Source organism: Ipomoea nil, unplaced genomic scaffold (assembly GCF_001879475.1).
Source record: "Ipomoea nil cultivar Tokyo-kokei standard unplaced genomic scaffold, Asagao_1.1 scaffold2480, whole genome shotgun sequence".
Taxonomy (NCBI): domain Eukaryota; kingdom Viridiplantae; phylum Streptophyta; class Magnoliopsida; order Solanales; family Convolvulaceae; genus Ipomoea; species Ipomoea nil.
In genome coordinates, this window is record NW_017618908.1 from 1,796,187 (window position 1) to 1,938,095 (window position 141,909).

The window sequence follows — 141,909 nt, forward strand, 5'->3', positions numbered from 1 at the left end:
TATCAGCGGCAAGATTTCTGGAGACTTCACCGTCGGCAGCGGCGAGCCCTAACAAATCCGCCTGCGAGTCTCACAGGCACTTCGAGTTCAACTTCACTTCGTTTAATGCTACTCCACTGACGCTACTGATATGGTCGAAACATAAGAGGGGAGGGAAGAATCCAGTGCCTATGCAAACTTCGCGATGGTAGGTGTCTCTCGAGAACCTCAAGACAGTCGCCGATCTGAGGACTTTGCGTCATCTGGACTGGATACTGTCAAGCTCCAGCTTGATCAACCGCACTCGGAGACTCTCAAGGAGCCTGAGGCCAATCATTTCCATCTTCAGAAACGATTCAAGGTCTATGCCTCTCCTTCACTAATTCATCTTGTGAATTGAAGATTTTATTTGCTTGCATTGGTGTTTTTGTCATTTCTGCTTTGATCTCCTGGCAGTTACAGCTGCACAATTGCACATACATACAGGTTTTTGTTACTGTTTTTGTTAGACATCAATACTTGTGGAACAGGTTTGATTAGTTATGTATTCCTATAGTAACTGCAACTTGTTATTATTACTTTCTAGAACCCAAGTTCTGATAGGCCAGGATCACCAGGTTACGTAATTGATAGTTATTGGCATTTTTCTGTTTGGCATTTGACTGTTAACCCAAATGTTTAGTTGTGTGAACTTTCAACTTCTGAACAAAAGAATGTGCACTGAGATTTATCAATCCTGATCTGATTCCTCATACTGTCAGGCATTCCAATCAGCGACTAGAGAGTTTGCAGATCTCAGTCTGACAGACATGGGGCACAGGTTTATTTATGTAGTGTCTATATGCATAAATTATGAATATATTTGACCTCTCTGTACGCTGATGTTATCTGGAAATAATTTTTTTCGTAGTTGATAATCTTATATAATAGAGTATCACTTTTTTAATGGAATACATTTCTTGTGAGACTTATTATACTCTGCTTGTTGGGGAGTTTATACAGATCTAAGTACAAGCGGGTAAACGAGTGAATGGTGAAGCAGACAAGTATCAGAAAATATATGAGAGAATCTGTGATGGTTTAGAGGCAATGAAGGTGAGTCTTTTATTATCTGTTAAGTCCATGTTTCTTCTCATATCTAACTCTATTATTCATTATGCACAACATTTAATATTTAATTCATTAAACTTGAACACAAATTTAAAATATCAAATCAAGTTTATTGAAAGTGAATTTTCTTTGTGCACTCACTATAATGCATCCATCTGAATAGTTTGAATTTATAGTGTCACTATAACAAAATATTTTTATAAAATAGTACAGTAAAATTGCAACACTATCTTCCCTCCATAGTTGAAATGGAGAGCTCATTCACTGTGAACTTCTTTGACTTGCCTTCCTCAAATCCGTCGGCCACACTGAACCGAGAAACGAATGCAGGCTTTTTTGGCTTTGGCAATGCTAGATTTTCATTAGTTAACATGGAAATCACATCGGACATAGATGGTCGATGGACTGCAAAATCTTCTACACATAGTAGTCCTACATTTATGCATCTATGCAACTGTTCTTCATTGCCACACAAATTGCTTATTGCTGGATCCACTAGCTGCAGCACTGCATCTCTGTTCCATAACTCCCAGGTCTGCAATGCAGCCAAACAATAATAGTTGCAAGCAATTAGATTGAAAACATGCTATCAAATGCTTGAAGTTGTATTAGGCTTACATGTTCCACCAAATTCAGGGGCCCATCCTCACTGTGGAAGTGATTGTTCTTCATGCCACTTACAATTTCCAATACTAGTACTCCAAAGCTGTAGACATCAGACTTTGTAGAGAAAATGCCCTCCATAGCATACTCAGGAGCCATGTAACCGCTATTTCACATTGAAAATACACATTAGATTGCGAAGGAATTTAAATTTTCAGTTTTAAGTATACTTTGCTCTTGAAAATGAGGTGAAATAAAAAATGAATAAATTGAATTTCTTCCTAACTTACAATGTTCCACCAAGCCTTATTGTGTTTGCTTCTGTGGCATTTTGCCGAAGTATTTTGGCCATACCGAAGTCTGAAATTTTTGGATTCATATTCTCATCAAGTAGTATGTTGCTAGCTTTCATGTCTCTATGAATTATTCTAACTCTTGAATACTTGTGAAGGTAAAGTAAGCCTTGTGCAATTCCTTCAATGATGTTGTGGCGCCTCTCCCAAGTTAAATGCTCTTTTCGACTTGGATCTGTTGCATTATGGTAAGTGTTTTAAATCTAAAACTATGGAGTTGATCAATATGCATCATAAATGTAGATAATATATAGACTATTATACCAATAAATTGTTAAAATATGCATTCAAGTGACTGAAGCACTAGTAAATACCAAAGAGGTGAAAGTCCAAGCTTTTGTTGGGCATGAACTCATAAATGAGCATCTTTTTGTCCCCATGAATGCAAAAGCCAAGCAGCTTTACAAGATTTGTGTGTTGGAGTTTTGCTATCAACACCACCTCATTTTTAAACTCCTTCATTCCTTGTGTTGATTTTTCGGATAATTGTTTTACAGCTATTTCTTGTCCTTTCGGTGTAATGCCCTAACATTAAGGTATGTTAAAATCAATTATTTTGCTCTATTACTTGTGCTTTTTGAAGAGAGAGTGTGTCAATAGGTTGATTCATAAAAGAATGCACAATAAGCAACAAGAAGTCATGGAACATATAGTTATCAGTACTGAAATTTAAACCGAAAACATTACCTTGTAAACACTTCCAAAACCACCTTGTCCAAGTTTGTTGTGGGATGAGAAATTATTTGTTGTAGCAACCACCCAAGCATAGCTAAAAAAATTGAGATTGCCATTCTCACCTTTGTCCAGTTCGTGAATATCAGTATATTCCTCTAACGTAAATAAATCCTTTAGTTCTTGCTCTTTCTTGGCTTTGTCTGCTAAAATATATATTTGATTAGATCAGATCATCAATATGTGGGGAAATGCAAAGCAAGTTTGACTGGCTCCCTCTCCATCTTATGGTTATTATGGTTAGTATGATAATACTACAATGCATCTTTAACTTATTGAAAAAGCATGTAGTTACTACCCGAGTACCCAAAGGTAGAGTCGTCAAAGTGAGCTTAGCCCCCTTATCCGGAGTGGACTTTGAGTTTTATGGATTGCCAAATTAGCAGGCTTTGGCGGGGCACGCGGGGCTTGTCAGGCCTGTCAAATGACGGGCTTTGGTGGGTTCCGCTCGCCAGTCTGCTTTAAACGAGTCTAGGTTGGTCATAGTTGACCAATTCAAATTGAGAAGGTCAATAGACCATTCTTACATGGAGTCAAACTTAGAACTTTGTGGTTACTAAACTAATAGTATGATCGAATTGAATAAACATGAATAAATGTATGATACTTTGAAGATTGCAGTCTGTAGTACCTCGTATTCTCCTCCGGCGCAATTGAAGCAACACAAGCAGGACTGTGAATATTGTAGCTACTAGTATGGGTACAAAAATCCTTATCCACTTCTTTGGGTTACTGTGACTGTGACTGTCATTTCCTTCCGCAATCAAACACTAGTGTAATTAGCCCTTCATTGTCGAAAAAGCACCACCTACCTATCTTATTGTAAGAATAATTGGATTTACTTACCCTTAATTGGACGGTCCAAAACAAAAATCCTTTCTGTTCTACCACTGTTGTCCTGATCAAATTGCAAATATGTTCCCCTCCAGTACGTACACCCGTAACCGGAGCCTTGATAGCCAACGCAGTCACAGTCCTTCCAGCAATTCTCCCTGCAGTCACTGAGGCTACCACTAGAGTTCTGGGTCGTGAAGGTTTTTGGTTGTTCGGGTCCGAATTCGGTGTAATTCGTGAATCTCCCTGATCTCTCCTCAAACGTCTGGCCATCACCCCTGCACTTGGGTTGTGCCCATAACTCACACCCTTTTGACTGCTGAGTTTCATTCTCGTACCCGTAGCACTCGCCCACGTCCATAATCACCTCACCATTAGAAGTGAAGGAAAATGTGCCTTGGGGGTCCAATCTCCAAGCCGCGAGACGATAACTCTTTTGGTCTTCACGGGATAAAATTCGAAGTACATCTGTGTTAGGCGTGAGTGCGTAGGTGAAATGCTCTTCTTCTTTTGTTGAAACGTTAATGAATTTAAGGTTTTGAAGGGCGCCGTAGGAGGAGGATATGTGCTGGAAACCAGTTGCATTCATCAACTCTCCACTACCCCATTGAACCACTCCTCGATGCTTGATAACCAGTTGACGCTTGCTTGGTTCCCACTCTAGACTATACGCCCCTGACCCCGGCATATCATCGTCCTGCCATGATCTTAGACTCCATTTCCTACCCGTTCTATGGTTAACTCCTAACTTCATCCCCGGCAAAAGGATATCCGTGGGATAGTCGAAACTACTCCACAATTCCTCCCCGAATGAACCATCGGAGTTCACCTCCCGGAGCACAAAGTTGCCGGAATCCAGTAACGTTGCTGCGACTTTAAGGCTAGTTTGCTTTGAAGAAAGCAGGTAAGGGGTGCCTCGGGTTTCATTATGTGTGAGTATCAATCTCCCGGAAGCATCCATGTGAAGGGTGGCAGAAGAATTTGTGGGGAGAGGTGCATCTCTGTTGCCTATCCATACTGGCTGATACAAGTCATATGAGGTGATTGCTAAATAAGTGGTGTTGGTTCCCGCCGGCGTATAGAATCCTAAGGTGAAGTTGGTGGTGGCAGAAACAAGGAAAGTGGAATCAGAGGAGTTCAACGCATCGCCTTGTTTCAGAGTGTCAGTTACCGATGAAGCAACGGAGTCCCCGCCGGAATACAGAATCAGTAGGAAGACAAGAAGAAGGTTCATCGGATCCGGCGTCTTTGATTTTCCACTATCCCTGCACTGGGGAAGGATACGGTATCCCGGGATAACATGCCCGCAGGCCGCATCTCGTCTCCACTTCTTTCATTTAATAACATTTGGTGATGTGGACAATAATTTTTAACTCATAAATGTCTTAATTTTCAACTCTTTGTTAAGACTTTAATGACATACTTCTCACTCCTTTCATTCTAAACGGATTGGAATAAATCAATAATTGGTCGTTTGTAGTACCATAAGGATTTTGTCAACGCATGAGAACATTGGACTTTTCTTATATTTTGAATGCATATGCTTAATTAGATATTTTATTTATAAGTAGGGTTTTGAACAAGACTTTCTCATATGTCTTATTAAAAATATGTATACTCCCTTACACCCCAGCCCAACAGGATAACTCAATTGTTCAAGATAGTGAAGTTGTAAATCACCATAGCTCAGTTGTTCATTAGGTGGTAGGACCAATGTCTAGTGTCCACAAGGAACCCATTGCATTGGGTGTAACTCTTACAATGTGACGGTCCAAACTGAATTCTATGTCCTTAATCACAATTTACCACTCAAGAACTAATTGAGTTGCACGTGTTGGCTCAATCTCTCTTGTATTAGTCCTTATGCATACCATGTAATAATTAATTCATTAAACATGAGCACCAATTTAAAATCCCAACTCAAGTGTATTGAAAGTGAATTATTATCTTCTTTGTGCAACACATTTAACAAAATATTTTTACAATAAATTGCAACATTATCTTCCCTCCATAACTGAAATGGAGAGTTCATTCACTGTGAACTTCTCTGACTTGCCATCCTGAAACCTATCAGGCACACTGAATCTCGACACAAATGCAGGCTTTTTTAGCTTTGGCAAGGCCACATTTTCATTGCCTAACATCGACACCACATCCGACATAGATGGTCGGTCGACTGCAAAATCTTCGACACATAGTAGTCCCACATGTATGCATCTATGCAACTGTTCTTCTTTGCCACACACATTGCTTATTGCTGGATCCACTAGCTGTATCACTGCATCTCTGTTCCATAACTCCCAGGCCTGCAATGCAGTCAAACAAAAATGATTGCAAGCAGTTAAGTTAAAAACATGAAATTCAATGCTTAAAGTTGTATTAGGCTTACATGTTCCACCAAATTCAAGGCGCCATCCTTTCTGCGGAAGTGATTGTTCTTCTTGCCACTTATAATTTCCAATACTAGTACTCCAAAGCTGTAGACGTCGGACTTTGTAGAGAAAATACCCTCCATAGCATACTCAGGGGCCATATAACCGCTATATTATATTAAAACATACACATTAGGTTGAAAAGGAAATCAAGTTTGTAGTTATTTTAAGCAAACTTAGCTCTTGAAAAATGAATAATTTGAACTCTTTCCAACTTACAATGTTCCACCTAGTCTTATTGTGTTTGCTTCTGTGGCATTTTGCCTGAGTATCTTGGCCATACCAAAGTCTGAAATTTTTGGATTCATATTCTCATCAAGCAATATGTTGCTAACTTTCATATCTCTGTGAATGATACGAACTCTTGAGTACTTGTGAAGGTAAAGCAAGCCTTGTGCAATTCCTTCAATGATGTTGAGGCGTTTCTCCCAAGTTAAATACTCTTTTCTTTCTGAATCTGTGAATTATCATGAATGTTAAATCTAAAATTAGGGAGTTAATATGCATTTACTATAGTCTATAGATAATATATAGACTACCAAATGGAAAAATGGGAGCAAGCGAGCAATTACCAAAGAGGTAAAAATCTAAACTTTTATTGGGCATGAATTCATAAATAAGCATCTTTTGGTTCCCATGAATGCAAAAACCAAGCAGCTTTACAAGATTTGTGTGCTGGAGTTTAGCTATCAACACCACCTCATTTTTGAACTCCACAAGTCCTTGCTTTGATCTTTCCGACAATTGTTTTATAGCTACTTCTTGTCCTTCCGGTGTTAATCCCTAATATCAAAGTTTAATTTCTGTAATCAATATGTTCTTGCATCATCAAACAAGACTCATTACTCATTAACCAATCAAGAAGTAGCTGTATTAGTTTCGAATTAAATCAAGTACCTTGTAAACACTTCCAAAACCACCTTGTCCCAGTTTATAATCAGATGAGAAATTATTGGTTGTTTCCACCACCCATGCATAGCTAAATACTTTGAGACTGCCATTCTCGCCGCTGCTGAGCTCATGAATATCACTGTATTCCTCTAATGTCAATAGATCCTTCAGCTCTTGCTCTTTCCTTTGCTCATTCCTTGCTTCTTCTGCAAATATATATGTATTCAATCGTATGATTATGGAGACATTGTTATACACAGTTCTATAGGCATGAATAGATGCAAGAAGTTGAGATTACCTCGTTTTCTCCTTCTCCGGCGCAGTAGAAGCAAGACGACCAGGACAGTGGATACTAGTAATACTACTATGGGTATAATAATAAGAATCCATTTCCACTTCTTTGAGTTACTGCTACTACTTCCATCTCCTTCTGCAATCCAGTTCTAGCAATTAGCATGGGTTATATCAGCCTATATATATATATGGATGGGAATGACAATCGGGTCAATTCATCATGTTTCATGCTAGCACTATTGAACTATGGGGTTTTATGAATTCTGGTTAATTGGATTTTTAATTGCCTTTAAAATTCATTATTTTAACCCTAAAACTTCTGGTTGTCAGTTTATCATATCGGACAAGTTCAAATAAAATTTTATTTTCAAATTAACACTCAAAACTTTTAACAGTTAACACATTTACACTAATAAGTATAAACTTATACATCATTCAATTAATTTTCACTTTGCCAAGCACATTGTGCTCAAATGGCACCTCTGTGGCTCCCTTTGAGGGAAGATCACAGGATTTGGGTTGCAGTCGTTAGAGAAAATAGGGAAAATGGCACCTTTTCCCCCTAAATTATATACTTATAGCACTTCTTCCCCCTCAATTATTTATGAAAGCACATTAGCCCCATCAATTATTTTAAAAGTGGTGGTTTTTCCCCAAATATATTAAATTGACATTTCTACCCTTAAAGCAAACATTTTATTTATTTCACTTCTCTAACAAATTATTGCGTATATGTAGCATTACCACGGTTCGGTTCGAATTGAACCAGACACTATAGCAATCGAATCAAAAGTTTTCAGTTATGATTCAGATCTAGAACCCAATACATGGATTTTAATTTATTAAATTTAAGAATAAAAAAAAAAAAAAAACTGGATCATGAACTGTGAACCGGTGGTTCCGGATCCAGTTCGCGATTTTAAACTGTCTTTATTTTAAAATTTTATTTTTTATTTTAAAATAGTTAAATTCAACAATAAATGTATTTTATTTTTTCAGTTCGGAACATGAATCAGTCATTCCGGTTCGCGATTTTAATAAACTCTAAATATCGCGTTTTGATTATAAATTGTAATTGGAATATTTTGGTTTAGTTGCTATAGTATCTGTTTGGTTTGAACCAAATTATAGTAATAATTTGTTGGAGAATAAAAATAAATGAAATATTAATTTTAAATATTTATTTTAAGGGTAAATATGTCCATTTAACATTTCAGGGGGAAAAAGAGCCACTTAAATAATTTAGGGAGAAAAAGTGCTATAAGTATATAACTTAGGGGGAAAAAGTGTCATTTTCCCGAGAAAATATATAACAGATATTATCTTGTAATAGAGTCAATAGTACTAAAAAAAATTAATTTTCACTTTCATACCTGAATTCTAACTAAAAATAATTAATATATGTACACTTAATATAATAATTATAATAAATTTTATTTTAAAATTTTCATTACTAATATTCATAAAGAATATTTTATTTGGTAATAGATTTATAAAAACTTTATTTACAAATTTAAAAATATGAGACTACATATGTATATTTTGTTTTACATAACTTACAAAACAAAGAATGAGCTTAAGTCATTTATTTTAGTTCGCTAAATTTCATACTAGCTCATTCAATTCGTGCCATTAGATTAATTTTTTGTGGGACTAAATTGTTTTTGGTCTAATTCTTAAAATTTTGATTTTATTAGAACAGTCCATCAATATGTTCTTTGCTAAGACAATCCTATGATACAATATAGTACTTCATCTGTTTCATTTTATCGATCCTATTTATTATTCAGTGATCAAATCAATTATTTTTTCTTCGTTTATTTTTTTTAGTATCTTTTTATTTATTTTTGAATTTGATTCTTTGTGTTTAATAGTATTTTTAGTATAATTTCTAATTAAATATATAAATTTTGTATACTAACAATAAACTTAATGATAGTATTAATTCCCGCGTGGTAGAATGTACATAGTGTATATAATATGTATGAACAATGATATGGATAAAGGGATCTTTTTTTCATGTTGTTCTTGAACATCTTTGTAGGGAGAAAGGAGAGGATAATGTCCTCTAGAGAGAGGAAGTGGAGTGGGAAATGAAGGGATCCCCCTTAACTTGAAGGGCCAAATGCCCTTTTATAGGCATAAGGCTTGATGACGGGTTTGATCCGTCACCGTTGACTTTGACCCGTAGATCGAGTCCCGAACCATTTAGTCCAGATCCGATTATAAATGAGATCATGAAGACACCCGGAGTCGGTGTCGAGATATATATTCTATCACTTAATATCATGAAAAAATTTTATGAACCAAACTAAACACATAAAATTAGAAGAAGTATCAATACCTACCCTTAATTGGACGGTTTATAACATAGACCGCTTGTGTTTGGCCACTGTTGTCCTGTAGAAATTGCCAAGATGTTCCCCTCCAGTACGTACACCCTTCATCGTAGCGTTTATAGCCAACGCAGTCGCAGTCCTTCCAGCATTTCTCTCTGCAGTCACTGAGGCTGGCAGTGGAGTCGTCGTCTGGGTAGCTTTGAGGCACTGCGAGTCCTAATTGGGTGTAGTTGAAGACCCCAGATCTTTGCTCGAATGTTTGCCCACCCGCCCTGCACGCCGGTTGGTGCCAAATCTCACACCCTTTTGATTCTTGCGTTTTGTTCTCGTACCCGTAACACTCGCCGGCGTCAATAATGTCCTGACCGTTGTTGGTGTCGTACACGAGCCCCTGAGGGTTCAGTCTCAAAGTCGCGGGATAATCAGATCGGTTGAGCATGACTGCAAAGGTGATATAGTCCTCTGTTTTTGTCGAAATGTTAAGGAATTGGGCATTGAAGTCGCCGTAGTCTAAGAATAAGTGCTGGAAATGTGTCGCATTCTTCAGCTCTCCGCTGCTCCAATGAACCAATCCTCGGTGCTTGATAACCAGTCGCCGCCTGCTCGGTTCCCATTCCAGACTAAACGCCCCGGGCGCCGGCGAATTATCGTGCAGCCATGATGTGAGACTCCATTTCCGACCCGTTCTATGGTTGACTCCCAGCTTCATGCCCGGCAAAAGGGTATCCGTGGGGTTGTCGAAGCTACTCCACAGTTCCTGCCCCCATGAGCCGTCGGCGTTCATCTCCCGGAGTACCAATTCGCCGGAATCCTGTAAAGTGGCTGAGACATTCCGGCTAGTTCGCTTGGATGAAACCAGGTAAGGACTGCCTTGTTTTTCATTGTGTGTGAGTATCAATCTCCCAGAAGCATCTATGAGAAGCTTAGCAGAGGAATTTGTTGGGAGAGGCGCTTCTCTGTTGCCTATCCATATCGGCCTTTCAACCTCAATTCTATCGGTCAACCATATTGCTAAGTAAGTCATTTTGGTCCTCCCCGTCGTAAAGAATCCTAAGGTGAAAATCTCGCTGGCGGAAACAAGAAAAGTGGATTCCGAGGAGTTCAAAATATCACCTTGTTTCATACTGTCCGTCTGCGACGAAGCAACTGAGGCCACAGAACACAAAATCAGTAAGAAGAGAAGCACTTCCATGGCTAGAAGCTTCATCCTTCACCGCTTTCATGTACCGTACGTGCCTAATTTGTGAGGAGAGGATTGGGTTGAAGAAATTGGCAGATCTAAACTGTGTTTCAAGCTAAGTTTTCGTCACCTTTCTGGGTGGGCTTTAAAAACTATTCAGAGTCTAATTTTGTGTGCTAAGTGCAATGCGCGTGTAATTATTTATGGTTTAGATAGGGAAAATGGCAACTCTATTATTGTTCACATAGGCAATAAAAACTATATATCTTGTAGTGCTCTTTTAATCAATCATTCCAAGTCAATAAAGTAGAACTTAGAATAAAAATGAAAATGCATGTAATATTATTCTTGAAATTAATAACATTACTCTTATCTCACTCACTTTTGCGGAGGTTAAGCACATTTATAAGTAACAAAATAAATTGGATGATGAAACTGTAATAGATTTTTTGAACGGGACAAACACACCAAAAAAACAATCGTTATATCGTGCACTAGGACGCACAATGTATTGTGTGTTCTAACACAAAATGACGTTATTTTGTATCTTTTAATTAACGATTTTTCTTTTTGGAAATTTTGTTTTTTCATTCCTGTTTAAAATTCTCTGTTTCATATGTACATAATTGTATAATAGAATATACATTAACTCCTAACATAATACACATAATCTAAATAATACATAATACGCATAAACTCTTAACATAATACACATAAATGGAATTGGATGGACGGAACGGTATCCGTCGCGTCAACTCCCCACCAACTTATAGAAGCGTCGTCGTTTTGGGCCCTGGTGCAGGATTATGGGTGTTAGCGAATAGAGCTTTCGACAAACTATTCATGTTTGTGTTCGCTAAGCGTTTGTTTATGTTCGTTTGTTAAGGTAAACAAATTATTATCAAACAAAAATTAGTGCTCAGTTAATAAACGAACAGAGCATGAACAGTTGTATGCTCGTTTGCTAAGAGATTGTGAACAAGCTCGTTTGTGTTCATTTAATAATGTTCGTGAACAAGCTCGTTTAATGTTCGTTTAATAATGTTCGCGAACATGAACGTAGATTATTTCTTGTTCACGAACGAATTGTGATCATGAACATGTGTAGGTGTTTGGTTATTAAAGGTTCACGAACGTGCTCATGAACGTAAACGAACATGTTCGTGAACATGTTTGTTAACGTTAACGAACACGTTCGTGAACTTGTTCGCAAACGTTGACAAACACGTTCGCGAACATGTTCGTTAATGTAAACAAACACGTTCGTGAACGTGTTCGCGAACGTTAATAAACACTAATGCACTCTTAACAAACAAACACTAACAGAATTTTCAAAAACCTTAACAAACGAACACGAACACTCTAAAATTCTTAACAAACGAACACGAACAACCTTCGTTCGTTTATGTTCAGTTCGTTAACAGCCCTATGCAGGATATAATTTGCCCCAAAAGAATAAAATTAAATTAAACATACTCTAGTTTGGGCTAATAGTGTAGGCCTGTTTTCAAGATGTTGGGAACAAGTTAGGCCGCTTTCTTAGTTTCTTATATCTATAGAGGTTTTAAATGGGCTTCATTGAGGGCTTTGTCCCACATGGCCCAGCCCATGATCACTACATGTCTACATGCTAATCCAGCTTAACTTCCAGTGTTCCGCGGAAATTTACAGATTTTCGTTCCGAAAATCCCGCCAATGTGAAGTGCAACCCAAGCTCTGTCACAGTTCTAACACTTGAACCATGTCCTAGCAGGCTAGTACACTGATCAGGAAGAGAGAATAGAGGTCGATGAGGAAGCAATCAGCGGCGAGATTTCACCGTCGGCAGCGGCGAGCCCTAACAAATCCGCCTGCGAGTCTCACATGCACTTCGAGTTCAAGTACACTTCGTTTAATGCTACTCCACTGACGCCACTGATATGGTCTAAACATAAGAGGGGAGAGAAGAGTCCAGTTCCTATGCAGACTTCACGATGTCAAACTGAGGGACTTTGCGCCAGCTTGATCAGTCCCACTCGGAGACTCTCAAGGAGATTGAGGCCAATAAATTCCATCTTCAGAAACGACTCAAGGTCTCTGATCTGCCTCTCCTTCACTAATTCATCTTGTGAATTGAAGATTTATTTGCTTGCATTGATGTTTTTATCATTTCTGCTTTGATCTCATGGCAGTTACAGATGCACAATTGCACATGCATACAGGTTTCTCTGGAAATAAATTTTTGGCAGTTGATAATCATATATTTTTTGCTTATTTGTAGTATTTCAATCTATTAGATAATAAACTTGTCTTGATTTATGGTGAGGCATTTGATTGAAAAATTTCTGTATGCCCTTGATCTAATCCCTGCTCTTAAGATTGCTTGTGCTAGAGATCCTTATTTTTAACGGAATGCATATGTCTTTTGAGACTTATTATACTCTGTGCTTGTTGGGGAGTTTATACAGATCTAAGTACAAGCGGGTAAATGGGTGAATGGTGAAGCAGAGAAGTATCAGAAAGAATCTGTGATGGTTTAGAGCCACTGAAGGTAAGTCTTCTATTATCTGTTAAGTTCATGTCTATTCTCGTATCTAACTGTGTTACTCATTATGAACGACATTTAATATTTAATTCATTAAACTTGAACACAAATTCAAAATATCAAATCGTGTTTATTGAAAGTGAATCTTCTTTGTGCACCCATCATACTGCATCTGTCTAAATAGTTTGAATTTATAGTGTACCACTACACAACAAAATATCTTTATAAAGTAGTAAATTGCAACACTATCTTCCTTCCATAACTGAAATGGAGAGTTCATTCACTGTGAACTTCTCTGACTTGCCATCCTGAAACCTGTCGGGCACACTGAATCTCGACACAAATGCAGGCTTTTTTAGCTTTGCCAATGCCATATTTTCATTGCCTAACATCGACACCACATCCGACATAGATGGTCGGTCGACTGCAAAATCTTCAACACATAGTAGTCCCACATGTATGCACCTATGCAACTGTTCTTCATTGCCACACACATTGCTTATTGCTGGATCTACTAGCTGTAGCACTGCATCTCTGTTCCATAACTCCCAGGCCTGCAATGCAGTCAAACAAAAATGATTGCAAGCAGTTAAGTTAAAAACATGAAATTCAATGCTTAAAGTTGTATTAGGCTTACATGTTCCACCAAATTCAGTGGGCCATCCTCACTGCGGAAGTGATTGTTCTTCTTGCCGCTTATAATTTCTAGTACTAGTACTCCGAAGCTATAGACGTCGGACTTTGTAGAGAAAATACCCTCCATGGCATACTCAGGCGCCATATAACCACTATATTATATGAAAAGGAAACCAAGTTTGTAGTTATAAGCAAAGTTAGCTCTTGAAAAATGAAGCAAAACAACATGTTACTAACTAGTTCCTACTTACAATGTTCCACCTAGTCTCATTGTGTTTGCTTCTGTGGCATTTTGCCTGAGTATCTTAGCCATACCAAAGTCTGAAATTTTTGGATTCATATTCTCATCAAGCAATATGTTGCTAACTTTCATATCTCTGTGAATGATACGAACTCTTGAGTACTTGTGAAGGTAAAGCAAGCCTTGTGCAATTCCTTCAATGATGTTGAGGCGTTTCTCCCAAGTTAAATACTCTTTTCTTTCTGGATCTATGAATGATCATGAATGTTAACTTTACAATTAGGGAGTTAATATGCATCAACCATAGAGAATATATGGACTACCAAATAGGAAGTAGGATCAATTACCAAAGAGGTAAAAATCTAAACTTTTATTGGGCATGAACTCATAAATAAGCATCTTTTGGTCCCCATGAATGCAAAAACCAAGCAGCTTTACAAGATTTGTGTGCTGCAGTTTAGCTATCAACACCACCTCATTTTTGAACTCCATGAGTCCTTGAGTTGATCTTTCCGACAATTGTTTTATAGCTACTTCTTGTCCTTCAGGTGTTAGTCCCTAATACCAAAATTTCTAATAATAAGTTCTTCATCAAATAAGACTTATTACTCATTAAGCAACCAAGAAGCTATATATATTAGTTTCGAAATAAATGAGTACCTTGTAAACACTTCCAAAACCACCCTGTCCCAATTTGTAGTCAGAAGAGAAGTTATTTGTTGTAGCGGCGACCCATGCATAGCTAAATACTTTGAGACTGCCATTCTCGCCGTTGCTGAGCTCATTAATATCACTGTATTCTTCTAATGTCAATAGATCCTTCAGCTCTTGCTCTTTCCTTGCTTCTTCTGCAAATATATATTGAATCATATGATTATCAGAGACATTATTTTTATTAATGAAGGAAATCCGCAGTCATTTCTTGAGAAGACCTCTTGTAATCCTAGTAAGCCAAAGATTACAAAGACGTAAAGCAGTCTAGATTGTCCATAGGGTCATAGCTAACCAGTTTAAACTAAGAAAGTTGATCAACAGCTTCCATTGGAAGTAGAATTTGTAATTTTGTAGTTACTAAATCAATTGTCAGACCAACTTGACAATACCGTTATTATACAAAGTTAAATAGGCCGGCATGAATAAATCTATGGAACTGAGAGTACCTCGTTTTCTCCTTCTCCGGCGCAATAGAAGCAAGACGACCAGGACAGTGGACACTGCTATGGGTATAAGAATCCATATCCATGTCTTACTTGGTGACTTACCCTTTTCTGGACGGATAAGACGAAATAGAGGTACTGTACCCATTTGAGTGTTTTCCTGTTCAAACTGCAGATCTGTTCCCCTCCAGTACCCACAGCTCCCCTCAGGGTAGCTCCGGTAACCAACGCAATTGCAGTCGTTCCAGCAATTCTCCCTGCAGTCACTGGGACTACCACTAGAATTCTTAGGCGTAATGTCACCGCCGACCACTATAAGTCCATTTTCAGTGTCTCTCTTAAATGTCCCATCTCTTTGCCCAAACGTCTCGCCGCCACCCCGGCAAGAAGTGGGTTGCTCCCATAACTCGCACCCAATTGACTGCTGAGTTTCATTCTCATACCCGTAACAATTCCCCACGTCAACGATATGCATACTACCCACAATGTCGGCCAAAGCGCCTCCGGTGTCCAATTTCCAACCAGCGAGACGGTTTTTAACTTTTTGCTCGGGAGATAGAAATGGATCGGGCAGAGGCGTGACTGCATACCTGAAAGACTCTTCTTCTTTTGTTGATATGTTTACGTAGTCAAAGGTATGCAGGCCGTTGTAAAGGCCGCTGGAGTTAATGGTTATGTGCTGGAAATCAGTAGCGTTTATCAACTCTCCACTCGTCCAACGAACCACTCCTCGATTCTTTAGAACCAATCTTCGCTTTGTTGGTTCCCACTCGAGACTAAACGCCCCTACCGCCGGAATATCATCGTCTTGCCATGATGTTAGACTCCATTTCTTACCCGTTCTATGGTTCACTCCTAACTTCATCCCCGGCAAAAGGGTATCCGTGGGATTGTCGAAACTACTCCACAGTTCCTCCCCGTCGGAGTTGACCTCCCGGAGTACGAAGTTGCCGGAATCCAGTAAAGTTGCTGTGACATTTAGGCTGGTTTGGTTCAATGAAATCAGGATAGGGTTGCGTTGTCCTTCCGTATAGGTGAGTATCAATCTCCCAGAAGCATCTATTTGAAGGGTGGCGGAGGAATTTATGGGGAGAGGCGTTTCTCTGTTGCCTATCCATACCGGTTCGCTCGAATCACATGCTCTGCACTGTATTGCTAAATATGTCCTGTTGGTTCTCTCCGGCGTGAAGAACCCTAAGGTGAAGTTGTTGTTGGCTGAAACAAGCAAAGAGGAGGAGTTCAACGCGTCACCTTGTTTCAGAGTGTCGGTCTGCGAAGATGAAGCGATTGAGGCCACGGAACACAGAATCAGTAGGTAGAACACCACCTCCTCCATCAGACTATCATATTAATTAAGATTTGATTTTCTGTAGGTTATTAATAGTTTAATACTGGTGTTTCTGTTGCTTAAAAGTCAAAAGACTATAGCTGGAGAGTTCCAATTTTCTTTCTCAACTACTACTGCGACTAATCAAACAAACTCCATTTTTTTATTGACCAGAAAAATCTGTACTCACTATTTGAGAGTGTGCAAAAAATCTCTAGTTGAAAAATAATCAAGATGAAGTAAACTAATTTAGATTGATTCTTGTCAATAACTAACGGACTCAAATTAAGAAGATCAATAAGTGACTTCTCTCCGAATAGAATTGTCGTACTTGTAACATTGTGATTACAAAGTCAACCTAACCAATTTTGTTGGGATTGCCTCCAAACAAACATAATTTTTCAGAATTTATGTGAAAATCTTAAGTAAAATCATATTTAATGTGATCAATCAATACACTTCTGCATACAATAAATTCAACTCACACTTAGATAAATAAAGCTTCTCATTCACTGAATCATAGTTTGGAACAATATGAATGATTTTTGCCCATATGTGATTCAATACGTACTTTTCATGTCAATGTGAAAACTATCAACGCGTGCTCATAAATGAATCCGCACAAGTAACCATGAGGATTTGGTCAACACATGAGGATGAGGATTGATATCTCTAAATGTTAATCATACATGACTGTATAATGATAGTATAAAAATACAATAATACGAGTCTTAATGTAACACAACTACTAATAATAATAGACTCCTAATAATGTTGGTGCGATAGAACATTGAGCTTGCCACGTAGAAAGGTGAATCGCGGACCAGGAAGAGCCTTAGTAAAGACATCCGCTAGCTGATCTTTTGAGGAAATAAAATGAACCTGCAACTCCTTCTTTGTTACCTTGTCACGAACAAAGTGGTAGTCAATCTTCACATGCTTCGTCCTAACATGAAAAACTGGGTTAACACACAAGTAAGTGGCATCCAAATTGTCACACCAAAGAGTGGGTGGCGACCCCGGGCAGACACTCTAGTTTGGGTCGATAGTGTGTGAGGTTGATAGTGTAGGCATGTTTTCAAGATGTTGGGAACAAGATAGGCCTTTCTTAGCTTCTTACAATTATTATTGTGTGGACTATGACACATATATATGTGTGGATTATATTGTCAAATAATGTACATTCAATACATAAATAATATATTTTTAATATATTAAAAATGTACGTTGTATTCATGGAAAATACATTATTTTGTATAATGTAAATTCAATACACGAAGGCTCTGTTTGGCAAAGCTTATCTAGTTATCTAGGAGCTCATAACTTATTTTAAGTTATAAGTTATTAATAAGCTATAAGTTCCGTTTGGTAATGTTTTCAAAATAAACTAGTAGCTTAAAATAAGAGCTTATTTTGAAAATCTATTTTAGATAACATTTTAAAATAAGCTAGGAGCTTCCTAATTTTTTTTTTCATCTTTATCCTTATTATTTCAAATAAATGACATGTTTTAACCTTCTCAATTAAAATATTTTGACCTTTTCTCTTCTCCTATATTTTTATTCATCCTCCCTCCACAATTCTTCACCACTCAACAACTCTTTAAAGTTCTAACTCCAATCGTCCGTTCATAAATAAATCACATCATTTACCCTTACCAATTAAAAACTTTTTTTTGTTTTGTTTTAATTTAATATATATATCTGGTTTCAATATATATATATATATATATATATATATATATATATATATATATATATATATATATATATATATATATATATATTATAAAAACACAATTTTTTTTTTATAAATTAAATATATCTCATATATTTAATAATATAAAAATATTGTAATAATCACATCATTTACATTTTATGAAAATGTCTGTTTTAACCTTTTTACATTTATCAGTTTATCAAAAAGTTAATTTTACCAAACATTTTAAACCATAATAAGCTAATTAATAGCTCTTCAGTTTTCAGCTAAGTTTGTCAAACAAACATAGCCGAATATGCTTTTAGTATATTAAAATTTAAAAATGTACTTTTTATTATGATCCACACAACAATGTATGGATCATGGTCTACACAATAATTTGCCAGTTTTTTTTTTTTTTTTTTTTTTTTTTTTTTTTTTTTATCTCTACTATGTTTTTAATGGGCTTCATTGAGGGCTTTGTCCCACATGGCCCAGCCCATTATCACTACATGCTCATCCAGCTTAACTTCCAGTGTTCCGCGGAATTTTACAGATTTTCGTTCCGAAAATCCCGCCAATGTGAAGTGCAACCCAAGCTCTGTCACAGTTCAACACTTGAACCATGTCCTAGCAGGCTAGCACACTGATCAGGAAGAGCTGAGGAAGAGAGAATAGAGGTCGATGAGGAAGCTATCAGCGGCGACATTTCTGGAGACTTCACCGTCGGCAGCGGCGAGCCCTAACAAATCCGCCTGCGAGTCTCACAGGCACTTCGAGTTCAAGTTCACTTCGTTTAATGCTACTCCACTGACGCCAGAGGGGAGGGAAGAGTCCAGTGCCTATGCAGACTTCACGATGTCAATCTGAGGGACTTTGCGTCATCTGGACTGGATACTGTCAAGCGCCAGCTTGATCAGTCGCACTCGGAGACTCTCAAGGAGCTTGAGGCCAATAATTTCCATAAACGACTCAAGGTCTCTGCCTCTCTTTCACTTATACATCTTGTGAATTGAAGATTTTATTTGCTTGCATTGGTGTTTCTATCATTTCTGCTTTAATCTCCTGGCAGTTACAGATGCACAATTGCCCGTGCATACAGGTTTATCTGGAAATAATTTTTTGGTAGTTGATAATCTTATATTTTTGCTTATCTGTAGTAGTTAAATCTGGTGGATAATAAACTTGTCTTGATTTATGGTGAGGCATTTGATTGAAAAATTTCAGTATGCCCTTAACCTAATCCTTGCTCTTAAGGTTGCTTGTGCTAGACATCCTTTTTTATCGGAATGCATACATCTTTTGAGACTTATTATACTCTGTGCTTGTTGGGAGTTTATACAGATCTAAGTACAAGCGGGTAAATGGGTGAATGGTGAAGCAGAGAAGTATCAGAAAGATTCTGTTATGGTTTAGAGCCACTGAAGGTAAGTCTTCTATTATCTGTTAAGCCCATGTCTCTTCTCATATCTTACTGTATTACTCATTATGCACGACATTTAATATTTAATTAATTCATTAAACTTGAACACATATTCAAAATATCAAATCTTGTTTATTTAAAGTGAAACTTCTTTGTGCACCCATCATATATTCATACTGCATCTGTCTAAATAGTTTGAATTTATAGTGTACCACTACAACAAAATATCTTTATAAAGTAGTAAATTGCAACACTATCTTCCCCCCATAACTGAAATGGAGAGTTCATTCACTGTGAGCTTCTCTGACTTGTCATCCTGAAACCTGTCGGGCACACTGAATCTTGAGACAAATGCAGGCTTTTTTAGCTTTGGCAATGCCATATTTTCATTGCCTAACATCGACACCACATCCGACATAGATGGTCGGTCGACTGCAAAATCTTCGACACATAGTAGTCCCACATGTATGCACCCCCGCAACTGTTCTTCATTGCCACACACATTGCTTATTGCTGGATCCACTAGCTGCAGCACTGCATCTCTGTTCCATAACTCCCATGCCTGCAATGCAGTCAAACAATAATGGTTGCAAGCAGTTAAGTTAAAAACATGAAATTCAATGCTTAAAGTTGTATTAGGCTTACATGTTCCACCAAATTCAGGGGGCCATCCTCACTGCGGAAGTGATTGTTCTTCTTGCCGCTTATAATTTCCAGTACTAGTACTCCGAAGCTATAGACATCAGACTTTGTAGAGAAAATACCCTCCATAGCATACTCAGGGGCCATATAACCACTATATTATATTAAACCATACACATTAGATTGAAAAGGAAATCAAGTTTGTAGTTATTATAAGCAAACTTAGCTCTTGAAAAATAAATAAATTGAAGTCCTTCCGACTTACAATGTTCCACCTAGTCTCATTGTGTTTGCTTCCGTGGCATTTTGCCTGAGTATCTTGGCCATACCAAAGTCTGAAATTTTTGGATTCATATTCTTATCAAGCAATATGTTACTAACTTTCATATCTCTATGAATGATACGAACTCTTGAGTACTTGTGAAGGTAAAGCAGGCCTTGAGCAATTCCTTCAATGATGTTGAGGCGTTTCTCCCAAGTTAAATGCCCTTTTCTTTCTGGATCTGTGAATTATCTTGAATGTTAAATTTAAAATTAGGGAGTTAATATGCATCAACCATAGAGAATATATGGACTACCAAATAGGAAGTAGGAGTAATTACCAAAGAGGTAAAAATCTAAACTTTTATTGGGCATGAACTCATAAATAAGCATCTTTTGGTCCCCATGAATGCAAAAACCAAGCAGCTTTACGAGATTTGTGTGCTGGAGTTTAGCTATCAACACCACCTCATTTTTGAACTCCACGAGTCCTTGTGTTGATTTTTCCGATAATTGTTTTATAGCTACTTCTTCTCCTTCAGGTGTTAATCCCTAATACCAAAGTGTCTATAATCAGTTCTTGCTTCATCAATCAAGATTTATTACTCATTAACCAACCAAGAAGCTATATTAGTTTCGAATTAAATCGAGTACCTTGTAAACACTTCCAAAACCACCTTGTCCCAATTTATAGTCAGATGAAAAGTTTTTGGTTGTAGCGACCACCCATGCATAGCTAAATACTTTGAGACTGCCATTTTCCCCGCTGCTGAGCTCATGAATATCACTGTATTCCTCCAATGTCAATAGGTCCTTCAACTCTTGCTCTTTCCTTGCTTCTTCTGCAAATATATATTCAATCATATGATTATGAGAGACATTATTTTGAGTAATGAAAAAAATGCATTGGGTAGACCCATAGGGACATCTGACCGGTTCAAACTAAGAAAGCAGATAAACAGCTCTTATTGGAAGTAGAATTTGTAATTCTGCTGTTACTAAATCAATTGCCTAACCAACTTGACAAGACCGTTATTATACAAAGTTAAATAGGCCGGCATGAATAGATCTAGCTAAGAAACTGAGAGTACCTCGTTTTCTCCTTCTCCGGCACAGTAGAAGCAAGATGACGAGGACAGTGGATATTGCTATGGGTATAAGAATCCATATCCATGTCTTACTTCGTGGCTTACCCTTATCTGGACGGTTTAGAGCATATAGATGTACTGTATTACCAGCCTTGTCCTGTTCAAATTGCAGATCTGTTCCCCTCCAGTACCCACAGCTCCCCTCAGGGTAGCTCCGGTAACCAACGCAGTCGCAGTCGCTCCAGCAATTCTCCCTGCAGTCACTGGGGCTACCACTAGAATTCTCAGGCGTCATGTCACCGGGGTCCTGTAGACGCCCATTTTCAGTGTCTCTCATAAATGTCCCAGATCTTTCCTCAAACGTCTCGCCACCACCCCTGCAAGGGGGTTGCTCCCATAACTCGCACCCATTTGATTGCTGAGTTTCATCCTCATACCCATAGCAATTCCCCACGACAGCGATAGCTAGACCACCCATAATGTCGCGCAAATTGCCTCCGGTGTCCATTCTCCAACCAGCGAGACGATTTTTTATTTGGTCTTGGGGAGATAAATATGAAATAGGCGTTACTGCATAGCTGAAAGACTCTTCTTCTTTTTTTGATATGTTTACGTATTCAAAGGTATGTCGGCCGAAGTAAAGGCCGCTGTAGTTAACGGTTATGTGCTGGAAATCAGTAGCGCTCATCAACTCTCCACTCGTCCAGCGAACCACTCCTCGATTCTTGAGAACCAGCCGACGCTTGCTTGGTTCCCACTCCAGACTAAATGCCCCTGCCGCCGGATTATCATCGTCCTGCCATGATGTTAGACTCCATTTCTTACCCGTTCTATGGTTCACTCCTAACTTCATCCCCGGCAAAAGGGTATCCGTGGGATTGTCAAAACTACTCCACAGTTCCTCCCCCAATGAACCATCGGCGTTGACCTCCCGGAGTAGAAAGTTACCGGAATCTAGTAAAGTTGCTTCGACTTTATGGGTAGTTTGCTTTGATGAAAGCAGCAGGAAAGGGTTGCGTTGTCCTTCCGTATAGGTGAGTATCAATCTCCCAGAAGCATCTATTTGAAGGGTGGCGGAGGAATTTGTGGGGAGAGGCGTTTCTCTGTTGCCTATCCATACCGGTTCCCCGCTCGAATCACATTCCGTGCACTGTATTGCTAAATATGTCCTGTTGGTTCCCTCCGGCGTGAAGAACGCCAAGAACCCTAAGCTGAAGCTGTTGTTGGCAGAAACAAGTGGAGCGGAGGAGGAGTTCAAGGCATCACCTTGTTTAAGAGTGTCGGTCTGCGAAGATGAAGCAGTTGAGGCCACGGAACACAGAATCACTAGGAAGAACACCACCTTCATCAGACCACCACTAGATTAATATGCAATACATCCACTAAGTTGAATTTCTGTAGGTTATGAATAATGGTGTTTCGGTTGCTCAAAAACTCATTGGACCATAGTCCGGAACCTCCGGACTTAGTCACAAACATGATTTAACTAAAATCATATCTATTGTGATCAGTCCGTACATTTTTTTTTTTTATCGAATATGATGGACATAGTAACATGCAAAGTGTGCACCCTGATAGTGACGGTTGTCTGCTTGTTTGGGTTTTAAAAGAAAAACCAAAAAGGAAAGGGAAAAAATAGAACTGTGTTAGTTACTGTTTATGCCCCAAGTGAGCTGGTGTTTTTATCATTTCTGCTTTGATGTCCTGGCAGTTACAGATGCACAATTGCACATGCATACAGCTTTGGTTACATTTTACTCATTAGACATCTAATACTTCTACAGTTTGAACAGTTAGTGTTGATAAGGTTGATTAGTTATTAATTCATGTCTAGAATACAAGTTACTTTAGATAGGCCAGTTTACTTCGTTACGGAGTGATAGTTATTGCCATTTTTTGTTTGATTGTGCGTACAACTAAACATTATTTGATTGCCGTTTTTGGACTAGTTAATAGTCCAAAAACAAACTTATGAATTTATTTGATCTCTCTGCACACAAATGTGATTTGGAAGTGAAGAGTTTACGTTGACATGTGAGATTGGAAATAAATCTGTGGTGATTGATAATCTTAGATTAATGTTGCTTCTTTGTTCCAGAGGATGCAGAGCTTTTGATTAAATTATTGAAAATCTATCTATCTGGATAGTTTGAATTTATAATGTAACACTGTAACAAAATATTTTTATGTAGCAGTAAATTGAAGCACTATCTTGCCTCCATAGCTGAAATAGAGAGTTCATTTACTGTGAACTTCTCTGACTTGCCTTCTTGAATTTCGTCTGCTACACTGCATCTTGAGACAAATCCAGGTTTTTTGGGCTTTCGCAAAGCCATATTTTCATTAGTTAACATGGAAATCACATCAGACATTGATGGTCGGTCGGCTACAAAATATTCTACACATAGTAATCCTACATTTATGCATCTACACAACTGTTCTTCAATGCCATGCAAAATGCTTATTGCTGGATCTATGAGTTGTAGCACTGCATCTTTTTCCCATAACTCCCAGGCCTGCAATGCGGCCAAATAATAATGGTTGCAAGCAATTAGAATGCAGATTGCAAACATGAAATTCAATGCTTAAAAGTTGTATTATGCTTACATATTCCACCAAATTCAGGGGGCCATCTTCATTGTAGAAGTCATTATTCTTCCTGCCACTTACAATTTCCAATACTATTACTCCAAAACTGTAGACATCGGACTTTGTTGAAAAAATACCTTCCATGGCATACTCGGGAGACATGTAGCCGCTGTTTTGTATTGAAAATACACATTAGATTGGGAAGGAAGTGAAGTTTGCAGTTTGTTATTGAAGCAAAATAGTATATGAATAAATTGAAGTTCTTCCCACTTACTATGTTCCACCGCGTCTCATTGTATTTGCTTCAGTGACATTTTGCCTAAGTATTTTGGCCATACCAAAGTCTGCAATTTTTGGATTCATATTCTCATCAAGTAGTATGTTGCTGACTTTCAAGTCTCTATGAATGATTCTAACTCTTGAATACTTGTGAAGGTAAAGTAAGCCTTGCGCGATCCCTTCAATAATATTGAGACGCTTTTCCCAAGTTAAATACTCTTTTCGATTTGGATCTGTGCATTATTGTGAGAACTAGGGAGTTGATATGCATCCAATTAATTGGAAAAAAATGTGCATTCAAGTGAATAAAGTACGAGTAAATACCAAAGAGGAAAAAATCTAAGCTTTTATTCGGCATGAACTCATAAATGAGCATCTTTTGGTCTCCATGAATGCAAAAACCAAGCAGCTTCACAAGATTTGTGTGCTGGAGTTTAGCTATCAACACGACCTCATTTTTGAACTCCATGAGTCCTTGTTTTGATGTTTCCGACAATTGTTTTATAGCAACTTCTTGTCTTTCAGGTGTTATACCCTAATATCAAAGGCGACTTTATGATCAATATTTGCTCAGTCAAACAAGACATAGTCATCAAGTAATTAATAAGTTGTGGAGCTTATAGTTAATCAACAAATGAAGTTAAAGAGTACCTTATAAACCGTTCCAAAACCGCCATGTCCCAATTTGCAATCTAATGAGAAGTTATTTGTTGTAGCAACAATCCATGTATAACTAAAAGCTTTGAGATTGTTATTCTCGGTATTGTTGAGTTCATGAATATCACTATATTCCTCCAATGTCAATAATTCCTTCAGTTCTTGTTCTTTCCTAACTTCTTCTGCCAGTATATATGTAATTAATTAGATGACTATACAAGATATTATTGTACACAACGTAGGATATTATTTAAATGTAAGCGAAACAATGAACCGTCATGGTTAAAACAAATTCGAGTCGTGTATAGCATACTTTCCTTAAAATCTTATTCGCTAACACATGAGAATTTAGAAGGTTGAGCAAAAGTTTTCAAAGTAGAGAGTCATAATTGAAAGTACCTCGTTTTCTCCCTCTCCGGCGAAGAAGAAGCATGACGAGCAGGACAGTGGACGTTGCCATGGGTATAAGAATCCATATCCATATCTTACTTCGTGGCTTACCCTTATCTGGACGGTTTATAACATATAGATGTGGTGTATTACCAGCCCTGTCCTGTTGAAATTGCAGATCTGTTCCCCTCCAGTACCCACAGCTCCCCTCATCAGGGTAGCTCCGGTAACCAAAGCAGTCACAGTCGTTCCAGCAATTCTCCCTGCAGTCACTGGGGCTACCACTAGAATTCTTAGGCGTCATCTCACCGTCGACCATTATAATTCTATTTTCAGTGTCTCTCTTAAATACTGTCCCAGATCTTTCCTCAAACGTCTGCCCACCACCCCTGCAAGGTGGTTGCTCCCATAACTCGCACCCTATTGATTGCTGAGCTTCATTCTCATACCCGTAACAATTTCTCACGTCAATGATAACTCGAGAACCTATAATGTCGCCCAGAAAGCCTCCGGCGTCCATTCTCCAACCAGCGAGACGGTTTTTTATTGTGTCTTGGGGAGATAAAAATGGAGCAGGCGTTACTGCATAACTGAAAGACTCTTCTTCTTTTGTTGAAATGTTTATGTATTTAAAGGTGTGGGCGGCAAAGCCGTTAATGGATACGTGCTGGAAATCTGTAGCGTTCATCAACTCTCCACTGGTCCAACGAACCACTCCTCGATTCTTGATAACCAGTCGGCGCTTTGTTGGTTCCCACTCGAGACTAAACGCCCCTGCCGCCGGATTATGATCGTCCTGCCATGATGTTAGAGTCCAATTCCTACCCGTTCTATGGTTCACTCCTAACTTCATCCCCGGCAAAAGGGTATCCGTGGGATTGTCGAAACTACTCCACAGTTCCTCCCCGTCGGAGTTGACCTCCCGGAGTACGAAGTTGCCGGAATCCAGTAAAGTTGCTTCCACTTTAAGACTAGTTTGCTTTGATGAAAGCATCAGGTAAGGATTGTCTTGCCCTTCACCAGTATGTGTGAGTATTAATCTCCCAGAAGCATCTATTTGAAGGGTGGCGGGGGAACTTATGGGTAGAGGCGTTTCTCTGTTGCCTATCCATACCGGATCACTCCAATTACATGCTCTGCACTGTATTGCTAAATATGTGTTGTTGCTTCTCTTCGGATGGAAGAACCCTAAGGTGAAGTTGTTGTTGGCTGAAACAAGAAAAGAGGAGGAATTCAACGCGTCACCTTGTTTCAGAGTGTCGGTCTGCGAAGATGAAGCAATTGAGGGCAGGGAACACAGAATGAGTAGGAAGAACACCACCTCCTCCATCAGACCATCAGATTAATTAAGATTTGATTTTCTGGAGGTTATTAATAATGGTGTTTCTGTTGTTGCTTAAAAGTCAAAAGATTATTGCTGGAGAGTTCCAATTTTCTTTCTCAACTACTACTACGACTAATCAAACAAATGTGATTTTTCTTAATTAGCAAGTAGGGATGTCAATTATACACGAATTGAAAATCCATTCTTCATCCAGACAGGAAGAAAATTGAAAATCAGGGGACAGAGATGGGGATGAGGAACTTTAATTCCTTATGGGGATTGGAACTTGAGGGTACTCTCACCATCCTGCATTCTAGTCACACAATGCACACATATGTATTATACTCGTATATAATATATAATTTTAGTATTACTTTAAATTGAAAATGAATATAGATGACTATTTATTTAAACGTATTTATATTTTTATTCATTTTTATAAGTTATATATAAATGGAGTAGGGAATTTTCCAATCCTTGGATCATCCTTGTGGGGGATAGGTATGGTGAGATTTTTCCCTGTTAAGGATATGTGTGGCTGGCATTTTATCTCTTTATATTTGTGGTAGTTATGCTCCTGTAGAATAGGTGTGTTTGAACAAGTTGTTACAACCTCCTACTATTCTCCCTCACTTATACACTATTTATAGTTTGTTATTTTACATCAATGAAGTACAGTTTATAATCTTTACATGGTATCAAGAGCCTTGAATCTCCTACGAAGTTTTTTTTATCTCCTACCCACATGACTTTCACTGCAGCCACTGCTATAGCCACAAACAATATAATCCAACTGAATGCCCCTACAAACTTTCCCATTAAACTTACTACCATGAATTTCCCAATGTGGAGACGTCAAGTACAGTTTATAATCTTTGCATTCCCTTCCTCACGGGATGGGGATGGGGACGGGGACGGGGAATGGGGAGAAAAGTTGGAGGCAGCGATAGGGTATGCCCCTAACCCTACCTCTTTGACATCTTTATTTACAAAGAAACCTTAACTAAAATTATATCTAAACATGTACACTTCTACTTACAATAAATTCAAATCAAATAAGATCCTTAATGTCAATATTTAAATGAAACTTGTTATTTACTAGACCAATATAATGGAACGGAACAATAGCAATGATTTTTGTTCATATGTGATTGTAATACTTTCCATGTCATGGGAAAACTATCAATGCTCAAATGAATCCACAACCATGAGGATTTGGTCAACACAATGAGAATATTAGAAATTTCTTAATCACCATTATTGATCTTTTATCTTCACTTGGTACATAACGTGTTCTTTGAAACTATGAAAGTTATTGTTGCGGCTTCTTGTGGAATACAAAATTTATAAGAAACACCTCTAAAGACTAAAGGTATGTGGCGTAATGAGTGAAATATGATATGAAACAGAAGGTCACGAATTTAATTCTTATTAACACATTTTTTATTGAGTATGACACACATAGTAACATGTAAAGTGTGTATCCGGATAGTGACTACTGCCTGTTCGTTTGGGTTTTAAAAGAAACTAAAAAAGAAATAGAAAAAAATGATGTTGGTTACGGTTTACACTTTACACACCAAGCAAACTTGTGTAGTGCACGAGCTCGCTTGATGTTGGTCACGGCTTAATTTTTTTTGTCTTCATTATTATTATTATTATTATTATTATTATTATTATTATTATTATTATGGTGAGCCCCACCAATACACCATAAGTATAAAGCACGCACCGGCTTGATTTATTGAATTTAAGTACCAATTTAAGGGCAAATTATGCCCTGGACCCGTGTCCACAATGAATTGTGGACACGGGCCCAAAACGACATCATTTTTTAAAAAAAACGCGTCATTTTGTTAAAAAAAAAAAATCGCGCGCGTTTTGTCGTTAACGGCGTTATTTTTTTTTTTTTTGATTATGAATGTACAGTTATGCCGTTATGAATGTACAGTTATGCAATTATGAAATTATGAACACAGAGCTCTAACATTATGAACTTACAATTATGAACATATATAGTGATAAAATTATGACCATGGAGCTTTAAAATTGTGAATATAGAGCTTCGAAGATTATGAATGTACAGTTATAGAGTTATGAATCTACAGTTATGAGATTATGAATCTACAGTTATGGAATTATGAATGTACAGTTATTGATCGAATTATGAACAAAGAGCTCTAACATTATGAACTTACAATTATGAACATATAGTGATAAAATTATGAACATAGAGCTCTAAAATTGTGAACATAGAGCTTCGAAAATTATGAATGTACAATTATGGAGTTATGAATGTACAGTTATGACGTTATGAATGTACAGTTATAGAGTTATGAATGTACAGTTATAGAGTTATGAACGTACAGTTATGGAGTTATGAATGTATAGTTATTAACATATAGTAATAAAATTATGAACATATACTTCTATAACAAAGTGATCTGAAATTAAAAAAAAAAAAAAAAAAAAAAAAAAAAGAGATAACAGTGCCTAACGGCACTGTTACCCGTGTTGCTTGCTGGACACGGGTCCAAGGCATAACGATTGCAATTTAAGGTACCAAATTACGTTTATTAAAAGCAATAAAAGCAAATTTTATTTTAAATACGCTCTAATTTGGGCCGATATAGTGCGAGGTATATACTGTGGGCTTGGTTTCAAAATTTTGGGAACAAGTTGGGCTTCATAGAAAGCTTGGTCTTGCTTGCCACATGGCCCAGCCCATTTTCACAACATGCATATCTATCTTTTACAGTTTTACTTCCAGTCCTCCGTCCGAAAATCCCGCCACTGAGAATTGCAACCAAAATCTCTCTCTGTTGATCAGAAAGAGCTGAGGAAGAGATCCACGAGGAAGCTATCAGCGCCGAAATTTCTTTAGACGTCACCGTAAGCAGCGGCGCCACCGAGTCTCCCGATCAGGGAGCTTGATGCCAATCATTTTCATCTTCAGAAACGACTAAGGTCGCTGCCTCTCCTTCACTAAATTTTGTGAATTGAAGATTTTATTTCCTAGCGCTGGTGTTTTTATCATTTCTGCTTTGAATTCCTGGCAGTTACAGATGCACAATTGCACATACATACAGCTTTTGGTTACATTTACTCATTAGACATGAAGACATCTAATACTTCTAGAGTTTAGAACAGTTAGTGTTAATAAGGTTGATTAGTTATTAATTCAAGTCTAGAATACAAGTTACTATAGATAAGCCAGTTTACTTCATTAGGGAGTAATAATTATTGACATATTTCTGTTTGTTTTTGGACTATTAACTAAAATGTTTAGTTGTACGCACAATCAAACATATGAATTTATTTGATCTCTCTGCACACAAATGTGATTTGGAAGTGAAGAGTTTATGTTGACATGTCAGATTGGAAATAAATCTGTGGTGATTGATAATCTTAGATTGTTGCTTCTTTGTACCAGAGGATGCATAGCTTTTGCAACTGGACTATTTTATTAGTTTGGCTTCTGCTTATACACTTTTCAACCTAAGGCTTGGTGCCAAAATGTATAAAAGTCACTGTAATCATGATATAACATGCCTGGCCTTGCAATGTAGTGAAATTTGATTACTTTTGGCATGTGTTTCTTATATTTGCTCAGCATATTGTTTGAAAGTAGTTCTTAGGAGCAAATTGATTGGTTATAGACTTGTAGTTCAATGTGGTAGATAATAAACTTGTCTTGATTTATGTTGAGGCATTTGATTGGAGTTTGTTTTAACACAATATAAATTTCATTTTCTTGAACTTCCACATGATATCTTACACGATTAAGAATATTGTAAGGTGTATTATTGGAGTTTATGAAGGTTCAGAATATGGATACATTTAGAAATATAGAACTTCCAAACTACGATGGACCAAGGATTTGTAATGGTTGGTAACTTATGGTATTGTATCACTGACTGATATTTTTGTTGCCAAGTTTAATATGCATCTTGCACCAGTGTGGAATTTGTGACTTTATATTCCAAGCTCTCTTCAAATCTTATGTATATTACAATTCATGCTTATTCCAAATATGCTCAGCAGGCTGTTCAGTTCAGTACTTCAGTTAAGGAATTTCAAGTCTATGCATGGTTGCTTCTTCAAATAACAAATTGTGAATCTTTCCTCATTCAGTGTTAAATGAATGTAGTTGAATCTCTTTGCTGCCCAAACTGTATCGAGGATTTGACTCAATTACAATACTCTGTTGTTTACTCTTTAAAATTTTCCTAGCTGGAGAAAAAGGGAAACTTAGTTCTGAAAACTTTTGTATTTAGTGACCAAAATCATAATATGAGATTTTACATCTTAGTTTAAAATAAGGTTTCTTTTTACAGTTATTATAACTGTACTTGTGCTGTTTGTACAGATCCAAGCAGAGGCATGGCAACGGGTGATTACAGAAGCCTTTGAGTCTCTGAGGATCAATTACAGGATCCCATCAACTTCAACATGCTATTCATATTCTGACTGGAAACATAGGTAAGTAAACTACTAAACTTATGCACTTGCTTGATTGATGTCTGCTATTTACACTTCTTGAAGCATGCACATCTTCCTAAGGGAATCTATTGTCTTGTCAATTATCTTGTGTGTATATGTAGAAGCGTAAAACATGAAATCAGAATATCACTATTTAGAACAAGAATATAAAATGTCTGACCCATTGATGACAACTATTTTTTTGGTACATCATTAAGGAACCCCTAGGGGCGACTACTTCACTCTTCGTATAGCAATGCCTAGCCCATCAGCCTAAAGCAAATCAACCATATTATCTTGCCGTTGACCCAAGACTATAGTATCTCAACTCTGGTCCTGTCCCAATTGGCAAGAAAATTTTCGCATATATTTCCTTCCCTCAAGGTATGGGATATCTTCATGATACTGCATAGAGAAACAAGTTTCTTACAATTTGCAATGAGCGGTGACAATTCCTGGTATGCATCCAAATCTCTAAGCATTGTTTTCACCACCATGGCACCATTTCCGAGTCCGACTCAACTACTACTCTATTCCACCCCTTTTCCTTAACTAACTGAATCCCCTTCCGTAGCATCCAAAGTTCGGTCGAGCCCTACCTTTACCATAAACCCCAGCTTCTTCCCGCCAAGATGATCTTGGACAAGTCCACCTGCACTTGCTAACCCCATAGTCATCTTTTGAACTCCATCCGTATTGAGTTTGACCCATCTTTCCTCTGGTGGCACCCAGGCCGCCCACCACGAGGTATCCCTTGATAAATACTTTGTTGATGACAACTATGAAACTCTACTAACTACAACCGAATGGAGTTATTAAAGACATGAGCCTAGGTAACGGTTTGAGCTAGCAATATTAATTTTTAATCTTAATTTTATTAAAATTTTAATTATAATAACCAAATTAGATAAAGATTAAATAAAAATATGATTTTAGTTGGAAACTTGAATTGGAATCGATTATATATCTATCACATAGTGTTTTAAAAAAAAAAAATATTGAAAGTCTATTTCTGGATAGTTTGAATTTATAATGTAACACTGTAACAAAATATTTCTATGAAATAGTGAATTGCAGCACTATCTTGCCTCCATAGCTGAAATAGAGAGTTCATTTACTGTGAACTTCTCTGACTTGCCTTCTTGAATTTCGTCTGCTACACTGCATCTTGAGACAAATCCAGGTTTTTTGGGCTTTCGCAAAGCCATATTTTCATTAGTTAACATGGTAATCACATCGGACATTGATGGTCGGTCGGCTACAAAATATTCTACACATAGTAATCCTACATTTATGCATCTACACAACTTTTCTTCAGTGCCACGCAAAATGCTTATTGCTGGATCTATGAGCTGTAGCACTGCGTCTTTTTCCCATAACTCCCAGGCCTGCAATGCCACCAAATAATAATGGTTGCAAGCAATTAGAATGCAGACATGAAATTCAATGCTTAAAGTTGTATTATGCTTACATATTCCACCAAATTCAGGGGGCCATCTTCATTGTAGAAGTCATTATTCTTCCTGCCACTTACAATTTCCAATACTATTACTCCAAAACTGTAAACATCGGACTTTGTTGAAAAAATACCTTCCATGGCATACTCGGGAGACATGTAACCACTGTTTTATATTGAAAGTACACATTAGATGGGGAAGGAAGTGAAGTTTGCAGTTTGTTATTGAAGCAAAATAGTATATGAATAAATTGAAGTTCTTCCCACTTACTATGTTCCACCTCGTCTCATTGTGTTTGCTTCAGTGACATTTTGCCTAAGTATCTTGGCCATACCAAAGTCTGCAATTTTTGGATTCATATTCTCATCAAGTAGTATGTTGCTGACTTTCAAGTCTCTATGAATGATTCTAACTCTTGAATACTTGTGAAGGTAAAGTAAGCCTTGTGCGATCCCTTCAATAATATTGAGACGTCTCCCCCAGGTTAAGTACTCTTTTCGATTTGGATCTGTGCATTATTGTGAGAACCAGGGAGTTGATATGCATCAAGTATAGAGAGTACATAGACTACCAATTAACTGGGAAAAATGTGCATTCAAGTGAATAAAGTACGAGCATATACCAAAGAGGAAAAAATCTAAGCTTTTATTCGGCATGAACTCATAAATAAGCATCTTTTGGTCTCCATGAATGCAAAAACCAAGCAGCTTCACAAGATTTGTGTGCTGGAGTTTAGCTATCAACACGACCTCATTTTTGAACTCCACTAGTCCTTGTTTTGATGTTTCTGACAATTGTTTTATAGCAACTTCTTGTCTTTCAGGTGTTATACCCTAATATCAAAGGTGATTTTATGATCAATATTTGCTCAGTCAAACAAGACATTGCCATCAAGTAATTAATACGTTGTGGAGCTTATAGTTAATTAGCAAATGAAATTAAAGAGTACCTTATAAACCGTTCCAAAACCGCCATGTCCCAATTTGCAATCTAATGAGAAGTTATTTGTTGTAGCAACAATCCATGTATAACTAAAAGCTCTGAGACTGGTATTCTCGGTATTGTTGAGTTCATGAATATCACTATATTCCTCCAATGTCAATAATTCCTTCAGCTCTTGTTCTTTCCTGTCTTCTTCTGGCGGTATATATTTAATTAATTGGATTATTGTACACAATTCAATTGGGGCATGAATAGATTAAGAAATTTTGAGAGTACCTCGATTTCTCCTTCTCCAGCGCAATAGAAGCAAGACGACCAGGACAGTGGACATTGCCGTGGCCGTGGGTATAAGAATCCATATCCACTTCTTACTTTGTGACTTCCTCTTATCTACAAGAACATATAGACGTTCTGTATTACCAATGTTGTCCTGCTCAAATTGCAAATCTGTTCCCCTCCAGTACCCACACCACCCCTCAAGGCCCTCATCACGGTAACCAAAGCAGTCGCAGTCGTTCCAGCAATTCTCCCTGCAGTCACCGGAGCTGCCACCGGGATTCTTAGGCGTCGGGTCTTCATAGATAACTAGACGTCCATCTTCAGTGTCTCTCATAAATGTCCCAGATCTTTCCTCAAACCTCTGACCAGCTCTCCTGCATCCCCAAAACTCGCACCCTCTTGATTGCTGAGTTTCATACCCATACCCGTAACAATTGCGCACGTCAATGATGAATTGATTATCTATCACATCGTACAAAACGCCTCGGCTGTCCAATCTCCAACCGGCGGTACGATTTTCACCGAATAGATAGCTAAAATACTCTTCATCTTTGGTTGAAATGTTAACGAATTTAAAGGTGTCACCGCTGAAGCCTCTGCTAAAGGATCTGTACTGGAAACCAACAGCATTATTCATCAACTCTCCAGTACTCCAGTGAACCATTCCTCCATACTTGATTACCAGTCGACGCTTGCTTGGTTCCCACTCTAGACTATATGCCCCGGCCGCCGGAAAACGATCGTCTTTCCATGATGTTAGAGTCCAGTTCCTTCCCGTTCTATGGTTCACTCCTAACTTCATCCCCGGAAAAAGGGTATTCGTGGGATAGTCGAAGCTACTCCATAGTTCCTCCCCGAATGAACCATCGGCGTTGACTTCCCGGAGTACGAAGTTGCCGGAATCCAGTAAAGTTGCTGTGACATTAAGGCTAGTTTGCTTTGAAGAAAGCAGGTAAGGTTTTCCTTGTACTTGTTCTTGGGTATATGTGAGTACTAATCTCCCATAAGCATCTATATGAAGTCCGGCAGAATCATTTGTGGGGAGAGGTGTTTCTCTGTTGGCTATCCACACCGATACATCCCAATCTCTCTCTGAAAACCGTATTGCTAAGTAAGTCCTTTTGGTTCTCTCCGGCGTAAAGAATCCTAAGGTGAAGTTGTAATTGGCAGAAATAAGAAAAGTGGAGTTAGAGGAGTTCATTCTCAATGCATCGCCTTGTTTCAGAGTGTTCGTTAGCGATGATGATGCCATTGATGAGGGAACTGAACACAGAACCAGTAGGAAGAACACCACCCGATCCATCGCGACATTAAAATTCATCCACTCACTTCATCTTTTGTATGTTCGATTCTAATAATGGTGTTTCTCTTGCTTAAAGACCAATGACCGATCCGTTGGAGACTTGGACTTTTCTTCCTCAACTACTATCAACACTCAATCAACACAATGTGTGTACACTGGACTTTTCTTAGTCACCAACATTGAAAATTGGGTTTTATGTATACTTCCTATTTTTTATGTGATTTAATGGCTCAGTTGATAGGGTTAAATGTCGATGTGTATAAAGAATCTTTTCGTTTTGGACATAATTCACAGTGATTTAATGACTCAACTGACAGGATTAAATGTCGATGTGCATAAGGGATCTTTTCGTTTTGAACATAATTCCCACAATGTGACTGTTGAAGTTCGAACCTTCATATTTTCTCTTAATTCCCACATTGTGACTGTTGAAGTTCGAATCTTAGTCTTTTCTCTTAAATATTGTTTATTGAACCAGTAAGTTAACCGGATATCAATAAGAGCAAGTGTGGGTAATATTATCATTTAATTATAATTCATTCATCATAGCTGACATGAGCTCCAACTACTCTTTTATTACCGAGTGAGTGACAAATGTCAAGTATATTAACCTCAACAATAATACAATATCATAAAATTTATCGTTTGTTTATTCAAATACACTCTATTTTGCGCTGATAGAGTGTGACTTAGTCATTATACTGCCATATTGTAAGGTGAACAATTAAAATACAGATTCATTTTTAGGACATTGCCTAAAAAATGAATATTGAATATACTAAAATTGAACATATATGGACAACCACTTTGCATTGTGGATCATGGATCACATTTCAATTTGCTGAGATTTATCAATCATTACTATGGACTAGGGTTTAGCTTGTATTGTGGACCATTGTCTAAAACGCTATTAAGATTATGTGTCTACGACTCTTCGGTTAACGTATTTTGGTTTATCAATTAGAGCATATAAATAAATTGAAGGCACATAATATGTTAATTACAGATATATAATATGTTAATTATAGTAGATACATAATTTATGTGTGTGAAGACTGCAATTAATATATTATTTGCCTTCAATTTAGTTATAAGCACATAAGTTCACATAATATGTTAAAATGCATGGATATAATTTGAATATTATTTTAAATCAAGGTCCACATGGTATAATTTGCAGTTGTTATGCCATGGAACGGTGTCCAAGGTGGACATGGTTCCAAATTGTCTTCAGAAAGTCTATGTTTATAATTATTGAACTCTATGTTCATAATTATAAAATTTTATGTTCATAATTTTTGAACTTCATATTCACAATTATTGAACTCCAAATTGTCTTCAAGAAGTCTATGTTCATAATTACTGAACTCTATGTTCATAATTTTTGAACTTCATATTCACAATTATAGAACTCTATGTTCATAATTATATAACTCTATGTTTATAATCTTTGAACCATATATCCCAATTATGAACCGTTTTGAAACCATGTCCATCTTACAAGATAGACATGGTTCCACAGCATAATTTGTCTAGGTTTATAGTGTGGGCCTGTTCTCTAGTTTCTATACAAGTTTTAATTGGGCTTCGTCTCACATGGCCAGCCCATGCGTCCAGTTTTCCGTGCCAAACTGCCTTCCAAAAGTCCCGCCACTGTGATTTGCAACTCAAATCTCTCACAGTTCAACACTTCAACCACCTCCTAGCACATTGATCAGAAAGAGGTGATGAAGAGATTGACGATGAAGCTATCAGCGGCGAGAACCTCAAGACGGTCGCCGATCTGAGGGACTTTATGCCATCTGGAATGGATACTATCAGTCCCACTCGATCAGAGACTCTCAAGGAGCTTGAGGCCGATCATTTCCATCCTCGGAAACGACTCAGGTCTCTGCCTCTCGCTCACTAACTCTTAGGTGTTTTTTTTATCATTTCTGATTTTATTTTCTGGCAATTACAGATGGACATTTGCGCATACGTACAGGCTTTGGTTACATTTAATGATAGATATCTAATACTTGTAGAACAGTTAGTGTGTTAAGGTCTGATTAGTTATGTATTCCCATCTTAACTGTAATTAGTCGAGTTCCTGTTACTATTGATTCAAGTCTAGAGCACAGGTTTACTTATGTAGTGTCTACATGCTTAAAATTAAACAACTGAACTTATGAACATATTTGATCTCTCTACACAGATGTTATCTGGAGGTGAAGAGTTTATGTTGAAATGTCAGATTGGAAATAAATTTGTGGTGGTTGCTAATCTTAGATTGTTGCTTATTTGTTCTAGAGGCCGCAAAGCTGCAGAGTTTTTGCAACTGAACTATCTTATTAGTTTGGCTTCTGCTTATACACTTTTTAACCTAAGGCTTGGTGCCAAAATGTATAAAAGTCACCTAATCATGATATTACATGTCTTATCCCAAAAGCTTAAATCCTCAAATCCAAGGGTCTCCACATCTTGGCCCGATAGAGCATTTGGGAAGATGTAAATTAAGGTGACTCAATGGCTCAGCAGACAGGGCCAAATGCCGATACGCACAAGGGATCTGCCCACTTTGGGCATAATCCCCACACTACTGCCGTCGAGGTTCGGACCTTGGTCTTTTCTCTCAAATACTACCTATTGAATCATTGAGTTAAACCCGTGTGGACAACTTTAATTTTTATATTGACTACAGCACTGGATCACAGATGAGATAATTGTAGTTATGTCAAGTTGTTTTTTTATGAATATTTTTCTACTTAACGAACAGATAAAGTAGAAACACCATGCCATCCGCTTTAGTACTCATTCATGTACTATACATTGCACCACTCTTTTTTCTTGCAGTCTTACCATAACCCTTTTGGCCTATAACATTAAATATGCCCTGAAAGGGACATGGTTAATTTTAGTATGACAGAACTGGCATGATATGTATTGTTTATCTCCACAATTAGCTTATGTAGGAGCATATTTCACTTTAAAATAACTTTATTGTCATATGAAATTTTCAGTTTGCAAAACATCCATCCTTGTGCTTTCGCAGTCGGTTGAGTCCCTCAGGATCCCGTCAACTTCACTTGCTATTTTGACTGGAAACTTAGGTGAGTACACTTCTGCAGAACTTGCTTGTTTGTTAATTGTCTGCTATTTCCATTTCTTGAAGCATGCACATCATCCTAAGGGAATCTACTGTCTTGTCAACTCTCTTGTGTGTGTATGTAGAAGTGTAGAACATGAAATCAGAAGTGTCACTCTCTAAATAGTAATATCACATGTAAAGTGGTAGTCACTAGTCAGACCAAGAATATATATGAAATGACTGATGTTGATGACAGCTTTTGAAACTTTCCTCACTACTCACTGCAGATTGAAGTCTAAAAACAAGTGAGTGTAGGTAAGGGTTTGGTCTAGCAATATTATTTGTTATTCTTAATTTTATTAAATGTCTTAAGACTAAACTAAATATAAATTGGGTAGTGGAGGTTTTTTATTCAAGATGAAGTGCTTATTACTTTGTAGTTTGTTGACATCATTGTTACTATTCTAAATGAAAGGTCACAAGTATGAGTCTCATTCCAGTTCAAGGGTTGACATATACTATATATAGGTTAGATTGTAGTCATAAAAAACTGACCCACTCAGTCAAGGCCAATAAGACGCTTGTAAAATTAAAAAATTTGTAATTTTCAAGTCAACAGTCAGACCAATTTGGATGAGTTGCCCTAATTTTCTTCTCCCAAGAGGTTGAATTCCCAACCCCAAGAGTTCCTACCCCCGGTTCGATAGAGTATTTGGGAGAATGTAAATCACGGTGAGTTAATGACTCAGTCGACAAAACCAAATGTTGGTACGCACAAAGGATCTGTCCAGGTATAATCCTCACACTGTCGTCGTCAAAATTTGAACCTTGATTTCTTATTTCAAATGTTGTCTACTGAATCATTGAACTAAGTTCGTGCAGATTAGTGTTGGAGGGTTGGGGATTTAGAGAAGGGGCATTGGCCCAAAATTTTCAATAGGGGCATGATTGTAAATTAGATAGCAACATTGAGTCATGGAGAGACTAGAATCTAAACGTGGAGCGACATGGCCCCATAACGGATAAGATTTCTCCTCCAAAAATCTTAACTCTAATCCTTCCCCCACCAACCATTTAGGCATCTCAAAATGCTTAAACCAACTAGGGGAGCAAACCCAATGGAAGCTTGTTCAATTCCTAGAACCTCACCACTACCGCCCCTAATTTCATCAATCCCAACCAAACATTTCCTTCCATTTTCACTCCCAAAATCAAAGCCACATCAATCATCAACTTCCTTATCCCACTTCACCCTTTCAGCAACTCCAAGAGGCTTCGGCTATGGCACCTCCCAAAAGAAACCCAAAAGGTCCAAAAAGAAGCCTAGAAAAGGCTCCTTCGAGGACGATGATGAAGACAAGGAAGAAGAGGTGGAGGAAGATGAAGAGGAAGGGGTGATTCCGGAGATTGTGACGAATAGGATGATGAGCAGAATGGGTTTATCAGTGGGCATCCCTCTATTCATAGGGCTGTTGTTCTTCCCATTCTTTTACTACCTCAAAGTTGGGCTAAAGATCGATGTGCCCACTTGGATACCCTTCATCGTCTCGTTTATCTTCTTCGGCACTGCCCTCTTAGGTGTCAGCTATGGGATAGTGTCCTCCAGTTGGGACCCTATGAGGGAGGGCTCACTATTGGGTTGGAATGAAGCTCAGAAGAATTGGCCCGTTTTCTGGCAATCCATCTGGGGTGGCTCCAAAAAGAATTAACAACATCTATCTATCCAACCTTCATTTCAACATTTTGGTTTTCATTTGGTTCTAATTTTTGCATTTACTCTATGTATTATGCTGTTGAGGCAGAGACACCACTATTAAACTTCTGCGAGTAATTTATGATATGCAAATAACAAAATTATCTTGTCTATGTTCAGATTGTAAGACTAGTGAGGGTTATAATACACAAAATCTATTATGAAACAATGGGCAAATATTATTCGATTTCAAATATGAATCTTCTTACTTGCTTTCAGTGATAGGGTGGAGTTTGGATTTGCATTTAGGTCGGGCTCTCTGTGTATATAACTACATAGTTTGGTGTTGAATCTCCAAGCTAGATTCGCTCAATTTATTTTCATCTTTCTAGGCATGAGGCAGGTTCATAAAGTCAATGATATAGTCCGACGAAATTGGAAAACTTAGGTTATCAAAAAGAAAAAATTCCAATTACACAAGTAAAAGTTTAAAATGTTGACAATATATTGTTTGATATTAGGTGCAATGTTACTATGTTTATAAATCATGAAGATAAGACGGGTACTTGAATTATTTCTTGAATCTCAATTATACACTAATAGGATTTGACAAAAATTACCTGCATTGATAGCTCAATTAGTTATATAGGTAAAATTTATCATAAGAGATTAATAAACGAGTCGCAAAATTGACAAATTTAACCTCTGTCAATCAGTTGAGTCAGGTCGGATAAAGAATGTGTGAAGTGGACGATTCCAATTGAAATTAAGTAGGTCAAGATAGCGCCAACAGCGGTCAAAACTAGAGGTAGAGGGATTGAAGACTTTGGTCATCATAGTAGTCATCATAGGGTGGAACCGAAAAAAAAAATGATATAATAAAAAACTATTTATGGTTGGTCCGGTCCGGGTCGGCAGCAACGTCAAAACAATAATATATGTGGAAAGTACTGTAGGGATTCAAATCAAAATAAATAAAAGGGGGAATGGATCTCACATTCTCACCTGATCTGGACTCTTCTTTTAAAAATGGTAAGCATTAAGGACTGGAACAGAGATAGAAAAGAAAAGAAGCTATGCTATGCATATTAATAGGTTTTTGATCAAAGTTGGAAAACAAAAGCCCCCTTGGAAATGGGGAAAGGGGGGTTGGGGGAATGAGATCTTCTTCTTGTACTTTACAGATGATGATCGTTGAATGGGGCTTTTACATATTCACTTTCCCAAACCCCCCCCCACCCTGTTTCTTTGCTTACGACAATGGATATTCTTAACGTTACGTTTAAAGAAAGCATAATATATATACATATATAATCTCAACATTTTATTATTTGTTTGTTTCAGTCTTGTTTCTCCATAATCTCTCACCTTGATGACTTCATCTATAGTGTAGTGTGGCCACTGTGCAATACCCTATTCTGCATCAGATTGCTGTCATTTGCTTTGTCTTTTTCTGGCCACAACTAGGATATTTTATTTTGCTTTATTTGGATTCATATAAATTCCATATGATGATAAGTTAAATTAGTTCGAAGTCAAAGCGTCTATCAATTTGATTTTTTTTTTAAAGGATAAAATTTATAAATTGTTTATTAAGAGCAACCACAATATTCACAGTTTTTGAAGAAATCATAGTTTGTGGAGGAGAGGGAGAGGAAGCAAGAGATTAGTTTTTTGTGTGGCCCACATGAGAGAGAAAGTGAAGAAGAGAGGCTCAATTTCGTGCGTGAACTGCACAGATCATGTTTAGCTGGGCGCATGCAGTGCACGGGCCAGTTGACGTGCTAACTGCTCTTTTTTTTTTTTTTTTTTTTTTTTTGCGTCAGACATGTTTTTTATTTTTTTTTATCTCTTTTTCTTCCTTCTCTTTTTCTCCTATCTCCTAGTTGGCACTTCAAATTTTTTTTCTTCATCTTTTTTCGTCCCATCTCTCATAGTTAGCACCTCAAAAATCACAAAAAATCATTGCTATTGAGGTTGCCCTAAGAAAGACTTAGAGCATAAGTAATAGTTGGTTTTTTTGCACAATATTTAAGAAGCCAAGTAGAAGAGAGGGAAAGGAGAGAGAAGAAGAAAAAACGAGGAAAGAAAAAAAGAAAAGAACAATCTTGACACAAAAGAAATGTCTTCTCTCATTGGAGTCCACACAAAACCTTACCTTGTAGGAGATCAAAATGCATTCTCTCTCCTTCTTCTCTATTATTATTCATCTCACCTTGGACCCTACAAAAAATCAAGAAAAAAACACTAGTATTGATGCTATGAGGTGAAATTGATCTTGAGTTATTTTGGTCGAAGTACTTATGAAGTCCATATACTATATGCAGGGTCAGTTTTTAGATTTTTGTGCCCGGTAAATGAATAAGGCCCTACCAAAATCATAATCTTTAAAACCATACCTAATTTTTTCTAATAATAATAATAATAATAAGAAGAAGAAGAAGAAGAAGAAGAAGAAGAAGGTTGTAAAATTTTGTTGTGCATAAAGAAAAAAAAAACAAAACAAAAGACGTGGGTTGACATATTATGGAATAATAATAATAATAATGTGCACAAACTCGCAATGCAAGTTTCAAACCTCTAACCTTCAAGTTGAAATACAATAAACACACGTCCCTACCATTTCTCCTTGGAGCCTTTTAAATGTAATTGAAAACTTTTAGTTTTTATTTCTAAACTAGATAGGTAAAAATTATATTTTGGGTCCTCTAAAATTTGGAGCCATGTGCTATAGCCCAACTTGCACAGCCCAAAATCCGGCCCTGACTATGTATTTTAAAAAGTGAAACAATTGAAGACAATAGGTGCTGTGGTGTTCACGTCATCATACTTACATGTCAATTTATATATTGTTTTATAAATATTTAAAATTTGAACACTCAACCTCTTGCATAGAGAATGCACTTACTACCATTTACCACACACTTATCTTATTATTTCATTGTAAAGAATAATTAAAATACCATTTGATGGATTTAATTACCCGGGGTAGACCCGAATCACTAAATCCGGATAAGAATATAATACGAATAATATATAAACAAACGAAATGATGTCGTAAGGCTGTGACCGTATATTGTATTAAATGCCGTAAATTGGCTATTACAATGTTTCTCGGGACAAATTGTGTGTAATAGATGTAGAATGTAGATTGAATGCCCTTTGTTAGGACAAGGAGGGGGGTTTTTATACAAGCTAAACCCTCCAACCGCCTCCCCCTAAATCGGGGGGTGGTTAGATCACTACTTTGACCGGGCCCGGGCGGGCCGGGCCGGGTCGAGTCGGGTCCCGAGCTCGGGTAAAACCGACCTCCCCTACCCGAGCCCACCACAGGCCGAGCTCGGGTAGGGTAGGGTCGTGCCATCCGACCCGAGCCCCACGTAGGTCGGCTCGGGTCGGGGCACCTCCATGGTGCTCCGGGTCCGTGTTGCTCTTGGGCTCCAATGTGGTACCCCGGGTCCGCGTTGCTCCTGGACTCCACCGTGGTGCTCCGGGTCCGCGTTGCTACCCCGGGTCGGATCGTGAGTATAATATATATCCATCACCATTTTAAAATTAGATTTGTAGAAAATTTTAATCTATATTGACAAAAAAATAAAAATGAAGATTAAATATTAATATTTTAATTTATTCATATTTTTTTAACAAATAAAAATTTTAAATTTATATTAAAATATAGGTGAGTTAATTTATTCAAATAAAATAAATTAACATTTGCATTGCATAAATAAGATTTTATTAATGTTAATAGTTTTTGATAAACTAATAAGTAATATGTACAAAATATAAAAATGTCCACTATTAGAGCATCCATAATAGTAGATTTTGGATCAGATTTTGAGAAAAAGTGAGTGATGTGGATAAGAGAGAATAAGTGAAATCCTCCTGCAAACATTAGTTTTGTGGGACCCGCAGGAGAAAAGGGAAGCGCGAGGCGCGCTAGCGTGAGTGTGATGCACTGATCGCACACAGTCCAGCGCGCCTGAGCCTTGTTTTATTTTTTATTTTTAGTTTCGTCAGATTTTTTTTTTCTTTTTCTCTTTCCCTCCTCTCTTTTACCCAAAAATCAAAATCGTATGGCTAAGCTTTCATGGATGGGGAGAATGGCTTTTCGAAATTGATTCTTCATGTCATTATTTAATTTGACAAAAATTTTAAAAAATAAAAATTTGTTGCCCCTCAATCAAATCATGGTTTTAGGTTTCCTGTGATGAGCTTTTGCCATACAAGCTGTACTATGTTCTAAAGAAGGGTAAAGCCAGGGTGTATTACCATGATTTTGAGTTGAACAGATCCTAACTTTCAAATTATTGTAGGCTATTGATGCAATAAAAAAGACTACAATCATTAAAATTTCAAATATATACATTTTTTTCTTTTTGCCTCTTGCAATTATATTCTGATCCAGCATTCTTTTTCTTTAATTTGCTTAAAGAGATGTTAGAGCTCTATATAGGGGAATAAAGCCAGACAACACTAGCAGGTTTAAAGACAAAAGAGAAAAGGGGAAAAAAATCACTCACACACACACACACTACCAAATTGTAAGAAAATGCAGCACTTAAAAGAGCAAACCCTACTCAAATTAAATTTGCAATTCAGTTTTTCATTTTTATTGTGATATATCATATATGCAAAATATAGTTAGGAATATGTAAGTTTTATGCTTTGATAGTACATATCAAGAAATATACCATAATAATGGAAGTTAGTTGAATTATTAAGGACTATTCACTTCTCTTAAAATGACAATATGACATAGTCATTTCGGTTAGTCTCACATTTGTCTAAATTAAAATTTTTTATAATATAAAAGTCAGAAATTAAAAATACAACGATAAATAATATTATAGTATTTACTATGGAGTATATGTTAATATACTCTATATTTCGTTTTTTGGTCGGGCCAAGGCCTGTCATGGGAGGGAAGGGGATGATGGGCGCGGAGGCTAAGAACTGAGTTAGACATGCTGCGCAATTGGGCTTGGTGATCAAAGGTTGCGGCATGTGCTAGGAGGGGATTGTTGGGCGTCAACCGGGTTGGCCGAGTTCAACCCCTGCTCGATTCGAGACGTGGCGTTGTGGCTTACTGTAGTTAAATGGTTAATGTCCACATATTTATTATCAATTGGTTTTAAGTAGGATATAACAACCAAATAACCAAACAACCCTATAGTGATTTAGTTAAATGGTTAATGTCCACATATTTATTATCAATTGGTTTTAAGTAGGATATAACAACCATAACCAAATAACTCTGTGATTAAGTGTACTTAACTTGGTCAAGTGGTCAACTCTCGAAAGTAAACATAATGCAACGCTCACCCACAGGGCTTGAGCATGAAACGAGGAATCACTCACTAAAAAATTAATCATTCTATTGTATTCTCTATAAACACACTAGAATTTCAATTTCCCTTTGTCACTAAGCTACAAGATTTTTAATAATATCTTATATGTTAGGATTATTATATGTATTCTAATTTAATTGATATACACCCTGCCACTATGGCACTTTTAATATTCCACATTTTCATCATCTCTTGTTAGGATACATAAATATATTAATTAACCCAACCATACCCTTTTTGGATTAGAAGGCTTTAATCTATGTATGCAAATACTAGGTAATTGGTCTAATATAAGACAGTATGTTGATGATATAAAGTCATTTTGATATAATAGTTAATTATTTTTTAATAGATAGTCGGTAAATAAAAAAGTGAGATTTTCTGCAGCTGCTGCGATCCTATGATCATTTCCCATTGTTTAGTAATTATTATTTAATTGAGTGATTTGTTAATACGGTTGATTAAAATAAACACTGATAAGCTAATGATGTGATTTTTCAACCAATGAAGACTGCTATCCAATTAAGTGATGACACGTGTGCTTAATCCCACTCCACCTGGCAGGTGGGCCATCATGTCTCCGCTAATCAAGACCATAAAGCACCCATTTGTCCAAATGATCATTCGATAACAGCGTCCAATCACTGAAGCGCACCGAACAATACCCTCACTGCACGGCTCCTCTCTATACATATACTCACGATTTCCGTTATATAACGACGAAACCACTTCTCTCTTTGTCTCCATTCCAATTCCTCTCTCTGGTTTCCGCCTTGAGAATCTATACATACAGCCCCCTGTATCTATATCTACACACACGCGTCACACGTTTGTGCTGTCCTGCTCTGTTTTTCTATGTGTTGATGTAGTCGCCGGAGCTGATAATCCGAGAATTCCGAGTTCCGGCGCCGGAGACGCGGCGTTTGACGGCGATTTTTCCGCCCTGGAAGCTGTCAGCTGAGCTTAATGCCGGAGAATTTCAGTGGTCGCGGAACCGATTGCGCCGCCGATTTCTCTCCTTCCTTTCTGTCGCCGGGAAATCGCAGGGAGTGAAGAGAAGGAGCGATCGTCTTCGTTGACGCCGGAGAAATTCGAGGTGAGGTTTAAATTATTGTATTAATTAATTAATTAATGAAACGTCACCGTATATAATTTGTGCGGGGAAACCGGCATGAGATGCAGAGCGTGTGCGCGGGTTGCTTTTTGTCTATTTGTCGATTCAATGGCCGCTGTCTAGTCTCTGACACAGCGACTGATAAAGCGATTAGTCATTCATTCTATTTTTTGTTTTCGACAAAGAAATAAATTACTCAAATACGAACAGTGTGCTTCATTATTTCATCCGAAAATTGACGATGATTTCGTTCAAATTCATTCTGTGAATTTCATCGATTATTACAGATTTACAGTACTTCAGTACTTCTTACAGATTTATTACTTTTTTCAGATAAAAAACATATATATTTTAGGAGAGCGATAGTGAGGAGATGTTGACGTGCATCACGTGTAAGCAAAAGAATGATGACGATGACGGAGAGGAAGGCCCCCGTGGAACGCCCGGTACAAAGGACGCCGTCAAAAGCCTGACGGCACAGGTTCTTATCCTACTCCCTTCCCTACTATATTATTATATTAGTCTTCCCCACCTTGTCAAATTTTATTACGGAATAACAAACCAAAATATGAGAGAGTTGTCACGTAAACGTAGTAGGTACAGCAAAAAAAAAAAAAAGAAAAAAAAGAAGCAAAAGGTTAGATAGACTTGCTCCAAACTTAAAAGTCGGATTTGGAGCAATCCCAGTCAAGTTAGTTGGACTGATAAATTGGTAACAACAATGTTATAAGTTCGACTTCTAGTAAAAGCGGTCTGTAAGTTTATTGCTCTTTTTTGTTTGAACTTGTTAGCTATGGACAGCTTTACCAATTAGGGTCACACATTGAATTTATTTAGTGCACACTTTTAAATAATGACTATGATTTTCTTCGTCATTAAAAAAAAAAAAGAAGAAGAATGCTTTGAACCCTTAGGTGTAATTGTGTAAAGGTCAGGATCAAACTCAGTCTTTACACATAACTATGTGCGTGCAAAAAAATGATTAAAAGTGAGAAAAAAAAAAAAAAGAAAAGAAAAAAAAAAAAGACCTAATAAGATGATTAAGGAGATTCTTCTTAGTCTTTGCATGCAAAGTGCAAAACACTATTATTTTGTAACGCTGTACAGTGGCCTCCATTTTGTGGGGCTCACAGCTCACTGGTGGTGTTTGGGCCTACCCAACGTAAACAATTTGGCTTCAGTTTCTATGCCTTGGATCTGGTGAATTTGGGGTTGTTTTTTCCCATCATTGGGTTTGATTGGATTGATGATCTAAAAACGTTAAAAGAAACAAAAAGGGGAAAAAATCTTGGCTTAAGACATAGCTAATTCTATGATTAAAGGTATTAGGTGGCTATTTGTTTCACTTTGGGTTAGTGGACAAAAATAGGTCTGCAACCAATCGATGACACCAGCAGAGCAACCTTTAATGGTGGAAAGGTTGAGGGTATTTTTCTATAGAAATGAACAGTGTTCCCCTTTGCTGTCAAGACCCAAAAAGCCATGTTCAGAACATCAACATTGAGACATATAGTCCAAGTAACTTGCTGCCTTTCCGTCTTTTGCATCACTACTCCTTTTGCTTTTTCAGTACGTTCTATCCTTTACAAAATCTTCCAAGCTGGAAGAAAATCTTTCCCTGATCCCTTTGGGGATTGCTCAGGATGGAGTAGTTTTCTTTTATTTATTTGTTTGTTTGTTTTATTTTTATTTACATGTGAATGTGTTTTGGTCAAATCTCCCTAGGATGTGAGTAAAGACAATGTTCATGTCTGGTAAAGAGCTATCAGTGTTCCTTTGACTTGTCTTCCCACTCACTGTGCTCCCTCCTACTCCCAGCTACCATGTTAGCAATTCAAATCCATGGATGCCCTTTATGACACACAGTCAAAATGCTTGCAGAATATCAACACTGTTTCTCGTACCTTGGAACTCCTAATCTCTTGCCAAGCCAGGAATCCTATGTTTCAAGTTTATTTGTGTTTTAAGCAACTTATGCACATAATCAATGCCAATAACAAGATATGTGTTCATTAACAGGACTAAGTTGCTAGAATAATTTTGTGTAATGGTCATTGTGTTGATGTTTTAGGTGTAACAAATGGCAGCTCTCATTATGCTAAAATGGATGGGTTTTGGTCATTGATTTACAGATAAAGGATATTGCATTGAAGGTGTCTGGAAGTAAAAGCAAGTCAAGCACACCAACCAGCAGTTATAGGAAAGGGCATAGGCCATATCCCGATTTCGATACAATCTCCGAGGATGTTCCATACACATACCAGCCTGGGAGCTCAAGCTCTACACCAGCTTGGGATTTCACAAATCCTGCTCATCACCGGACTCCTCGACCCCAGTCGAGATTTGTTGGTGGTGGAGACTCAGTCCCCCAGTCTGGTGAGTTGGTCCTGGAAGAAGACAGAGAGCCCAAGGAGTGGACAGCTCAGGTGGAGCCTGGAGTTCAGATCACTTTTGTGTCTCTTCCAACTGGCGGGAATGATCTTAAACGAATCCGTTTCAGGTACTATAGTAGTGAAACCCCTTCAGAATATTGTTCAAATGTTCTTGAAATATTACATTCTTGTTGCCATAGGGCTTTGCTGAATTGTTACTCATATTCAAATTCCTAAATTCTTGTCTGGTTTCCTATTTGAAACTGATAAGTGTTTTTGGATTTTTGAAGCCGGGACATGTTTGACAAATGGCAAGCTCAGAGATGGTGGGGAGAAAACTATGACAGAATCATGGAGCTCTATAATGTTCAAAGATTCAATCAGCAAGCATTTGGCACCCCCTCGCACTCCGAGGCTGGGGTAAATTGAGCTTCACCTTACAGAATTACAAATTGTGAACCAGATTTAGTTAAGCTTACAATCTTTTATATGTATTATATATACAGAGAGATTCTACTTATTCTCGGCTGTCAATAAGGGAGAGCCCTATGATAGCTCCTGCATCAAGGAATTACTATAAACCTAGCTCAAGTGGTTATGGCGGCGGTGCCCCAATGTCTTCTATGGAACCATCACGGATGACGACTGATTCTAGAGATGAGCCAGCAGTTTCAGTTAGCAATGCCAGTGAAGTGGATTCAGAATGGATAGAAGAAGACGAACCTGGGGTGTATATAACCATCAGACAACTAGCTGATGGCACCAGAGAGCTGCGCCGTGTCAGATTCAGGTATTTCACGCTACTCCTATTAAGTCCAAGAAACATGAAAAACATCACAAAAGCATATATAAACTACAACTTCTATCATTGTATTGATAATTTGAGCTCTGTTTTCATGTTTCACACAGTCGAGAAAGATTTGGGGAGGTAAATGCCAAGACCTGGTGGGAACAGAACAGGGACAGGATACAAGCTCAATACCTTTGAACCATAACTCTTTTCCTATTGGCATTCATTGAGAGATTGAATGCTCAATGGAAATGGAAAAATTTTGCCTCTGCATCTAAGGGGATGCAAATCGCCTCTCCCATCTGGAGATAGCATTAAGGTTCGAGTTCACAACCATTTTGAGTGATAAAGAGAAAAAAAAAGACTAGACGACTACTAGAGTGCGAGCATGTTTGAAATTTATACTTCTTCAGTTAGAATGGCTTCATTCAACAAGGCAGTCACTCTCTTGAGAGTTTTAGTGTTTCATTCAATTTTGGTCGCTGATAATTTATGGCTTCATTCAAGATTTTGCAAATTCTTTTCGTGCTTTGTTTTGCCTCCCAAGTTGTTGGTTGCTTCAATGGCTACAAAAGAAAGATGTTTGATAGGCAATATAAACGGCTGTTTCTATTGTACAACTTTCTGGGCTCGAGGAATCAATGGTATAATGTTTACTAAACTCCAACACTTTCAATGGTTTTTATGGAAAATATGTTGAGTTTGTGTTTAGACTAGTTTTGCTAGTAATATTATCAAAACAGAAATGTCGCTACTCAAAAAAAGACACTTTGAAGATTTTACCACAACATAATTTCTTAATCATAGACTAGTAAATGTGAAACAACAGTTTGGTCTACTAATTGGAACATAGCACAGGGGGGGAGGCACGCATAAAAGTGGGTCAAATAATCAAACTCACAAATTTAGCGAGACACGAAGGACAGCATACTCGAGCACCATCATGAATGAATGTTGTATCTAATCTTCAGCCTGCCAGTTTCTTTGTCGAAGCCCTTCCTGGAGTAATGTCCCGAGATCTTCCATGGGACACCACACCGCCCTTCATAGGCTGAGGCAATAGTTGTTTTACAGGTGGTCTACCGGAGCCAATATTCAGGTTTGTTAACTTCTTAGCTGTATTCGAGACTTGACTAGGCTTCACCGTGGGACCTGGCACTGCCAAGCAAAAGCACATTTACCACATCAATTCGAGCCAATACTAGAAGTGCATAGGCAGAGACTGCCTATTATCTGTGAATTGTTATTGTATTCCCGAAGTGTTTAGTTTTCAATATTTGGTCTTTCCTAACAATTACAAAAACAAATAAACAAATTTAACTACACTTCCCACAGAGAAGAGAAGAGAAGAGAAGAGTACAACCATGATATGGTATGCAAAAAGTATTCCTATCCAAACTATTTTAAGTGCACAAACTGAAATTTCACTCTTATGTAACTCACTGGGAAGTTTCCTTGCTGGTGGTTGGTATTTAGATTTCTGCTTCAGAGAACCCTTAAGAGGTTTATTGCTTATTGCATCCTGGGAATATAATAATATATTGTTAACAACGTTATCTAAACTAAACTCAATAACCGGAAGAACTTACCGCAACTGTGTAAAATACAACTATGAAATATACCAACCTGAGAGTTTATTTCCGACTTTCTTGGTATACCTGTAAAAAAAGTATTGAGATGGATGATTTTTGGATATCAGAAATCTTTTTTGTCCTAAACTGTAAAGAAAGATCTTCATGAAAGAAGCCAATTGGTTCTTGTGTGGTTTCTCATGATAATTTTAGCCTATTTCTATTATTTAATCAGTTCTAGCTTTAGATTTTTAATTTTATTTTAAAAGTATTAGCTCTAGATTATTTTAACAAACCAATACAGCACATTATATGTTACCTGCATTCAAGGATGCACGTGGCTTGAAAGATGATGTTTTACTCATGGACTTTGGGTTGGAGATAGTCCCAACGGACCACCTATTGCCCTTTTGCTCCAATGCATCTCTTGTTCTAGTTGAAATGAACTCAATATTATTGCGCCCTACTGTTAGCAAATGATATCGAAAGGAGGTAAGAAAACAATGAAGGCTGGCAGGATGCATCACAGTGAGTGAAATAAAAAACAAACCAGATTGGGTGGTTCTTGTGAGGCCTACACCAGACCGCAGAGATGGTGGAACATATAAGCAATTCTGTCAGAAAAAGAAAAAAACATACAAACAGTTATATCTCTTTATAACACTACATATTAAATATTAAATACAAGAAAAAAGCACAACGAAAGAATGGAGGCATCACAGGAGAAATAGGCAACCTGAAAGAAAGGATGCTGAAGGACATCCGCAGCAGTTGGCCTCTTGCAGGGATCCCATGAACAAAGTGACTATAATAAGCAACACATGAAAAAGGAATAAGTGGGTTTGTAGCACCATAGGGAAAATAAGGCGGGAGGGGGAGACATGCCAATTTACAAATTCCAAATGTTGTTCCAATCCAAAAAATCCACCTGTCGAAAGGCAAATAGAGAAATGATGACAAGTGTTTGTAAAGAGAACTTACTGTAATAAGATTAATAGCGTCCTCACTAGCAGATGGTATCAACACTGAAAGATGCAAACCAACAGTCTACAATATATAACATAAGACAAGATAATCAATATACAAATCTAATAAAAAAAAAAAACCAAATCCAAGGAAATGAGTACAAACTGACTCATGGCATCTGGTAAAGATTGAAGCACTCATTCACACATGTGGAGGGGGAAGAAGGGATGAACAACTCACCTGTGGAAACTGGTAGCCAATAGAATTGGCAAGTTGAAGTCCCTCAGACCATTCCGTCATTGTTGGTGAGCCTAATACACTGCATATTTTGTAGATTTCATCTGCTTCACTGCATTGATAATGATACAATCCGTTAACATCAATGAGAAAAATAACAAGGAGAACAAAAATATCCAAAAGATTTACTTTAAACCCGGAAATAGAGGACGCTTAGTAAACAATTCAGCCATAATTGCACCCATTGCCCACATATCTGAACCACAAAATACAAAGTAAATCATACATCAGGAAGAGAGGAAAAATGGAAAATGTAGGGGTGGGGAGGGGATAATAATACCAATGAGAAAAAGAGAGAAGTGTTTTAATTCTGAATTCATACATACCAACAGCAAATCCATATGTTGGTGACTGGAGAAGAACTTCAGGAGCCCGATACCTGCAGTATCACCTTTGAGTTACTGATCTTCATCTAAAACGAGGGGAAAAAATAACAAGGGTAAACAGTAAATGTTCACCAGCGCGTTGAGACGTATTCTGTATATGGAGGTTGAGAATTGATCTCACGGGCAAGGCCAAAATCAGCAATTTTAATTATATCTTTTGAAACCAACAAGTTCTCTGTTCAACCATCAAAATAAACATTATTTTAGAACTGACCAGATGACAAGTACAACAATTGCATAAATACTTAGTTCATGGTATATATTTCAATCAGCCAAGTTCATACAGGAAACACAGATTTTGGTAAGATTCAGTGGCATACAGAATTAGAATGCAAGATTAGTTTTCTAACATAAATATGACACATACCCCACAAGAATTATGTGTAGAACCAGTGACCACACGCGTCTGAAGTACACTTAACAGTAGCACAAATATAAGCTCAAAGATCATCAACAATAAAACCAGCAGCGAATCAAAGTAAAATACAATTTCATAGTTTATAAACTTAAGAAATTATGATAACATTTCATTTAGAATGCATGTATTGCATGTTGAACAATTTCACAGTGCTGCAAAATTCCACATCTTAAAAGAGCATTAGGAGGTGTAAATCAAATTACTAATGTTCATAACTCATGGTAAAAGGTGAAAGAAAAAACAAATAAAAGTTAAGAAGGTTAAATATAAAGGAAGTCAACTGAAAAGTCAGCATTAGCAGCTTATTGATAATCATTAGTATCTTTTTAGTGATTGGATATCAAAAGTCGGTCAACAATATGTTCTTACAACAGCATACATATATTATACTTCTATATCAAAAGAAGATAAAATTCCCATAACTACCTGGCTTAAGGTCACGATGAAAATATCCCCGTTGATGCATGTGTGCAAGACCTTGAAATACTTGGAAGCACCAATTTTTAATTTCAGCTTCTGAGAAAAGCTTTACTCTGTCCTTCATAAGCTGGTACAGGTTACACTCCTGGAAGGTGTTTAAATTTTTTTTAATACTACTTAAAACCTATAGCAAAGAGAAATAAAAAACCATGTAACAAGCACGATGTACCATATATTCAAACACAAAAAACAAGATGTCATTTTCCCTAATTACTTCCTTGAGCTTTACAACATTTGGATGGCTCATTCTCCTCAATGACTGCGAATGAAACAAATGTCAATTTTATCTATGACAGAGGGAGATCATATTAAAGGAAAATGGGGAAATTTTGTTTTACCTTGACTTCTCTCAAGTTTACACACTCCTCCCATGAATAATATTTCTTCTTCATTTTTTTTACTGCAACCTGGTCAGCAATAATGTTTAATGGAAGATCTGATATAAATAAAAAAAATAAAAAGCTAAAGGTCAAGTTTTAAAGATGAAAGTAGCACACACCACATCACCAGTTTGCTTATTTAATGCTCGCCAAACACTTGCAAATGTACCATTACCAACTTCCTTGATTATATTATACCTGCAGCAAGCCATCACAGGTTAATTGAAAAAAAAAAAAAAAAAAAAGAAGAAGAAGAAGAAGAAGAAGAAGAGAGAACGGCGGTGGAAGTAGAAATCAACTGACCTGTCCATTTTTTATTAAACTGGAATGTAGAAGACTTATTATTTGTTGAAGATGAAGAACACACACATAGACTATGTATAGGTATTCTGCCTACGTTAGACAACTCGAAAATAGAGCTACTATATATAAACTGCTGTCCTGGCTGATTCAGCAAAATCCACCACTGACTTTACACTGGCTGGCACATGACAACAAAGCCACCAAGATTATGTTGGGTGGATTTGACTTATGTCGTGACATAAACCACACCAAAGACCTCAAAGCAGTAACAAGGTAAGACAAGGGCTATCAACCATCTTGATATCACCCAGGCACTAGTTGAAGCACAATGTAGTCCAATGACAGATTTGATTCTTAATTCCAGATAAGTTTCATAGTGCCTTCTAAAACAGAATTAGAAACTCCTTTCATACGATTCTTCAATCTTCAGAGTTCAAACAAGTGAATCATGTTCTTGGCAGGCACCCTTCAAGAGAAAAGACAGACGCATACAGAAAGCAGCTAACTCTAAGAAAGAGTAATCTAACTTTTACTCTAAGAAAGAGTAATCTAACTTTTACAGTTTACTGATGTTTAGAAACATCATTAATTTGCTTGCAGAATTTATACCTGAAACAGAAGAAAGAGAGATTACAGACAAGGTTTGGATACATAAAGACTAAGAGGTGAACAAGAAACAGAAGTGATATCTCAAATGATGGATCTCAAAGGAGTTTTGAATTGGCAAAGCATTAGCAATAATGAAATTGCACAAGAGAGTAAACAGCATAGCGAAAACTTACATCAAAACACTTGTCAAGTAGCTCAAGATGTCCAACACCTATCTTAGAAAGTATTCGTTTGTGGCCCTGTACTGATCATTCAAAGCAAGCTGCTGGCTAAGTGCAATTGACAAAGGAAACAATAAGAAAGTCCCCTTGGAAGTGAAACCACCAATATGCACTTCCTGCAATGAAAATACTTGACAGCAGCAATCTGAACAATGGCACACTCCCTCCATGTCCTAAGTGATTTTAATCCCTTGCAATCGGAAACTTACACAGCCTGAAATATTACAAAGTCTAAATATATATATTTATTTAAACAATTGTAAACAACCATCTAACCAAGTAAGCCTGGACTTTATTTTTTACTTCTGATAATTCATAAACTAGACTGAACCTCAGTATAACAGGGATGACCTTCCAGATAAGTAGATTAGCATAATTAAACTTATAAATACTGATGGATACAATCTCTCACATCAAGTAATAAGCATTAGTTTTAAGCTGCAAATTTAATCCTATAAGGTGCTAAAGCATTCAATAGTAAAGTAAGTAATGATGATGATTCTTATAATAGAAGAGACATGGAGAGGGGGCTCAAATTGTGAGGAAAACCAAGTTATGACAAATGGTAGTACTGAGCACAGTCTCAGCATAGTGAGATTCTCTTGAATTCAATTAAACAGAATGAGAACACAAAACTTACACCTCCACCAAAAAAGAACATAATTCACCTCAGCTTTTCCAAATCCTTTAACAAAACCATGATAGAAACAGATTTTAGAGCCAAGTATGTTCTCAAACAGAAATGAGCAAGTCAACTATAAGTTTCCAGCCAAAAACTGTATTCATTCTCCCAAAGAATGCATGCCGACTAAATCAGAATATAAAAAATACAAAATAAAAGATTAAAAAGAAAAAATCAGCTACAGATTTCAATGCACCACGAAAGGCAATGACCCGACCACCAGAAAACAAGTCTCTGTTCCTCCAATCAAAATCTCATTCAATTCAATGAATAACTAGCACTTATATATGGTTTCTGAGGTTTTCAAATGCAATTATACATATGATAGAAGAACAAAAATCAACACATGTACTACATCAAAGCAAAAACATTCTAACACATAAAATCCAATAAAAAACCTACAATCTCAAGCAAAACATCAACGAACGAACGAATGTCAAAGCAAAATAATTCTAACACCATAAAATCGAATAAAAACCTACAATCACAAGCGAAACATCAACGAACGAATGAATGTCAAAGCAAAAACATTCTAACACCATAAAATCGAATAAAAACCTACATTCTCAAGCAAAATATCAACGAACGAACGAATGTCGATGTCAAATTCAGGAAAAAGACAAAAACGGAAAATCTAGATTCCAGGAGCAACCAATTCAAAGCTCCCAATCCAATAAGCTCGAAACCGATCATAGAAGCAAAATTTCACATATACAGAAACATTCGTATTCGTATACACATTAAACATGCGTATGCGTTCACGAATTATACGTGATATCGATAGAGAGAGATACCTGAAGAGGATACGGCATAAGCAAGGGGAGCCGGAGAATCCAGAGGCCAGAGCTATACACTCTACCCCAGCCCGGTAGTTGTGATTCGCGAAAATTGTTTGTATTCTGTATCCCGTTACCCGCGTATCTCTTTATATATGATGACGACAACGATGATGTTGTGATGATGCGATGTTGGCGATCCCCGCTCTTTTTACCTCTTTTTTTAATCCCCGGTTTACGGAGTAATTTTGGAAAACTAGGGAAGCCATGTGTAATTATTCGTAACTTTTGGGTAGGTAAATCGAATATTGGAATATACTAGAGATAAATCGAAAGTTTGGGATATTCTTTACTTTGTTTATTTCTTATATGCCGTTTGATGGGAGAGAATTTAAATTCAATTCTCACTTAATTCTCATCTAATTTTAAAAGCCTCTAAATTTTTTAGTTTACTTGGAAGAAATTTCAATTTCCTCATTTTCATGGAATTAAAATCTCATGTCCTCCTTGGGATTTTAATTTCATGGATTTTAGGAAGAAAAAAGATAATGATGAGACAAAATTATCCTCCATTTTTTTAACTTAAAATTGATGTCTGACAACAACAATGGATATTTTAGACTTTTTACTATTTATTCCTTTTCAATTCCCACGTATATCAAATATTGAAATTGAAATTCTCAGTAATTTTATTCTTGTAAATCAAAGATTAGAATTTAAATTTCAACTTTATTCCCAATAATTCATTTCTCATGGAATTGCAATTTCTTTTTCACGTAATTCCCTCCCTCCAACCAAACGCTCGTTATAGTTAAAAATTATTATAATTCCACGTAATTCCCTCCCTCCAACCAAACGCCCGTTTTAGTTAGAAATTATTATAATTTCACTCAAGGTCACATTGAAATGTCTCTTCTATGTATTTCTTCCCCGCGAGACTATGTTCAATGGGTATGCTAAATATCATTCAAGTTCTTTGGATAATTAGTTGAGTTATTACAAGTTTTCAAATTTAATTCCTCATGAAAGTAATAAATATACGTGGTACATAATAATTCACAGAAATAAGGGGATTAATTGGGACAATGGACTAATTGGTACAATTTCACTATTTAACTTTAGGAGTATTACTATTTGGCTTGTCATAAATGATATTATTGGGAGAAATTGTTGAGAATGCGAGGGCTCATCTTTAGGATTGGAGAAATGAACTGCATTAAAGTTGATAGGGAATATACTCTGGACTATTGACCCATATCTACTGAGCACCTGATCAGATTCGACTCCCTGCTAGATAAGGATTCTTTCCCGACTCGACCCGACCCTAGGAGACAACTAGACCCGACCCAAATGTCATTTCATTTCCCTTATTAGCTTAATGAGTTTCTACCCTACCTCATTTGAGCTCGGTCCCGAACCCGTGTGTCAAGCCCGTAAAGGTGAACATTGACAATGACGCTTAAGCTGGGCCTAATAGCCACTGGCACGTCAAATATTTCTCTACACGTTGATGTTTTTCCCTTGCCTCCGAGACCGCGCGAGTGCATGAAGGACACGTGTCCCAAATGCCGACCCCTCGGCATGTGTCTCCATTCGTTTTCCATAAATACCGCCTGTGACGTTGGTATAGTGGATTTTTTTCACAGTTTTCCCACTAGGATACTTACCTGCTCGGGAACGTCTGACCATTGGTCCCAACTACCCGAGCTACTACCCTCAACTACTCTTTACATAATAATATATACAAATACGCATATCCGGTAGAATTTACCACATCAAAAGCATATGTTAGTCATGGCTATACAGAGTGTCATTTTTTAACTAGTTTTGCTTGATGTTAAAGATATAATGAGCTTGTTTTCTTTTGTTTTTATCTCTTTCGTTAAGTGATATACGAATTGAATGGTCTCTTTGTTGGCCCATGCATGAATCTATTTCTATGACAAATAACATAGAGTGGGTGTCCTACTCTCATCTTTTATTTGTAATACTTTGTATTTAATTAGATCTAAGTTAATGATATCTCTCTTTTCCTTCTTAAAAAAAAAAAAAGAAGAAAAAAGAAAAAGAAAACAAACTTATTTGAGGACCTAATCACATTTTTTTTTATTCGGTGTCCCAATTGTATTTCTATGCATATGTGATTGGGTAGCCTATTTAACCCTATGCCAATATGTCATCTTTTCAATTCTATAAATTTTAAAGTATAATATAGTATCACGCAATAATACTATAAAAATATAAAAATGAAACTTTTATTTAGAATGACAAATTTTATTACTTATTACACTACACAAGACACACAAGAAGTTTCTTTAATAAAATACACCGAACCGAACAAATGTATTATCATTTGAATTTAATTTTACAAAGAACAGAAAACACCAGCCAATTAAAGCTATAGTATAATAAACATATGAGTGGATGAAATTAGAATGTTTTTTTTTGTTTTTTTTGTTTTTTACATACTACACTGATATATATATATGATTATAAGGGAGTAAATTAGGTTGAAGAAGCTAAGGATGGGGGATTGGCATGGTGAAATTGGGGGTGTTGAATTGGGTAAGATGGAGCTCTTGAGGCAGGAGACTATACTTGATGCTAAGGCTCTCAAAGATCCTCTTCAGCTCAAGAATTAGCTCGGTTATGCGATTGTTCCTATCCCCAATGTTCTGATGGTTGATTGTGTGTTGAACAGTTAGAGCCATTTTCAACACACTCACATTATCCAGTCCCTTCACCACAACTGAGTGCTTTGGGCTCCAGTACTTTGGCTTGCTCTCAATGTACCTAACATCATCATCATCAATACAATCAACCAAAACATCATGGCTAAATATTCGTCAATTTTTGTTCACTATTTTGGATCTCTAAGAGAAGGGAAACATCATTTTCGGTCACTTTTAAATGATCGAAAATCTTGTGTTTTTCAATTGTTCATTAAAATGCAAATGTGGGTATAGTGTAGGAATTTAACATAATACTTACGTTTGTATTGCCTTCTTAAGTGCGATTATTGTCTCCATAGGAGTGCTCATGTCAATGTCGAAGTTGATGGTATCGCTCATGTCAGGGCTTCTATAGAAGTTGCTGATGGGCTTCGTGATCAAAACCGCTTTAGGGTAATAGATTTTCTCATTGTCATAACGAAGAAACACCGTGGTCAGTATATTCATCTCCTCAACTATCATCTACACACATAAAGTAACATTATTTATCGAGAACTAAATAATATATATATATATATATATATATATATATATATATATATATATATATATATATATATATATATATGATTCATAATCAAGTGAGAATCAATCTTAACCTGCAAACTGTAAACTGTAAACTTGTAAAGGATTGCACACTGCACTATGATTACACCGCATCTAGATACGGTTGCACTGCAAGGTCCTTCATGCATCTGGAGTCGTCGCAGTGCAATTATGTAGTAGTTGCGGTACAATCCTTCACAAGTTCGCAGGTTTAGATTGGTTTTCACCTAATTAGAAATCTATATATATAGTTCATAATCAGGTGAGAATCAATCTTAACCTGCCAACTGTGAACTTGTGAAGGATTGCACTACACTTACTACATATTGCACCGCACCCTGAAAGTCGTAGCAGCGCAATCATGTAGTAGCTGCGGTGCAATCATTCACAAATTCGCAGTTCGCAGATTAATTAAGTTATTGGTTCTCATCTGATTAGAAATCTATATATATATATATATATATATATATATATATATATATGTGCGTGCGCATAGAGATACCTGGACGCCGTCGATGACACAACGGTCGCCGATGTCGAAAGGGTGCATGACGAAGACGAAGACGATGGATTCGAAGACGGTCTTGCACATGTTTTGGAACGTGAATCCGAGGAGAAGGAGTTGGGTGATGATGAAGGCGATAACCTTGGTGGATGCTAATCCCATGATTAAGACAGAGATCACAATTATAATCACACTTACAACCGCACTTGCCAGCTTGTGTAGCTGTTGGACTGCTGTTTTTGTGTCGTTTAAGGAATGTGCAAGGAATTTCCGCTCATAGTATGCTCTAACCTTCATATCATCATAACCATATTTCATTATTAATTAAAATTATTATTATGACATGATAAGATAATTGGATAAAATGTCGAAAATTTTATAAGAATAGAATTTAGTATAGGCAAACTGAAAAAGGTAGTCCGAAAACAAGTATATTTAAGGAATTTCGACTCAAGTATACTATAAAGTACATATAAACTTACCACCCAATTTCTAAAGGCAGACTTTGTTATCCTTCCCGTCTCGAGGGCTCCTTCAAAGAGTGGAAATATGGTATGAATCTCTACTTTCTTCAAGAATCTCATAAGATCTTCCTCTTCAATGTACCTAAAAATTGTGAATGTCTATTTTAGAATATACTTCAAGAAAAACTCTAATCCATATGTAAAATGATAAAAAAATACAATAAAAAAATTCTATTAATAGTTGTTACTAACAAAAAATTCACTTATTAATAGTGAAATATGTAATACGCAGCACATAGGGATGTTAGAATGACAATTAACACAGGGAATTGGTAACGCAGTTCGGGAAAATCCTAGTCAACAATTTTATTTTGCTAACAATTTTGACTAAACTTCTTGAGTCAACAAATAGAAAAATAAGATTAGAAAAAGTAAAAATAGTTTGACATAGATAAGCTCTAGTGTCTCATCGACAAAACGTGACAATGCATGTGAAGAGATACTATATATCTAGTTGGTTGATGATTAAAATACTGGTCCCTACTTTTTTTTTAGTAAGAAAAGGAAGGGAAAATTCAAAGAAAGCAATCGAAAACTATCTAACCTTTACCAAGATCGATCTATTTAACCCTTGGTATGCCAACTTTATCGATCTTCTACTAAGACTTCATAAACAAATTTTGGGAGTCTTTGAAAATCCAATCTCCCGAACTATTCCAAAGAATGAGTTTAGCAAGAAAATTTGCCACTATATTCAGTTTCCTTATAATGCAAATGGCTAAAATACTCGTCCCTTAGTTTAACTATAGTCAATCACATAAGATTTGTATTTTTGCATTATTAATAAATTGCACCACCAAATCATCATCCCAAGTGGTATATATACATAAAAAGGTGGAGGAATTTTAACAATTGATAGATATCCTTTCAGCAATGCTTAGGGACATTCTTGTGGTATTGCGGTCCCTATGATTGTGTTCTCAGTTGAGTGTTCAGGTGGTCAGACTTTTGATAGTGATGACAACAAATTAGAAGATTTAGAGCCAAACAAATAAAGAGAATTATAAGTGTACAACATTATACTGTCGGTGGTTTATTGCTACATATATTGTTTGTAATTCAATATGATATGTTTTTTTTAAAAAATTTTTTATTTGTTGTCATCTCAAGATTATCATAGCTTAATCCTTAAAAAGAATATTATAGCACCGAACTAAAAGCATACAATTAATATAATATCAATACTGAAATATCAGAGCAACAAAATGAAACGTTAAAGCATATATGATCCCAAAATTTCATAAATTTTTTTGAAAAAAAAAAAAAAGGAGCACTACATATTTATAGGACCACATTAAGATGTTGGAACGTAACCTCAATGAAGAAAAGTGTAAGCTAATTGAATACGATGTGTCAAAGAATGAAGAATATGCGTGTGGTGACAACAAATTTAAAATTTCTAAGTGTTCAATTCAACGTTTTTTTAGTGGAACAAATATTAATTAAAAAACATTTAAAAGCTGAAAAAAAATAATAAATGAGACTTTCTAAAATTATACAATTAAACCTAGTTAGGCTTTGAAGAATACTATGTATTTACTAAATTCCAATTGGATCAAACAAATTAAATGAAACTCCCATCCACTACAACTTCATTTGGGACCATACCATGTTGCATGCGCACAAAGAGTATGTGGGTGTTGTAACGTAGCTATCATATAGTATCATAGTATCATGCGTAAAAACTAAGGTTTAAGAATATATGCTATATATGGCATTCAACCTCGACCAATTTAGTCAACAATTATATTGATAATTACAAAATTTTAAGTTTGACTCCTCATGTGAGCTATCAGATATCTATTAACTTTTTTTGTTTGAGTCGATCAACTATAAACAACTTAGGTTAATTTACTTCCTTGTGATCTTTTGCCAGTTAAAGTCACAAGGCGAATTTCATCCAGAATACATCGACCTTCAGATAGCGACGATGAATTTTCTTGTAAATCAAAGAATATATGGTCGGTAAAATTAAAAATAAATAAATAAATAAATAAATAAATATATATATATATATATATATATATATATATATATATATATATATATATATATATATATATATATATATATATATATCCTCTTAGTTTAATTTTAATTTGGTATGTCACGTTTCCATTTTGTTAATTCCAAACGTTTCATCACTATCAAGCTGGAACAACAACTATATATATGATGACATGCATATGCAGCATGTACGATGAATGGACAGCCACAATAAGTGGGAGCAATCATGAAACTCATAGGCATATACATTTGTAGTGTATCCATTAATTCTATGGTCCAAAATAAAATTTGCTAAAATAAATTATCTATAATTGTCCACCGAAATCTATACATAGATAAGGGTAGGGCTTTCACGTTATAATATAATAATATATAAAAAATTATTTGTAGAGCTTTCATTTAATAATAATACAATAAACAAATATTTTTATAAAAACTTTTAAGTTATATAATATAAAATCATATCATAATATAGATTATGTGTGTGTAATGTTTATTAGCTGCAATATAAATATATAATGAGCGATCCACTATTATTTGTTTAACATTTTTAATCCAACAAGCTAGTTAGGTAAAAAGTTAAACCTACACGTAGAGTTCCACATTGTAATAAGCATCTAAATAACCAAGGAAAAAGAAAAGAAGATCATATATAGAAAGCAATCACCCATTTCTTGAATTTTTTTAATTGTGCGATTAATAATTATTACAAGTTTTAATCTTGAAAATTATGGCCACCTTCAATTCCTCTTCCTATTTTAATCATTAGCGGCTTTCATCATTGGCCGGTGCATGATTACAAGAGAAAGAAGAAAGGAGAAAGGAGAATAATTGTTTGCCAAGCTAGTCCACAACACAATAGTATTTGCCTATGTTTCATTAACTTTTTATCGTATTTATAGTACTTAGAACTTTTTAAAAGTTAACTTTTTTTTTTTATTCATAAGGATGCATGAAAGAACCCAAAAAAAAAAAAAAAAAAAAAAAAAAAAAAAAAAACTAACTACATAGAGTTAGGATGAAAAAAAAAAATTTGAAAAACACACTAGCTATATGGAGTCGTGACGAAAAAAACACTAACTATGTGAATTTAGGACGTAAAAATTCAAAAAACACAATAACTATATCAAGTCAACGGATTATCTTGTGCTCCAAAACAGTCAAGTTGTCCAATTGAATACTACATGTGATTAAATTGATAGTCGAATACTAACCATCTAACCCTAAAAACTTAATTGTCTCTTTAAAGGGTGTGTGTTACAAAAATGAAACTATTTCTTTTAGAGTTAACTAAGATTATAGAAAACGTACTTGGCACCGGGTTTGGCAACATTCTTGAAGATCCTTTTGGCACAAATTCTGGCTTCCCATTCGCTAGTAATCTCGTACTCACCAAACTCATCAACCTTCCTAGAGATCAAAGTTGACAACCCAAAAGACCTCACATAATTCGCCAGCCTCTTCACGCTCCACGCCGATTTATTGCTCTGCATCGTTAGCTTCTTCAGCTTTTCCATGTCAATCCTCCTCGAATGCACCCTTCCCGACCCTGACAACGGACTAGATTCCCCCAGCTTCGCCGGCAACGACTTCGTTTGCGCCATGTTCCGGAGATGTGGCAGCCCATGGACCTATAAACCCCAAATCAATACGGGATAAATCTATTTTTTAACTGAGACAGAATCACTGTTGCAAAAATTAATCTAGGCGCCCGTCTAGGCCCTGCTTAGGCGCTAGGTGCCCCTAAACAGTGGTGATTTCCTCCCTAGGCGTCCGCCTAGACAACCGGCAGCCCCTAGACAGTGGTGATTTCTTCCCTAGGCGTTCGCCTAGACAACCGGCAGCCTAACGCCTAACTCGGCCAACTTGACCGCCTAAGCAGCCACCTAATGCCTAACTCGGCCAAGTTAACTCGTCCATTTCAGTCAATTAGCGCTCGCCCATTTCAGTCAATTAGCCGGTTAACCCAGTCTGCTGGACCTTTCTAATCTTTTTTCCTCTCTCACACACACACACACACACACACACACACACACATATATATATATATATATATATATATATATATATATATATATATATATATATATATATATATATATATATATATATACCCACACACGTGCACTTTTTTTAGTTAGTCACATAGGCATCGGCCTAGGGTGCCGCCTATAGGCGCTAGGCCTATTCTCAGGGACGGAGCCAGAAATTATGTTGGGGGGGGGGGGGGGGGGCAAAGAAGTAGGGATGGTCAGTGGCGGATTCAGGAATTTTTTTTCAGTGAGGCCAAAAAATTAAAATAAAAGAGAAAGTTTGAAAAAAAAAATGAAACACTTTAAGAAGTATAACAATAAATATTGTTGGATATAGCGAAAAATAAAACATATTAAAAATTTATAAAAATATTTATAACAAAATATGAAACATAATTAATTTGATAAAATAATTCAAATATAAAACACATTATAAATTACACATTCCATTATTAATATAAAGAAAGTTATATATACATCTCATTATATTAATATAAAAAAGAAAGACATCACATTATTAATATAAAATAAAGTTATATATATATCATGCCAAAATGTGAAGAAGATTGAGATAATGCAAGGAATTGAACCTAAACACGTTTCCTACCACCCATCAATGCAAGGAATCAAACCCAAGCCATTTTGAAACCCAAACACATTTCCTACCACCTTGTCTACCAAAGCTTTTATTTGCAAAATCTGTTTTATAATACTCATACTAATAATGTACTATATATACATATTATATACAAAGCTATATAGGGTAGGGTAGGGTAGGAGTGGGGTGAGGTGGGGTGGGGGGCAGGTGCCCTCCTGCCCCCCTTTGGCTCCGTCCCTGCCTATTCTGCCGCTTGACTAGTGTAGTGGCATAGGCGTCGGCCTAGGGTGCCGCCTATAGGCGTTAGGCCTATTCTGTTACTAGACTAGTGCCTAAGGTCTACTGCAATCATGGACAGAATATATAATAACGCATACCTTCTCGTATGCAACGGTGTCCGTGGGCGGGCCGGAGAGGGTCTCGAGGACGTAGTGGTGGAAGACGCTCTCTTGCATGCGATCAAAGTAGGTGGTGACGTGAAACGAAGAGGCGAGCACTTTCACCAGCACAATCTTGATCAACCAAACGGTGGCTCCGACGAGGATAGCCACCAAAGCCTGGAACACTTTCTTCACCAACTTGTTCTCCTTGTGGACTTGACAGTTAAACATGAAGGTCCACGCGAGGAGAACCAGGCCCAGCCACACGCAGTTCTGGAAGCTCTTCCTTAGCCCGTACACGAAGTACATCACCTTCTCGCGCAGCATGAAGTTCCTCTCAATGAGGAACACCGTGAACCGCACCACCCAGCCGGAGACGAGGCGGCCGCTGAAGATGACGAGGACGACGAGGCACCATTTCCAGAGCTCCAGGCCCAGCTCGAAGCTGTGCTTGAGGGAGGAGATTGTGAGGGAGCAGATTAGGCAGGTCATTATGATTAAGAACAGCCCCCATTCTACCACCGCTCTCCACGGGATCTTCGTTTTCTTCCTGAAGTACATGCGGTCTCCGAATTCTCCGCCCTCTCCGTCGGGTTCTTCCTCGTACTCGTCGCTGTCCTCGTCGTTTTGAGGCTCAGAGTAGTCGGCGTCGTCGTGCGGCGGGTAGTGGTGGCTGAAATCGGCGAGTCGAGTTTTGGGCTTGGAGAAGTTCAGGCGGTGTAGCTTCTGCAATCTTGGAGGATTGGGAGTTTCTGCGAGGTTATTGCTGTGGTTTGGGTGGGATTGTGAGGAATGGTTTGTGTGGTTTTGTTCTGCCGCCATGAACAGAACCACATGATCTGCAGGGTTTCCATCGCCGCCGTCCATGGCTACCACCTCCACCTCTAGTCTGTTCTTTGGATTAGATGGCTTACTAGAGCAAAAATGAGGTTGCTATGGAGATTATATATAATGAATTGCCAGACCCAAGTCAAAATTTATAGTGACCAAATTTTATTTTCTAAAGGTAAGATAAAGCAATATAAGCCGGTGAAGGGACAGAAAACTACATGGCCTAAGGAGTATGATCTTTTTATATAATGAATATATACAATGTATTTAAATGTCTTACATGAGATTTAAACCCTTAACCATCAAATTTAAAGTCAAGAACTTTACTCATTAAGTTATAAATACATTTGTGTTAATGTTTACATTTGTATGTTAATAAAGGTATACATTTTTTTTTTAAATGTTGTACACTTTAATTGTAATGGACAAAATTGTCCCTATTACATTTTTGTTAGACTAAAATACCCTTATACCGTTATAATAACACCGTTACTATTTAATTCTAAAACATTCATAATTCTATCATTATTATCATACACCTATATCTAATTATCTATAATATCTTTTTCCTATTCTTTAATTGTTATTTTGTTAAAATCATTATATAATTACATTAATTGTTGATTATATTTTAATTAAATTTTATGAATAGTAAATCATATATGTGTGTATATATATATAGGCACGCACACGCACCAATATATGTGATCGGTTACTAGATTAGTATTATAGATATTTTATTTATTTATTGTAAAAACAAAGTATAAATTATATCAAAATTGTTTACATTATTAATAAACAAAATATCAATTTTGTTCATCTCTATAGTTTCCAAATACAGTGATTAAAATTTACTAATTTAATGAATTGCGAAATATAATTTGTAATTATTTGTATTTATCAATTTTTAATGTTGGGCATAAATTTTCATGCATCACATGTACAAAATGCTAGTATTATATATACATATTATAATAATTAATAATTTCAACTCCTCACGTCCTCAGATCTCAACTCTAAGTCGTAAGTCCCAACATTTGGTATTTCAATAATTCTTATTTTTCAAATATTAACTATAGATAGATGATTCTTCATATTGTCGTCAACAAAACACTTCAAGTGGCACTCCAAGTGAGCCAACTGAACAATCGGTCAGGCAAAAAAGGAAACGTTCAAATAGTGGATTTTCCCCAAAACCGAACCGAATCGAAACCGAACTTTTCAAACCGAAACCGAACTCTATTTTAAACCGAATGATTTAATCTTTTTAAAACCGAAAAACCGAAACCAAAAAAAAAAAAAAAAACGAACCGAAACCCGAACTGCCCAGTCCTAGTTAGAGTACGTAGACAGCATGGCTAGCAGAGCCAGTCGGATAAGGAGAAGAACGAGTGCGCTAACCGGTTTTCACGAAGCCTGCTAAAGGGTCGAAATTGGGAAGGGAAACCAGTTGACTTAGGGAGACAGTTGGTAATAGATGAGCCCGCTGGTAGAGGGAGCCGGCATGTTCGGAATTGGAAGATTGAGTTAACCGGTCGATATGGAGTCAAGAAGGACCGACGACTACGTAAAGGAAGAAATTGTCCGGAAGGGCAGTGAGATCAGAATAGTAACTCAAGCACTCGGTAGGAGTGGAGTAATGAGGGTAATCAGTGCGAAATTAATGACAATGATGAGGACAACCATTGTGGAAGGCGGTTAGACCTGGAGGAGACACGAAACCAGCATGAACTAAATATTAGGGCATGCATTTAAGGTATTTGTAACTTCATTTATAACATTAATGATAGAATGAGCCTTTGGTTTTTCCTAGTCCTAGCTTGTATAAAAAGCCTCTAAAAACTCTGAAAAAATGGATTAAGTACTTTAAATATACACGAGAGTTAAGAGAACAAGAAAAATTCTTACAAATTATTAACTTTTCCTATAATGTTGATTCGCGGACTAATTGAATTGGTGGTCACAAAACCAACAGGCACAATTGGTGTGTACTGTACGATCACGTTATGGCCTATGGGCCCTTTTTATGCATGCGGTCGGTCGTCTCTTTTAAGCACTGCTTGTAGTGCGCTGTTGATGGAAAACAATATGACTTGTAATTCGCACGTTCTTACTCTAGTTAATTCGCAACGTTTTTCCTATTGGTTTATTATTATTAATTTATTTTTTTTCACGCGTACGTACCAAAATCAAATGCATATATGTTGCCAAACAACACGGACAAAGTCTGAAAACAAAATGGAATAAATGCTCCCTGAAAGTGATGACTAATTGGGTGGAACAATTCTCATTCTTGTATAGATAGAGTTTACATAGATTAGTTATAACGAATTTTATTCATCACAAAAAAAGAAGAGAAAATATATTAACATATGAAAAATGCTTCTATTTGTAATTGTATTTTTCAGTTCTTCTAAAACAAAGGAAAGAGTGAACAGATACTAGTATTGACTCTTTGTACTTCAGTAGGTTGAGAAAGTAGTTATAATATATATTAAATTGTAACAGAGTTAGTAGTACACAAAAAAATAAAATAAAAATTGGAGATATAATAGGATATTGGAGAATTAAGTGTAATGAATAATTTGTAATTTTATAGAAATTATGGAAGAGTTAAATCAAATTAGAATGATAATATTTGGTTTCAATCATGACTTGACTCATAGCTCCTCATCTCTATATCAGTGAGATTTGTGATTTTTTTTTTAGGTACCTATTTCATTTAAAATAGGGCTCATAGTTGTAACATGTGAACAACTTGAAGTAGCACATCTAAAGAAAGGTCCGTTGTTTTATTATGAGTAATAGTGTATTTTGAAGACTATGATATACTCATATAGATATTCATTTTTAGTGTATTAAAAATTCATTTTTGAATGTTCATTTTTAGTATAATATATTAAAAATGAATTTATAATATACTAAAAACAAACATTTATTAATTGTTCTAATATATATGAATAATAGTTCACAGTATAATTTGCAAAGAAAGGCTTGCCAGAGTTGTAAACAACTTCAAAATGGCAATAAAGGCATTCCACAATTTCCACTAGGGATTAGTTAAATTAAGTGTTTATTTATCTATTCGTTTTGGGAGGAATCACAATTCACAATGGTAGATCGATTTCGCTAAATAAAAAATTTTGATACGGCATTTAAATATTTGTATTTTATTCTTCCAAAATGTTGAACCTTAACCCTAAGGGCCCCCACACTCCGATTCGACAGAGCATTTGGGATGATGTAAATTATGGTAAAATATTTGTATTTTATAACATAACCAAACGTGGAAATGTGGAATATAATATATAACATATCGTGAATCACAAAGGGTGTGTTTGGTTCGTACATGTGAATCAAATACTTGGTAATGGTATGAGTTTTGACGAAAGTATTTTGCATGTTTAGTAGTATGATGGAATTTGAATGATTACCAATATTGATATTTGGTATGTATGACCCTAAAATGGGAATAAAGGTTTAAAAATATAAAAATAAAAAATAAAAAAAATCAAGACAATTGATTTTAATATAATGACATCCAAAGTACCAAAATGAACAAAAAATAAATAAATAAAAAATCTAACAACACTAATCCAAACTTAAATATCATATTACCAAATAAGATGGAATGATACATTTTTAAATTAGAAAATGATGTTTTTAATTGAAGCCTAGGAATAATCAAATATCATAATTATGTTTTAAAATGTTATCAACTAAACACTAACTATAATTTTGATTATTATTTTTAGTGTGAAAACCCATGAACCAGACACTCATTTCGATCAGAGTCCTGTTTGGTGACGGCTGCTTCTTATCTCCTTAGCTAGCTAGAGTCGTGTGTAATGTCTTATCTACATGATAACTGGACCCAAGAACTAATGCATACCATACATGCCCGCGCCGATTGCAAAATGTGGTCCATTATATTTTTAGAAAAAATATCTTTGGGTAGCGAGGGAAATCCATAGTCGCTATTTGAGGATGTATATTTAGTAAATTTCACCTTATGATTTAACCTGTAACGAATCACAAATGATGTAAACCAGCTTAGCCGCCTAGGTTACTCATAATTGATCGGCTTCTACTATCACCGGGAGTTAAACTTAGAATCTTGTAGTTACCAAGTCAATAGTCTAATTAATTTGGTTGAGGTTACCCCTTCTAGAAAAAACATCTTTGTATTTATAGGAAAATAATGTTATTTGAAGGTGCGCTTTGAATAAAGTTCGTCTTGTAACTCCCCTAGATGACACATTATATCCAAGGGAGCAAACTACCCTAGATGACACATTATATCCAAGCTTTTGTGAGTTGTGACTTGTGACTTGTGACAATTTATCCAATTATGCGTAACATATATATCATCAAAACATTTACGGGGTGTTTGGTTGCAGAGATGAAATTATGAGGGAAAGGAATTGCAATTCTATGAAAGAAGAATGATCTCTTTCTATTTATAGGTCTTGTTACTATATGTGAGTCAATTCAACACATTTCATTAGAGCATCACCGTCAATGCTTTTTGTGGAGTTTTTTATATATCATGAGTGATGTGGAGAAAAAAGAGAAGAGGTGCGCATTAAGCGCATAGTTGAAGCGTGCACTGCATACGCCAGTTGGGCGTGTAAAAATCATTTTCAATTTTTTTTTCTTCGTTTTCCACGCCCCCTTCTCTTAGCTCTCATTTTCTCTTTCCTTCTTGTCTTGCAAAAACCCATTAAGAAACCAAACTAATGTTGTTGCCCTTAGTTTTTTAAAACATTTAAAAAAAAAATAAAGCTAACAATTTGTGTTCAATTAAAGTAATAATTTAGGGTTTAAAATATATACATTTTATTTACAAAGTTCTAAATTTAATATTAAAATTAAAATTGTAAATAATTTAAGTTGTTTCTCATTATTAAGGTAGAACATATAATGACATAAAGTACAATAGTTGGTGTGAGATTTTTTAAAAATGTATATAAATATTTCATTACTTTTGTTAGTTGTTTAGAGTTTTCTTAGACAATTATGTAATTATATATAACTGCATACTTGACAAAATTATACAACACTCATTAGAGAGTTACTGGTGCGCGCGAAAGAAGCACCAATTTTAAGTTTGTTTTTATTTTTTTCCACGCAAAGACCATAAAATACTCTACATTATAGGATCACCAGCAAGGCAGCAACGAACCCGTTCAAACTCCGGCCAACGCCTTGATTTCGGTGGATCTCAGCTCGTTTCCGGCATCATCTCCGGCGAAAGAGATGTCTAGAGAAAGCATAATAAACATACTGGTGGTTTCGTTCCCGGCGCAAGGCCACCTGAACCCAATGGTCCAGTTCTGCACACACTTGGCCACCAAAGGCGTCAAGGTCACGCTCGTCCTCACGGAACGGGCGAGCAAAAGCCTTCAAACTCCGGCCGGCACCGCCTCCTTGATCGAGGTGGAGCTCATCCCCGACGTCCTCCCCGAAGGCGTCGCCGAGGTTCCGTATAACATGGAGACGGTCATCGCGCATCTCCGAGCAAGCTTTTCCGTAGGGTTACCGGAGGTGATCGAGAAGCGAAAAGCGGCGGGGAGAACGCCGAAAGTGGTGTTGTATGATTCGGTTGTGCCGTGGATTCTGGAATTGGCGAAAGGATCTGGGTTAGAGGGCGCGGCGCTGTTCACTCAGCCTTGCTGCGTTAGCGCGTTTTACTATCATGTGTTCAAGGGCGACGCCGGAATTCCGCCGGAAAATTTGGCAACCGCCGTGGTGTCTCTCCCGGGCATGCCGCCGATGGGGGCCAATGATTTGCCGTCTTTCAGCTACTTCAAAGATGATTCTCAGGTCGTTCAGTCCCTTGTTGCCAATCAGTTCGTAAACATCGAGCAAGTGGATTGGATCTTTTTCAATACTTTCGACAAGTTGGAAGAAGAGGTAATTCATCAATTTCATTCCCTTATATATTATAGGTTCACACTTTTGTGAGACCTTCTCACGAATTCTATTCAATATTATAAAGACAAATGTAATGCCAAAAATATCATTTACAAGGCGGAAACCCAGTCAAGTTGTTTAGGTTATTAGCTTGGAAAACACAAGGTTTCAAGTGGACTTAGTAGGAACAATACGTCTATTAACCTTCTTTGTTTGAGCTGGTAAATTATAGGCAACCTAGGTTAATTTACCTCATTCTGGTCCTTTGTCGACTAGGGTGAGCTGGTAAACTATAGGCAACCTAAGCTAGTTTACCTCATTCTGATCCTTTGTCAACTAGGATCACAATGCGGGATTTAATTACCCCGTGCATACTATGGGATAGTAGTTTTGTGTTTCCCTCGTCACCCAATTAAATAAAATATCGGCTAAACTAAGCATTTTTAAAATCTTATGATTACCAAACCAACCGTCTGACTTACTTGATTTGATGTGGTATATATAAATGAAATGTCAAAATTTGTAACAAATAAATATTGTTCTATGCTTACATCTTGGCCCACCACATTAAGTGGAATGGGATAGAGAAAATGCCACTAAATTAGCAAAACTCTAAAACATAATGTTAACGTCAAGAATATCATTGCATGTAGCTAGTAATAGTTAATGGTGGTGGGTTCATGAGAAAATGATCAATCGCAGCATAATTATGTGCATATTTAATGATTAATGATGTCTCTCACCCCCTCACTCTCTATATATATATATCCACACTTTTTGACTTGCCAGATACTGAGATGGATGAGAAGCAAATGGGCAGTAAAAACCATAGGACCATTGATTCCTTCAATGTACCTTAAAGACAGCAATGAAGAAGATCACAGAATCAGCCTCTTCAAGCCCCTCTCACAAGCCTGCATGGATTGGCTAAGTACGAGACAGCCCAACTCAGTGGTGTACGTATCATTCGGCAGCCTCGCCTGCGTAACACAAGAACAAATGGCAGAATTTGCCACCGCATTGGCTGAGAGCAACCACTCCTTCTTGTGGGTCGTCAGGGAATCAGAAGAAACCAAGCTCCCTAAAGATTTCAAGTCCAAGACATCAGAAAAAGGTCTGATCGTAAAATGGTGCCCTCAGCTTCAAGTCCTGTCCCACGGGACAATCGCCTGTTTCATGACGCACTGCGGATGGAACTCGACTCTGGAAGCGCTCATGCTCGGGGTGCCGATGATAGCGGTGCCGCAGTGGGGTGATCAGCAGATGAACGCTAAGTATGTTGTGGATGTATGGGAGACAGGAGTGAGGCCGAAAGGTAACCAAAAGGGAATTGTAACAAAAGAAGAAATAAAAGGTTGCATACGGGAAGTGATGGAAGAAGAGAAAGGGGAAAGGCTAAAGAGAAATGCTTTGAAGTGGAAGGGATTAGCAGAGGAGGCATTGCTTGAAGGTGGAAGCTCTCACAGTACCATAGAGCACTTCATCTCACACCTTTCATCCATTTGAGAACTCCCTTATATTTCAAGTAGATTTAAAGATAAAATTTTATCATATGTATTAAATTCACAATTCACAACATGTATATAATTATCAAAATTTGAGAACACCCTTCAAACGTCTCAATTTGTATTAAATTATCAAATTTTAAAAATTTATGTTGGGAAAATTGCACTTTTCATCCCTAAGTTATATGGTAATTATAGTATTCGTCCATGAGTGTTGGTCACTCTCACTTTTCGTCTCTAAATTATCATTGGTGTTGCACTTTGTGTCCTTTCGTGCTCACTTTTCATCCTTGAGTTATACTAAAATTACAAATTTCATCCTGATGTTTTATTAGTAAAATGACGAAATGTGCGACGACATAATGTCAATGATAAATTAAGGAGGAAAAGTGCTTAGAGACAAAAAGTGAGCATGATCAACACTTAATGATGAATTCTACAATTATCCTATAACTTAGATACGGAATGTACATTTTTTTCATATTATAAATCATAAAGCTTTTCGTTTTTTCACTAATAAGTCAAACACATTGTCTTACTCGAATAATAAATAATAAACTAGTTTGAATGGAAAGAATGTTGTACTTCTTTTTTTTTTTTTTTTTTTTTTTTTTTTTTTGTGGTAAAAGAGAAATTCGCAGTTACTACTTAAAGGTGTGCCTTAAGTAAGTCCCGTCTTGTAATTTTAACTGACAAAGGACCACAAGAAATATTAAGTTGTTCAGCTATACTTAAAGGTGTACCTTAAGTAGGTCAAAATTGTAACTTTATGATTATCAAATTAATAATCTCCAACTTGACTAAACTTACCTAGTCAACAATTATACTTGACCCGTTGTTTTAATATGATAGACGGATATATATGGTAGTTTAAGGACATGCAATAACTAATTTTGTCCTACACGTATGTAACATTGTAACTTGTCAGGGCTGGATTTTAGGCTGTGCTACCGCACAGGACCTCCAATTTTAGAGGTCCAATATTTAATTTTTACCTAACTAGTTTCGAAATAAAAATCAAAAGTTTTTAATTAAGCTTAAAAGGTTACATGAAGAGTTGGTAAGAATGTGTATTTATTGTATTTTAACTTGGAGGTCAGAGGTTCGAAACTTGCTTGTATTGGTTTTAAAAATTATACTTTTGGTACATAGGGCCACATTTATTTACCAAAACAGGGCCACAAAAACTTAAAATACGACCCTGTAACTTGTTTTGATTTTGAATTAATTTCACTTTTGGTCCCACGACTTTTGAGTTCTTATCACTTTTGGTGCACAACTTTAAATTTTTTCAATTTTGGTGCCTAACTTTGTTATTTTTATCAGTTTAGGTCCTTCTAGCCAAATTGACGGTAAAATATTTCCAGATTTTATATTTTAGGGGCAAAATCGTCATCCCATGGAAAGATCTTCAATATTTAAACAAAAGAAAAATCATATTAAGAGGAAAAGAAGAGTTTGCCAATGGTCGAAACTATAAATCCCATAGATCTGTCTGGTTTCTGCCCATCTTCCCCATTATTCTCATCATCAAACACCTATAGATATGATTTTACGGTGATTTTGTTTAGATATTGAAGATGTTTCCTTGGGATGACGATTTTACCCCTAACAATATAATATCCAACAACATTTCACTGTCAATTTGGCCGAAAGGACCAAAATTGATAAAAATAATAAAGTTAGGCACCAAAATTAAAAAATTTTAAAGTTGTGCACCAAAAGTGATAGAACATCAAAAGTCGTGGGACCAAAAGTGAAATTAATTCTTTTGATTTTTGTCAAAAGTCCTTATGAATGTTAATATATTATTTTGAAAGTAGATAGTAACATCTAACTATACAATTTTAATATCTCAAAAATGTTGTACAAAATAAAATATTTTGAATAATATGTTCTATCTAGATCAAGTACTTTTATAGGATAATTCAAACATATCAGAGAAGCAAAAGCGAATAATAAATGTTTCACTTTAATTCCTAATTTTTGTTTCCTTCTTCTCGCAAATATTATCTGAATCCGAAAGGCCTCTATATCCTTCCCTAATAGAGCATTTGGAAGCTCATGATGTAAATCCAATTATTATTGTGTAGATCATGGTTTACACAAGTTGTATGGACCATATTTTGTATACTGTAAAATAATGTACATTCAATACAAAAATAATGTACATTATATACAGGGGATGTACATTATTTTTATACTGAGTGTACATTATATTGTATAATGTATATTCAATACAAAAATAATGTATATTTAGTATATTAAAAATGTTCTTTTTGTTATGGTCCACGTAACATTATATGGACCATGGTCCACACAATAATTTGCCATGTAAATCAGGGTGACTTGGCTTAGCAACAGAGTCAAATATAGATAAGGAATCGGTTCACTTTGAACATCCACACTGCCGCCCACCAAGATTCAAACATTGGTTTCTTCGTTTAAATATTACCTATTGAACCATTGAACGGAATGAGCATTTTTGTCTTTTCTTATATAAGCTCATCAGCTCAAAGCCACGTAAGTACATACTGATCTTCACCAGAGACGCAAGCGAACCCATTCAAGCTCAGCTCAGCTCAGCTCGTTTCCGGAATCATCTCCGGCGAAGACGCCAAACTCCGGTAACAAGAGATGTCCAGCGAAAGCGTAAACATACTCGCCGTTCCCTTCCCGGCGCAAGGCCACCTGAACCCAATGGTCCAGTTCTGCACACACTTAGCCACCAAAGGCGGCGTCAAGATCACACTCGTCCTCACGGAAAGCGCAAGCAAATCCCTCCAAATTCCGACCGGCACCGCCTCCTTGATCGAGGTGGAGCTCATTCCCGACGTCATCCCCGAAGGCGGCGGCGGCGGCGACACGCCGCAGAACACGGAGACATATATTGCTCTGCTCCGAGCAACTTTTTCCCAGGGAATACCACAGGTTATCGAGAAGCGAAAAGCGTCAGGTGGAATAACACCCAAAGTGGTGTTGTATGATTCGATTCTGCCATGGATTCTGGGCTTGGCAAAAGGATTTGGGTTACAGGGCGCTGCGCTGTTCACTCAACCTTGCTGCGTCTGCGCCGTTTACTATCATATATTCCACGGCGACGTGGAAATCCCGTCGGAAAATTCGCCGAACGCCGCCGTGCTGTCTTTCCCGGCCATGCCGCTCATGGGGACCAATGATTTGCCTTATTTCTGCTACTTCAAAGATGATTCTCAGCAAGTTCAGTCTCTCCTTACCAATCAGTTCTTGAACATCGATCAAGTGGATTGGATCTTCTTCAATACTTTCGACAAGTTGGAAGAAAAGGTAATTAATTCATCAAATTCACATATTTTATTTCTTCTTAAAAAAAACTTGATTTTTCTTTTTAGTTTCATGGTTGATTTTTTTGTTTTTGTTTTTGTTTTTGTTTTTGTTTTTTTTTTTTTTTGGGTGATAGCCGATAGACTAGCACTCTGGTTTCTTGTTTCTTGCAAATAATTGAAGGATTAAACCATATTAAGCAGCACACCCAAAAAAGAAAATGCAAATCATTTACGCTAATTAGGCATGTTCATTGATGCAGAAAGTGGTCCAAAACCGCATTTCCGTTAAAAAATGAATTTCCAAATTTGACAAATTATTCTTTAGACCCGAGTCTACCTTGTAAGGTGAACTGAGGCTCAAAGATACACAAATTTATATACTAAATATTCATAATTTATCTTTTAAAAATTCACAATTTGTAATGACCCTGTATTGTATATTTGTATTCATAAATTCTCAAAACTTACAAACACAATTTATATTCTAAATTATCACTATTTCAATGCTAAAAATACACAATTTAGGACCAAGTTCCACCTTGCAGAGTGAACCCTGATCCACCTTGTATTGTAGACCTTTGTCTAATCCAACATTTAGATTATGTAATACGGTTAACATATTAATTATATATATTCTTAATCGGAGAAAATTTCAATTTTGGTCCTATGACTATAGGGGTCTTGTTAATTTTAGTCCCCAACTTTCAAAAGTGTTAATTTAGTACCTTAACTATATAATTTTTGTCAATTTTGGTCACTCCGGCCAAATTGCCGGCCAAAAGTGACCGGAAAATTTTAATGTATAAAATTTTGAGGGCAATTTAGTTATTTTACTTCTGTTTTCTTTCTTCTCCTACGGATTTATCTCTTCTCTCCAGTTTCCGACGATCATTTCTTCCTCCGTTCTTGAAGCTGCCGCCGTGGTCCTTCTTCTCCCCTATTCGAATGAGTTTGGTCCTCCCTTCTTTCCAAAGCCAACAACGGCAATCGCGAAGGGGCGGTGGCATATAGTTCAAGAAACTAGACAACAAAAATAAGCACAATCAGACAACAAATATACTATAATATAGTAGAGATTATGACCGACGGCAACCTTAACATTTCCGACTTCTTTGATTGCAACAATGATCACCCAATTGCATGTATGCAATACAACCGCCGCTCCGTCACTGCCGTTGTTGGCTTTGGAAAGAAGAGAGGACCAAACTCATCCGAACCGCCACTTCGTCACATACCTTACGATCTATGAATCTGAGGAATGTTCTGAAGACAAAAGCATGCTAAATGCACCCAAAACAAAATCACATAATTGAATTGCCGATTAAGGAAGAGAATGTTGAACTCTGAGTTTACCTAAGTTATTTATTTATTTATTCATCAATGATAAAAAGATGGCGAATTCTTAAGAGGAAGGATTCAATCTCTTCGCCCAGAGCTCTGTTTGGCGAATTAATTTGTGGCGCGGCGGTGGCCAATTGGTGGCGTTGAAATTTCTCCTGGTAATTATTGAGGTTAGTGCATAAGCATGACACTAATTATAGGCTTAATTATGATGCTCTTTCGGTGATTGAAAATGGCGTATAAGCTTCAACAAATTTTAGCCAAAACTTTCCGGCCGCGTAGAAGAGAAGAAACGGAGAAGAAGAAAAAAAGAATAGCAAATGACTAAATTGCCCTCAAAATTTTATACATTAAAATTTTCCGATCACTTTTGGCCGGAAATTTGGCCGGAGTGACCAAAATTGACAAAAATTACATAGTTAAGGTACTAAATTGACACTTTTAAAAGTCAGGGACTGAAATTAACAAGACCCCTATAATCGTAGGACCAAAATTAAAATTTTCTCTTCTTAACCGATTATGGACCTATAAATAAACTAAAAATATATATTATATTAATTGTAATAGTTACATAATTTGTTAATTGTAGATATATAATTTAGACCCCCAACTCGGTATATAAAATTGATAATTAGTATTGCCATCCACCCATTGGTGAGTTCATATCATGAGAAAATGATCAATCAAATCATACTGCACTCGTTATATCGTAGACCATGGTGCATGTAAAAAACGGCGTCGTTACCGTTAACAGAGTTTGCATGTTTGGTGTATTAAACACCAACTGATAATACAGTATATCTAAACCGATACTGCCTCACAACAAATGAAACTGCAGTTATATCAAATGATACTGTAGTTGTGGTGAAATGAAACTGTAGTGTATATAAAATGAAACAGAATAACATTTCACATATTTGAGTGTATATTGTACAATGAAGCTGTAATTATATCAAAATGATCATGTAGTTGTGTTTTAATAAAAATATAGTGTATATAAAATAAAATTAAATAACATTTTCACATATTTGAGTCTATAAATATCGAATGAAACTGTAGTTATATCGAAATTAAATTGTAATTGTGTTGAACTGAAACTGCAGTGTATACAAAATGAAACTGAATAACAGAGTTACTTTTTGCGAAAGGGTGCGGAACGGCGGAAAACGAATGCCGTTTCTTTTCATTTAACAAAACGACGTCGTTTTGAATGCACCGCGGTGCACGATATAATTTGCCATCATAGTGTATATATTTAACGATTAATAATGTCTCTCTATACATACACACACTTTTAACTTGACAGATACTGAAATGGATGAGAAGCAAATGGTCAGTAAAAACCATAGGACCATTGATTCCTTCAATGTACCTTAAAGACAGCAAAGAAGAAGACCACAGAATCAGCTTCTTCAAGCCCCACTCACAAGCCTGCATGGATTGGCTAAGTATGAGGCAGTCCAACTCGGTGGTCTACGTATCATTTGGCAGCATCGCCTGCCTAACAGAACAACAAATGGCAGAAATCGCAACCGCATTGGCTGAGAGCAACCACTACTTCTTGTGGGTCGTCCGGGAATCCGAAGAAAACAAGCTCCCCAAAGATTTCAAGTCCGAAACATCGGAGAAAGGTCTGATCGTGAAATGGTGCCCTCAGCTTCAGGTCCTGTCCCACGGGACAATCGCGTGTTTCATGACACACTGTGGATGGAACTCGGCCCTGGAAGCACTCACGCTCGGGGTGCCGATGATAGCGGTGCCCCAGTGGGCTGATCAGCAGATGAACGCCAAGTATGTTGTGGATGTATGGGAGACAGGAGTGAGGCCAAAAGCTAACCAAAAGGGAATTGTAACAAAAGAAGAAATCAAAGCTTGCATACATGAAGTAATGGAAGAAGAGAAAGGGAAAAGGCTAAAGAGAAATGCTGTTAAGTGGAAGGGATTAGCAGAGGAGGCATTGCTTGAAGGTGGAAGCTCTCACAGTACCACAGAGCACTTCATCTCACACCTTTCATCCATTTGAGAACTCCGATCCGTCCCTTATATTTCAACTAGATTTAAAGATAAAATTTTATCATATATGTATTAAATTCACAATTCACAACATGTATAAAATTATCAAAATTTGAGAACACCCATCAAACGTCTCAATTTGTATTAAATTACCAAAATTAAAAAAATTATGTTGGGAAAATAGTGTTTTTCGTCCCTAAGTTATAAGTTAATTGTAGTATTGGTCCCTGAGTGAGTGTTGGTCATTCTCACTTTTCGTCCCTAAATTATCATTGGTGGTGCACTTTTTGTCATTTCATAGCTAATGTTTTATTAGCAAAGGGATGAAAAGTGCAACAACATAATGTCAATAATAACTCAGGAATGAAAAGTGAGCCTGACTAACACTTGAAAATGAATTCTACAATTATTTTATAACTTAGGGACAAAATGTACAATTTTTTGATATTATAAATCATAAAGGTTTTCGTTTTTTCACTAATAAGCCAAACACTCTTACTCGAATAATAAATAATTAACTTGTTTGAATGGAAAGAACGTTGTACTTCTTTCTTTTGTGGGAAAAGAGAAACTCGCAGTCACTATTTAAAGGTGTGTCTTAAAAAAGTCCCATCTGTAATTTTAACTGACAAAAATTTACAAGGAGTATTAAGCTGCTCAACTATACTTAAAGTTGTGCCTTAAGTAGGTCAAAGTTATAACTTTATAATTATCAACTTAATAATTTGACCAACTTGACTAAACTTACCTAGTGAACAATTATACTTGACCCGTTGTTTTCATATGATAGACGGATATATATGGTAGTTTAAGGACAATAGCTAATTTTGTCCTACACGCATGTAACATTGTAACTTGTTTTGATTTTTGTCAAAAGTCCTTAAGGCATCCCTTATTGGGGGATCTTGCCACATTTTAGAATTGTAAAATTTGCTTGTGTTGGATTTTGACAAATGGAAAAGCCAAATTTTCTGCAAATCTTTTTCCTGCAAAATAAAAATTCATGTCATAATTTTTTTTTAAAAAAAAGAATAAATAAAATAAATAAAGGGTGAGATACGCAGATGCGTCTCACCCTTCAACCTAGCAGGCGCGTGTATTACACACGCCAGCCAGGGCGTTTCAGAGTGGCCACCAACTGGCGGCCACTGTGAAATTAATTACTTTTGGCCATTTTCGGCCATTTTAATTTGTGCCGTTGCAATTTGCAACGGCACACAGTAGATTTATTTTTTATTTTTTTTGTTAATAATTATTATTTTATTCTCAAAAAAATAAATAGAACATCTTTCACACATTCTACTCCCAGTTTCTATTTTTTTTTTATTTTATTTACTATGTTTATTTTAATTATAAGTTTAGAAATGAAAGCTTGCAATTTTTACGTATGCAATTCATTTATTTTTATTATAAATTTATAAATCAAATAAATAAAGAAATAATTAAAATATGGAGATAAAATGGTGGATCCACAAAAAGTTGTGAAAAAGTTTAAAATTAATGGGAAGAATAGATTTTGTGATTGGGTGAGATAATGGATGATGAGATGGATGTTGGGGCCCATAAAAATCTGGGGTAAAATCTCCAATTATTGAGGATGCTCTTATCAATGTTAATAATTATTTTGAAAGTAGATAATAACATCTAACTATACAATTTTAATATCTCAAAAATGTTGTACAAAATAAAATATTTTGAATAATATGTTCCATCTAGATCAAGTACTTTTATGGGATAATTCAAACATATCAAAGAAGCAACAGGTAATAATAAATGTTTCACTTTTATTCCTAATTTTTCTTTTCTTCTTCTCTCGAATATTGTCCGAATCCCAAAGATTCCTACATTCTGCCCTAACATAGCATTTAGAAGCTGATAATGTAAATCATGGTGACTTGGCTCAACAGACAGAACCAATTGTCGGTGCAGACAAAAGATCTGTTAACTTTAAACATAATCCCCACACTTCTGCCACCAAAATTCAAACATTGGTCTCTCCCGTGCCGGACAGTTTTGTCTTTTCTTATATGAGGGTATACTGCCCTTTTAAGCTCAGCTCAAAGCCACATAAGTACTAATCTTCACCAGAGACGCAAGCGAACCCATTCAAACTCCGCCCAACGCCTTGATTGAGGTGAAGCTCAGCTCAGCTCGTTTCCGGCGAAGACGCCAAACTCCGGTAACAAGAGATGTCCAGCGAAAGCGTAAACATTCTCGCCGTTCCCTTCCCGGTGCAAGGCCGCCTGAACCCAATGGTCCAGTTCTGCACACACTTAGCCACCAAAGGCGGCGTGAAGGTCACACTCGTCCTCACGGAAAGCGCAAGCAAATCCCTCCAAATTCCGACCGGCACCGCCTCCTTGATCGAGGTGGAGCTCATTCCCGACGTCATCCCCGAAGGCGGCGGCGCCGACACGCCGCAGAACACGGAGACAACTTTTGCTCAGTTCCAAGCAACTTTTTCCCAGGGCTTACCACAGGTTATCGAGAAGCAAAAAGCGTCAGGTGGAATAACACCCAAAGTGGTTTTGTATGATTCGATTCTGCCATGGATTCTGGGGTTGGCAAAAGGATTTGGGTTACAGGGCGCTGCGCTGTTCACTCAACCTTGCTGCGTCTGCGCCGTTTACTATCATATATTCCACGGCGACGTGGAAATCCCGTCGGAAAATTCGCCAAACGCCGGCGTGCTGTCTTTCCCGGCCATGCCGCTCATGGGGACCAATGATTTGCCTTGCAACTTCAACGATGATTCTCAGCAGGTTCAGTCTCTCCTTACCAATCAGTTCTTGAACATCGATCAAGTGGATTGGATCTTCTTCAATAGTTTCGACAAGTTGGAAGAAAAGGTAATTAATTCATCAAATTAAATTCACATATATTATTATATTTCTTCTAAAAAAACTTGATTTTTGCTTTTAATTTCTTGGTTGATATTGTTTTTTTTTTTTTTTTTTTTTTTTTTTTTTTTTTTTGGGTGATATGATAGACAAGCACTCTAGTTTCTTGTTTCTTGCAAATAATTAAATAATTCAACCATGTAAAGCAGCCAAAGACTTGTGGTCTAGTGGCATAACTGTGGTTTAGTGGCATAACTGTGACTCTTAATTAAGTTGAAATTATTTGTTAAGCAACACACCAAACAAAATAATAATGCAAACAAAATGAAACAAACTGAGCCCAAACTCTGTGGCCACCATGCCGCATGCGCCAATCATTATTGTGTGGACCATGGTCCACACAAATTGTATGGACCATATTTTGTATATTGTAAAATAATGTACATTCAATACAAAAATAATGTACATTGTATTCAGGAGATGTATATTATTTTTGTACTAAGTGTACATTATTTTAATGTACACTCAGTACAAAAATAATGTACATTTAATATATTAAAAATGTACTTTTTGTTATGGTCCACATAACATTGTGGGGACCATGGTCCATACAATAATTTGTCAGCATGCGCGGCATAACTGTGGCCGTTTTTTTTTTTTTTTTTTTTGTCTTTTCACTTCACGTGATGAGTCCATGAATGAAGCCATTGGCTAATGATCTTCTCTGGCCAACAACATTAAGTGGAATAAGATAAAATGTGAGTAAATAAGCAAATTAAAAGTCTTAAACATAATTGTCAATTACTAACTAGTGTGATAATATCTCTATTATCATTCTAAATGGGTGGTCACAAGTTAAAACTCAGTAGTGGAGACATTTTTTTGGAATAAAAAAATTGAGAAAGTATAAATTAAATTTAATAAGATTACGATAATTTAACAATCTTATCAAATCAGCTTGGATGGTTAGGTTGTTACTGATATGTTTTATATCTTTGCTTGGAGTAATAGTTGATGGTGACACGGTGAGAAAATGATCAATCAAAGCATAATGTATATATTTAACTTGACAGATACTGAAATGGATGAGAAGCAAATGGGCAGTAAAAACCATAGGACCATTGGTTCCTTCAATGTACCTTAAAGACAGCAAAGAAGAAGACCACAGAATCAGCTTCTTCAAGCCCCACTCACAAGCCTGCATGGATTGGCTAAGTATGAGGCAGTCCAACTCGGTGGTCTACGTATCATTTGGCAGCATCGCCAGCCTAACACAACAACAAATGGCAGAAATCGCAACCGCATTGGCTCAGAGCAACCACTACTTCTTGTGGGTCGTCAGGGAATCCGAAGAAACCAAGCTCCCTAAAGATTTCAAGTCCAAGATATCAGAAAAAGGTCTGGTCGTGAAATGGTGTCCTCAGCTCCAGGTTCTGTCCCACGGGGCAATCGCGTGTTTCATGACACACTGTGGATGGAACTCGGCCCTGGAAGCGCTCACGCTCGGGGTGCCGATGATAGTGGTGCCTCAATGGGCTGATCAGCCGATGAACGCCAAGTATGTTGTGGATGTATGGGAGATAGGAGTGAGGCCAAAAGCTAACCAAAAGGGAATTGTAACGAAAATAGAAATACAAGCTTGCATACATGAAGTAATGGAAGAAGAGAAAGGGAAAAGGCTAAAGAGAAATGCTGTGAAGTGGAAGGGATTAGCAGAGGAGGCGTTGCTTGAAGGTGGAAGCTCCCACAGTACCATAGAGCACTTTATCTCACACCTTTCATCCATTTGAGAACTCCCTATAACCAGTATTTAGTGATAAATTGAATTCTATAATTACCCTATAACTCAGGGACGAAAAGTGTAATTTTCTCATATTATAAGTCATAAAAGTTTCATTTATTCACTAATAAGCCAAATACATTGGTCTTGTTTGGTAAAATGAGTTGATTGTGTTAATTAGAGGGTATAAATAGTTGATAACGGTAGCTGATTGTAGAAAAGTGTTTGGTAAATTAGCTGATAGCTGTTTGATATAATTTCTTTTCTTAAAAAGCTAATTGAAAAAGTTACTTGGAGTAGCTTTTTGAATTTTAGCCTTTTGGAATTGCAAAAAGCTAATTAACCAAACATTTATATTGATATTTTAACTAAATCAAACAATTAATAGTGGTCAAATAAACTAAAATTGGCCTATAGACCAATTTTTTACCAAACAGGGCCATTGTCTTACTCGAATAAATAATTAATTGGTTTGAATGTAAAGAATGTTGTACTTCCATCTTTCTTTTGAAGGAAGAGAGAAACCCGTAGTCAGATCACTATTTAAATGTGTGCTCTAAATAAACTCGTCTTGTACTGTAATCTTAGATGGTAAAGAGACTACAAAACTATTAAGTTGTTCAGCTAAATCAAACTTGTAATTTTAAAATTATCGATCAAGTTAATAACTACTTAACCAACTTGATTAAAGTTACCAAGTCAACAATTATACTTGACATGTTGTTTTCATGTGATAGACGGATGGTAGTTTAAGGACATAAGGTTAATAACTAATTTTGTCCTACATGCATGTAACTTGTTTTTATCTTTGTCAAAAGTCTTTATCAATGTTAATATATTGCTTTGGAAGTATATAGTAACATCTAAATATACAATTTTAATATCTCAAAAATATTGTACAAAATAAAATATTTTGAATAATATGTTCTATCTGGATCAAGTACTTTTATGGGATTCAAACATATATACTATTTGTCAGAGAAGCAATAGCTAATAGTAAGTGTTCCACTTTATTTCTTAATTTTTGCCTTTGAGAATTTTTGCCTTTTCTTTTTCTCTCAAATACTGTATGAATCAGTGAATTAAACCTGTATATGTAATTTTTGTTTTCTTTTCTTTCTTCAAAATGTTGAATTCCCAACCCTAAAGCCCCCACATTCTGGTCCGACAAAACATTTAGAAGGATGTAAATTAGGTGACTCAATAGACAGAACCAAATGACAATACCAACAAAAGATCTGCCCACTTTAAACATAATCCCTACACTGTTGCACACAATAGCTCACAGGACCAAGTTTTTTTCTTTTCTTATATGTGGCTTGATAGAGAATATTCCCCGACTTTGATCTCCATATACGTTCCATGCTCTCGTTTTGTAATCAGATCAGGGTAAAATAATTCGGGCCAAAGTCAATATTCAGACCTATATAAAGGCCATTCCACACAAGGCAAAGGGGAGGCCACTCTCTTCTCCTCTACTCCCTCTCTCTCTCTCTCTCTCTCTCGCTCAAGTTGAAAATACTCTCTGCTCTCTCTAAACATTTAATGAAAGAGGCTTCATTAAGTCAATTTCGATATTTCTCTCTCCATTTCTTCATACAATTAGGAAAGAGAATGTAAGAGTGATTAGGAAAGATAAGATGAGAGGGAAGAGAAAAAAGAAAAAAAATTAAATTTTAAAATAATAAAAAAAATACTTTATGATTGCTCGGCGCGCCTGAGCGTGCAATGCACGCACCCGCTGGGCGCAATGGTGACAGCCACGCGCGTGGTTGTCACCATTAGTATAAATTGTGGTGGGTCTCACACTGGGGCTCTGTTTGGCAAACTAGTTGAAAAGCTATAAGCTAGGAGCTGAAAGCTGAAAAGTTATAAGCTCGGAGCTGAAAACTGAAGAGTTGTTAAACTGATTGCTATTTGCACCACCTATATAATAGGTCAAATAACTTTATAGGTTGTGCAAATAGCAAAGTGCTATTTGACTATCATTAATAAATGTGGTCAAAAAGTAATATTTATTATTATTTTTTTTAAAAAAAATCAAACATATTAAAAAAAAAAAAAAAAAAAAAAAAAAAAAAGGAGATCCATCACCTTCTCCGGTGAGAAGGCGACGGACTGCCTTCTTGTGGGTCGTCAGGAAATCCGAAGAAACCAAGCTCCCGAAAGATTTCAAGTCCAAGACATCGGAGAAAGGCCTGATCGTGAAATGGTGCCCTTAGCTTCAGGTTCTGTCCCATGGGGCAATCTCGTGTTTCACGACACACTGTGGATGGAACTCGGTTCTGGAAGCACTCATGCTCGGGGTGCCGATGATAGCAGTGCCGCTATGGGCTGATCAGCAGATGATATCCAAGTATGTAGCGGATGTATGGGAGATAGGAGTGAGGCCAAAAACTAACCAAAAGGGAATTGTAACAAAAGAAGAAATAAAAGGTTGCATACATGAAGTAATGGAAGAAGAGAAAGGGAAAATGCTAAGGAAAAATGCTGTGAAGTGGAAGGGATTAGCAGAAGAGGCAGTGCTTGAAGGTGGAAGCTCTCACAGTACCACAGAGAACTTCATCTCACAAGTTTCATGCATTTGAGATCTCCCTTATATTTTTACCCATTATTAGTTGAACCCTATATTGCTTTAAATTGCTTTTTTCTAGTGATAATTTACCTTATTTGCATTATTTATGTGACCCTCTGGCTATGATATACCAAATGTTAGATTAAGCGCATACCCTTAGGTTAAAAACTATAATTATTAGTGAGTGCATAACTTTTATAGTAGAATGCTTTACTCTTTAACTATAACTATTAGTGAGTGCACAAGTTTTATAGTAGAATGCTTTATTTGATTCTCTAAATCGCTGCCCAACAAAGCTTGAATAAGTAATAATAGGACTTTTTTTTTTAGTATTACTAACTGTTACAATGTAGTATGCTTGAATAAGTAATAATAGGACTTTTTTTTTTTTTAGTATTACTAACTGTTACAATGTAGTATTTATTCATAAACTACTTTCTCAACGTATCGAAGCACTGACTTTCCGTTTGGTAGAATCACTCCGTGTCACTAGACCAAGATCGTTGACAATAATAGGATTTTTTTTGAGTACATAATAATGGGACTTAATTGTACTATTTTTTGATTTAGAAACCTCATCAAAGCTTGTTTTAGTTAGGAAACCTAATGCATCTATATAATACCTACACCTTAGTCCTTAGTATAACCCCCGTCGGGTTGCAAAATGTGGTTCAATTCATTGTCGTCAATGTTAGTTATTTTCAACATTGTCGTCAATGTTAAGAAAAATAAATTATAAGAGAGAGACAAGTAGAACAGTCTAACCAACAATTGAATGTAAAAACAAACAAATGGAAAATGAAATAAGAAAATTAGAATGGAGTGAATGAAGTATAGAAAAACACTAAATAATGCACTACATTAACATTAGTGGCTCTCATTTACATATATGAATACATACATTTAAATTGTTCACACATTATAATATGACAAAATCCTCCAAAATTGTAAGTGCATTGTTGAAGAACATATCAATTAAGCACGCCTTTTACTCAACCCCCAAGAATTAGGCTCGTGATATCTGTCGTAAAGAGGTTCAATGCGCTCCTGTCTCTTGCGTTTGCTTAATTTAGTTGGATTAGCCACTTTGAAAAATCTGGGTGCCAGCTCTACAAGCCACTTGGGATCGATCACCGTGACCTCACGCATATATTGCTTTGTTGTCATCACAAGCTCGTGATAAATGACCCAATCTGGTTGCCTTTGAAATAGATCACTACTAGGATGTATATAAACTGGCTGGTTCTCAACCAGAGTTCTATACCCTCCTTCTTGTGGATCCTTCCTAGCAGCATTGAAAAAGAAACCTGCAACTATGGCCTTGTTTATCTTGGTAAATTTTTTTGTTTTTGCAGCACTCACAACATCCAGTTTGAACTTGTCCATGATGGAAAGGAGCTGTTTTCTGACATCTTGAGCACGCCGCTTAAAGACCGTAATTGTACAAAGTTTTCAAAGCACCACGGTCCAGAAAAATTGTTGGCTTTCCATGCTTCATAAACCGCAAGCAGTGTGAGATGATCACCTTCTGGTTGAAAGAACTTTGCCCTTTTCTGATCAGCTTGTGCTTGTTTCTCCCGAGGTCGGTAAAAAATATTACCCGTCTGAATCATTGCAATGATGGTCAAAATCTCATCACTGCAACCAAGGTCTACACTAGCTAGGAGCATTTTGGACAGTGGAGGTTCCAAAGGAAATTCAGCCATTTTCCTACCCAACTTTGTCAAGAGCCCCTCTTCATCGAGAGCTCCTAGAGTGAAGAGCTGCTCCATGGCGGATATTAGTGCTTGAGGAGAGGGAGGATCCATGAAATCAAAGGACAAAAGATCATTAATACCCATAGCTTTCATATTAAGCACTGTCATCCCAAGGTTAATACGCTGAATTTCTGGGATTGTTGTAGGAGACATTTCATTGTAAAATGCAGTCTCGGTATAAAGACGATAACACTTTCCTGGTCCAGTTCGTCCAGCACGCCCAGCTCTTTGCTTCGCTGAGGCTTGTGATATAGGCGTTATGACTAATGAATCAAGCCCTTGTTTTGGATTATATACATTTTGCTTAGCAAAACCAGGATCTATAACATAAAAAATGCCATCTATTGTTAAAGAAGCTTCCGCAATATTTGTAGCAACAACTACTTTTCTCTTCCCAGGAGGGGCAGGCTCGAAGATTCTAGACTGCATTTCACTAGGCAAGGCACTATAAACAGGTAAGATAATCAATTCAGGAACATTCTTACTACCCAGACCTTTAATCCTCTCATAAAGAGACTGGCAAGCATAATCAATCTCTTCCTGACCCGTCAAGAAAAGAAGGATATCACCTTCAGGTTGTGTTAAGTGAATCTGTAAGACTGTTATCAAAGCTGCATCAAGATAGTCACTTTCTGGCTGCTTAGTGTAAAGTATCTCTACTGGAAAGGTTCTCCCTGGGATAGTAAAGATGTTACAGTTGAAAAAGTATCCAGAAAACTTTTCTGCATCTAAAGTTGCAGATGTGACGATCAACCGAAGGTCTGGTCTTTTCTTAAGTAATTGCTTCAAGAGACCAAAGAGAACATCAGTATGAATGGTTCTCTCATGAGCTTCATCAAGCATTATAACAGAATACTGAGACAAACTCTCGTCCACTATTATCTCTCTCAATAGCATACCATCTGTCATATACTTTATCACAGTCTCTGGCCCAGTACAATCCTCGAAACGAATGGCGTAACCAACTTCTTCCCCTAACCGACAACCAAACTCCTGGGAAACCCTCTTTGCCACTGACATTGCAGCCACTCTACGCGGTTGAGTACATCCAATTTTACCTCTTGTAGTATATCCTGCCTCAGCTAGATACTGTGTCATCTGGGTTGTCTTGCCTGAACCTGTCTCTCCAATTACAACCAAAACCTGGTTATCATGTACAGCTTGAACCAATTCTTTCTTCAACTTGTAAATGGGTAGACTCTGTCTTTGCTCCTGAATGGAAAGCTTTGACCTTTGTCCAAAACTAAGTGCTTTACCATAACCATCTTTCTTCTTCCACTCTGCCATATCATTATCATAGGCTGACAATGATAAACCAACACCCCTCAGTTCTTGGGCCAGATGCCTCTCACCTGTCTCAGGCATTGGATCCTCCCATGGTCTGTTTAGATCTTTAGGGATGGAATCAAGCATGATTCTTTGTTGCTGCTCCCTTACTTCTCTCCTTTCCTTTACCAAAGCAGATTGGAGTGCAGCTGCTCGATTCAAACAACCTTCAGGATTTTTAAAAATCTTCACAGGAGACATATCCAGACTCTGGCTTTGGCCTTGCAAGAAAGGTGGTTTATCTTCATTCAACTCAATCTCAACCGCACCTTCTTCTTCTTCTTCATACAACATTCTATCATCTTCTTCATCAAACATAGGACGACACTCCTTAACACTTAAGACACCCGAAGCCATGAGTTGTTTTACCTCCCACCTCTCTGCCGAACTCATTCTTTTCAATGGCCTTGGCCTTCTTGATGGGACAACAACATCATTCATCCGAATTCTCGTCTTAGTCCCCTCAACATTTCCCCTGCCCCAGTTGGATTTTCCCCCCTATTTCGAGATGTGATGCGTGTAAATAGGGAATTATAATGATTTAGGTCTTTATGTGGGAGGATAGAGGATTAATACTGGGTGGGTGCAGTTGAAACAAGAAGCTGATCGAAGATAAAAAAAAATTTAAGACTTATCTGATGATCTTGTGACTTCTAAACTCTAATTGTTGATTAAAGATTATTACCCTATATATATTATATTATTTGGCAACAAGATTAAATCCTAGCCTTTCGATTAGACAACAAAGAAAGGTCGACCTTTCTTGACTAAGCTTAGATTTTCCCCGCAAAATCACGTTCGACAATCCTAGGAAAAGTAGGAATTTTCCAATCTCACAAGGATTAGGAAAGTAGAATTTTTCAAGTCCACAAGAATTAGGAAAGTAAGTCCGGTCCTATCATTTTATAGGTATGAGACAAAATAAATACAAAAATCCTCAATATATATATGAAGTTAAAAGATTGTATGAGTTAATTCAAAAATAATTAAATGATAATTTTATTTTATGTTATAATAAGAGTTAATACCACAAATGATCCTTTGACTATTCGGTTAGTATTTATTTTAGTCATCGACTTTCAATTCAACCAAAACATGTACTTTAACTTTCATTTTTGACCATAAATAGTCATCCGTTAAAATTTCTGTTAAATAAGTGTTAAATTTAAAATTAATATCGTCAATATATATATATATATATATATATATATATATATATATATATATATATATATATATATATATATATATATATAATGGTCATAAAATAAAAATGTTTAGAATTTTTTCACCAACAAGCATAATTGAAACATTGAACGAATATAAATACTCCTAAATAAAAATAGTAAAGGCAATACAACTTATTCTCGTAATTATGCGTACAAAATTGATGAGTTATAACACATGGAGATTTACAAGCATAGGCCATACCTAAATAACCTACCAAATATGCAATCCTTTGAAGAGAACCTTTGATACTATTACACATTTACAGTAAGCATATATACATTTGTTTGGTTTAAATTTCAAATGCATTCGCATAACATTCTCGTTTAGATACAAAAGTACAACATTTTTGTTTGCGCTGAATTCGTCAAATATTGCTCCAACCTTTAATAGTGAAGAAGAAAATTTGAAGCAATAATATTTGGTCAAGAAGAAATTGGCTTGTTGGAAGAAAATTTTTCAAAAATCCCATAAACCTCTCAATTTCTTGCTTCCATCATTTTCATGGTTGTTCATACATGGCCGATCGATAATTTTCACTCGTCATTAATCGATCAAACATTTCGTCTGAGACTTAACTGAAGGCTGCCGCCGTTAAATTAATATACATTAATTAATCATGTACTAATTACGTACATTAATCATGGATTTTTCTTTAATTTATTCTGTGATTTGTCACATTCATTTTTTTTTTATAATTATTACAACTTAATTTGTATTAATAGTTGAAATTAATTATGTTGTCATATAATTCTCTAAGACGTAAGCATAATTATATTAATTAATTTGACGATAATATCGTTAGATTTAACACCTATTTAATAGAAATCTTAACGAAGGACTATTTGTGGTCAAAACTAAAAGTTAATGTACGTGTTTTGGTCGAATTGAAAGTTGAGGACTAAAAGGAGTACTAATCCAATAGTCAGAGGATCATTTGTGGTATTAACTCTTATAATAAGAATTACTTGTATTTTTGGTCATGTGACTATTAGGGTGTTGTTTATTTTAGTACTTGATTTTCAAAACTTTCAATTTAGTCCTTTAACTATGCAATTATTAACTGATTTTGTCCTGCCGGTCAAATTGTCTGCCAATTTTAGCCGGAAAAATGTAATTGGGTTCGATTTTTTTTTCTTTTTTTGACGAGGGTAAAATGGTCCTTGTAGGAAAAAAATGGGTTGGGGGGAATTCCACCCGTCACAAGACCTTTTTTTTTTTTTTGGGCAATGTCGCGCGTAGTGAGGTGAAAGACCTATTGATCTAGATGCATTTAATCTCAAATATATTTGATATTACACAAAAATTTGTGTGCGATTGATGTGAGTCTATTTGTACATATTTCTCGTGTTAGTACGTGTGAGCATATTTGTTGGGTTTAAGTTCATGAAATTTACTTTAATTGCATATTCACTTGTTTTATCATTTAGATATGGTTTACACTTGTTTTGAATGTTTTACGCTGTTTTACAAAAAGCTATAAACCCAAATAAAATACTCAATTCAGCACGCGACATTCAAACACAACCCAGCTCCCAAGAGGCGAAGTGGTGCACGGAACGAACTTTTTTAGCAAGGAATCGGCGGCAATGGAAGACGAAAAGGGCGGTGGCAGAGGGGGAGTGTGTTGAAGTGGGTGGTGGCGAGTGTAATTAGCCAACGCTCACGCATCGCAGCTTCCTCATCTATGTGTGATCTGGCGACTGGCGGGTGGGTGTATACTGTAATACTGAAGCAGATAGTATTATATTACTCCTTATCTAAGTCTGATCTCGTTTGTTGTTTGCAAGTTTGATGCTTCAATTCGATTGCTTCTTTGAAGACAAAAGTAGATTTTCTTCAAGGCGAGCAAGTTAGGTAAGAAACAATGGAAATTTCGCTTTGATACTCTACTTGTACTCACCAACATGAGGGGGAAAAGAGTAAGTTAAGAAAATGACTATTTTAACCCCTACACTAACACCTAATAAACTGAAGGTTAACGGAAGGACTAATGCTGGAACAAATCTAATAGTCAAAGGTCTTTTTTGTCCACATCAAAAGACAATGACCAATTGTGGAAAATTACAATAGTCGAAGGACCATTGCTGGAATTAACTTTTTCCCATCTAAAAAATGTAGTACTTTTGTATCTAAACGACTAAACAAGAATGTATGCGAATGCATTTGAAATTTAAACCAAACAAATGTATATATGCTTACTGTAAATGTGTAATAGTATCAAAGGTTCTCTTCAAAGGATTGCATATTTTGTAGGTTATTTAGGTATAGCCTATGCTTGTAAATCTCCATGTGTTATAATTCTTCAATTTTGTATGCATAATTACGAGAATAAGTTGTATTGCCATTTACTATTTTTATTTAGGAGTATTTATATTTCGTTCATTGTTTCAATTATACTTGTTGGTGAAAAATTGTAAACATTTTTATTATATATATATATATATATATTTGACGATGATATTCTCAGTGTTGCAAAAATCACACCTAGGCGCTAGGCGGTGGGAGGCCGCCGCAAGGAATGGTCTCGGCAGCCTCTTCTGCGGCCGGCCGCCTAGACTACCTAACCGGCGGGTTTGGGGAATTTTTTTATTTTATTTTTTTATTTTTTTGTTGAAAATGTGAAAAAATTTCAAAAAGCATAACTTTTGACTCGGTTGTTCGATTTGGACAAATTTTTTTTCAAATCACTAATTTCTCAAAAAAATACTTCTTTAGCTCTTAATTTTAGTTTTTTTTAATGTATTTAAATGGTTTAAACAATCTTTTGAACAATTTTACAACCACTTTCATAAATAGTTTCTAAGAAATAACTATGGAAACCTTAGGGTCCGTTTACTAACAGAAAACTGTTCCTGTTTTCATTTTCTAATTTTTCAGTTTTCATTCTCTGTTTTCAATTCTCTGTTTTCTGTTTAGAAAACTTGTTTACTAACATAAAACTGTTCTCTCTTTTCTGTTTTCTAATTTTTTAGTTTTCACCTAAAATTTAGTTTATTGAGTTCAATCAAAATCTAAAACATTATATAGAGTTTAATTCTTAATTTTGATAATGTAAATAATGTCTAACTTTTAAAGTGTAAGCAAATAAATTATGTTTAAATAAGTAAGGTAAGTAGAAAAGATAGAAGATAGTGATAAGTAAAATAAGATGATAATGAATGTAATCATAGTAATGTGGTTATAGTGACATATAACTAAATAGATGATAGATGATTCTGTTTTCTATTTTGAAAACAGTTTTTAAGTGTGTTTCAGTTTTTCGGAAATTTTCAGAAATTATTTTCAGTTTTGAAAATGAAAACTGTGTTAGTAAACATGTTTTCTATTTTCTATTTTCCAATTTCCGGAAATTCCCAGAAATTTCCAGTTAGTAAACGGCCCCTTATGTTTTATTACTAAAATTTGAAAATTTTTAATTTTTAATTTTATTTTTAATTAAAAAAAAAAATCGGCGCCTAGGGGGCGCCTAACGTTTTTTGCAACATTGAATATTCTTAAATTTAACATTTATTTAACAGAAGTCTTAACATAGGACTATTTATGGTCAAAAATGAAAGTTAAAGTACGTGTTTTGATCGAATTAAAAGTCGATGAGTAAAATGAGTACTAGCCAAATAGTAAGATGATCATTTATGGTATTAATTCTTATTATAACATATAATAATAAATAAAATTATCAATTAATTATTTTTGAAGTAACTCATACAATCTTTTAACTTCATATATATTGATGATGACTCTTGTATTTATTTTGTCTAATACCTATGAAAAGATAGAACGGGACTTACTTTCCTAATCCTTGTGAACTTGGAAAATTCTACTTTCCCTAATCCTTGTGAGATTGGGAAATTCCTACTTTCCTAGGATTATTGTTGCCAAATAATATAATATATATGGGGTAATAATCTTAAATCATCAATTATAATTTAGAAATCACAAGATCATCAGATCACTCTGAGTTTTCCTTAAAATTTTTATCTTCGATCAGCTTCTTGTTTCAACTACACCCACCGAGTATTAATCATCTATCTTCCCACATAAAACCTAAATCATTATAATTTAGGGCTTTAAGCTATAAACCCTATTTACACGCATCTCGGTCTGCGAAATATGGGGGGCTGGGGAAATATTGAGCGGAGAATTGGGATTTCAGGGATTCGGATGAATGATGTTGTTGTCCCATCAAGAAGGCCAAGGCCATTGAAAAGAATGAGTTCGGCAGAAAGGTGGGAGGTAAAACAACTCATGGCTTCAGGTGTCTTAAGTGTTAAGAAGTGTCGTCCTATGTTTGATGAAGAAGATGATAGAATGTTTTATGAAGAAGAAGAAGAAGGTGCGGTTGAGATTGAGTTGAATGAAGATAAACCACCTTTCTTGCAAGGCCAAAGCCAGAGTCTGGATATGTCTCCTGTGAAGATTTTTAAAAATCCTGAAGGTTGTTTGAGTCGAGCAGCTGCACTCCAATCTGCTTTGGTAAAGGAAAGGAGAGAAGTAAGGGAGCAGCAACAAAGAATCATGCTTGATTCCATCCCCAAAGATCTAAACAGACCATGGGAGGATCCAATGCCTGAGACAGGTGAGAGGCATCTGGCCCAAGAACTGAGGGGTGTTGGTTTATCATTGTCAGCCTATGATAATGATATGGCAGAGTGGAAGAAGAAAGATGGTTATGGTAAAGCACTTAGTTTTGGACAAAGGTCAAAGCTTTCCATTCAGGAGCAAAGACAGAGTCTACCCATTTACAAGCTGAAGAAAGAATTGGTTCAAGCTGTACATGATAACCAGGTTTTGGTTGTGATTGGAGAGACAGGTTCAGGCAAGACAACCCAGATGACACAGTATCTAGCTGAGGCAGGATATACTACAAGAGGTAAAATTGGATGTACTCAACCGCGTAGAGTGGCTGCAATGTCAGTGGCGAAGAGGGTTTGCGAGGAGTTTGGTTGTCGGTTAGGGGAAGAAGTTGGTTACGCCATTCGTTTCGAGGATTGTACTGGACCAGAGACTGTGATCAAGTATATGACAGATGGTATGCTGTTGAGAGAGATACTGGTGGACGAGAGTTTGTCTCAGTATTCTGTTATAATGCTTGATGAAGCTCATGAGAGAACCATTCATACTGATGTTCTCTTTGGTCTCTTGAAGCAATTACTTAAGAGAAGACCAGACCTTCGGTTGATCGTCACATCTGCAACTTTAGATGCAGAAAAGTTTTCTGGATACTTTTTTAACTCTAACATCTTTACTATCCCAGGGAGAACCTTTCCAGTAGAGATACTTTACACCAAGCAGCCAGAAAGCGACTATATTGATGCAGCTTTGATAACAGTCTTACAGATTCACTTAACACAACCTGAAGGTGATATCCTTCTTTTCTTGACTGGTCAGGAAGAGATTGATTATGCTTGCCACTCTCTTTATGAGAGGATTAAAGGTCTGGGTAGTAAGAATGTCCCTGAATTGATTATCTTACCTGTTTATAGTGCCTTACCTAGTGAAATGCAGTCTAGAATCTTCGAGCCTGCCCCTCCTGGAAAGAGAAAAGTAGTTGTTGCTACAAATATTGCGGAAGCTTCTTTAACAATAGATGGCATTTTTTATGTTATAGATCCAGGTTTTGCTAAGCAAAATGTATATAATCCAAAACAGGGGCTTGATTCATTGGTCATAACGCCTATATCACAAGCCTCAGCGAAGCAAAGAGCTGGGCGTGCTGGACGAACTGGACAAGGAAAGTGTTATCGTCTTTATACCGAGACTGCATTTTACAATGAAATGTCTCCTACAACAATCCCAGAAATTCAGCGTATTAACCTTGGGATGACAGTGCTTAATATGAAAGCTATGGGTATCAATGATCTTTTGTCCTTTGATTTCATGGATCCTCCCTCCCCTCAAGCACTAATATCCGCCATGGATCAGCTCTTCACTCTAGGAGCTCTTGACGAAGAGGGGCTCTTGACAAAGTTGGGTAGGAAAATGGCTGAATTTCCTTTGGAACCTCCACTGTCCAAAATGCTCCTCGCTAGTGTAGACCTTGGATGCAGTGATGAGATTTTGACCATCGTTGCAATGATTCAGACGGGTAATATTTTTTATCGACCTCGGGAGAAACAAGCACAAGCTGATCAGAGAAGGGCAAAGTTCTTTCAGCCAGAAGGTGATCATCTCACACTGCTTGCGGTTTATGAAGCATGGAAAGCCAACAATTTTTCTGGACCGTGGTGCTTTGAAAACTTTGTACAATCACGGTCTTTAAGGCGTGCTCAAGATGTTAGAAAACAGCTCCATTCCATCATGGATAAGTGCAAACTGGATGTTGTGAGTGCTGCAAAAAATTTTACCAAGATAAAGAAGGCCATAGTTGCAGGTTTCTTTTTCAATGCTGCTAGGAAGGATCCACAAGAAGGAGGGTATAGAACACTGGTTGAGAACCAGCCAGTTTATATACATCCTAGTAGTGCTCTATTCCAAAGGCAGCCAGATTGGGTTATTTATCACGAGCTTGTGATGACAACAAAGCAATATATGCGTGAGGTCACGGTGATCGATCCCAAGTGGCTTGTAGAGCTGGCACCCAGATTTTTCAAAGTCGCTCACCCAACTAAATTAAGCAAACGCAAGAGACAGGAGCGCATTGAACCTCTTTACGACAGATATCACGAGCCTAATTCTTGGCGGTTGAGTAAAAGACGTGCTTAATTGATATGTTCTTCAACAATGCACTTACAATTAAATGACTTCATTATATATGTAAAACAGTCTTTTGAGAAGCTCTAAAATGGATGAAAGGTGTGAAATGAAGTTCTGTATGGTACTGTGAAATGAAGTTCTGTGTGTATATATGGAGAGAGAGGGGGAGAGAGACATCATTAATCATTAAATATATACATTTATGATTTGATTAATCATTTTCTCATGAACCCACCACCATAGTAGTCATGGGACCAAACCTGCAATTTACTCTTAGACAAATCTTCTTGATGTTAACAATATATTTAAGAGCTTTATAAATGTTTGTTTCCTAATAGCTTCATATCTTGTTCATTACTTGAAGTACAACCAGACAAATAATAATAAATACTAACGCGTAAAATGTTATTTATGACTTATTGTAGAAAAGTTAATACTAATTTGAATTAAAAATAAATCGTTACTTAATGATTGATATTGTATGTAATGCTTAATTATATATGAAATCGTGATACTATTTAAGTTAAAATTGATTGTTACTACTTACTAATAATAAATATTGTAATACTTATAACCATGGTTGCAGTAGGTGCTAGTCGGGCGCACGGGCAGCGTCTAGGCGGACTAGGCGGGCGCCAAAAAATAGTGGGGGATTTGCAGTTTGACAATTTTAATGAGGCTGTTTTCAACATTCAATCAAATAACACATCTAAATAAATGAAATAATGATAATTCATAAGTCATAACATCAAAATAATATTAAAAAATAAAAATACTCAAATATGAAATACCCGAATACTTCAATCATCCAAAGATTCAAAGTATCAAACTAGTCTACGGACGGCTGGACCAGACGACATCCTACGAAATCAGAAGAAATCGACCGACTTGGCCGAGTTGGCCGACTAGGCCAATTTTGACCGATTTTGCCATCTAAGCGCCCGTCCAATTTTTGGGCGCCTAATAGTGAAAGCAGAACGGCCTAGGGGCGTCTAGGCCGATCTTTACAACAGTGCTTATAACTAAAGGAATAAGGGTCAAATAGGCCACTTAATTGCACACCAAAATGCAATTAGATCATCGAATTCAAAAAAGATACCACAAAATCATGCAATTAGATCCAAATGACCTATTTACCTGAAAGTATGCTCACAGTACCATACGGAACTTCATCTCACACCTTTCATCCTTTTGAGAACTCCCTTATATGAAAACTTCTCAAAATTAAAGACTGTTTTACATATATAAAAAGCTAAGAAGCTTCAATGAAGTCATTTAATTTCCAACAGATTACATGCATACTTCACAGCAATCTCTGTGGAAAAGAATGGGGACCAAAAAAAAAAAGGGAAAAGAATACAGTACAACAATAACAGGGTAATCCCAGAACCTTACAAAAGAATATATGTATATATATCATGAAAATGAAGTAGAGATTAGAGCAGCAAAATGACATTATTCAGCTACAACGAACTTTCTTCGATCCGATATTGGAATTTGCTTATCTGTTATGTATGTTGGTATCTTAAGTATAACTCCCCGGGGACGGCTTTATGCTATTTCTCATCTCGAGCTTTTCTTGGATGAGTACCAGAGCTTCTTCTGGCAAATCAAGATCTTCTCCTTTTCGACACCGTATTCTGTGTCCTCTTTACGACAGCTCCATCTCATCCCCTTCGCTAGAGTCGAAATAGCATCAACGAAGTAGCTGGAGTCACGAATCAATGCATACCCGTTGGGTCTCAGAACACGGTCCATTTCCAGAAGAACATACTTCATCTCACATCTGCACAAGGGGGTGTAACAAATGTCAAGCTAACCTTAAACTTCCTAGGACAGTTAACCTTAGACTTCCTGCCAAGCACCTTGTGCTCAGATGACATGTAGTGACTCTCCCATATTGGAGGTCATGAGATCGAGCCTCAGTGGAGGCAGTGTTGACTCTTTGTGCTTCAACAGGTTGAGAAAGTATAGATGAACAGATACTACAATGTAATAGAGTCAGTAGAATTCAAGAAAAAAAAACCTTAAACTTCCTAGGACATTGCATTTACCTGTGACTTTCCGCGGTGAAATGGCCATCTAGATGAAGCAGATCATATGTTCTCGGGTATGTTGAGAAAGGCTCACACCTAGAAAAAACGACGAGATGAAGATTAAACAATAATCATGAATTAGTAGACAACGGTATTGTGGGTTACCACTTACCAGTCATGATAGACACCAATTAGACCCCGGTCATAGACTACTGGGAGTGTATTTGCTGAGTAGGTAGAAACGACATTCATAACCCAGAGAGGATCGTCGTTCAGGGCAGCAGCAAAGCCTCCATATAACGTGTTCATATCCATAACGTTTCGTATCTTATCAGTGCCAAGGGCAGGAAGCAACTTCTTGTAGTGCTTCACTCTCGTCTTCCATTTATTGCTGTCATGATTGAAGGCACCCCCGCTTCCTCCACGAACAAAGGTAACACGTTCTGGAGCAGTGCTCAACCTCTGGGGCCACTTGGGGAGAGATTTTAGTTCGATTTTCTTAGCCTTTTGGTTAGGCACAACAACACAAGCCCGAAGTGGTGTATACCATGCTGAATCTGGCTCGGTACTATCATCACATTTCGGTGGGTAGGTGTCGGGATCATCGAGCTTCTTGTAGCAACTGCTGTCTGCTAATTTTTGCCAAACAGCAATGTCGTCCTTTTTCTTGTACAGTTTAAAGCACATTGAAGTAAGCAATTCTTGCAATTTCTCGAAATCTGATTTCTGCTCTTCGATTGTGGTGTTCCATCCTTTCCAGCGGTGCTCATAGTTCACCGGAGGTCCAGAGAGCACCCAGAAACCCCCTGGGCGAAGTATACGGTTTATCTCAAGAAGGTAGAGTCCACCTGAAAATAATCAGGTCTGAAATGATTAAATGTACACCAATGAAGCAAAGTAGCAAACAATGCATAGCAGATTCATTCCTGTTTGATATAAAACCGAAAAAGAATAGATTTTGAATTACCAAACTCAGTCCATGGAATGAGACATCTTGAGCAATGAGCCATATCGAAAGAACTTGAAGGGAAAGGAAGGCGCTGAGTCGAAATGATTCCAAGAATTGCAGGAATTCCACGCTCCAAAGCGAACTGAACCTGGGCCTCATGGTTATCTCTGGGTGCAAGAGAAACCGTAAGAATCCCACGATCTAGTAAATCCCCTCCCCAGCTTGCAACCTAGACATCAGAAGACCATTCATTGTCAAATTTAGCTCTAATTGCAACATATGAAGAAATTATATATAATAACGAAAGTGAACTTACCCCACATCCAGTATCAATGGCAGTTCTGACTGTGCCATCTTTCATACCCGGAATCAGACTTTGCATGAGATCAACATATTTGCCAACACCATCAGGGAACATTGTACCTCCTCCAGGAAAGTGGAATTTCTCCCCTTCTTTCTTTAGCCAATGTTGGTTAGATTTTTGTTTGTTAATCCAATCATATGGAACATTTCTGAAACAATATCCTAGCAGTAATTAATGTTGGGTCCATGGTTGGAAATTCAATCAAAAACCGGAAAGCTAGCTACCCTACCTGTACCAACATTCATCTCTGCTCTTTGGCCATCTGATGGGCGATTTATAGCCATCAGGTGGAGGAACCAAACATTCCTGTCTTTCAAACATCGGAGGGCAGTGGCGTTCCAAGAAACTTAACCGATGAGGATCGTACCTCCTCCACCTCTGCAATACGAGCATCACGTTATCCAAAAGTACACATTTTTATACTAAGAACTAAAATCAAGAATAGAGAATTAGCACCTTCGGATCTGTGCACGGGGTGTAGTCTTGTGAGTCCGGGCTGCACTCAGGAAAGGAAGTGACTTTGATTTGCAGCGTGCCAGAGCCCGAGCCCGAGCTAGAGGCAATTTCCTTGGGAGATTCATCGTTCTTGCCAACATCATTAACAACAAATCTCTCCTTCTCAGAACAGAAGATCCTACCAAGATAGAACGAAAACCCACACAGCACCAAGAACAGTATTGCCACCTGGACTTTCCTCGAACTTTTATCCGGGTGAGTTAAGGGCTTCCCATCTTTATCTTTATGCTTCATGGTCCTTAGTTTAATCAACTATTTCTGCACAAATAAAACAATCAATCTATGAATCATTAAACTTTACCAATCAGTAAATAAATCGAGAATAAAAGGATTCCCATAGGCATCAGTGTAGGATCCATAAGTAGATCATTAAGAACAAGACAGAGTAAATGTTTCATTTTCATCTGAAGCAAGGCAAGAGATTCTTAAATCTTAAAGAACTAAGAACTACCACTTAGATCCAGTTTGCAAACAGAATTAAGGGCTTTCTCAAATCAAAGAAAGCTCATACTCCATAGTAAATCATACACTATAAATAAGATCAGTGGATTAACAACACAGATCTAATGGTCAAAACTGGCTATTAAATTCAACACCACAATAAGATCTGACAGTAATAATAGTGCATTAAACTATTCAACTCTCTTTACTTTAGGTCTTCATATAATTGAGTCATAGAGTGAGGGCCCTCTTTTGCCAATAAAGTCAGTAAAGAACAAGAAAAAGTATGAAACCAACCCAATTAATTTCACACCATGCAAAAAGTGAAACCACCATTGGTTGCAGTCAAGAAAAAAAGGGGAGAAAAGGCAAAACAAAACAAAGAATGATGATAAACGTTGGTCCAAAAAAGAAGCAAAATTCACGTGAAACAAGAATTAATAACCCAGCAATTAAATCTTGATATGACTCTTACTGAATTATTTATGAAATGGGAAAAGATTCAATCTTGTTCTTGGATGTCAAATCTTTCCCCATTTTCATTCCCACATTAATGGAAACCAGATCTCTAGACAAAATTAAAAAGAACAGAACCAACCCAGATGCAATAATCAAAGGAGAAATGAGTGCAACATGAATATGCATACTTGAAAGGGACTGAAGAACACAAGGAGATCTGACACGAAAACTCAAAGAACATCAAAGTACAACAGTGCAAGCCAATAATTCAGCTACAGAGAAAAGGAAAAGATGGGAAAAGGAAGTACCTCTGACACACAAGATATCAGGAAAAGTGTAAAGAACCCAGATTTCTTCTCTCCCAGTCACTCTCTTCAGCTCCAAAGCCACCCAAGATTGTGAATTGAAGCAAGGGAAGAGGAAAGGGAGAGGGGGGTTTAGAAGTGAAGGAGAGATGAGGAGGGTAGTCAGAAATATCAGTGTCTCTCCGCGTATATGTATAGAACAAGAAAAAGAAGTAATCTTGAATAAACAAAGAATCTCTCACGTTCACTGCCCCTCTTTTTTATTCTTATCAATTTCAGTATTTCACTGCCTCGTGCCTCGCTAGCTGTCTTCTCTTTCTGGTTTGGCTTTTTATTACAGCAACTCCCCTTTCATGGTCCCTTCCTTCTCTCTCTCTCTCTCTCTCTCTCTCTCTCTCTCTCTCTCTCTCTGCGCTCTTTTTTGCTTTTATATAAATCTCTCTCTCTCTCTCTTCTTGGCGGGGCATTCCCTGCAGGTAAAGAGCGAAAAGGGAATGAATGAATACTATTACCGGAAACAAAATCCCGCCCGCCACGGAGCCATGGTAAAAGTTTTCCTTAATTAATTTCAATTTTGTCTTTCTATTATACTCGTTTTATCTTATTTTATCTGTCCTACTTAAAATGATAATCGGGATATTATCATACCAGATACTAGTTGGCAACATAGACATATTTAGTCTAGAATGTGTTAAATCATTACTGGCTCGATTTAAATTTATATCGTCGGCTCATACCTGAAAAGGTAAAATCATTATAAATTTCATATACCAAATAATTAAAATTTATTGCCATTTTAGACAATATCAATTTAAATTTCTACGAAAAATTAAAAAAAAAAATGGCATTTTATTCAAGAATTCATTATACAAAAGGTATGTAGCTCATAAAATAGTTATTTTTGACAATATAACTTTTCGTGGGTGGGATCTTTAATTTCTACCCTAAACTTGTGATTGCACAGTATGAATTGGGCACTTGAGTTGAGGAATGAATGTCTTTTGGACATTCTCTTGTAGTTTAAGATCCCACTTGGGGCAACCGCCAAGAAGGTAGGCCAATATTTGCTTGTTGGATCATTCATATTACTTTTGAAGGTTGATTCAAAATTTTATAATTGATTTTAATTTATATATTCGTATATAAATAAATAATTAAAGTGAAAGTATAAGTTACAAGTTTTACAATAATTTTTTTGTAATCTTTTGTGTAACAAGCAAAACTAAAGCTGCATAAAATGAGAAAAGGGCACTTCAATAACAGCTTACAACAAAAAGAAGTGCAGGCTTGATGGATCATCAAGGGTTTGAAACAATTCGGTCGTGAGGGTTCAACATTCATCGACAAGACGACAATTACAGGTCACCTAGTGGTTCATTAAGAATTTGAAAACAATTCGGTCGCGAGGGCTCAACATTCATCGACAATTACAGGTCACCTAGTAGTTCATCAAGGGTTTGAAAACAATTCAGTTGTGAGGGCTCAACATTAATCGACAATTACAGGTCACCTAGTGGTTCATCAAGGGTTTGAAAACAATTCAGTTGTGAGGGCTCAACATTCATCGACAATTACAGGTCACCTGGTGAATTATCAAGGGTTTGAAAACAATTCGGTCGTAAGGGCTCAACATTCATCGACAACTAATCAGCACACAAAGAACCACTTCATGTCACTAGACCACACGATCATTAGCATATTAACATTGTTAAATATAAAATATTCTTACAACTCCATATATAGTAACACAAAAATTTTCCAAATATTACATTGAAAACAAGTCAAATTGATTAGTTTTCCAAACTCTATGTGCTTTGTGGACTTAATATTAGTAGCATAGATTTCATCCCATGTTTAGGGACATGTGTCTGCGTTGTTTTTAGTTTCTATTTTTGCTAAACATTTTTGGAAATATGAGAAGCCATTCTAAAACTGCCACGTGGAGAATAAGGAATCCACCCACGACGTTAAAAGAGCTGGGGTCCACCATGCTGATTCGCTAAAAATGTTTGGACTGCCCTGCCGCATCCTCCAACAGTTATTAATGCCATTGTATTGGTCCCTGTAAGCTGTAACTTTCTTTTATTTTTATTTTTATTTTATTTTATTTATTATTTTTTATGGAGTTATTTTTTTTCTTTTAATTTTTTTATTTTTATGGAAGAAAATTACAAACAAAAGTTTACTGTCTAAGACAAATTTGGATTGAGACAGTCTTGATAATATTTGTGAAAATAAGTTATTTTACAGGTTTATGAGATGATAAAAAGTGATGAAGATTAAGAATTGAGAAATCATAATGAGTTGTCATCTAATCTGTATAATTATAGATATGTTTTATTGATAAAACTGTTGTCGATGTATAAATGCTCTGATATCTTATAGGAGATGAAAGTGTCAGTCTCTTGAAGAGTGACAAATATTAATTAAAATCGAATTAATGATTGAATCTAAAAATTCGATTAATTGATATGTGAGTAAATTTTGTGAGATTGTCTCAATTAAATATGTAATACTTTCTTTTAAGATCTCATATTTTGTAAAAAAAATATTACGTATTTTATATGAGACAATTTTTGTGAAAATCGCGTAGGCATAGAAACTCATATGTTGTCCATTAATTAATGGAATGACGGTGGATTTTTTATTTTTAGTTTTTAATACATTGTGGATCTTTTTCCTGATTTTAATTACCTAGTTTCAGTTATATATTCATTGTATATATACTATGAATACAGTGACTGTTGATTCAACGGATTCACGTGGATTTTGACTTTGGAAATTAATAGCCGCCGATTGCGCGGACGGTCAACGTCGGTGTTTTTTACCGCTTCTGCAAAAGAACTGTCGGTGCATGCCACCCCCCATATTTCATTAATTTTCCGGTCAGAAAATATTAATGATAGGAACAAAAAAGAAGAATAAAAAATGCCCATGTTAACTATTTGTCAGAAATCACAAAATTGCCAATAAAGGATGGCAGAGTACGCGAAACATAATACTTAAATCAGATGGTTAAAATTATATTCTTATTAATATCATCTTAATTCAGTACATCGCACATAGTCTTCATAATGCAATTTAATATGATTTATGAAATATTATGCAATTTAATGTGATTTACATACCGTACATTTTTGGATAGTGAAGACTGATTTTACCGTCATAAAATAAATTTCAGAATTTTAATAATAATTTTTTATTAAATATACAAAGAAAATAAAAGTCGATTGTCAAAATTTGCAACTTAGAATAATAGTGATGCGAAGACTTGTAATTTGAATTGGAATATAATTATCCACTTGCATGAATTTAAAACTCCAATTTTCTGCATCTCAAAGAAAAAAAAAAGTGAAGATGCTATAACAGTAAGGTCAAATATCTTGTAGTCGAGCGACATAATTGTGACTTTCTTAATTGGGAGGTCACATGTTCAAATTCCAGTAAAGGCATGGACTCTTTGTGCTTTAGTAGATTGGAGGCATTGACTCTTTGTGCTTCAGTAGATTGAGAAAGTATCTATTAATAAATATTACATTGTAACAAAATCACTAATACTCAAAAAAATATAATTTTAAAAAATTCAAGAATCTAAATGTGTGTTATGAGTGAAGGTCATCTTGAGATCATATCTAGCTTAAATGACAAAACATATTACAATTATAGAGTTTCCTGTTGAGAAACAACCCATATTATAGATAAAGTAGAAGGGGACCATTTAATTGTCCAATTTTGTTGTAGCACATGGTCACCAATTGTGAGTGTTAGATGTCTTAATAATGAAGTTTCAAAATAGCTATCTAATAAAACCTTATAAGTTTCGAACATTTTACTAACTTCCGTTAGCAAAGGGATCGGATTTACAACTCTTTGAATAACTAAGGAAGTAGATTTCTGTCATGGTCTAGTAGCATAAAGTGACTCTCCTAAATAAGAGGTTATGAGTTTGAGTCTCAGTGGGGACGATATTGACTATTTGTGCTTTAATAGATTGAAAAAATAGTTATGAACATATATTACATTTACTGCGGCCTTTCCGATTTATTACAGAGTATGATTTGATGAAAAAAAAAATTTAAATTTACTTATGAATAAGTCTTGTGTAAGACTCATATATGATACATGTAATAATTTTTAGTGAGAGTCATAAAAATTATTATATTTTGATTAAAAAATATTATATATTTTACGCATAACGATTTCACATATTCATCACACAAATGTGTCAATTTATTAGTATATTTATTATTTCGAGTAAATAGAAAATGACATGCATGAAGAGTGGGGGGGTTGGTAATTACTTGTGGGTAGTGCAGACAGACAACTAATCAAGTATGATGCCTTTATAATTATGATAATAATATAAAATACTAGTTGGGTTATCTTAATTTCGTCAAATTAGACACAAAAGGCTGTAAGTATCACCGACACATATGTTATCGTGGTCATTACCTTAATTTATACTTTGCTTGTCAGATCTGGTCCTAATCAATTGTGTTACAGCTATTCCACCATCTCAAAGGGAAAAGAATAGATCTAACTTGTCTCAAAATGGATGATTGAACGAGTGGAGTATAATATTGTCACATTTTCATTTTCTCTGAAAAGTTAATTATCGAAATGGTTCTTTGACTATAACGGAATTATCAATTTGGTTTTAAGTTAATGGATGTCTATCGGCAAAACAAACGTAGGACTAAATTGATTAAAATTTTTAAAGTTGAGGGACTTAATTGGTCATTTAGTCAATGGCCAATTTGATAATTTGGTTATAGTCAAGTGACCATTTCGATAATTAACGCGTATTAAAATATTACAAGTTAGATTCTTATTAACACTCTTTCGATTGAGTACATCACACTCGATCTTCCTAATATGAATCTTCTTAGTATGATTTATAGGCTATTACACAATAATAACAAGATTTATTGAATGTGCATCTTCAAATAATAACTGTCTCCTGTCACCCAAGAAAGAATAGATTTAACTTTTTTTTTTTTTTTTGAAAGGAAGAATAGATCTAACTTGGTTTTATAAGTAAAATAAAATTTTATAGAGGAAAAAAGCTATTTTTTTTTAATGAAAACGTTAGACATCAATACAATATAGTCAATTGTTTAGGTCAATTTTAGGCGAAAAACATTACTAAATTTAAAATGTTGTTATCAACCAGCAGCCGACAAATAGTTGTTGTTCTGTTCAATATGGGGAACAAATCTTTATTTTTCATTAATATCTTCACTTTTATTTTTATTCTGCAATTGAAAAATAGTGGAAGAGTTCGATATCGACTACTTGTCAATAGTGTTGGTGTTATTTGATTTCATTTTATCTCATTGTGATGAGCATATTATAAACGAACCCTGAGTAAATCAATCCGGTTGAGTGGACCTAACCAACTTTGGAGCCTCGGGACCGAGTCTAGTGCTCAACCCTGGTGGTTGTGGTCGAGTCCAGTGCTCGACCATCGAGGTCAAGCCGGGTGCTCAGCCTCATCTGGTGTCTGGTGAGGTGTAGGGCGCGGTCAATTTAGTTATAACTTCCTTCACTTTTCTTGTGGGGTAGTTAAGAGCAAGTTCAGTATAAATTATTGTTAGTTGTCTCATTAATTAAGACATCAATCATTCTCTTGTAATAGCATTACACAAGACTTAATACAATACTCTTTCTCTTTATTTTTTATTATTCTTTTGATTATTGGATTATTTGAGTCAGGCTACCTAGATCAATTTAATCCATCGCATTGTTAAGCGATTTAACGGTTGAGCGATAGAGTTTTATTTTTGAATTTTCTAAAAAAGAGACACGTAATTGTATTGGAGATATTTGTTGATACTAGTATTTGCGCCCGTGCGATGCACGGAATGGATTTATTGTAATATATTAAGAATATTTGGATCGATATATAATTATTTAAATTAGAACATCAAATATTATATAATGCAATTGAAAGTATGGTTTGGATCATTTATGTGTTTTTATGTTATTAATTGCTCAAATTAGTAGCTAATATGTAGATGTACGCATGCGGTGCTGTAACTTTGGAGATTTTATTTATCATTGTTCAGTACTTTTATAAATTAGTCAAATGTGCTCGTTCTCTAGCAACTCAGTTATAAAAATGAATTGATATCCTAATTTATTTGTATGGAAAATATATTTTTTTTGTCTAGATATATAGCAATTTTGCCATTTAAAAAAACATAATATCACAAATTGTATTTACATACTATTGAAACCTCTTTGTAGACAACATTGGTAGTTACAACACAATCTTGTCTATCTTCGTCTAGAGCTAACACCTTTAGTCCAAAAGGATGGGTGACTCGGGTAAAAATATATAATGGTAGAATTTCAGTCAATTAGTAATCCTTTTATATTTTCAGTCAATTAGTAATATCAAATTCATTTTCAGCCAATTATTCTTTTTTATTTTTAGTCAATTAGTCAATTAGAATATTAGATGCATTGATATTTTTACCTAATTTCTGTTCCAGTTTTAAATGATGATGTAGAATATTTTTAATGAAATATTTTCTTTGTATTTTTAATTTACTTTTGCTATTGTTTAAAATATGCATTTACTATTGATGATGTAGAATATTATTATTGAAATATTTCCGTCCAATTTTTAATTTCTGTTCCATTTTTTAATTAAAATGCAATGAACTGTCAATTTATTTTTTCATTTCAATTATGGATCATTTTTTATTTGTAGTCAATTATTAATATTAATTTCCTTTTATAATTTCAGTCAATTAGTAATATCAGATTCATTTTTAGACAATTATTCTTTTTTATTCTCAGTCAATTAGTCAATTAGAATATCAGATGCAGTGATATTTTTACCTATCCAAACCATTTTTAATTGATGATGTAGAATATTTTTATTGAAATATTTCCGTTCCATTTTTAGTTTACCTTTACTGTTGTTTAAAATATGTCTTTACTATTGATGGTGTAGAATATTATTATTGAAATATTTCCTTTTCATTTTTTATTTACTTTTACTTGATGATGTAGAATATTATTATTGAAATATTTCCGTTCCATTTTTAATTTCTATTCCATTGCTTAAAATTGTGAAAGATTTATGATATAATTGTGATTTGATTTATTCTACTATGTAATATTATTGTGAAAAATTAAAATGCAATAATCTGACAATTTTCTTTTCAATTTTAGTCAATTATGGATCATTTTTTATTTTCAGTCAATTATTAATATTCATTTCCTTTTCCAATTAACCTAATTTATGTTTCTTTTTTCATTTTTAATTTTCAGTCAATTATTAATATTCATTTATTTTTCAATTTACCTAATTTTTGTTCCATTTTTAATTGATGATGATGTAGAGAATTATTGTGAAATATTTCTGTTCATTTTTTAATTTACCTTTACTATTTACTATTGTTTGAGCGGGAACTCAAGTAAATAGAATTTTGTTTTTAATTATATTATAGATTATAGATTATAGATTATAGATTCTCCACCAATCCAAACACTATGGATAAAGAAAAGCCATTTCATTAAGGAAATTAAAACTAATTAAATTAAATATAATCATGCTATATTTATTTGTAACTGTATATTAATTTCATTTTGAAATCATTGGTTCACATATTTGAATTATTTATTTTTTCTTTAATTATTATAAACAAAAATGATACTATACTAATTAATTTATGATATTTTTCAAATTGTATTTTTAAAAAATATAACATTTACACATGTTATGAGGTGTTAAAACATATTTTAAAATTATTTTTTATTAGTAAGTGTTTTTATTTTAAAAATATTTTCCAGCGAGCCACACACTCCCTTAGTTTCCCATAAAAAATTGATAAAGAAAAGTCATTTCATTAAGAAAATTAAAACTAATTAAAGTACATCTAATAATGCTATATTTATTTGTAACTATGTATTAATTTTATTTTGAAATTATTGGTTCACATATTTGAATTTTTTATTTTTTCTTTAATTATTATAAACAGAAATGATATTGTACTAATTAATTTATGATATTTATCAAATTGTATTTTTAAAAATATAGTGTTTTACCGGCAATTTATATCATGCACCAGGGCGCGCATTGCATTGTGCGCCCTGATGCAATACCTAACTGTATAAAAAAAATACACATAATTGTATAAATAAATACACATAATGATATAAACAAATACACATAATCACGTCAACTCCCTTCCGCGCCTCCCAAAACAACGTCGTTTTGGGAGGCGGGGGACGCACAGTGCTGCGCGCGCTGTGGTGCAGGGTATAACGATTGTGTTTTACCCGTGCGTTGCACGATTTTTTTTTTTATTTTATGAATTTAAAATTAAAAATAGAAAACAATGAAAATATATTATAATGTACAATATAATAATATAGTTGGACTTTTATATATTTGGTCAAGTCTCTATTTTCATAACATACAAAATTTAAATTTAAATTTGTATGGCTAATATAATCTCTAATCACGTACATATTTAGATAAATTTATTGAAAAATTCACATAATTAAATTTATTTATTTCTAATTGTATTTCATATATATTATAATTCTAAAAATATGAATACTAACTAAGAGAATTGTACTTAGAAATCAAAAAAAAAAATGTAAATTCTAAATTTTGTATGAATAAATTTAAACTCTAATCGGACGCATTTCCTTATATGATTGTATAATACATTGTATATACACATAATATTTATTAATATGTATATAGAAAAGTTCTATATTATAATTTCAATAATTATAATTTATATTGATAGATTTATAATTAAAAAAATTACATTTAGAAATTTAAAATGTAACATTTAAATATTGTATGATTATTATAGTGTATTTTTTGAAAGGGATTATTATAGTGTATAATTGTATGTAAAATTATAAATATTCATGTTTTGTTAATTTTATACTTTCATTTCTTTAATTATATTTCATATTTTATTAATTATAATTTAATGAAATTGTCACAAATATTTTTAGGAAAGAAATCTTATATTTCTTAGTTTCAATAGTTATATTAATTATAATTAATAAATATTGTGGCAATTACCATAATAATTTCATTAATTATATTAATTCTAATATTTGTTCTCTTCCAATATTTAAACACATTACCATAAAATTATCATAATAATTACACGAAAGAAGGAAAGAAAATTATTAGAATAATTACCATTAATATTAAAAATTAATTATATATTAATGTAATTATAATTTATTTTATGCCAATAATATTATACATTAAGTATATATATATATATATATATATATATATATATATATATATATATATATATATATATATATATATATATATATATATATATATATATATATATATATATATATAATTATTGAAAAGAGGATATAATTTTAAAAAGTAAATTATTAATTAGATTACATAATATAATTGTCCTACTAATTGATTCCATACTACTATGTATAATTCATTTATTTGAATTTTTTAAAGATAAATATCTATTAATTACCTTAATAATTAAGATAATTTTTAGTCAATCAATATTCAATAGTATTAAATGTATTACTTCGAATTTTTATAAATAAGATATAATATTATTAAATCGAAATAATTAAAAATAATGTGTCCATATTACAAAAGATTTTATAATAGTAATTTTTTTCGCCTAATAGAATTTGTCAATTATTAAACATTGTTTATGGTAATTATTGTATGACATTTAATACTAAGATTATTAGGTATAATTTTTATAATTAAGGTATAATATTATTAAATCAAAATTATTAAAAATAATGTGTCCATAATATAAAATAAATTATACTTGTCTTAATAATTATTTATTAATATAAATTTATAATTATAAATTTGTATACGAAAAAACATAGCAACTGAACTTCTGGTTTAAAAAAAACATCTCTCCATTTTATTTATTTATTTTTTTGTCACCAATGGATTGTATTTATAGGTAGAGAATGTGAGAATTATAAATTAATAATATAAGTTTCATTTTCCATTTCCTTTTCTATTCAGTCAATTAGGGATTTTTATAATTTTCAGTCCATTAATAATATACGTTTCCTTTTTCAATTTGCATAATTTCACTTTCGTTTTCCAAATCCGTGTTTCATATTTTATTCTCATACATAATATTCACGTTACTATAAATTGATTAGCAATTAATACATTTACAATACCATAATTATGCAATATTATCAATTAATATATTTTAATTAATTTACATTAAACATATGCTTACCAAATAAGATTTATTAATTATTTGACTAAAAAATATAAAATATTTAATTAATTTAGTACACAAGTTTGGACGTGAAAATGATGTAAGAGGATTTTACTTTTATATAGATTATGGTATTACGTTCATATGAAATAATATTACCATACATACTTGTTAATATTTTGATTTATTAAATTGGTTACAATTCATATTATGGTATGAATAATTCTTATGCAATATACAATTTGGCAACTCAATTAATATTAAGATTTCGCGCAATGAACATATTTCATCTTGTGTACTCATTTGACCGGAAATATGAAGGTTGGTTCAATAAATCGTAAATATTACCAATTGTTTGGTTAGAAAATAATCTTTATCAAATAAAAAGTAATTAAATTGATAAATTATACTTAAAAGGTAAATATTACTGGTTATTTTCTTATATATAAATCTTTATTGAATTATTTTATTATAAGGAGCGAAAAATTTTATACATAAATTATTTTATAATTTATTTTGATCGTGAGGCCACACAGGCGCGCACACACACACACACACACACACACACACACACACACACACACACACACACACACATATATATATATATATATATATATATATATATATATATATATATATATACACACCGTAAATATTACAAAATACTTGGTTACAGAATAAGTTTTATTAAGTTATATGATTAAATTGTTAAATTATACAAATTGGAAAACTCTTAACAAAAAATTAGCAAAAATGTAACCACGTCCGTAAATTTGATTCTATTTCGTAAATGATTCATAAAAGTCTGTGTGATTCTATTTCGTAAATGATTCATAGTGCAGAGTAGTAGTAAATTAATGTAAATATTACCCAAAATTCTCAAAACCAGAAGCATATTCGATCTAATTGAGAAGTGAGAAATGCCTATTACATAACAATAACAAAATATAAAATTATAAGTGAAGTTAAATGTTGGAATAACTATACAATCTTTAGAGCTATTAACATATCCATCATTATTTGAATCACATTCTTTCGAAAAATATGCATATGTAGAAAAGTACCATGAATTTGTAGTGTAAAAAGAAAATGTTGTAAAACAACCATATGCATAAACTAAAAGTTTTGAAATACAAACTATTAAAATTAAGATCATAGTACCAAAAAAAAAAAAAAAAAAAAAAAAAAAAAACTCTTTATCATGGACTATACACTCTATAGAATTTATTGTTTCAGAACCTCTTGCCTCTGGAAGATTAACAACACGGAGCACTCCAACATTGATTCTATTCCAAATGAGTGTAGGATGAAGTTGACTACCAACAATTTCGTTGTGACTTCCTGCTACAACAATTAGACAATTATATTATTATTAAAATAAATATAGAAAAAAATAAAAGAGAAATAATTTAAAAAAATAAATGTAGTGTCAACTATTATATAATAATAATGCATATTACATGTAAATTTATAAATTCGTTGTAATTATCAATGCCTAACATCATTCTAGTTTATCCAGTTATTGTGCGTACCTTCTACAATGTGGGCACACCTCTCCTTAATGCATGTAAATAGTTGCTCAGAACCATTTCAATTGTCTCTATATTTGTATCCTGCAATATTTGCAAAAGATGTAGAAAAGAAATAAGAACAGAAATTAAGAATTATGCCATTGAAAAATGAAAGACACAATACAGAACTCACCCTAGTACAAAAAGGAAGAGTTATAATTTTTCTAGTCACTAATCCATTGTATTTATAGGTAGAGATAGAGAATGTGAGAATTAATTTCTTTTTATATTTTCAATCAATTTGCCTAATTTCTGTTTCCTTTTTTTCATTAGAATCCTTTTATATTTTCAATCAATTAATAATATCAATTTCCTTTTTTCAATTTATATTGACTGGATTTCACAATGGTATATTGGTATTGCATAATATTACCAATTAATAGCTTTTATAACATTTCCATTTTACATTTGCTTACCAAATAAGTTTTATTAATTTGACCAATAAAACATTTCATTAATTTGACTATAAAAGTTTGAGCGGGAAAATTACATAGGAGAATTTTACTTTTATATATATATATATAGATAGATGGTAATATATATATATATATATATATATATATATATATATATATATCATTTTAATGAGTCATGCTTATTCTTTTTATTTATTTATTTATTTATAATCATTAGTTAATATTTATTCACAAACACTCATTATTGTTTTTATTTCTTTTTATATTGGATTATTGTACAAACTCTTTATTAATGTGTAACAAGCCAACTATTTTATTTGACTACTATACGCCATAATTCTCTATTTGGTTATCGACTATCAATTCATCGAAAATGTTATTCAACAATGTAAATCTATTGAAGCATAAATGGTCAACACTGTCTCCACTGAGGATCGAACCCATGACTTCACTGCAGTCAATGTTATCTAATTCACAATCCATAAATAATTTTATTGTAAATTGGCTCTAAATTAATCAAAATTTAATATACTTATAAGATATTAAGCCCCCCCCCCCCCCCCCCCCCCCCCCTTTTTTTTTTTTTAAAGATAAGTTTGGTTTCACATATGAATATAGACTAACTCATAGAATTGAAGGTGACAAGTCAATTATTCATTAAATTAAAATCAGAGAGATTTGGAGGTTAGGCTAAGTACGAAATGTATTTTGTCACCTATACCCATCCATCATATATCACATTCATTATGACTTTTTGAGTATCGTTATGTATATACACATTACACAGGACCACATAATTGATGAGAACATCCTTACACTGCATATTTTTAAGGTATGGTGAAAATAGGCTCCACATTATTCTATGAACATTGAACAAGTGGCAAATTTTACTTTTTTTTTTTTTTTTTTTTTGATTTCTGAAATTAAATGAATATAAATTATTTTACAGGGAGTAAAAGTTAGTAATTTCAAGAAATTAAAATAGTTTGGGTTAAGAAATTAAAATAGTAAAATAGCACAAAAAAGAGGAAGACGACAACTAGAGATAACACGTTTGTTTTTGTCACAATTTGTTTGTTTATTATTATTATTATTATTATTATTATTATTATTATTATTATTATTATTATTATTTTATTATTATTAATATTATTATTAATATTATTATTATTATTATTATTATTATTATTATTATTATTATTATTATTATTATTATTATTATGGAGTATTGTTTTAAATGATAACCCATAAGCTAAGTGATATGAATGATTTTTAATTATTATTTTTATAAAATCATATCAAGTTTTTTTTTTAATACAATAGACAAAAAATACTAATTACATGAATTTAGGCGGAATAACTTCCATAACCTTTGCTGCTAGTGAGGACATGTTGGGTGCATGTGTGTGGCTCACTAGTTGCATTTTGTTTCTTTTAAAAAAACTTCACTTTTCACTTTTATAAAATGCTACAAAATATTCAAAATGCCTGTAACAATGTCAAGTAGAGAGCGACAATAAAATTTGATATCGCTATTTAGTTAATCTATTGGGATGCTCTAATGGCTGAATACTATTGATGTTTATTAATAAGGACCTAGTAGTTGTAAACTGTAAAGCATCAAACTCAAATTTTATTTAATACAATGATGAATTTTATAAACAATTCAAGAATATATAATGTCATTACTACATGACCTTCAAGTAGGGTAAATCCCACATGAAGTGTCACTATTTGATAAGCTAACCACTAAAATCGATACACCTTATTTTGGCACATTTTTATTAGCCAATGAGATCACTACACATATTACGTATATTTGTCTTGTTTAAGAGATGTCAATCATTTCTATTAAATTTTTCGTTATTCGATGCAATTCTGACATCTCGTAATGATATTAGCGAATTTATGAACAATTAATATTACAATTAGGTTAATTAAGTCGAAAAATTCTATACAACGGACTCGACTGAAAAGATGTTAACAAGAATTAAAGTCGTGATTTTTAGATACGAGAATCATACTTCACCTACTCGCTATTCAGAATATTACTTGCATTCCTACCATTAATAATGAATGCATGCCAATCAATGTCATGGATCAATCATTTTGCCAAAACCAGACATTAGGTAATAGGTTGTGTCTGTAGTCATTTCATATATATATTTGAAAGAATGGGAAAAAGGATAGATTGTTAGTTGGATCCTAAGTAACCTGTTGTCCACATGAACACAATTCAACGACACAACATTATTCAATTCAATCAAGTAAACAAACACTACAAATTAAATTATAAAATAGTGCATTCAATGATATCACATGGATGGTTTGCTACAAACGTTGGTTTAGGTTGCATCTGCTCTCTGATCTATCCTCGAAAATAAATTTTACTTTATCCTCTTGAATTATCTGTCCCGATAAAGTTTAATATTAGTGTTCGTTGGTTTCAATTATTTGTTTTTTTTTTTTTTTTAGGCTTTGAGCTAGTCTCTGTGGTTGATGGGTTGTTACCGTAACTACATGATTGTCTTTTATCTATGTATAATTCTTGTATAAAAATCTATGCATGGAATCAATAAGATGTTTTCTTCACTCAATACTTTATCCCCACTTTTTTTTTTTTTTTTTTTTTTTTTTTTTTTTTTTTTTTTTTTTTTTTTTTTGCAATTTGCCACATGTTTACATCAAACGCGTTTTCATTTCCCTTTTTTAATTTGTACATATATTCTTTTGTTCCCTTTTAATTTCTTGCCTACATAAAAAATAGAAAAGTTTTTTTTTTTTTAATGTATTCTTTCTTTTATTATTATTTTTTGGATGCTGAGAAAAATCTGCAGCCATTATTGAAGGTGCGCATTGGATAAACTCTATTTTTATGTAATAGTCCACAATCCCCACATAAAAAGTAATTTATATAGCAAGCACATTTAGGAATCAAATTTGCCACTCTATTCAAGTAAGGACTAAATCTGCTTACATCTTGACTATTGATGGGCACAATTTAAAATTGGGTCCCAATAAGAGGACAAATAATTATGCCATGGATTAAATTATGTGTTTGCAGTTAATTTATTATGTATCTGTAATTAATCGTTTATGTGTTTGCAGTTATCATTTTATGTGTCTGATATGTCCTTAACATGTTATGTGTCTTCAATTTATTTACAGACACATAGATTATTAATTACAGGTAGATAATATATCAACTATAGACACATAATTTTGGAATTAGGATCCACAAACCAAAATGAACCCTGATCTATAGTATAACAATTGCAAGAGGACTATATGATTGGATTAATTACTCAAGCTAATTTTTTTTTTTAATAAAATTTAAATCCCATTGGTTAACGAAATAGACAGAGGGTGACAAGGCAGGAGATATCAAAATAATTAGAAAAATGTGACATGGGAATAGTTAAGTGATAGAATTACGTTTGCACAGAGCATGTGCTTCTCCATGTGAGTTTGCCTCTTCACCTTAGCATGTTGATCGGTCTGCAAATTATATGATAATTCATCGGATATTTCTCCACGGAAAATCAAGAAAATTTTCACTTTAAAAACAAAAAAGAAAAAAAAAAAGACAGGCATGTTTAAACATATAATTTGATTTTGAATTTGTCTTATTATTTGGATTGCCAAATAAATAATGACATATATGTATATTGTTTTGATCGGATTATTGATCTTCTCGATCAATTAATTAACATCATGTACTATAAGTGTAAGACTAATCTCAATATATGTATATTTTATCAGTAAAGTTTATCTAACATGTCAAGTTGATTTGAAAATTTTAATCAAGTAAAATAAAAGACCATGATATGCCTTGTATTAAAATTAAATCGTACTACTAGGAATGAGTCATTATTTGTCTTTAAAAAAAAAAAAAGAATGAGTGATTATTTTAAGGATGGAGGTGATACGTCAATTCATACTTTAAATGAGGCAACTTTGTAGGTTTTTTTTTTTTTTTTTTTTTTTTTTTTTTTTTTTTTTAAGTACTATTCATTCTGTTACAATGTAGTATTGTAAGGTCTAAACCTCTGACTTCCTATTTAAAAGAGTTACAATTATGTCGCTCAACCACAAGGTATTTAACAGCAATTGTTCTTCATTCATTCATGCATAATTTTGCTGGTCCCTTTTCACCTAAGAGACCAAATTATCATAATTTATCCCTCCAAAATATTGTTAATAAGTCTAAATATGGATCTTTGAGGCGAGGAACTTTAAAAGAAAGGTGAATAATTCATTCATGCATAATTATGCAAAGATATCACATTTCCACTTTTTACTAAAGTGTGGCCACAATTTTTTTTACTTTTTTTTTTTTGCTTCTTTGAACGAAATCAGATTATGTGACGAGAATAATACTCTCTAATAAATTTTATAAAGGAAATTTTTGAGCATATTAAATGCAAGTCACTTCCATATATAAATGGGCAATTTATATTCTACACCACGGCGCGCGTTGCACTATGCGCTCAGATGCAAAACGACGTCGTTTTAATTTTATTTTATTTTTTTTGAAATTTTCCGCCCCAGTGAATGGCAGTAGTTTTTTCTTTAAAAAAAAACCCGCTGTTCAAGAATGTACATAATGTTATACTGGAATACACATAATTGTATACATGAATGTACATAATTATATAACAAACTATACATACTCTTTTTAAAAGATAATACACATAATCTAACATAATACATAATAAACATAAACTTTTAACATAATACACATCAACTATTAACATAATACACACAAATTTTCTGATTCGGATGTACATAATTGTATAAAAAGAATGTACATAATTGTATAAAAAATGTACATAACTGTATGAACCAATACACATAACTGTATGAACAAATACACATAACTGTGTGAACAAATACACATAATCCCAGCAACTTCCTACCACGCCTCCCAAAACGACGTCGTTTTGGGAGGCGCGCGCGCGGCGCACAGTACTATGTGCGCCGTGGTGTAGGGTATAACGATTGATATAAATGGAATTGGGCTTGATAGACTTGATGGGGGATAATATATGGGCTGTGGAACAAGTAAAAGCTCCAATTCACATACCTTGTTGGGCTAATTTTGCAAATATGGCATATACACCAATAGTTATGCTGTGCATCCGTATGCACCATGCATGGTGCATACGGATGCCAAAACGACGTCGTTTTATTAAAAAAATGCGCGTTTCCCTTTTAAAAAAAATCCAGGTTCGATTCCCATTTCCCTGCAACAACATTATATTGTTCATTTATTTTGGAATTTTAGTTCATAGATTATGGAATTATAGTTCATTGATTATGGAATTATAGTTCATCGATTCTGGAATTGTAGTTCATCGATTATGAAATTTTAGTTAATAGATTATGGAATTTTAACAGGGCGTTTGGTTGGAGGGATTTTAAATTCCCTTCCCACTTAATTCCCACATAATTCCAAAAGCCATTAAATTTCGTAGTTTGGTTGGAGGGAATTGCAATTCCCCCATTTTTATGGAATTAAAATCCCATGTCCCCCCCTGGTATTTTAATTCCTGGGAAAAAAAAGATAGTGATGAGTCAAAATTATCTCTTCCCTTTTTAACCTAAAATTAATGTCTAACAATAATAATGGACATTTTTGACTTTATACTACTTATTCCCTTTCAATTCCCATGTATACCAAACATTGGAATTGAAATTCCCAGTAATTCTATTCCTGTCAACCAAACACTGGAATTTAAATTCTCACTTTATTCCCAGTAATTCAACTCCCATGGAATTACAATTCCTTTCCCACATAATTCCCCCCCTCCAACCAAACGCCCTGTTAGTTCATTCATTCTGGAATTTTTAGTTCATAGATTAGATTCTGGAATTATAGTTCATTGATTATGGAATTATAGTTCATCGATTATGAATTATAGTTCATATGTTGTTGCTGCAAATCGAAGATTTTTTTTTTAAGAGGAGACGCACGTTTTATTAAAACAACGTCGTTTTTGCATCCGTATGCACCATGCATGGTGCATACGGATGCACAACATAATTTGCCCATATACACAAATCTGTTCTTCTCTCCCAACTTGAAAGGCTACAAACTGAATTATTAGGGCTAATTTCACGTATTAGTGATCCAGATTAGTGAAATCATAATTAAAAAGAAAAATACAAAAATTACTGAAATTAATCAATTCAGCACCCATACACAGGTAATGCAGCAAAGTAAATAAGCTATAATGTTTAGTGCTAGTTAATGTTTTTTTTTTATTTTTTTTATTTTTTATTTTTTATTTTTTGTCATTACCCACAATCTGTCACTCAGAAACCAATTGAACTATCCATGCTAATCGACCTGGTTATATTAATGTTTGCTATGTAACCCAGATATGCTTATGCCCTTAATGTTATATATGGTGACATAGTGCTAGGTATAACAGCTGAAACTGTTTTGTTTGCTGATTGATACATTTACATGATGTTTTACAACTCCCCAGAATGAGTTGTCTTTTGCCATTTTGAAGCACCATTACACAAAAGTAATTGATCAAGAATGTTGCCTGGTTTTATGTGTACTGTATTTAGTTGTTTAGATCTTGCTTTCCTGTCTTGAAACTGATCTAGGATTTTTTCATTAATTTGCTTATCTAATCGGACATTTTCCCTAATAGGAAATTCCCATCTCGTTTAAGGAATCTGTGGGAGGAGTTGTTTCAAAAAAGGTAATGCTTAGGAATTGTTTTAAGAAAGTTTGGAGCATGGAGATGACAAAAACTGGAGATGGTTTGTGCTTTCAGAACAATTGGGCAACATTTGTGGAAGATAACTCTATCACAAATGGAGATTGCTTGGTTTTCTCCTATTGTGGTTATAGCCTGTTTGACTTTGTCTTATTCGACCAATTTGGATGTGAGAAGATAGTAATGAAAGATGCACAACCCCAAGTAAAAAAAGAGGTGAAAGAAGAAGATGAAGATGATGATGTTGTTGTTAATGATGATGACAACAACGATAATGACGATGGTGACAGTGATGATGAAGGTGATGATAGTAATTTTGTTAACGACGAGGATAAGAATGAAGAAGAGGATGATGGTGGTAGTGGTGATGATGAAGATGATAATGGTACTCGTTATTAACACATCTGTTAATAATGTATTTAACAATTCTAGAGAACGTATGAGATCCACTACTATATTTTTCTAATATATATATTGAAGAAATTGAGGTGCAGCACCCTAGGTGAGTCAAAAGTACAATTGGTTCTTTGGAAATTTAAGAAATTAAAAGATACGAGTACCATAATGTACCAATTATTAAGTTAATTAATTTAGTAAAAGAATTAATAAATTTTATAAAGGAAACTATTGTGCATATTAAATGCAAGTCATTTCCATATATAAATGGAATTGGACTTAGATGGAAATCGTTATATTGTGGACCAGGGTCCACAGTGTCCATACACATAATTTAATTTAATAATGTATCGAATTCATGTTTATAATGCATAAAATTTATATTCATAATACATAATTACACATACATATAAATATGATATAATGAACAAGAATTTTGTGTATTATGAACACTAATTTTGTACATTATAAATATGAATTCTGTGATTTTATGTTCAGTGTTTATGTGTCTTCATTATATTGTGTTTATGTGTATGTGTATTATGAATATAAATTTTATACATATATGAAGTCAAATTCTAAGTATTAGACCAAAATTCACAGTGCACTGTAAACCTTGGTCCACGATATAAATTGCCACTTGATGGGAGATAATATATGGCTTGTCGAACAAGTAAAAGCCCCAATTCACATACCTTGTTGGGCTAATTTTGCAAACATGGCATACACCCAAATCTGTTCTTTAGTCCCAACTTGAAAGTCTCCAAAATGTTTAAAGGCAAATTATGCTGTGAACTTGGATCTACCTTGCAAGGTGACCCAAATTTAAAAATACATAATTTACATACTGAATATACACAATTTACATACTAAATGTTTACAATTTAAATTGTGAACATTTCAGTATGTAAATTTGTATTCTAGACCCGAATCCACTGTGCGCTTAAGCGCCTGTTTTTTTTTTTGTTTTTCTCTGACAAAAACCCTTCACGTGCAATAGGAAAATTCAACAAAAAATTAGCTTCTACATTAGTGCAATAGGAAAATTCAACAAAAAATTAGCTTCTACATTAGTTTAAAATCAAGACACGAGATTTTTACTATACCAAATACCATTCAAGATCTCCAATTGGGGTTACTCTAAGGTCATAATTACATCTGGGTTAGATAAGAAAATATTAATCAGCAATAATTAAAGGTGATTTTTACTCCATGTTCTTTGTGGTCTGTCCTCGAACAATAGTGACTTGTAATAACATGTCATTTGTGTTTGGATGCACAAATTCACAAATGCAGATGTCATCTTTGTCAACAAGGTTCAATTTGCATAGACTTTGCCATCCTTCACTCACCCATGTCCTCCCATCCCTCCAAATCTTAACCTTTGATTTCCATTCTTGGCCTCTTGTGTCTCGGAGGATTAAAGTTGGAGGCAATGCAATATTGTGGTCCTTAATAACATGCATTGGTATATACTGCAAAAATATTGAAAAACACATGATTATAATCAAGATAGACAAGAAATTATATATTTCTACAATCTTTTACTTCTCATTGACAAGAAATGTTTGGAATTATTACCAAAGCACTGCGGTTTTTTGGTCCTAGTTTTGTCACGAAATAAGGGTTGTTAGGCTGAATGTATTGCCCTGACGAGAAAAGTTCAATTCCAAAATGGTCAAAAACATTCTTGTTTTTCTTGCTAGAACTTCCCTCGCCTGCACCCGAACATTTCTTGAATCCACCTAAAAAAAACTATTATTTCAAAAACATATAAAACATATAACATATATGGAAAATCAAGAATCAAGAACCAAAAGTAGCTTACAAGAATTGTTTCTTTTTTGTTTAGACTTTGTAAACCCCAACATGTGTGCCTTTACTTCTTCATCATCTTCCTCTACTTCATTCTTAACCTCCTTGATAACAAAATCACTATCATCTTCATCATCACCACTGCCACCATCATCCTCTTCTTCATTCTTATCCTCGTCATTAACAAAATTACTATCATCACCTTCATCGTCACTGTCACCATCGTCATTATCGTTGTTGTCATCATCATTAACAACAACATCATCATCTTCATCTTCTTCTTTCACCTCTTTTTTTACTTGGGGCTGTGCATCTTTCACTACTATCTTCTCACATCCAAATTGGTCAAATAAGACAAAGTCAAACAGGCTATAACCACAATAGGAGAAAACCAAGCAATCTCCATTTGTGATAGAGTTATCTTCCACAAATTTTGCCCAATTGTTTTGAAAACACAAACCATCTTCCGTTTCTGTCATCTCCATGCTCCAAACTTTCTTAAAACAATTCCTAAGAATTATCTTTTTTGGAACAACTCCTCCCACAGATTCCTTAAACGAGATGGGGATTTCCTATTAGGGAAAATGTCCGATTGTATAAACAAATTAATGAGAAAATCCTAGATCAATACAGGAAAGCAAGATCTAAACAACAACTAAACACACATAAAAACAGGCAACATTCTTGATCGAACTATTAGATATAAATATAATCTAACATGAACGGAATAAAAACGGGGTTTCATGTATACAAACCAATTTTTGTGAGCTGGTTTCTGGACCAAAATGCTTGCAGAATCTGAAAGTTGTTACTGAGCCAGCCATGTCCAAGAACAGATCGGAGCTTCTTCTTCTTCTTCTTCTTCTTGTGACATTGAAGACTAAAAGCATAAAAGGGATTAAATAATACAATTTCAAAATCAAGTTTCCCATAGAAGAATGTGGTCCACAATCCATTACTTTTGTGTAATGGTGCTTAAAAATGGCAAAAGCCAACTCAACATTCTGGGGAGTTGTAAAGCATCTAGTAAATGTATGTATCGATCAGCAAACAAAATAGTTTCATCTGTTATACCTAGCACTATGTCATCATAACATTAAAGGACACAAGTATATGTGGGTGACATTAGCAAACATTAATATAACTAGGCCCGCTACCATGGTTCCGTTCAATTTGTTTTTGAGTGACAGATTATAGGTAATGGCAAAAAAACATTAACTAGCACTAACACATAATAGCTTCTTGACTTTGCTGCATTACCTGTGTATGGGTGCTGAAATGATTAATTTCAGTAATTTTTTATTTTTCTTTTTAATTATGATTTCACTAATCTGGATCACTAATACACGAAACTAGCACTAATAATTAAACACCTTTTGATTATTCAATTTACAAGCTAAGTATAAAATTGCATTGGGGTTTAGTGTATAGTATACAAACCATTTTTTCTGTGTAGGTTAGTGGACAAAAACGCATGCAGAATCTGAATTTTTTTGAGGCAGTCATTTCCAACGTTAACAACAGATCGGAGATGGTTTTTGTTTGGGTGATTTAGAAGAGTAACAACATAAATATATATAGTACAAAATAGGGTGTAACATCGTAGGTGGTCAAAAGTTTAATACGCTCTTAGAAATTTCTAGAAAACATATTGTGTCGTGTTTATGACTATTCATTTCTAATTTAGTAAAAAAATTAATAAATTTATAAATATTATTGTGACAGTTGGGCTAATAATGTATTATAGGAAAATCTACAAACGGTAAATGGACCACTATTATGTTTTTCTAATGTAAGAGCATCGATCCATACAAGTTTAACTTTTTCACGGTTTTTAATGATCGTGGTAGGAGAGAGATGAAAGAAAGAGAACAAGAAAAAAAAAAAAAAACTGATGCATCTAATGCCTAAAAAAAAATGGTATAATGTGCCAGCGCGTACGCGCCCGGCTGGGCGTTTGCTGTGCACGAAACACGCACGACATCTAGCTTTTTTCGTTTTTTCTCTCTCTCTCCTTGGGCTCACAAAAAACATCATTTGCAGAAGTTAAAAAGACACTTTCTCTAATTATAAAAAATTATAAAAGGTACCAGACAACATAACCACAACCATGTATTACTATATATGTTTCTCTAATTTAGTAAAAAAAATCATAAAATTATAAATATTATAGTGACAGCTATGTTAATAATGTAATAAAAAATTCTAGAAGAGGTAAATGACTCACTTCTATCCGTTCTATGTTTCTCTAACATAAATAGTTTACAAAAAAAAAAAAAAAAAAAAAAAGTGTAACATCATTCTCCCTTATTTTGAAGGACAACACTCTCTTAAAAAGTTTTAGAAAAGATAACAATATGTCATACGTACCTATTATTATGTCTTTAGAATTTTATAAGAGGCTTTTATAATATTTATAATCTCTTTAGTGAAAAACCATGATTTCATTAATAATATAGATTTTAATAATTTGGGCAGAACAAAACTAGAATGCCATCAGAACATTAAGGAAACAAATAAAACACATCTAGCCTAGCAAGCAGGCTAGGCTAGACTAGAAAACATTTAACATAATATCACTAAATTAAATAGTCTTCCTTTCTCCTTGAGTTTGTGTTTCTTCATCTTCTTCATCCATCCTTATTATCGCCTTATCCCAATCAGTTAGGTCATCAACTCCAAGCACTAGAACCTCGAACGGGCCATAACCATCAAACCGGAATACCATGTAATCCCCAGTTTTGATAGAGTTATCCGCCACGAAATTTGCCCAACCATTCTTGAAATATAAACTCTCCCCAATTTTTGTTATCCCTACTCTCCAAGTGTTCATCAAACGATTCCTGAGAATCACCTCTGTTGGAATAACATCTACAAAATCTCCCCATAACCACTTGAACCACTTGGGAATTTCCTGTCAAGAAAACATATACAAACCTTATATTAGTTTCAAGAACAGAAAAAACAAGATCAAAACAACAATCAAACATAATAAAAAACAGGTTACAAGTAAAAAAAAATGGGGTTTGGTGTATTCAAACCAATTTTTCTGAGCAGGTTTCTGGACGAAAAGGCATGTAGAATTTGGCATTTCCGTGTTCCATTTCTTGCAACAGATAGGAGATGTTTTTTTTTGTTAGGGTGATTTAGAAGAGTAACAATAACATAAATATATAGTAGCACAAAACGAGGTGCGACACCCTAACTAAGTAAAAAATATAGCTGGCAATTAAAACCAGAAAAGATTTTGTAACGTATGTATTTAATACTATGTTTCACTAATTTGGTAAAAAATATTAATAAAATTATAAATATTATAGTGACAGCTATGTTGATCATGTTTTACTAATTTAGTAAAAAATATTAATAAAATTAGTATTTTCGTCCGTGCGATGCACGAAATGAATTTATTGTAATATATTAAGTATATTTGAATCGATATATAATTATTTAAATTATAACATCAAATATTACACATTAATAAAATTATAAATATTATAGTGACAGCTATGTTGATCATGTATTAAAAATGAGAAAAATATATGTTATAGTGACAGCTACATATATTAAAAATAATATATAGTAGTGGGTCCTACACTTTTTCTAAAATTTTTAGTCGTTATTAACACATGGTGCAACACCCTAGGTGAATCAGAAAATACAATTGGCTCTTAAAAAATTTTAAAAATTAAAAGATATGGAGTACCATACTGTACCAATTACTAATAAGTATATTCAATTTAGTAAAAAAATTAATACATTTATAAAAATTATAGTGATATGTTTGCTAATAATGTATTAGAGTATTCTAGAAAATGTATAGTATCCAGTACTATCCACTATACTATGTTTATCTAATGTGTATAGAAGAAAGCGAGGTGCACTATACTATGTTGTTTTCTGCATTATTGATTATCCCTTATTTTGAAGAAGTCAAAAATACAATTAACTCTAAAGATATTTTAAAGAATATACACACATACATATTACTATGTTTCTCTAATTTAATTTAATAATTAATAAAATTATAAATACCATAGTGACAGTCATACTAATAATGTATTACAAAATTCATGAAATGGTATATCACCACTACTATGTTTATTTCATATATATATAGCATAAAACGAAATGCAACACCTTATGGCTCTGTTTGGCAGAGCTTATTTAGGAGCTTATAGCTTATTTTAAGCTACTAATAAGCTATAAGATCTGTTTGGTAATGTTCCCAAAATAAGCTCTAAGCTTAAAATAAGAGCTTATTTTGGAACGCTACCTTAGGTAGCGTTTCAAAATAAGCTCCTAGCTTCCTAACTTTTTTTTCCATCTTTATCCTTATTATTTTAAATAAATGACATAAATTACCCTTCCCAATTAAAACCATTTTCTCTCTTCCTTTATCCGTAACTTTCATCGCAAATATTTTCTCTCTTCCTTTATCCGTAACTTTCATCGCAAATATTATTATTATTATTATTATTATTATTATTATTATTATTATTATTATTATTATTATTATTATTATTATTATTTGATTTGCAACAATATTGCTACTTCATTATGAGATGCTAGATCATGATTATGCTAATACTTTTATTTCAAAATGTTAATTTTTTTAAAGACAAAATGTTAAATTTTAATATGTAAACAAACTAATTTAAATTTTATGAAGATGTCCTTTTTAGTCTTTTTTACATTTATCAGCTTATCAAAAAGTTAATTTTACCAAACACTTTCAATCATAGCAGCTAGTTTAACCGCTCTTCAGTTTTCATCTCCGAGCTTATAGCTTTTCAGTTTTATCTTCTTTTCACCTTTCAGCTTCTAGCTTATAGCTTTTCAGCTAAATTTGCCAAATGGAGCCTATGTCGTCTTCCATATACTTTGTCACTTTGAAAATTCAAGAAAAAGATATTATATTGTACCTATTACTAATTTTCTCTAATGTAGTAAAATAAATAAATAAAATTATATAGGATGTTAAATGACAAAAATGATAGTTTATGACTAAATTTGAAATTACCACCAAAGACAAGGGATCGAATCTTCGGTGGAATTAACTCTTAAAAAAATAAAGCTCATTCAATAACGTATACTGTTAAATAAAATTGTAGTATAATTAAAATGATACTTAGTGTTGCTATAATGAAACTAATGTGCGTGAAAAATGAAACTAAGAAATAGAGTCATGTAACCATATTGTCAAATGAAACTGAAGTTTAATTGAAATAATCTGACGTCATTTTACTTTATGGTCCTTGCTGCTACATGGACCATAGTCCACAATAAAAATTTTCGATTAATCCTAAGACCCCAGAACCTTTGCCCAAGGACGCCGAAGGAGGTAAATCGCAAGTCACCCAATTAGCCTTTAGTTTTCACCCCTGTTTGTATATTCTGCGCATAATAAGGTGTCTTCATCATTGAAGTCCCACCATGTCACTGAAGCAAGACTTCCAAGGTACGTGATTCTTGAACCATTAAGCTAAATCTCGCACAATTTTTTATTTTTTATTTTTTATAACTCCAATGTAGTTTCATTTGACAATCGTATTGGATCGTGGTCCATATAGTATTGTGTGGACTATGGTCTACTGTATAACAACTCGGATTAGTCTAACGTAAGATTAAAAAAAAAAAAAAAAACTTAATGTATAAAAAATAGATTGTATTCGTAATAGTTAGCAATCCATACTTAATGCTAAATACTGATAATATTTTTTCAAATTACATGAATTGCCAATATTTAAGAACAGTTATTGATTAATCATAAAAGATTTCCTTTTGTAATATGTAATTCACTAAATCCTCCATTCGTTGCGTCGTGCAATTGAAAACACTAAGATTTTTAGCATCGCCATTTTAGATTTTTAGTATATACTCTACCTTATTTAGAAGGAAATATCTATCATATTTTTTTATTTTTTTTTGAGTTAATGCCAAATAAGATCCTCCGAGTATAGTGATTTTGTCACGTTTAGTCCTAAACATTTAAATTGACCATCTGCGGTCCTTCGACTTTCAAAATTAACCATTTGTGGTCCAAGTTAACCACCTCTGGTCGTTCAACTTTTGAAACTTAACCAGCCATGGGCCACTTGTAAGGACCATGGTTGGTTAAAATTGAACAAATACCAATTTTGATCCCATGAGTATTAGTAAAATGACAGTTTTGGTCCACATGTTTAATTACTACCAATTTTCATCCACGACTATTGTTTTAGTACCAAAATTCATCATGCCGGTCACCCTTTCGTTTAAGACATGCCGAAATATGAAATTATTAAGAGTATTTTCGTCCTTTTCAAATTAAGATCACAATTTGAGCATGAATAAAGAGATTTAATCTCTAAGATCTATCCCAATTCGCAGTCTCCTCCTCAAATTATGGTTGGATGAGGAGGAGAACGGCGAATTGGGATCGATCTTAGGCCTTAAATCCCTTTATTCATGCTCAAATTGGAATCTTAAGTTGAAAAGGACGAAAATACCCTTAAAATTTTTAGATTTCGGCATGTCTTAAATAGAGGAGTGACCGACGTGATGAATTTCGGTACTAGAATAATAGTCGTGGATGAAAATTGGTAGGAATTAAATATGTGGACCAAAATCGTCAGTTTGCTAATACTCGTGGGACTAAAATTGGTATTTGCTCGTTAAAATTTAATAATTGAAGGACCATAGATGATTAACTTGGACCACGAATGGTTACAATTTGAAAGTCGAAGGATCACATGTGGTCAATTTGAAAGTTTAACACTAAACGTGGCAAAATCACTATACTCAGAGGATCTCAGATGGTATTAACTCTATTTTTTTTATATAAGTTATTGTTATATATATATATCCGCTCCGATCTGGAGTATATAACCACAATATAAAGTTATAAAGACCATTGAATACACTGTTGCTTTTTAAATATCTTTATTCAAGAGAAAGGGGAGGGTGGCTATGCCATCGATCAGAACATGCATTAAGGAAACAAAAGCCTACAAAACACTAAATAGCACTAAATACTATTCCTTTCTTCTTCAGTTTGTGTCTGTATCTATCTCCCAATCATTAGTATTATCTTATCAATTAGGGTGCATGGTTATCAATCACATTAATCTCGAACATGCCATAACCTTCGTACCGAAAAATCATGAGATCTCCAGTTTTGATAGAGTTATCTTCCACGAACTTTTCCCAACCATTCTTGAAATATAGGCTATCCCCAATTTCTGATATCTCTATAGTCCAAATTTTCATCCTTTCATTCATAAGGAATATCTCGTTTGGAAGAACTGTTCCCACAAATGCCTTGAACCACATCGGAATTTCCTATCAAGAAAACATGTCCAAATCCTATATCAGTTTCAACAACATCAAAACAACAACTAAACACACAATAAAAATCAATCAGATTTGTTTACAAGTACAAAAATAGGGTTTGGTAGTGTTTACAGACCAATTGTTCTGAGCAAGTCTCTTGATAAAAAGGAATGTAGAATCTGACAATTTCATTTCGTGAACCATCCATTTCTAGAAACATATACGAGATTTTTTTTTAATTTTTTTTTTTTTGTGTGGTTTAGAAAGTAGCAAAAACATAAATATATAGCGGAAAACACGTGCAATACCCTAGGTAAGTCAAATACGTAATTCGTAATTAGAAAATTCGATAAAAGATTTTGTAACGTTCTAATAATATGTTTTGCTAATTTAGTAAAAAATCTAATAAATTTGTAAATATTACATTGACAGCTGTATTAATCGTGTATTATTATTATTATTATTATTATTATTATTATTATTATTATTATTATTATTATTATTATTATTATTACTACACGTGCGTTGCACGGAATAGATTTGTTATAAAATTTTAAAAATATTTAGATAAAAATACAAATATAAATTAGCATGCACCTAAATTTCAATTAACACAAAATTATATTTATTTGATGTCAAATATGCATATAAAAGTGGTAAGAATTGACACTACTCGATCAAGAATTATGATATCTATAATTTTATTTTTAATGATTTTAGTAATATGGATTTCGATAATTTGGACAAATCAAAATCAAATCGTGACAATCATACTAAATTACTAATAACGTATTAAAAATTTCTAAAATGGGACAAAACCGATTATTATATTTCTGTAATATATATTTCATTTCATAAAATTATAACAGATTACCACTAAATAAATTCAATAGTAAAGAGATAATGAAAATATTAGAAAGGTGTAATATACATCAAATTAATAATGCATTCATAATAGTTAGCAGTCAATATTTATTGCTAAATACGGATAATAACAAATCAGAATAAGGGAGTTTTTGGTAAATAGTTTTTAGCTGATTGGATTAGTTGATTTGATTAGTTGATATCCAGTTGATTGTAGAAAAGTGTTTGGTAAATTACTTGTTAGTTAATAACTGATTACATACAAAACACTTTTTAAAAAATTGATAAAAAAAAAAACACAATTTTGAGAAGCTTTTTGAATTTTAGCATTTTGAAGCAATAAGTTGTTACAAATTAAAAAACTAACTAATCAAATACACATATTGATTGTTTAGCCAAGTCAAACAATTATTTTTTTTAAATTTTTTTTTGAAGATAAGTCAAACAACTAATAGTATAGTGGTCAAATAAACTCATTCTTGATTAGTTGTTGTCAAATTCTCCCGCCGACAAGAATTGTGGCTCGGTTGCGTTACCGGTGAACATATGGGTGGCCATAGCGGTCTCTGTGTTAGCTAACGAGGCCTAAATAAATTTCAAATACTTAAAAACTGCTAGTTCAATGGAAAACACATAGACCGCTACGGCCACCATTGCGACCCATATGTTCATCGGTACCGCAACCGAGCCACTATTCTCGTCGGCGGGAAAATTTGACGGTGACTGATCAGTACTGAGTTTACCCGCTTGACGGAGATTCACTAAGGGGACCTGTCGGAGATGAACTGGACGACGGATTATTTTGAGGTGGCGCCGACAGATTAGTCTGAGATGGGGTTGGAGCAGGAGCCATGGCCGGAGGTGCTGGTGACGAAGGCTGAGACGGGGCTGAAGGCGCCATGTGGGTGTGTAGTGGGTAAATATACTCTTAAGACCCTAGCCTGCAACAAACTATAATGAGTAAACTAAATTGCCTTTAACTCATCCGAGTCAATAAGCCTCTAGCTAAAAGTAGAACTTCTAACTTTATGGTTAGCAAGAAAGTCAATAGAACTTCTAACTTTGTGGTAAAGTGACAATTTGATTGTTCTTAGTTGACTAACTCAAATCAAGAAAGTGAACAGGTTGCCCTTAGGAATCGAACTTCTAACCATATGATTAGCAAGCCAATAACAACCTAACTTGTAACCATATGATTAGCAAGTCAATAACAACCTAACTTGTAACTATATGATTAGCAAGTTAATAACAACGTGATCAATTTGACTGAGTTGCCCCACGCCAATAAAGAGAATTTGCATGCATATATATATATGACTTACTAAGAATATCCGACTTGAAAATCTTTTGAGGCCGACCATTTCGAGTAATCAATCTTGATACTATTGTTCCAACCAAAGTAATCTCCAACTCTGTAAATTTGAGTTCCCATTGTTACATCAAAACAGCACCAAAAGCATCATTACAAATGGCAATATTGTAGTGTTCTTAGCCATTGATTCTTGTAGAGAGGGCTCGGAATAGGGTTTAGAGAGACTGTATATATGCTTGGTAATCTTTAATCTTTTGATTGAAACCCTAGATGTTGTAATTTTCATTATTGGAAAGGTTTTTTGCTACAGAGTTAATTTCTTCCATTGATTTATTTGATTACCGTATTGAAAAATATTTATAATTTTAGTATATACATCTTTTTTTCTAACAATGCTATCATTCTTAAAAGGTAATAACTGGCATTGTATATATTAAGAAAATAATGTATTGATTACATGCCATATTTACAAATTAAATCTCTTATTATATCATTTTCTTGTTCCCATTATTATCATCATGCAATAGCGCCGCCTCACACCCCATTTTCTCCATAGTGCCTTTAATACAATCATCAGTATTAAGTGTGCAGATTTTGACCGTTAAATAATTAATCAAGCTTGCTATTGTCATCAATCCATTGTAGTCTAGTTGGTCGGAAATTGAGGTGTTATTTTCAGGGCCAGCAGTAAATGCTTTCCGTTTTCTTTTTCCATTGTCGATATGTTTTTTCCAGTTTAATAAATAAACAAATGGAATAAGACCACATTAAAAAAAAAAATTAAAATTTATATTTTAATAATTATAAATAAAATATTTTTAAAAAAAAAAAATAATAATTATGTGAATTATCTTAAAGGATAGAGTTGTAATTTTCTATGACATTTTTCATTCAAAAAATTTAGTCCCCAGATAACTGAAAATTAGGCCGGAGGTCCAAATGTGATAAGATTTTATATGTCATGAGACAAAATGTAGAAAAACTAATACTCAGGGACCAAGTGTGGGATTGGTCCAATAGTCGTGGACCAAAAGTGAATGAAAATTTTATCATTGCAATTTCAAGAGATTATTGAACTATATAAGAGCTTGCAAAAATATGCAGAGAGAGATTGAAGAACAAGCATCATCACTACGAAATTTTGGTGGATAAACAGACCACAATCACCCCTAACAAAGCTGATTTTAACAAAAGAAAAAAAAAAGATTTTGTTTGTGTGATTTAGAAGAGTAGCAAAAACATAAATATATAGCAAAAAACAGGTGCAACACCCTAGGTAAGTCAAATTCACAATTTGTAATTAGAAAATTCCATAAAAGATTTTGTAATGTGTCTAATAATATGTTTCGCTAATTTAGTAAAAAAAATTAATAGAATTGTAAATATTACAATGACAGCTGTGTTAATCGTGTATTAAAAATTTTGAAAAAAAATATACGTTATAGTGACAACTATATACATTTTAAAAAAGTATAGTAGTGCATCATATCCTATTCATTTTTTAGAATTTTTATCCATTATTAACGCAGCTGTCAATTTAATAATGTATTAAAAATAATTCTAGGAAAAGTATGGGATCTAATACTATATTTTTATAATGTATATAGAATAAAATGAGGTGCAGCACCCTAGATAGGTAAGTCAAAAGTGCAATTGACTCTTAGGAAATTCAAGAAAAGATACCATAGTGTACCTATTGCTAAGTTTCTTTAATTTAGTAAAAAAATTAATAAAAGTATAAAAATTAGAGTGATATTTGTGCTAATAATGTATTAGAGAATTCTAGAAATGGTATTGTATCCTCTACTATGTTTATCTGATGTGTATAGCAGAAAACGAGGTGCAAAACTGTACTTTATGTTGTCTTTTACATTCTCACTTATTTTGAAGAAGTCAAAAGTACAGTTATCTCTTAGAAAATTTTAGAAAATAATCGTACCAATTATTATGTTTCTCTAATTTAGTTTATAAATTACTCAGTAATGAAATTATAAATACCATAGTGACAGTCATACTAATAATGTTTTCAAAAATAACTATGATTAATATATATAATGTTTACAAAAACAACTATTATTATTATTACTAGTATTTTCACACGTGCATTGCACGGAATAGATTTGTTATAAAATTTTAAAAATATTTGGATCTATATACAAATATAAATTATAATAATGAAATGTATTATTATTATCATAAAAATATTCTTCATTTCCTTTATTTATAATCATCAAAATCACTTTAATGACACAAAATAATCAAACTAGCACTTCTTTTTTTTTTTTTTTTTTTGAAAAAAATTTAGCATGTACTTAATTTTCAATTAACACAAAAGCATATTTATTTGATGTCAAATATGCACATAAAAGTGGTAAGAATTGACACTACTCGATCAAGAATAATGATATCTATAATTTTATTTTTAATGATTTTAGTAATATGGATTTCGATAATTTGGACAAATCAAACTCAAAACGTGACAATCATACTAAATTACTAATAATGTATTAAAAATTTCTAAAAATGGGACAAAACCGATTATTATATTTCTCTAATATATATTTCATTTCATAAAATTATAACAGATTACCACTAAATAAATTCAATAGTAAAGAGATAATGAAAATATTAGAAAGGTGTAATATACATCAAATTAATAATGCATTCATAATAGTTAGCAGTCAATATTTATTGCTAAATACTGATTATAATAAATCAGACTAATGGAGTGTTTGGTAAATAGTTGTTAGCTGATTATTGAATTAGTGTATTTGACTAGTTGATATCACTAGCTGATTGTAGAAAAGTGTTTGGTAAATTAATTGTTAGCTGATAGAGGATTACATGCACTTTATAAAAAAAAAAAAAAAAAAAAAAACTGATTAAAAAAAGCTACTTTGAGAAGTTTTTTGAATTTTAGCATTTTGGAGCAATAAGTTGTTACAAAAAAAAAACTAATTAATCAAATACTCATAGTGATTGCTTAACCAAGTCAAACAATTAATATTTTTTATAAAGATAAGTCAAACAACTAATAGTGGTCAAATAAACTCAGTCCTAATAAGTCGTCGTCAAATTCTCCCGCCGACGAGAATAGTGGCTCGGTTGTCGTACCGGTGAATATATGGGTGGCAATGGTGGCCGTAGCGATATCTGTATTAGCTAACGGGGCCTAAATAAATTGCAAATACTTAAAAACAATTGATTTAGGCCCCGTTAGCTAACACAGAAACCACTGCGGCCGGCAAATTACTGTGTGGACTATGGTCCACACAATTGTATGCACCATGAATATCAGGTACATTTTTTATATATTAAAAGTACATTATTTTTGTACTGAAGGTACATTATTTTTGTACTGAAGGTATATTATATAAAATAATGTACCCTTAATATATTAAGAGTGTACTTTAAAAATGTACCTTACATACATAAATAATGTACTCTTAGTATATCAAAAATGTATCTTTTATTTATGGTCCTCACAATTGTGTGGACCATGGTTCATGCAATAATGATTGGCTTCGGCCACCATTGCTACCCATATGTTCACCGGTATCGCAACCGAGCCACTATTCTTGTTGACGGGAGAATTTGACGGCGACTGATCAGTACTGAGTTTACCGCTTGACGGAGATTCAATAAGGAGACCCGTCGGAGATGGACTGGACGACAGATTATTTTGAGGTGGCGCAGGCGGATTAGTTTGAAACGGGGTCGGAGCAGGAGCCATAGCCGAAGGTGCTGGTGACGAAGGCGGAGACGGGGCTGAAGGCTCCATGAGGGTGTGTAGTGGGTAAATCTACTCTCAAACCCTAGCCCGCAAAAAAACTATAATGAGTAAACTTGATTGCCTTTAACTGATCCAAGTCAATAGGCCTCTAGCTGAAACTTGAAAGTAACTTGTAACTTTGTGGTTAGCAAGTCAATAAAAACTTGATTGTTTTTTCTTTACTAGCTCAAATCAAGAAAGTGAACATGTCGCTTTTAGGAATCAAACTTGTAACCATATGATTAGCAAGTCAATAACAACCTGATCAATTTGACTGGGTTGCCCACGACAATAAAGAGAATTTGCATGCATATATGGCTTACTAAGAACATCGCGGACTTGAAAATCTTTTGAGATGGACCATTTTGAGGAATCAATCTTGGTACTATTGTTCAAACCAAAGTAATCTCCAACTCTTAAAATTTGAGTTCCTATTGTTACATCAAACAGCACCAAAAGCATAATTAAAAATGGCAATATTGTAGTGTTTTTAGCCATTGATTCTTGAAGAGGGGCTGCAGAGATTTTTATAGATGTATGTATTGGAGTGAGGGAAGGAATAGGGTTTATGGAGACTGTATATAATTATATTTTTTTTTGGTGGAAACCACACATTGTGGTCCGAGTCCTTCTCTGTCCGTTTAACGGTCCAGGTTCACCCAGTTCGCTCCGAGAGACACAGAAGCTGACCCAAAGGGAATCGTCACTTGTGGGAATTGAACCCGAGTTATCCCAAAATTCTCTGCCCCACAAAGAGAGCTCATTTGCCACTTGAGCTACCCTATTGGATCACTGTATATAATTATATATGCATGGTAATCTTTAATCTTTTGATTGAAACCCTTCCTAGACTAAATGTTGTAATTACATTATATTATTGGAAATGTTTTTTTTGCTATAGTTAATTTCTTCCATTCCTTTATTCAATTATTCAATTACCATATTGAAAACTATTTAGAATTTTAGTTACATTTTTTTTCTCACAATGTTATCATTCTAAAAAGGTAATAACTGGCATTATATATATTAAGAAAATAATGTATTGATTACATGCTTACAGCCTACTCAAAGTCTTCATGTGCAGATTTTACATTAAATAAATAACCAAGCTCATTATTATCACCAATCCGTTGTAGTCTAGTTGGTTAGGATATTCGGCTCTCACCCGAAAGACCCGGGTTCGATTCCCGGCAACGGAAGGTTTGTTCCTTTTTAGCATTGCAGCAATCATGAGACTGTTGAAGCCGGGCGGTATTATTGAACCTAAAAATGACTAATGTGGCTGTTACTAGATTAAAAAAAAATTAATTTCTAAATTTATATTTTAATAATTTTAAATAAAATAAATTTCAAAAAATAAAATTTTACGTGACTTATCTTGAAGGACAAAGTTGTAATTTTTTATGACATTTTTTATTCAAAATATTGTCTTGGGTAACTAAAAATTAGGTCGGAGGTCCAAATCTGACAGTTTTAAATGTCATGAGACAAAATGTAGAAAAATTAATACTCAAGGACGAAGTGTCGAATTGGTCCAATAGTCGTGGACCAAAAGTGAAAATTTAAAAAAAAAAAAAAAAAAAAAAAAAAAAAAAAAAAAACTCATGAAAATTTTGTCATTGCAATTTCAAGAGACTGTTGAACTATATAAAGAGATTGCAATTTGCAAATATGCAGAGAGAGAGATAGAAGAACAAGCATGATCACTGGGAAAATTTTGGTGGATAAACACAGACCACAATCCCCCCTAAACCATCAGAGGAGCAGAGAATCTAAAGATAGCATAACTTTCAGGATTTAGGTGTTACAGTTACATCCTTTTATTGGATAAAAGATGACTCTAATCCTTTCTACAACACTTCAGCTTTATGTGTGGAGATAACTATATGCACTGCAGTGCTGGATTTCCTGTTTCCTGCATTACAAAATCACGCACTTTGCTAGGGGGATGATGATGTTATCGTCCAAGAAACCGTGATTTCAGATTAACGATGCAGCGCTCTCACGAGTGGTGTGATCGATATCAGGAAGATCGGAGCTTACAGAGAATTTCAGCCATCTCTTCTTCTCGACATGCCTGATGCCCGGTTGCATTACGAGCCCGATCGCGATGGCTCCGAGGCTTATGACGAGGACTTTGAGGGATGAGAAGGCCAACACCACGCCTATCAGTATGGTCGGGGGAACACACATTAGAACGGCTCCGATTGTGCCAACGGGTATCTTGTATGGTCGTGGGGCGTCTGGGCTCTTGATCCTAAGCCATACGAATGCTATAAACTCCAAAATCATTCCAAAACAATACAGGAAGTTTTCGGCTGCCACGATCTCCTGAAAGCTCAGCCAGGATAGTAAAATAACACCCGATGCCGAGAAGAGAATCCCGATTAGCGGGGTTCCATGGCGAGACCTCTTCGCGAAAAATTCGGGAAGCATGCCCCTCTCGGCCATTCCAAGAAGTTGAAACGAGTCGCTACTCATCTCGGCTACAAACATCCCCATGTTCGACATTGCAGCAGCCCCTTGAACCCACCAACTTAGCCACGCCCCACCGAGGATTTTCGCGATGTCGGAAAAGTACCCGTCGGTCCACAAATCACGCTGGAGCGGGATGGCACCAGTGCCAGTAAGGAGCGGGAAGAAGTACCCCAAAACGACCAAAATCAAAGCGTAAAATAGAGCCTTGGGCAGAGTTCTGTTCGGGTTGTGTACTTCTCCCGCTAACGTACTTATCGAATCCCAATAATTCAGATTCCAAAAGATCGTGTTCAGATACAGATTCCAATCGATATTGTGCACATCCACCACTAACCATCTCTCGGGCTTCAACTTCGGAATAGAAATGAGCCCCATCACCACAAACGGCAAAATTGAGAAAATCCCCAACAGAACCGCAACCCATCCCACAATCGTCATACCCCTATAGTTCATATAAGTGAGGACCAAAGTCAAGGCTAAAACCGCTATCATTCTCGGAAACCCACCGCCTAACGCCGGGATATCGGATTTCAGATAATCCAGGAATAGAACAGGATAGAGCGCATTATCAAT

General features: G+C 34.8%; 17 protein-coding genes, 1 long non-coding RNA gene and 1 other non-coding gene across 31 annotated transcripts in view; 9 read left to right on the forward strand and 10 right to left on the reverse strand.

The window, feature by feature from the left end:
- Positions 1-1,247: 1,247 nt before the first annotated feature.
- Positions 1,248-10,890, reverse strand: LOC109152720. The gene is made up of 14 exons (XM_019300371.1): positions 9,577-10,890; positions 7,233-7,364; positions 6,941-7,140; positions 6,616-6,826; positions 6,263-6,500; positions 6,001-6,151; positions 5,615-5,917; positions 3,624-4,938; positions 3,409-3,531; positions 2,733-2,920; positions 2,360-2,570; positions 1,983-2,220; positions 1,708-1,858; positions 1,248-1,624 (listed from the first exon to the last, which is right to left on the reverse strand). The coding sequence occupies exons 1-14, from the start codon at positions 10,772-10,774 to the stop codon at positions 1,316-1,318; spliced, it is 4,968 nt and encodes a 1,655-aa protein (XP_019155916.1). The 5' UTR covers positions 10,775-10,890; the 3' UTR covers positions 1,248-1,315.
- A 2,491-nt stretch (positions 10,891-13,381) lies between these two features.
- LOC109152721 lies at positions 13,382-23,214 on the reverse strand. Its single transcript, XM_019300372.1, has 13 exons — positions 21,748-23,214; positions 21,311-21,498; positions 20,998-21,208; positions 20,661-20,898; positions 20,399-20,549; positions 20,008-20,315; positions 19,806-19,812; positions 15,309-16,653; positions 14,809-14,996; positions 14,496-14,706; positions 14,159-14,396; positions 13,909-14,059; positions 13,382-13,825 (listed from the first exon to the last, which is right to left on the reverse strand). The coding sequence occupies exons 1-13, from the start codon at positions 23,090-23,092 to the stop codon at positions 13,517-13,519; spliced, it is 4,890 nt and encodes a 1,629-aa protein (XP_019155917.1). The 5' UTR covers positions 23,093-23,214; the 3' UTR covers positions 13,382-13,516.
- A 646-nt stretch (positions 23,215-23,860) lies between these two features.
- Positions 23,861-35,586, reverse strand: LOC109152723. Its single transcript, XM_019300373.1, has 13 exons — positions 34,141-35,586; positions 33,872-34,059; positions 33,545-33,755; positions 33,193-33,430; positions 32,937-33,087; positions 32,546-32,853; positions 27,729-27,810; positions 25,669-26,923; positions 25,264-25,451; positions 24,937-25,147; positions 24,608-24,845; positions 24,352-24,502; positions 23,861-24,260 (listed from the first exon to the last, which is right to left on the reverse strand). Exons 1-13 carry the CDS (start codon positions 35,462-35,464, stop codon positions 23,952-23,954), a joined length of 4,854 nt encoding a protein of 1,617 aa, XP_019155918.1. The 5' UTR covers positions 35,465-35,586; the 3' UTR covers positions 23,861-23,951.
- On the forward strand, positions 29,796-31,848 carry LOC109152846. The gene is made up of 3 exons (XR_002049423.1): positions 29,796-29,950; positions 31,353-31,465; positions 31,684-31,848. It is a non-coding gene; the product is annotated as an uncharacterized LOC109152846 (long non-coding RNA).
- Positions 35,587-39,523: 3,937 nt separating the features above from the next.
- On the forward strand, positions 39,524-40,379 carry LOC109152668 (protein PAM68, chloroplastic). Its single transcript, XM_019300316.1, has one exon. The coding sequence runs from the start codon at positions 39,602-39,604 to the stop codon at positions 40,220-40,222; it is 621 nt and encodes a 206-aa protein (XP_019155861.1). The 5' UTR covers positions 39,524-39,601; the 3' UTR covers positions 40,223-40,379.
- Positions 40,380-46,259: 5,880 nt separating this feature from the next.
- On the forward strand, positions 46,260-50,494 carry LOC109153227 (protein Brevis radix-like 1). The gene is made up of 6 exons (XM_019301070.1): positions 46,260-46,653; positions 47,005-47,152; positions 48,804-49,171; positions 49,334-49,463; positions 49,550-49,833; positions 49,953-50,494. Exons 2-6 carry the CDS (start codon positions 47,045-47,047, stop codon positions 50,029-50,031), a joined length of 969 nt encoding a protein of 322 aa, XP_019156615.1. The 5' UTR covers positions 46,260-46,653; positions 47,005-47,044; the 3' UTR covers positions 50,032-50,494.
- On the reverse strand, positions 49,763-57,058 carry LOC109153225 (cyclin-dependent kinase F-4-like). Of its 6 annotated transcripts, XR_002049473.1 has the most exons (20): positions 56,941-57,058; positions 55,417-55,678; positions 54,635-55,243; positions 54,451-54,529; positions 54,290-54,358; positions 54,121-54,210; positions 53,898-54,036; positions 53,126-53,228; positions 52,994-53,046; positions 52,797-52,863; positions 52,636-52,719; positions 52,536-52,563; positions 52,386-52,451; positions 52,141-52,209; positions 51,955-52,018; positions 51,724-51,870; positions 51,460-51,491; positions 51,277-51,355; positions 50,735-50,991; positions 49,763-49,849 (listed from the first exon to the last, which is right to left on the reverse strand). XR_002049473.1 is itself a non-coding variant. In XM_019301067.1 (19 exons), exons 3-19 carry the CDS (start codon positions 54,640-54,642, stop codon positions 50,801-50,803), a joined length of 1,368 nt encoding a protein of 455 aa, XP_019156612.1. In that variant the 5' UTR covers positions 54,643-55,243; positions 55,417-55,668; positions 56,941-57,057; the 3' UTR covers positions 50,565-50,800. The 6 variants fall into 6 exon arrangements, 5 of the variants coding, with proteins under 5 accessions (XP_019156612.1, XP_019156614.1, XP_019156610.1 ...); XM_019301067.1 differs by lacking the exon at positions 49,763-49,849 and having other exon boundaries at positions 50,565-50,991; positions 55,417-55,668; positions 56,941-57,057; XM_019301069.1 differs by lacking the exon at positions 49,763-49,849 and having other exon boundaries at positions 50,565-50,991; positions 51,724-51,867; positions 56,941-57,057.
- Positions 57,059-59,155: 2,097 nt separating this feature from the next.
- On the reverse strand, positions 59,156-67,207 carry LOC109153224 (mechanosensitive ion channel protein 10-like). The gene is made up of 6 exons (XM_019301064.1): positions 66,245-67,207; positions 64,548-64,867; positions 61,188-61,311; positions 60,703-60,996; positions 59,914-60,116; positions 59,156-59,715 (listed from the first exon to the last, which is right to left on the reverse strand). The coding sequence occupies exons 1-6, from the start codon at positions 67,112-67,114 to the stop codon at positions 59,442-59,444; spliced, it is 2,085 nt and encodes a 694-aa protein (XP_019156609.1). The 5' UTR covers positions 67,115-67,207; the 3' UTR covers positions 59,156-59,441.
- A 5,130-nt stretch (positions 67,208-72,337) lies between these two features.
- Positions 72,338-74,552, forward strand: LOC109152724 (UDP-glycosyltransferase 74E1-like). Its single transcript, XM_019300374.1, has 2 exons — positions 72,338-72,994; positions 73,784-74,552. Exons 1-2 carry the CDS (start codon positions 72,338-72,340, stop codon positions 74,498-74,500), a joined length of 1,374 nt encoding a protein of 457 aa, XP_019155919.1. The 3' UTR covers positions 74,501-74,552.
- A 2,501-nt stretch (positions 74,553-77,053) lies between these two features.
- LOC109153104 (UDP-glycosyltransferase 74E1-like) lies at positions 77,054-85,898 on the forward strand. 4 transcript variants are annotated; one of them, XM_019300878.1, is made up of 4 exons: positions 77,624-77,637; positions 82,275-82,277; positions 83,309-84,007; positions 85,072-85,898. In XM_019300878.1, exons 3-4 carry the CDS (start codon positions 83,348-83,350, stop codon positions 85,786-85,788), a joined length of 1,377 nt encoding a protein of 458 aa, XP_019156423.1. In that variant the 5' UTR covers positions 77,624-77,637; positions 82,275-82,277; positions 83,309-83,347; the 3' UTR covers positions 85,789-85,898. The 4 variants fall into 4 exon arrangements, with proteins under 4 accessions (XP_019156424.1, XP_019156423.1, XP_019156425.1 ...); XM_019300879.1 differs by lacking the exons at positions 77,624-77,637; positions 82,275-82,277 and adding an exon at positions 77,054-77,136 and having other exon boundaries at positions 83,348-84,007; XM_019300880.1 differs by lacking the exons at positions 77,624-77,637; positions 82,275-82,277 and having other exon boundaries at positions 83,231-84,007; positions 85,072-85,131; positions 85,327-85,898.
- On the forward strand, positions 77,114-81,183 carry LOC109153103 (UDP-glycosyltransferase 74E2-like). Its single transcript, XM_019300876.1, has 2 exons — positions 77,114-77,805; positions 80,452-81,183. Exons 1-2 carry the CDS (start codon positions 77,137-77,139, stop codon positions 81,166-81,168), a joined length of 1,386 nt encoding a protein of 461 aa, XP_019156421.1. The 5' UTR covers positions 77,114-77,136; the 3' UTR covers positions 81,169-81,183.
- A 3,410-nt stretch (positions 85,899-89,308) lies between the features above and the next one.
- LOC109152725 (probable pre-mRNA-splicing factor ATP-dependent RNA helicase DEAH5) lies at positions 89,309-91,877 on the reverse strand. The gene is made up of 2 exons (XM_019300375.1): positions 89,856-91,877; positions 89,309-89,778 (listed from the first exon to the last, which is right to left on the reverse strand). Exons 1-2 carry the CDS (start codon positions 91,875-91,877, stop codon positions 89,329-89,331), a joined length of 2,472 nt encoding a protein of 823 aa, XP_019155920.1. The 3' UTR covers positions 89,309-89,328.
- A 4,871-nt stretch (positions 91,878-96,748) lies between these two features.
- On the forward strand, positions 96,749-99,618 carry LOC109153101 (probable pre-mRNA-splicing factor ATP-dependent RNA helicase DEAH5). The gene has a single exon (XM_019300872.1). It carries the CDS (start codon positions 96,777-96,779, stop codon positions 99,366-99,368), a length of 2,592 nt encoding a protein of 863 aa, XP_019156417.1. The 5' UTR covers positions 96,749-96,776; the 3' UTR covers positions 99,369-99,618.
- A 949-nt stretch (positions 99,619-100,567) lies between these two features.
- On the reverse strand, positions 100,568-104,800 carry LOC109153102 (probable methyltransferase PMT20). 3 transcript variants are annotated; one of them, XM_019300873.1, is made up of 8 exons: positions 104,433-104,800; positions 103,165-103,482; positions 102,938-103,086; positions 102,661-102,856; positions 102,363-102,573; positions 101,568-102,243; positions 101,414-101,491; positions 100,568-101,145 (listed from the first exon to the last, which is right to left on the reverse strand). In XM_019300873.1, the coding sequence occupies exons 2-8, from the start codon at positions 103,456-103,458 to the stop codon at positions 100,923-100,925; spliced, it is 1,827 nt and encodes a 608-aa protein (XP_019156418.1). In that variant the 5' UTR covers positions 103,459-103,482; positions 104,433-104,800; the 3' UTR covers positions 100,568-100,922. The 3 variants fall into 3 exon arrangements, with proteins under 3 accessions (XP_019156418.1, XP_019156419.1, XP_019156420.1); XM_019300874.1 differs by lacking the exon at positions 104,433-104,800 and adding an exon at positions 103,753-103,848; XM_019300875.1 differs by lacking the exon at positions 104,433-104,800 and adding an exon at positions 103,676-103,698.
- An 18,603-nt stretch (positions 104,801-123,403) lies between these two features.
- LOC109152727 (trigger factor-like) lies at positions 123,404-123,784 on the forward strand. The gene has a single exon (XM_019300377.1). The coding sequence runs from the start codon at positions 123,404-123,406 to the stop codon at positions 123,782-123,784; it is 381 nt and encodes a 126-aa protein (XP_019155922.1).
- Positions 123,785-124,827: 1,043 nt separating this feature from the next.
- On the reverse strand, positions 124,828-126,612 carry LOC109152861 (B3 domain-containing protein At5g60140-like). Its single transcript, XM_019300530.1, has 4 exons — positions 126,352-126,612; positions 125,610-126,168; positions 125,363-125,526; positions 124,828-125,256 (listed from the first exon to the last, which is right to left on the reverse strand). Exons 1-4 carry the CDS (start codon positions 126,550-126,552, stop codon positions 124,987-124,989), a joined length of 1,194 nt encoding a protein of 397 aa, XP_019156075.1. The 5' UTR covers positions 126,553-126,612; the 3' UTR covers positions 124,828-124,986.
- A 1,568-nt stretch (positions 126,613-128,180) lies between these two features.
- On the reverse strand, positions 128,181-128,720 carry LOC109152728 (B3 domain-containing protein REM21-like). Its single transcript, XM_019300378.1, has 2 exons — positions 128,638-128,720; positions 128,181-128,510 (listed from the first exon to the last, which is right to left on the reverse strand). The coding sequence occupies exons 1-2, from the start codon at positions 128,698-128,700 to the stop codon at positions 128,181-128,183; spliced, it is 393 nt and encodes a 130-aa protein (XP_019155923.1). The 5' UTR covers positions 128,701-128,720.
- An 11,264-nt stretch (positions 128,721-139,984) lies between these two features.
- TRNAE-CUC lies at positions 139,985-140,057 on the forward strand. The gene has a single exon. It is a non-coding gene; the product is annotated as a tRNA-Glu (tRNA).
- A 487-nt stretch (positions 140,058-140,544) lies between these two features.
- LOC109153250 (probable polyamine transporter At1g31830) overlaps positions 140,545-141,909 on the reverse strand; it is a 6,019-nt gene continuing 4,654 nt past the window's right edge. For all 3 annotated transcript variants that reach the window (XM_019301109.1, XM_019301111.1, XM_019301110.1), the window contains exon 2: positions 140,545-141,909. This exon is cut by the window's right edge and continues 390 nt beyond it. In XM_019301109.1, coding sequence (XP_019156654.1) covers positions 140,839-141,909 — 1,071 coding nt within the window. In that variant the 3' untranslated portion in view covers positions 140,545-140,838.

Excerpts from the sequence above, each read along its gene's own strand:
- LOC109152720 (XM_019300371.1), bottom strand. The coding sequence starts at position 10,774 with ATGAAGCTTCTAGCCATGGAAGTGCTTCTCTTCTTACTGATTTTGTGT. Across the intron at positions 5,918-6,000 it reads CCTTGAATTTGGTGGAACAT|GCCTGGGAGTTATGGAACAG; the intron begins GTAAGCCTAATA and ends ACTGCATTGCAG. Across the intron at positions 3,532-3,623 it reads TTTGGACCGTCCAATTAAGG|GAAATGACAGTCACAGTCAC; the intron begins GTAAGTAAATCC and ends TGATTGCGGAAG.
- LOC109152721 (XM_019300372.1), bottom strand. The coding sequence starts at position 23,092 with ATGAAGGTGGTGTTCTTCCTAGTGATTCTGTGTTCCGTGGCCTCAACT. Across the intron at positions 14,060-14,158 it reads ATGAGACTAGGTGGAACATT|TGGTTATATGGCGCCTGAGT; the intron begins GTAAGTAGGAAC and ends CATATAATATAG. Across the intron at positions 13,826-13,908 it reads CACTGAATTTGGTGGAACAT|GCCTGGGAGTTATGGAACAG; the intron begins GTAAGCCTAATA and ends ACTGCATTGCAG.
- LOC109152723 (XM_019300373.1), bottom strand. The coding sequence starts at position 35,464 with ATGAATTTTAATGTCGCGATGGATCGGGTGGTGTTCTTCCTACTGGTT. Across the intron at positions 33,088-33,192 it reads ATGAGACGAGGTGGAACATA|TGGTTACATGTCTCCCGAGT; the intron begins GTAAGTGGGAAG and ends AATATAAAACAG. Across the intron at positions 27,811-32,545 it reads TCAGCTATGGAGGCAAGATA|TAAGTTTAATGGGAAAGTTT; the intron begins GTGCTGCAATTC and ends AATTCATGGTAG.
- LOC109152668 (XM_019300316.1), top strand. The coding sequence starts at position 39,602 with ATGCTTAAACCAACTAGGGGAGCAAACCCAATGGAAGCTTGTTCAATT.
- LOC109153227 (XM_019301070.1), top strand. The coding sequence starts at position 47,045 with ATGTTGACGTGCATCACGTGTAAGCAAAAGAATGATGACGATGACGGA. Across the intron at positions 49,172-49,333 it reads CTTAAACGAATCCGTTTCAG|CCGGGACATGTTTGACAAAT; the intron begins GTACTATAGTAG and ends GGATTTTTGAAG. Across the intron at positions 49,464-49,549 it reads CCTCGCACTCCGAGGCTGGG|AGAGATTCTACTTATTCTCG; the intron begins GTAAATTGAGCT and ends TTATATATACAG.
- LOC109153225 (XM_019301067.1), bottom strand. Across the intron at positions 52,864-52,993 it reads AACATATGGATTTGCTGTTG|ATATGTGGGCAATGGGTGCA; the intron begins GTATGTATGAAT and ends TTTGTGGTTCAG. Across the intron at positions 51,492-51,723 it reads ACGTGCATCCTTGAATGCAG|GTATACCAAGAAAGTCGGAA; the intron begins GTAACATATAAT and ends CTTTTTTTACAG.
- LOC109153224 (XM_019301064.1), bottom strand. The coding sequence starts at position 67,114 with ATGGACGGCGGCGATGGAAACCCTGCAGATCATGTGGTTCTGTTCATG. Across the intron at positions 60,997-61,187 it reads CTGCCTTTAGAAATTGGGTG|GTTAGAGCATACTATGAGCG; the intron begins GTAAGTTTATAT and ends GATGATATGAAG. Across the intron at positions 59,716-59,913 it reads CTTAAGAAGGCAATACAAAC|GTACATTGAGAGCAAGCCAA; the intron begins GTAAGTATTATG and ends TGATGATGTTAG.
- LOC109152724 (XM_019300374.1), top strand. The coding sequence starts at position 72,338 with ATGTCTAGAGAAAGCATAATAAACATACTGGTGGTTTCGTTCCCGGCG. Across the intron at positions 72,995-73,783 it reads TCGACAAGTTGGAAGAAGAG|ATACTGAGATGGATGAGAAG; the intron begins GTAATTCATCAA and ends TTGACTTGCCAG.
- LOC109153103 (XM_019300876.1), top strand. The coding sequence starts at position 77,137 with ATGTCCAGCGAAAGCGTAAACATACTCGCCGTTCCCTTCCCGGCGCAA. Across the intron at positions 77,806-80,451 it reads TCGACAAGTTGGAAGAAAAG|ATACTGAAATGGATGAGAAG; the intron begins GTAATTAATTCA and ends TTAACTTGACAG.
- LOC109153104 (XM_019300879.1), top strand. The coding sequence starts at position 83,348 with ATGTCCAGCGAAAGCGTAAACATTCTCGCCGTTCCCTTCCCGGTGCAA. Across the intron at positions 84,008-85,071 it reads TCGACAAGTTGGAAGAAAAG|ATACTGAAATGGATGAGAAG; the intron begins GTAATTAATTCA and ends TTAACTTGACAG.
- LOC109152725 (XM_019300375.1), bottom strand. The coding sequence starts at position 91,877 with ATGAATGATGTTGTTGTCCCATCAAGAAGGCCAAGGCCATTGAAAAGA. Across the intron at positions 89,779-89,855 it reads ATCATCTCACACTGCTTGCG|CGGCGTGCTCAAGATGTCAG; the intron begins GTTTATGAAGCA and ends ACGGTCTTTAAG.
- LOC109153101 (XM_019300872.1), top strand. The coding sequence starts at position 96,777 with ATGGGGGGCTGGGGAAATATTGAGCGGAGAATTGGGATTTCAGGGATT.
- LOC109153102 (XM_019300873.1), bottom strand. The coding sequence starts at position 103,458 with ATGAAGCATAAAGATAAAGATGGGAAGCCCTTAACTCACCCGGATAAA. Across the intron at positions 102,244-102,362 it reads CATTCCATGGACTGAGTTTG|GTGGACTCTACCTTCTTGAG; the intron begins GTAATTCAAAAT and ends GATTATTTTCAG. Across the intron at positions 101,492-101,567 it reads ATTGGTGTCTATCATGACTG|GTGTGAGCCTTTCTCAACAT; the intron begins GTAAGTGGTAAC and ends CGTTTTTTCTAG.
- LOC109152727 (XM_019300377.1), top strand. The coding sequence starts at position 123,404 with ATGGAGATGACAAAAACTGGAGATGGTTTGTGCTTTCAGAACAATTGG.
- LOC109152861 (XM_019300530.1), bottom strand. The coding sequence starts at position 126,552 with ATGGATTGTGGACCACATTCTTCTATGGGAAACTTGATTTTGAAATTG. Across the intron at positions 126,169-126,351 it reads AAACCAGCTCACAAAAATTG|GAAATCCCCATCTCGTTTAA; the intron begins GTTTGTATACAT and ends TTTCCCTAATAG. Across the intron at positions 125,527-125,609 it reads ACAAAAAAGAAACAATTCTT|GTGGATTCAAGAAATGTTCG; the intron begins GTAAGCTACTTT and ends AGTTTTTTTTAG.
- LOC109152728 (XM_019300378.1), bottom strand. The coding sequence starts at position 128,700 with ATGGAACACGGAAATGCCAAATTCTACATGCCTTTTCGTCCAGAAACC. Across the intron at positions 128,511-128,637 it reads AAACCTGCTCAGAAAAATTG|GAAATTCCCAAGTGGTTCAA; the intron begins GTTTGAATACAC and ends TTTTCTTGACAG.